This window comes from Muscardinus avellanarius (genome assembly GCF_963383645.1).
Source record: "Muscardinus avellanarius genome assembly, chromosome: 1".
Classification (NCBI taxonomy): Eukaryota; Metazoa; Chordata; class Mammalia; order Rodentia; family Gliridae; genus Muscardinus; species Muscardinus avellanarius.
Window position 1 is genome coordinate 99,794,866 of NC_137786.1, and position 143,794 is coordinate 99,938,659.

The 143,794-nt window shown below is 43.7% G+C and overlaps 3 protein-coding genes across 7 annotated transcripts in view; all 3 read left to right on the forward strand.

Annotated features, from left to right (window-relative positions):
- FAM53C (family with sequence similarity 53 member C) overlaps positions 1-3,447 on the forward strand; it is a gene marked incomplete at both ends in the record, with an annotated part of 6,767 nt that extends 3,320 nt beyond the window's left edge. For 3 of the 4 annotated variants that reach the window (XM_080703825.1, XM_080703824.1, XM_080703826.1), the window contains 2 exons: positions 1-639; positions 3,190-3,447. The exon at positions 1-639 is cut by the window's left edge and continues 146 nt beyond it. In XM_080703825.1, the coding sequence (XP_080559951.1) occupies positions 1-639; positions 3,190-3,447 (897 nt within the window). The remainder of the gene's footprint in view (positions 640-3,189) is intronic. The other variant, XM_080703827.1, reaches the window with a different exon arrangement.
- Positions 3,448-9,488: 6,041 nt separating this feature from the next.
- Positions 9,489-120,715, forward strand: KDM3B (lysine demethylase 3B; the record flags this gene model as incomplete). The annotated part of the gene is made up of 24 exons (XM_080702731.1): positions 9,489-9,686; positions 39,311-39,478; positions 44,194-44,307; positions 45,683-45,788; positions 51,558-51,682; positions 55,904-55,978; positions 62,971-63,570; positions 70,187-71,435; positions 72,463-72,664; positions 77,251-77,465; positions 79,769-79,921; positions 84,337-84,444; positions 89,426-89,553; positions 91,743-92,022; positions 96,211-96,467; positions 102,606-102,872; positions 104,823-104,994; positions 105,618-105,708; positions 105,847-105,977; positions 108,795-108,914; positions 110,927-111,066; positions 115,436-115,612; positions 118,518-118,652; positions 120,635-120,715. 24 exons carry the CDS (start codon positions 9,489-9,491, stop codon positions 120,713-120,715), a joined length of 5,292 nt encoding a protein of 1,763 aa, XP_080558857.1.
- Positions 120,716-127,248: 6,533 nt separating this feature from the next.
- Positions 127,249-135,039, forward strand: REEP2 (receptor accessory protein 2; the record flags this gene model as incomplete). 2 transcript variants are annotated; one of them, XM_080710156.1, is made up of 8 exons in its annotated part: positions 127,249-127,280; positions 128,946-129,018; positions 129,316-129,392; positions 133,800-133,920; positions 134,135-134,248; positions 134,515-134,662; positions 134,757-134,887; positions 134,971-135,039. In XM_080710156.1, 8 exons carry the CDS (start codon positions 127,249-127,251, stop codon positions 135,037-135,039), a joined length of 765 nt encoding a protein of 254 aa, XP_080566282.1. The 2 variants fall into 2 exon arrangements, with proteins under 2 accessions (XP_080566282.1, XP_080566283.1); XM_080710157.1 differs by having other exon boundaries at positions 134,521-134,662.
- Between the last annotated feature and the right edge of the window lie 8,755 nt (positions 135,040-143,794).

Sequence of the window (143,794 nt, forward strand, 5' to 3'; positions counted from 1 at the left end):
GTCCTAAGCCCTGAACCCCCAGACCCAGAGAAACTTCCTGTGCCCCCTGCTCCTCCATCCAAGAGGCACTGCCGCTCACTCTCAGTGCCCGTGGACCTGTCTCGCTGGCAGCCAGTGTGGCGGCCCGCCCCCTCCAAGCTGTGGACTCCCATCAAGCACCGGGGCAGTGGTGGAGGGGGTGGGCCGCAGGTGCCTCACCAGAGCCCTCCGAAGCGGGTCTCCAGCCTCAGGTTCCTCCAAGCTCCCAGTGCCTCTTCTCAATGTGCCCCAGCCCACAGACCCTATAGCCCTCCTTTCTTCAGCCTGGCCCTGGCCCAAGATTCTTCTCGCCCTTGTGCCACCTCCCCTCAAAGTGGCTCCTGGGAGAGTGATGCTGAATCCTTGTCACCTTGCCCACCCCAGCGCCGCTTCTCCTTGTCACCCAGCCTGGGCCCCCAGGCAAGCCGCTTCTTGCCCTCCGCCCGGAGCTCCCCTGCATCCTCCCCAGAACTGCCCTGGCGACCTCGAGGTCTCCGCAACCTTCCCCGAAGCCGCTCACAGCCTTGTGATCTGGATGCTCGCAAAACTGGGGTCAAGCGGCGCCACGAGGAAGACCCCCGGCGTCTGCGGCCTTCCTTGGATTTTGACAAGATGAATCAGGTGGGACCAGTGACACTAGGGGAACTTGGAAATGAAAGGACCTTGTTTTCTTGCTCCTTTTGAGCTGTTCCCTAGTTCTCCACCCTCCTGGCAGGGTCTCCCTGGGAGCTCTTTTTTGTTGGCTTTTGCTAGAGTGACCTGCCATTCTAGTTTGTATAGGATTATTCTGTTTGGGGCACTGAAAGTCTTTTATCCTATGAGATTTCTCATTCCTGGGGAGAAACTAGAATGAGACCCATGTTAAACCTTCCAATAAGGATCCCAGATTGTCCTGCCAGAGGCACTTTCCCTTCTGTGAGAGTGCTTAGACCACAAAAGTCCCATAACCAGTGCCCAACTCTACCTTGTGCTATGGGCTGTGCTGATGTTTATATGTTCAGCAAATGTTTTCTGGCTTCCTAGTTGTATGCACTTGCTCATTTTTTCCATGTACTTCTTTTTATTTTTTATTTTATTTTATGTTTTTGTGTGTGTGGTACTGGAGGTGGAACCCAGAGGCTTTCTACCTCTAGGCTATCCTCCCAGACCTATTTTTTATATTTTATTTGGAAACAGGGTCTCACTAAGTTTCTGAGAGCCTCACTAAGTAGCTGAGGCTGCCTTCGAACCTGTGCGATCCTCCTGTCTCAGCCTCCCAAGTGCGGGTATTACAAGCGGGCACCACCACGCCCGGCTTCACGTACTTCTTTTTAAACCACTGGGTTATAAGCCTTTTTGAAGATTGGCTCACTTATTCACGCAGTCATCAAGCCATGCAGTGAGTGCTTACTAAAAGCCTGCTATGTACTTGATTCTGACTAGGCACTGGCAGAACAGAGTAGCAGAATAAGCAGCTGATGCTGATGTTCCAATCTGTGTGGAGCTTAAAAATGAGTGGGTTTTTAATTTTATTTTATTTTATTTTTGCGGTACTGGGAATGGAACCCAGGGGCATTGTACCTCCAAGCTACACCCTCAGCCCTATTTTTTTAGTCTTTTTACTTATTTATTTTACAGTACTGAGGATGAAACCCAGGGAAATCCTACCTCTGAGCTACATCCCCAGCCCTATTTTTTATTCTTTATTTTGAAACAGGGTCTCACTGAGTTGTGAAGGGCCTCGCTAGGTAGCTTAGGCTGTCTGCAAACCATGATCATCCATTCTCAGCCTCACAAATGCTGGGATTACAAGCGTGTACCACCACACCTGGCCAAAAATGAGTGTTATTCTTTAAGTTGATAGAAACCATGGGTTCTTAGCTGGTTGTAGTTGCCTATGCCTATAATCCTAGTACTTAGAAGACTGAGAGAGGAGAGTCACAGGTTCCAAGCCAGCCTCAGCAACATAGCAAAACCCTCAGTGACTTAATGAGACCCTGTTTCAAAACAAAAAGATTAAGTTTGGCATGGTGGTACATGCTTGTAATCCTAGTACTTGGGAGGTTGAGACAGGAGGATCCGGGTTTGCGGCCTGCTTCAGGTATTTAGTGAGGGTCTCTATAATTTAGTGAGACCCTATTCCAAAATAAAGAATAAAAAATAAGACTGAGAGCCAGGCATGGTGGTGCACGCCTGTAATCCCAGCATTTGTAGGCTGAGACAGGAGGATCATGGTTCGTGGCCAGCCTCAGCTACTTAGTGAGGCCCTTGCAACTCAGTGAGACCCTGTTTCAAAAATAAAGAATAAAAAATAGGGTTGGAGGTGTAGATTGGAGGTAGAATGTCCCTGGGTTCCAACCCAGTACCACAAATAAATAAATAAGTAAATAAATAAATAAATAAATAAATAAATAAGGTGGAAGATGTAGCTCTGAGGTACAATGCCCTGGGTTCAATCCCCAGTACTGCAAAACAAAGAAAAAAAGATTAACCAGGCATTGTGGCACATACCTGTAATCCCAGTACTTGGGAAGATGAGACAGGAGGATTGTAGGTTTCTGGCCAGCCTCAGCAACTTAGTGAGATCCTGTTTCAAAGTAATAAATAAGAGCTGGGTGTGGTGGTACATGCTTGTAATCCCAGCATTTGGGAGGCTGAAACAGGAGGATTACGCAGGTTCGAAGCCAGCCTCAGCTACTTAGTGAGGCCTTTTGAAACTCAGTAAGACCTTTTTTCAAAATAATGAATAAAAAATAGGGCTAGGGGCGTCACAGTACCGCAACAAAACAAAACAAAAAAAAACAAAACAAAAAATACCCAAAAAACAAAGTAATAAAAATAAAAACAATTGAGCTGGTAGAAACCCCCAGTTCAACCCCCAACCACACACATACATACACATACACGATTAAAAAAGGGCTGGGGGTTCTAGTTCAGAGGTAAAATGCCCTTGGCTTTAATCCCCAGTACCACATAAAAAATAAAATAAAAAAGAAAATTATAGGTTCTTTCCTCAGAGAAATGTGCTGCTTGTACACTAAATTTTCCAAATTTTATCAAGGAGTTTACAGACCTCACCCTAAAGCCTAGGATTCCTGCCTTTAAGTGTAATTGAGAGGGGGTACTTTGAAATACATCTTAGGATGTTTTGGGAAGTTAGTATCTTTCTTAACTTTGTTGTTTGTTTGACAGAAACCATACTCAGGAGGTCTCTGTCTCCAAGAAACAGCCCGGGAAGGCAGCAGCATCTCTCCACCGTGGTTCATGGCCTGTAGCCCTCCACCTCTCTCTGCTTCCTGCAGCCCCATTGGGGGTTCCTCCCAGGTGCTGAGTGAAAGCGAAGAGGAGGAAGAGGGGGCTGTACGGTGGGGGCGGCAGGCACTGAGCAAGCGGACACTGTGCCAGCAGGACTTTGGGGACCTGGACTTGAATCTGATTGAGGAGAACTAAAACTGAGAGGCTACTTCCTGGGGCCACACAGACTGACTCTTATGGCTACTAACGTGTCGAGGCCCCAAGGCTGAGGGCCCAGCCTGGGAATGGGGGTGAGTGGAGGGCTCCGACTCAGGGCAGCCGGAAATCTTCTCGCTCCAGCAAGCTCGACCATGCCAAGAGACTGGCCGGGACAAGATAAACGGAGCTGGTGGCGGGAGGGACAGCCCCAGAGCAGACCCTTCCCATGGCGGCCCTGAGTGTGAGTATCCCTGCCACCGAGAGAGCAACGGGCAGGGAAGGAAGGGGTCTGCTGACCCCAGCTCGGGGAATTTCACTAGCCCCTTTGCTTCAAAGGGCACTTGTGTCTTAGAATTTGGCCAGGGTGGGGGTTCAGTCAGCCTCCTCAGAGAAATTGTGTGAGTGTGTGTGTGTGCATGGGAGCGTACCTGAGGAAAAGTGTGTTTGCATAGCCTTAGGGAAGGAAGGCAGTTGCTCCTTCACAGCAGAGCATCATGATACTCCCTGGATCTTGAGTTTTTACAGGACAGCAGGCTTGTTCAAGGAGTCAGGAGGAGGGCTCCAAGTTTCCCTTTTTCTAATTAGCTCTGGAACAAGGCTTATAATCCATAGCATCACTGGGCTCTGCAAAGGATTCTGTTTTGGGCTACAGCAGGGTCTTTTAAGTGCTATAACCTCAGCTAATGGTCTTTTCTTCAGTCCTTCCCCCACCCCACTAGATAGATCTAGTATTGAGGGCTGCAAGGTGGGGAGGAGGGGTCACTACATTTATTCTGAGCTGGCCTTTTTTCTCATCAAATTGTCTATGCTGTATCCACCCTGCCTCTCTGGCTCTTCAAATAGTTGCAACATGTGGGCAACTAAAGTAGGGCCAAAGGGCTTCATCTCATTTCTTCACTGAGAGGACCTTTTCCTCTTATCTTCTGACCCTCCAGGTTAGAGACAGGTAGCAAGAGCCTGTCTTAATCCTCAGCAACTGTTGAGGCAGAAACAGGAGCAGTGGCATTCAGTCCCCAGCAGACGGGTGAGCTCACCCCAGCACTGCCCTTTGGAAACAGACTGTAAGGAAACCTGTTCTCACAAGATCCAGGCCCAGCCTCTTTTCTGACCTGCTTGAGAAAGAAGAAGGGGGTGTTCAGCATTTAATAGTTTGCTTGTCTTCCACTTCTGCCAGGAAATGTTTATTTGCCTCTAATTGGCCCTGAGAGACCACAGGGAGGTTGGGGCTCACTGAGGGATTGGCTGAGGATGTGTAAAGCAAAGGCTGTGAGAAGCAGCTGGGAGTTTGTTGTTGTTGGATTGAATTTCCTTTTTTGTTTCTCACCCACAGCTTGAGCCAGGGTAGCAGGTCCCAGTGGCCACACTGATGGGTTTAAGCACTGCAACTAACTTGGTAGGGCTGGCACCAGTGGATATGCATACTGAAGCTGCCATCACAGTAGCCTGTGAGGCTTTGTCCAGCTTTCGTTAGACCCTGCTTGACAAAATCGGACTTGCTCTTTCTATTTATTGCAAGAAGAACTTTTTCTGTTCAATTTCCAGGGTGTCTAAGGACCCAGTTCCTCATGTTAAGGAAGATCAAGGTCTATGTTTTTTCTTCCATGTGGAATTGAGCCTAGCATTTTCTGCATCTCCCATGTGTCAGATAGGAGCATCTCAGGAGCATCAGTAAGGCTTCGGTCTCCTTGCCTCCACATCAGAGAAGTGGCCTTGAGTTCTTCAGCCTGTGGCTCTCAGAGCTCTACTCTTCCAGGACTTCTCCCCATCTCCTGGCTGGTTACCACTTATTACCACTGGGCTACGAGGTCTCTAAGGGCCTGAGAGAGGCTCTCTGGAGAATCCAGGGAAACTGAGCCCAAGAGTTTCCCATCCTTGGTTTCATCCCTCCCCTGGTTCTTCTCCCTCTTCAGGCCATAATTTCCCTGGTGCCAGCTTCTTTTCCTCTTAGAGCATCCTCATGGCTGGGCTTTCTGCTGCAAATTGGCTGTGCCAGCTTTCAATAGGCCACTTGCAGTGCCAACGGGGTCTCTGCAGGCCCTGAGCTGAAGAAGTGAGAACAGTGATTCAGCTTCCGTCCTGGCTTCCCTAAAGCCTAGGGCACCATCCTTAGGGGAGAAGGCCTACAGTGGTTATATTTTAATTCCATTACTTTAAGTCTGAAAAGATAAACTAGTCAGAACTATCATCTTGCTTTCCAATCTGAGAACCTGTGGCCCTGGAACAAGCCTTTTCAAGAAGTGGTTCATTTTGCTTTACACAATATATCTGTTCCAACAGTTCTGTATAAGCCAAATGCTATTTTTTGATGCATTTGGACTGCTAACCATTTAAAATCAGCCTATGATTGCTTCTTTTGTAAAGCAAGCAACATCCCTCTACTTTAGCTGTTTTGACTATTTGGGTTTTCACATATTGGGCTTACCCAGAGTGGAGCACAACTCTAGGGCTTGTGGCTGACGCTGGGTAAACGTCTGCATCTGTGCTGTGTGTGTGGTGTGGCTGGCCAGTAGGTGAGTATTCCTGCGTGTGTGAGTGAAGCCACTCCCAGGCTGGTGCTCTCCTCCTGTGCCCGGTGACTACCCAGTGGCAGCCCCAGCTGCCCTTCACTCCCACCTGCTGCCAAAGTCCCTGTGCTAATGGGATTACAAAAACAAAAAGTGGAAAAACATTTTTCGTAAACTTTGTTTTATATTAAAAAAAAAATCCATAAGTCTGTGTGTGTTAAACATGAGGTTCTGCCTCTGTGGCTGTGTTTGAAAAAATAAAGTTTTATTAGAATAATTCATTTTCCCAAGCAACCTTGTGTTCTACAGTGTTTTTTTCCCTTCCCACAAAGAAATGCAAGGAAGAAGCAGGGAAAAGGCCATCTAGCTTTCAGTCCTTTTCTCTAAGACATGGCTGGGCCTTTCACCACAGCAGGTCAGATTCTGTGGCCCAGGCTTCTGTCAAGGCCTTGATTGTTTCTGGCAGTCTGGTTTGGTCTCTTTCCCTGGCACTTATACCTGTCCCCTCTTCCCTGTTGTCACTTTCACTTCCAGCTGGTTGAAGTCAACTATTAATACATTCCAGATCCCTGAGAAATACTTGATGGTACAGTTAGAAACTTGTCTGGATTAGTTTACAAGCTTAGGGGTGGGAGGCAGGGTGGGAGACAGCCAGGAACTGCTTCCTTTCTGAAGAGTTTTCACATGTTATGTCCTGGAGAGTTGGAAATTTAGTCATCAGAATTCATTCAGATTCCAAAAACCTAGGGAACTTCTCCATCCTAAAAATACTGCTTTTAGGAAGTTATCCTAGCAGCAAAGCTCTTTAGTCCTAGGGGAGGGTATTTTTCCCTAATGCTTGAATTTGGAGTGTGTGTTTGCTGAAAGAAGCTGTGTGGCTCAAGTATTTGGACTTTTCTATTCTACCCTTTCTTCTCCCTTTGTTAACATTCTTCCAGTGTGTGTGGGTGAAATGTAGTTGCTTAGAAATCCAGGCAAGAGCCTCTGTCCCTAAGGCTTAGCCTTTCTTTATCAGTTGTGTTGATTTGCCAGGCAGCAAGTCAAGTTGCTTAGCCTGCTCCTAGTTACCTGCTTCAAATTGGTGGCACTTGCACTGAGTGCCAATAAAGTGTGCAGGAGGATATGACTGGCTTGACTACTTGCAGCAGAAGTTTTGTGAAGGTGAAATATAACCTAGAAAGAGTGGGAATTGTACCCGCCCTGAAAACAAAGGAAAGGCTTTGGAGATGGGATAGGACAGTGGTATGTGGTTAAAGAAGTTTAGAATTCAGTTTTTCTTTCTTTAAAACTGTTCCCATTTCACAGGGGTAAAGTTTGAACATCTTCAATGATTTTGTCCACTTTTTTCCTCTTCGTTTTAATTTTTATAATTGTTTTTTGGTTTGTTTTTGTGGTGCTGGGGACCAAACCCTAGGGCCTTGCACATGCTAGGCAAGAGCTCTCATACTAAGCTCTATCCCTTGCCCTATATTTGGGTTTTCCTACTGTTTACTTTCTGTGAAGCCAAGTGTGATACCATTTTTCATTTCTGAAGTTCCACTAGTATAGGAATCAATGTAAACTCCATGAGAGCAGGGGTTTTATTTATTGTGTCTCTAACACTTTGGAAAGTTCCTGCCATATTTGTTAAATGAATTTCCCCTTGCCCTTCCCATCCCTAGCTAATTGTCTCCAGTACTATGAGAAACCAGTCTTAGACACTGGAGTAGTAATTAAAGTTTCATATGGGAGAAAAATCCAAGCAGTTAATTTTGGTAGAAAATCTGCAAGGCAGATAGGTCCTGTAAGGATTTGCCCTTGTTTGCTTTCTTCCAACTAAAATTTATGGCCATGTCGTTTATTATTATTTTTTTTCCTTGGCACTGAGGATTGATTGGCTTGGCTACTCGGATATTCTACCTCCAAGCTATACCCCAGCCCTATTTTTATTTTTATTCTATTTATTTATTATATATTTTTGTGGATCTGGGGATGGGACCCAAGGGTATTCGACCTCAGTGGTATACCCCCCTGCCCTATTTTGTATTTTTATTTTGAAACAGGGTCTCGCTAAGTTGCACAGGGCCTCACTAAGTAGCTGAGGCTGTTTCTGAAAACCGCGATCCTCCTGTCTCAGCCACCCAAATTCTGGGATTATAAGTGTGTGCCACCATGCCTGGTGATGTTTCGTATTTTAAATTCAATAGTTGGTGTTCCCCAACCTTTGCTACAAGAAAAGTAAGTCAAGGATGTAGACAAGGTTATGGAGAGATTATGATTGGGTAGACCCAGAAGCCGTGGAGAATCCTCTACTCTTACCTATCTTTAGAAAAGATCAATGAAACAAGTAGCCACTTTTAAACCAACAGTTATGTGTTACTACTAGGCTCTTTATCTTTCTGGTTTGTATATACTTTCAGTCTCTGCATCCATGGGACCGTGGAACATGCTAATCTGACATTACCAGCATTAAATGACTGAGGTATTTCCCCCTGCCTTTTGTGAATAACAATCTAGCCAAGAAAATCTCAGCATCTTCCATTCTCTCCAGCTTCCTTTTCTAATCAGGATTAATCACCTGAATTAGGTGAATTCAGTCAGGAGTTATAGGACTGTTTGCCCTCTGCCCCACTTCTTCCATAAGATGAAGTACTACCGAATCAGGGAAAGAATCCCTTTGTTGATAGTCTCTTTCAAATTCCCCTAAAAGTTGTAAAACACCTAGACTTAGTAACATTAGCAAACTAGGAAGGGTAAGGTCCGTGGCGGGCAAAACGCTCAAGATGTTGATGGTACATTGGTTTTCGGCAAATGGAAAAAATTGCATTATCAAATCCTGGGGATATAAAGCATTGGGCCAATAGTTAAGGAACCTATGAAGTACTGGCAGTGTAGAATAAAACGGTATAATGTTATGGACCAATGAGAAGGAAGATATTATCTCTTATGAACCAATAGGGAGAACGTTTCCTAAAAGTTGACAGGGTAGCTAATATGTTTCAGGATATTAACTTAGCTCAAGTTAATATCCTGTTATCTGGGTTAATATCAAGTTAGCTGGGACATTAACTTAGCTCAGAACTTACCCCCTCTAGGTACTTTGTCCCTCACCCTCCACCCCGTCAAATATCTTTGGTGTTTGAGGAGGGAAATCACAAGTCTTCTCAGATATGGGGCCCAGTGGAGGAAGGCCTGGGCCGGGGAGGGTGCCTCGGGGGACTAAAGACCCGCCCACGGGCGCCCCCGCCGAACCTGCAATTCCCCTCCCGGCCGCAGGGGGCACTGCAGGCCCCGGGAGGCTGGGCGGGTGCTGCGGGGCCCGAGCTGCCGCCCCGCTCCGGAGCGCGGGGGGCGCTGTGCCGGGCCGGCCTGCGGCTCCGCTCCCGGCCACGGGGGGCGCTGCGCGGCGCCGGTGGTTGGTGGTGGCTGTTGGGGGGGTGGGGGGAGCGGCGGCCGCGGGTGGTGCGGAGGGAGGCCTTGCGGGCGGATCGGGCGCTCGGCGGCGGAGGCAGAGGGAGGCGGCGGGCGGGAGTGCGGGTCGGGCCGGCCCTGGCGATGGCGGACGCGGCGGCCTCCCCGGTGGGCAAGCGGCTGCTGCTTCTGTTCGCGGACAGCGCGGCCTCCGCTTCGGCCTCGGTCCCGGCGGCGGCGGCGGCGGCGGCCGGCGGAGATCCGGGGCCTGCGCTGCGCACTCGGGCCTGGCGGGCCGGCACGGTGCGGGCCATGAGTGGGGCGGTGCCCCAGGACCTGGCGGTGAGTGGCGGCCGAGGCGGGCACTCGAGGCCGGGGCTGCAGGGCCTGTGGGCGGCCTCCCCGGGGGCCTTTGTGAGGGGGCGGTGGGTTGGGGGTGACCCAGTTCCGCGCCCCCGGATCTCCTCAGCGCCCCCCTCCGGCTCCTCGGCACCCCGCGCCCCGGCCGGCATGGCTTCCGCGTCGGGGTGCGCGCCCCAGCTCACCCCCGAGGGCGGCCGGGGCGCCCGGACGGCCGCCGCCGCCGGCCAGGCCCCGCCTCCCGACGACCCTCGCCCGGGCCCGCACGCCGTCCGAGCGGGCGCTCGAACCCGGGGCGCGGGCCGCGGGCTGGGCGGGCGCCGGCGCGGCCCCGGGAGACGCGGAGCCCGAGCGGGCGGGAATGCGGGCAGTCGTGGAGGCGCGGAGGCTGCAGTTGGGGCTGCTCGGGGCTTTTTATCTGGCTGTTACTTCCTTCTCGTCTGAGCCGGGCTCGGCCTGGCGGTCTTCGAAAAGACCAGCTCTCAGGACTGTTCGGAGCTCTCTTCTCTTCCAGCCTCTGGGTGACAGGAGCTGCAGTTGTTTCTTTTTGCTAAGTTTGCGGTGTCTTAGTATCCGAATGGGGCTGGAGGCTGGTGCTTTTTTGCTCCCAGCTCGGCTGCTCCTCCAACCTTGGGAGAGGTTTTGTTTTGAAACTTTGTTGGGATTGGCCGCTTTTGCATGCTTGCCTTGATGTATTTTGTGATTCAAGTTGTTCAGTAATAAGACTTAACTAGCATTTGGGACCATGATGTGTTATTTTTGTTAATGTAGCGGCAAAATATTGTCTTTGAGTTTTGGCAGGCCTCTTTAGTTCCTCCTCATTCTCATAGCCGCCCTGGCTTCTCTGGATGAGATAAGGGAATGAAAAATGGGGGTGGGGGTCTTTTGGAATGCACTGGATCAGCAAGCGGAAGGTAAATCTTGAGGAACTTGCTTCTGGAGACGTTTTCTTCGCTCTAAATGGGAACGCATTTTGTGAAATTCGGAAGTAATGTAGGTTTCTGATGTTGGTTTTTCTGCCTATTGATCAACAGTGTTAGACTGTTTTTCCCGATATGCAAGCTTTATTGGTGGTTTGGTTTGTGCCTGGCTTAGACTTTTCTTCTGCTGTTTGAATTCACTTCCTTTGATCTTTCTTTGTGCCCCGTAAGAAAGGCTGCTAGGACATTTATGAGGCGTTAGTGTGGCGAATTTGTAAAAAGATACCAGGAATGTAAGAGGATGGTGATGATAGTTAAGATGGGGAATTGGATCTAAATTCCTCTGTGCTTTCTTTAGAAGATGGCTGGGATGGGGGAGAGGTGTTCTTTTCAGTGCCAGTAATTCACCCCTGGAAGCAAAACATACTTGAGATCCACTCTTATGTGCATACTTTGACCTAAGGCATAGTCCATCCCAGCTTTTCAGTTGGGGTTTTATTTTCTAGTTCTTTCAGTGGCTGTTTCCTCCATCAGATGAATTGCTAATGAGCTCTGCACCTGAAATGGCTACCCATTCACTTTGTTGTTTGCGAGGCTCCCTAAGGGCGAAAGCTTACTGAGATGCTGGACACCTACTAAGCTAAATACTGAATAATTTTACCACCTGGCACAGAAACTGGGTTCTCAGACCAAATAAAAAGTTGCAACGATTCTTAGAAATCAAAGCAAGGTGTTCTTAACAACTGTGTTAAGGTCTTGCATGAGGCTGTGTAAAAACAGAAGCAAAGGCACATTTGGTTTTTGAGAATGCTTGTCTTGTATGTATGTCCAGGGACATGGATGAAAAAACAGCCACAACAAAACTTTAGATTTTTTTTTTTTTACCAGCTTGCAAAATTGTCCAAGAATTGCTGTTATGTTGAGGTGCTATTAATGTGAATGACTATTATAAAATGAGAACTGGCAGTTTTGTTTTCCTTTTTCATTGAAGAGATTTCCTTTGGACCCTGGTCATGTGGACCTTTCCAATTTGCACCACACACTGTAGTAAACACAACTATCTTCCAATCAAAAGTGTTCTTCCTGTACTCAAGGGTGGAGTTTGCACGAAGCTGGCCTGTGATTGGGCAGATTTTCTTTCAGTTATGTTTAAGATGTTTTCAGGCATGCTTGGTTTTGAGTAATGCATAGCAGGGCGCCCCCTGTTAAGGATGAGTAATTGAGGGTTGGGTAAATGAGTTTCTGAAGTGATTGAAAACATGCTTCTCAGTTTTAGGCACCATTAATATTCTTTTTCTAAATCGTTTTTGATCCAGAAGTCCTTCAAAATATAGGACAGATACATTTAAATGAAACCTTTTTTGGAAACAATACTAAAACCTTGTGCTCCCTTAAGACAGGATATGTGTGTGTGGGGGGGGGAGTCAGGATGCTCTTGATTGGGAATTTTGTTGATCAGGGTCTTACAGGTGGGCTTCTTCACCAGCAAATCTTTCCTTACAAATAACTACTGATAAATAAAGCCAAAATAGGAAAACAACTCTTTTCTCCCTTTGTCTTTCATGGAATAGTCTTTCAAATATATTTTCTTAAGGCCCTGATGCAAACTTAATTTTACAGGTTTTTTGCATTTTTCCCTAGTTCTTTTCTAACCCAGTTGTCCTTTTTGTGTTTCTAAATTATTATTGGTCCATATAGTTGCATAGACTTTGGGACTTTCACATGTACAGGTACAATAGATAGAGACCCCAAAAATTGGATTTTATTTTTGTTATTATAAAGTCAAAACTTACTATTTGCAAAATGTCAAACAGTGATTCACGCGAAAATCCAGCAGTCATCCTCTATATGTCCTCATTTCCAAAGAAGGGTAAATTATCTTTGCTCATCTTTCTTTCTTCCTTTCTCTCTTTCTTTCTTTCTTTTTTTTTTTTTTTTTTTTTTTTTTTTTGGCAGTACTGGGAATGGAACCCAGGGGCATTCTGCCTACAACCCTAGCTCTATTTTTTATTCTTTATTTTTTGAAATAGGTTCTCAGTAAATTGCGGAGGGCCTCACAAAGTAGCTGAGGCTGGCTGCGAACCTTTGATCTTCCTGTCTCAGCCTCCCAAGTACTGAGATTACAAGTGTGTGCCACCATGTCTGGCTCTCTTAGCTCATGTTTCTTAAGGGTTGTACAAAGAGTATGAAAACATCTGTTTAAAAGGGGTTGCTTTTTTTTTTTTTTTTTTTTTTAGCAAATAATCCCCCCCCACACACACACACACACCATACTGGAGTTTTCTAATGAGCTCAATGCCATCCTTTTTTGTTTTTTATTCTGAGACAGGATCTGTCTAAATAGGCCTTGAGCTTTGGATCCTCCTACCTCAGCCTCTAGTTGCTAGGATTACAGACATGCACCACTGCACCTGGCAGCAAATGATATCTTACTTTACAATATCTGCAGCTTGTTTTTTTTTTTCTTAATTTAGTAATATGTCATGGATATTAACAGCTCTATATAATCCCCATCCCCCCCAACCCCCCCCAAAAAAAAAAAAACAAGGCTTCACACATTAGGTAAGTTCTACATATGAGCAACACACCCCACACCCCCCTTTTTTTCTTTTCTTTTTTTTTTTTTTGTGTGTGTGTGTGGCACTGGGGATGGAACCTAGGGGCATTTTACTTTCAAGTGACACCCTCAGCCCTATTTTTTATTATTTATTTTGTGTCCACCACCATGCCCAGCTTTTTTTTTTTTTTCTTTATTAATTTTGTGGTACTGGGGGTTGAACCCACAAGCATTCTGAGCTATACCCACAACCTCTGAGCTATACCCACAGCCCCATTTTTTTTTTTTTTTTTTTTTTTTGAAAACAGGGTCTCACTAAGTTGCCGAGAGCCTTGTTAAATTGCTGAGGCTGGTTTCAAACCTGCAATCCTCCTGTTTTAGCCTCTATAGTACTGGGATTACAGGTGTGTGCCACCACACCAGGATCTTTTTTTTTTTTTTTTTTGGTACAGGGGGTTGAACCCAGGAGCATTCAACCTCAAAGGATATACCCCCAACCCTTTTCTTCGAAAAATTTTATTTTGAAACAGGGTCTCACTAGGTTGATGAGAGTCTTGCTACATTGTAAAGGCTGTCCTGGAACCTGGGATCCTCCTGTCTCAGCATCCCAAGTACTGAGGTTACAGGTGTGCACGACCACACCTGCTTCCAGATTTTTTTTAACTATCTTATATGCAGTAGAAAGGATAAGCCATAATTTTTTTTAGCTCTTTTCTATTTTGGTGGACATTTAAATTATTTAAAGTTTTTGTTGTTGTTGTTTTTGTTTAAGCTGAGCACTTCAGTCTCAGTATTGGGAGGCTGAGACAGGAGGATTGTAGGCTTGAGGCCAGCCTCAGCAACTTAGTGAGACCCAGTTTCAAAATAGGGTTTGGGTTATAGTTCAGAGATAGAATGGCCAGTAACACCACAAAAAAATAATTTTTTTGTGGGGGGGAACCAAAAACTCTACCATTAATATTCTTGTACATGTATCTTTTATGTTAATTAGATTTCTTTCCTTCCTTCCTTTTCAAGTGTGTGTATGTATGTATGTTTGTATGGTATGTATGTGTGTGTGGTGCTGGGGATTGAACCCAGGGGCATACTACCTCCAAATGACATCCTAGCCCTATTTATATTTATTTATTTATATTTTTCGCTACTGGGGGGTGGAACCCAGGGGCATTCTACCTTCGAGGTACACCTCCAGCCCTTTTTTTTTTTTTTTTTTGGTGGTGGTACTGGTGTTCCTGGAAGCCCTTCTACCTCTGGGCTACACTCCCAGACCTATTTTTACATTTTTATTTGGAAACAGGGTCTCCTAAGCCAGCATGAGCTGCTGGCTTCGAACTTGCACGATCCTCCTGTCTCTGCCTCGGAAGTGCGGGGATTACAAGCGTGCGCCACCACGCCCGGCTCCAGCCCTATTTTTTATTCTTTATTTTTGAAACAGGGTCTCACTGAGTTGTAGAGGGCCTCACTAAGTAGCAGAGGCTGTCCTCAAACCGTGGTCCTCCTGTCTCACACTCCCAAATGCTGGGATTACAAGCATGCACCACCATGCCCAGCTTATTTTATTTATTTTGAAACAGGATCTCACAACATTGATTCGAGCCTCACTGAATTGCTGAGACTGGTTTTGAACATGCGATCCTCCTGTCTCATCCTCCCAAATACTGGGATTACAAGTGTACACCACCATGCCTGGTTTATTTTATTTTATTTTATTTTATTTTATTTTTTGGTGATACTAGGAGTGGAACCCAGGGGCTTTTATACCTCCGGGCAATACTCCCAGACCTATTTTATACTTTATTGGAAACAGGGTCTCACTAAGTTGCTGAGAGCTTCACCAAGTAACTGAGGCTGGCTTTGAACCTGCGCAATCCTCCTGTTTTAGCCTCCCAAGCACTGGGATTAAAAGGAAGCACCACCACACCCAGCATTATTATTATTAGTGTGTGTGTGGTACTTCGGATGGAACCCTGGGGCATTCTACCTCCGAGCTGTACCCCAGCCCTTTTTTGGGGGGAGGGGGATGGGGATGGGAGCCCGGGGCATTTGAACTCTGAGCTACACCCTCTGCCCTATTTTTTATTCTTTATTTTGAAACAGTCTCACTAAGTTGCCGAGGGCCTCACTAAGTATAGCTGAGCCACCCACTAACCTCGATCCTTCAGTCTCAGCCTCCTGAATGCGAATGCTGGGATTACAAGCATGCACCACCACGCCCGGCTCTATTCTTTACTTTGGAACTGGTTCCTACTGAGTTGCAAAGGGCCTCATAAAGTAGCTGAGGCTGTCCTTGAACTGTGATGCTCTGTCCTTGAACTGTGATGCTCTGGTCTCAGCCTCCCAAATGCTGGGATTACAAGCGAGTGCCACCACGCCTGGCTCTTATTATTTTGAAACAGGGTCTGGCTATCTAATGTTGGGATTGTTAGAGTTTGTGTATGTATTTTGCTTAATTTTTTTTTTTAACTGAGGATTGAACTCAGGGCATTGTGCATCCTAGGCACTGAACTATATCGTCAGCTTGAGTATATTTATTTTTCTATTTCATTAGGTAATGCTAGGTTATTTTTCAGTAAGATTATAATGTTTCACACTGTCACTAACAGTGCATGTGGAGTGCGTGTTTTCCTTTGCCTATGCCATCAGTAGTGTCCTCAGTCTTTTCATTCTTGCCAAACTGATAGATGAAAAATAGGATCTAGAATATTTGTTTCTACTGGTCTTTTTCTCTGCATATTGACCTTTTACATTCTTTTAAGCTATTTATGCATATCTTTTGCCATTTGAGAAAAATAGGTGTTGTCTTAGCACTTTATGTAAGTTTTGTGCATGGATTAACTCCATTACCTGTCTACTGTGTTGAGATCATTTTCTCATTTGTCTTTTGATTTGGTTTATTAATTATTTATTTTGGTACCGTGGTTGGAACTCTGGGGCATTCTACCTCTGAGCTACACCCCCAGCCCTATTTTTTATTCTTTATTTTGAAACAGGGTCTCACTGAGTTGCAAAGGGCCTCACTAATCTTCAAACCACTAACCTCCTGAATTGTTAATGGCTTGCTTTGCATACAGAAAGAAGAATTTTTATGTCATCAGAATTGGGCTGAGGGTGTAGCTCAGAGGTAAATGTTCCTGGGTTCAATCCCCCGTACTGCAAAAAAAAAAAAAAAAAAGACACTCAGACTCCCCCCTCCAGCCCCTCTCCCCCATGTATTAAGGATTGAACCCAGGGACCTTCTACCTCTGGGCTACACTCCTAGGAACGTGCCCCCCTTCCAGTTTTTCTGTTGGGACTGAGAATTGGACCCCAGGGGCATTCTACCTCTAAGCTACACTCCCAGCCCTATTTTGAAACAGGGTCTGACTAGGTTAATGAGAGTCTTACTACTTGCCAAGGCTGTTCGCTTAACTTGCTATCCTCCTAAGTAATAGAATTACAGGCATGAACCACCATACCTGGCTTTATTTTTTTGTTTTGAAACAGGGTCTCACTAGGTTGCTGAGGCTGTGATCCTTCTGTCTCACTCGAAGAACTGGGATTATAGGCATGTATGGCCACACTGACTCACTCAGACTTTTCTTTTTCCCTTCCTTTTTTTTTTTTTTTTTTTTTTTTTTTTTTGCGGTACTGGGGATTGAACACAGGGGCAGTCTAACTCTGAGCTACACCCCCAGCCCTGTTTTTTATTCTTTATTTTGAAACAGGGTCTCACTGAGTTGCAAAGGGCCTCTCTGAGTCTCTGAGTAGGTGAGGCTGCCTGCAAACAGTGATCCTCCTGTCTCTGCCTCCCCAAATCTGGGATTACAAACATGGGCCACCACGTCCAGGTTTTGTTTTTTTGTTTTGTTTTGTTTTTTGTTTTTTTTGTTTTTTTTTTTTTGTTTTTTTTTAAACAGTACTGGGGATTGAACCCAGGGGTATTCTATCTCCAAATTATATCCCCATCCCTATTTTTTCTTCTTTAATTTGAAACAGGGTCTCATTAAGTTGCAGAGGGCCTCATTAAGTTGCAGAGGGTTTAAGTAGCTGAGGCTAGTTGTGAACCTGTGATCCTCCCAGTGAACCTGTAATCCTCTCACCTTAGCCTCCCGTGTACTGGGATTACAAACATGCCCACCAAGCCTGGCTGGGAGATCTTTTTTTTCTACTAAGTAAACAATTGTGGCAGCACCAATTTTATTAAATAAACTATTCTTTTCTTGCAGTGTGGTGAAATGAAATGGGGCTATAAGTATACTACCTAATTTTTTTAATTTTTTTTATGATACTGGGTATTGAACCTAGAGGCATTCTACTTCTGAGCTTCATCCCCTGTGTGTGTGTGTGTGTGTGTGTGTGTGTGTGTGTGTGTGTGTGTGTGTTACTGGGGATGGAACCCAGGGGCATTCTACCTCTAATGCCCTAGTTTTTTTATTTTTTATTTTCTGTACTGGGGATGGAATCCAGAGGCATTCTGCCTCTGGGCTATACCCACAGCCCTATTTTATAATTTATTTGGAAACAGGGTCTCACTAAGTTGCTGAGAGCCTCACTAAGTAGCTGAGGCTAGATTCGAACCTGTGTGATCCTCCTGTCCCAGCCTCCCTAGTGCTGGGATTACAAGGATGTGCCACCACGCCCGACTAGGGCATTCTAACTCTGAGCCATACTTCTAGTCCTGTTTTGAAACAGGGTGTCACTAAATTTGTTCAAGGCCTCACTAAATTACTGAGGCTGATGATGGGAAACCTGTGACACTCCTGTCTCCGTCTCCCAAATCCTGAGATTACAGATTTGCACAATTCTTATCACTTAACCTTTCATCTCTATCTCAGGGAAGGATGGGCTGGAAAATACTTCTTTACTTTGATTCAAGATAATATAATAACTGTAGCAATGGCCTGGCTAGTACCATGTTATTTCTGAGTAGAACTCTCTTCCAAGAAGAATGAAAGTGTATCTGCCTTATTTTTTTACATCAACCTTTTCTCTTTGTCTCATGGTGCAGGGTAGGTGTGCTCAAATATTTCTCTGATGTTTCTAAGTAATGCGATCATAGTCAGGTTCAGGATAGTATCATATACTGTACAGTCCTCTACCTATAGTCAAACCTAGAATTTCAGCTTTAATTTAAATACAATTGTGGCTTTTAAATTTTTTTAATTAATTAATTATTTATTTATTTATTTAGTGGTACTGGGGGACTTTATACATATGGACTATACTCCTATCCCTATTCTATATTTTATTTGGAAACAGAGTGTCTAAATTGCTGAGAGCCTCCCTAATTTGCTGAGGCTTACTTTGAACCTATGATCTTCCTGTTTTAGCCTCCCAAGTACTGGGATTACAAACATGGACCGCCACACCCAGCTGTATTTTTTTATTTTGAAACCGGTCTTCCCAGGTTGCTGAGGCTGTCCTTGAATTTGTAATTCTCTGTCAGGCTCCAATTACTGGGATTATAGGCATGCACCCCAAACAAATGTTTAAACTGGGCATGGGGACCCATGCTTGTGATCCCAGGATTTGGGAGGCTGAGACTGGAGTATTCGAGGTTCACTACAGCCTCAGCCCTTTGCAACTCAGTGAGACTCTGTTTCAAAATAAAGAATGAAAACAGGGTTGGGGTGTAGCTCAGAGGTAGAATGCCCCTGGGTTCCATACCCAGTACTGCAATACTGTAATAATAATAATAATAATAATAATAATAATAATAATAAATTAAATAAAGTGACCTTAAATTTTCAAAAGTTAAACTGGGCATATTGGGGCCAGGATGTAGCTCAGTGGCAAAGTGCCTGCTTTGTAGGTGTGGTGCTTTGGGTTCCATCCTCCCTTCCAAAAAAGACCAAAAAAAAAAAAAAAAGCCCCTTTAAACTGGGCATATTGGCACATGCTTGTAATCTGTACTTGGGAGGCTGAGACAGGAGGATCCCAGGTTCTCAGCCAGCTCAGCAATTTAGTGAGGCTGGCAACTTAGTGAGACACTCTTTCAAAATAAAAGAATAGGGTTGAGAGTATAGCTCAGAGGTCAAATGCCCTTGGATTCCATCCCCAGTACCATACATATACACAAAAAAGATAAAAATATGAGTGATCTCATGATGGCTTATGCTATCATGTGATCATGTGTTACTGGGGATTGAACTCAGGGGCATTCTACCTTTTAGCTACACCCCCATTCTTACTTTTATTCTTTATTTTGAAACAGGGTCTTATTAAATTGCAGAGGGTCTCACTAATTAGCTGAGGCTGGCCGTGAACCTTAGATCCTCCTGCCTCAGCCTCCTAAGTACTGATGAACCTGCAATCCTCCCTCAGCCTCCCAAGTACTGGAATTATACAAGTGTGGGCCACTATGTTTGGCCTTTTTTTTTTTTTTTTTTTTTGTGCTAGGGATCAAACTGGACATTCATTCTACTTGGAGCCACACCTCCACTTCTATTTTATTTTTTGTTTTGAAACGGTCTTGCTGAGTTGCTGAGGCTGGCCTCAAATACTCTGATCCTCCTGTCTTAACCTCCCAGGTACTGGGATTGAAGCTGTGTATCACCATGCCTGGCTGCTATGCTCTTTCCATTAAAGTAAATAGAATATGTTTTTGTGAATCAGTGTGTGGTTTGGAAAACTTTAAATAAAAACGCAATTGTACTTATTTGAGTTAAAGAATGTATACTAATTGTGAGCCCTTCTAAGCACAGTTTTTCAGGCACTCAAGTGATTTGTGTAGTAAATATATACTTATTTATTTTTGTGGTACTTGGGGTGGAACCAGGGGCATTCTACCTTCAAGCTACACCCTCGGCCCTATTCTTTACTCTTTACTTTAAAACAGGGTCTCACTGAGTTACAAAGGACCTCACTAAGTAGCTGAGGCTGTGAACCACGATCCTCCTCCCAAATGCTGGAATTAAAAGCGTGTGCCACCATGCTCAGCTGTTAATTTTTATTTCATTTTGAGATGGGTTTCACTGTTTTGGCCAGCCTGGCCCTTAGCTTTGGGGCTCAAACTGTCCTCCTGCTTAAGCTTCTAGAATAGTTGGGACTATCAGCATGTGCTACTTGAATGGCTTAGTTTTTTTTTTTTTTTTTTTTTTAATTTGTGGTTTGTGTGTATGTGATTTTTTTTTTTTTAAGGTACTGGGGATACGTCTGGGCTATACTCCCAGACCTATTTTTATACTTTTTTATTTGGAAACAGGGTTTCTTAAGCCAGCACAGCTGGCTTTGAACCTGGGCGATCCTCCTGTCTCCGCCTCCCAAGCACAGGGATTACTAGCGTGTGCCACCACGCCTGGCCTTGATTTTTTTTATTTTTTAATATTTTTGGGTGGGTCTGGGGATGGAACCCAGGAGCATTCGACCTCCAAGCTACACCCTGCCCTATTTTTTTATTCTTTATTTTGAAACCGGGTCTCACTGAGTTGCAGAGGGCCTCACTAAGTAGCTGAGGCTGTCCTCGAACCATGACCCTCCAGTCTCAGCCTCCCAAAAATTGGGATTACAAGCGTGCACCACCAAGCCTGACTGATTTTTTTTTTTTTTTTTTAATAGCTCTCTTTCTGGTTTTGGTGCTGGAGGTTGAACCCAGGGCCTTGTACATCTTGACCACATAGTTTACCACTGAGCTACATCTCTAGCCCCTAAGAGGTCTATCTTAATTTATCTTGGCATTCTATTAAGGCCCTATAGTATGTCCACCAGTGACTACATTATACCTCAGTCAAATTACTGCACACTGCCCTATTTTTTATTCTTTATTTTGAAACAGGGTTTCACTAAGTTGCAGAGGGCCTCACTAAGTAGCTGAGGCTGTCTGCAAACTGCGATCCTCCGGTCTAAGGCTCCTGAATACTGGGATTATAAGCGTGCTCCACCACGCCCTTTGCAGACCTTTTCTGTCTGTCTCTGTCTCTCTCTGTCTCTCTCTGTCTCTCTCTCTCTCTCTCTCTCTCTCTCTCTCTCTCTCTCTCTCTTTTTCTGGTACTGGGGATGGAACTCAGGGACATTCCACCTCCAAGCTACACCCCCAGCCCTATTTTTTATTCTTTATTTTGAAACAGGGTCTCACTGAGTTGCAAAGGGCCTAAGTAGCTGAGGCTGTCCATGAACCGTGATCTTTTGGTCTCAGCCTCCCAAATGCTGGGATTACAAGCTGCCTTGGCAAGACCTTTCCTCTTAATTACCCACATGTTTATACGGAACTTGCTTCACTAACTTCCACGTGCTCCTTTCCTGCTTTAGCACTCATTTGCATGGGTCTAATCCCAATTTGTTCTGGTTGATTTTGTTTTCCCTCCATAGACTCAGAATGGTGGGTAAGAAACATGGTATTATCTTTTGGTGGTACTGGGGTTCCAGGAAACCCTTCTACCTCCGGGCTACACTCCCAGACATATATATATACACACACACACACACACACACACATACATACATATACATACATATATATATATATATATATTTTTTTTTTTTTAAACAAGGTCTCTTAAGCCAGCACAGCTGGCTTCAAACCTGCTAGAAACATCTCTTGTTGGTGATTTTTTTTTTTTAACAGCTGGGGTGGGTTTCTGTAGGCTTTGCCTCCTCAAGGCCTGGGGGGACACACCACCTGTTGTTGCTTCTTAGTTTCCCTCTGCCTTTGGCAGTTTGTTGGTTTTTAAGCCCTCCCCACCTCACTGTCTCCACTGCTAAAATGTCTTGTTCTATACAATCTGCCTGGTTGATCAGTAGTGACTCTACTACTGGTTGTTTAGGTGTGGTCTCTGAGTTTTGCAAGTGCAGAAACAGCATCGAGTAAGTATGGAAGTAATTAGGCTCTAGGGGACTGACTCTTACTAACCATATTCTCTAGAGACTAATTTGAAAATCCATATGCAAGGTTATTAATTTACAGTGGGAGATATACCTATACAGAGAGCATGAGAGCTGGCTTCTGATCTACTCAAGAGACCAAATTACAGATAAGGATCTTTAGTGTGCATAGACTTAGTCAAGGACCAAAAGGATATTTACAGCAAGTAGCCAGCTTAGTGGTCCTCTACTTTCCTAGTATGTTCTACCTTCCTTTGCTTTCTTCCCCCCTTACTCTTTACTTTTAATGTTGTCACTCATTGAAACCCATAAAGAAAAAAGAAGCCTGTCCGTTCTTCACGCCTATCCATTTTAGAAGCTATAACCTCTATAAAAGCCTTTCTGAATCCCCAGCATGTTTTTGTTCTTTGGTTCTTTAGCACTTTTGGCATTTGATTATAGTCTGTCTGCTTTTCTTTCTTGCTGTACTGGGGATTGAATCCAGGGGCATTCTACTCCACACTATATCCCCAGCCCTATCTTTAATTCTTTATTTTGAAATGGAGTCTCACTGAATTGCAGAGGGCTTCAAAAAGTAGCTGAGGCTAGCCACAAACCTATAAATCCTCCTGTCTCAGCCTCCCATGCACTAGGATTACAAGCGTGTGCTCCCATGCCTAGGTTTATAGTTCTTCTATAATATACATAGCTTGCTTATCTCCCCTACTAGGTTAAAGATTTCCAGAAAATAGAGAACACATGTATTTTTCCATTACCGTTTTATAAGGCTTTCCCTAATCACGCTATCTTAAAAAAAAAAAAAGCTTTTTTTTTTTTTTTTTTTTTTCTGGTACTGAGGATTGAACCTAGAGGCATTCTACCTTCTAACTGTACTCTCAGCCCAATTTTATTTTTTTACTTGGAAACAGGGTCTCCTTAGGTTGATGAAAGTCTCACTAATTAGCCGAGGCTGGCCATGAACCTGAGATCCTCCTGTCTCAGCCTCCCAAGTACTGGGATTACAGGCATGCGCCACCACATCTGGCAAAAAAGCTAAATATTTAGAAACCCATATTAGGTTTACATTTACTTTAGATTTACTATGGAATTTTTACTCTGTTGCCCCTCTGGTATAAAGTATTTATAATTGATTATTACGTTTTTTCTAATAGGAACTTAGTAACTAACTAAAAAAAGCTAAATATTTAGAAACCCATATTAGGTTTACATTTACTTTAGATTTACTATGGAATTTTTACTCTGTTGCCCCTCTGGTATAAAGTATTTATAATTGATTATTACGTTTTTTTCTAATAGGAACTTAGTAACTAACTTTGTGTTGGAATGGAATCATATGTAGTACCCCAATCCAAGATACATTGTGTGTCTTTTGTGTGTGTGTGTGTGGGGGGTACTGGAGATGGAACCCAGGGGCATTCTACCTCTGAGTTACACCCCGTATTCCTTATTCTGAAACACTGTCTCACTGAGTTGCAAAGGTCCTCACTAAGTAGCTGAGGCTGGCTTGGAACCTGTATGATCCTCCTGTCTCAGCCTCCCAAATGCTGGGATTACAAGTGTACGCCACCACATCCAGCTGTCTCTTGGTTTTTTAAATTACCTCTAGGTGATTTACTTAGATTAGAAGCATTTGATGTTTTGTTTTTCTTATTCTAAAGTAATATGTGCCTAAGCTGGGCATGGTGGTGCACACTTGTAATCCCTGCACTTGGGGGGCTGAGACAGGAGATCAAAGCCAGCCTCAGCTACGTACTGAGACCCTGTTTCCAAATAAAATATAAAAATAGGTCTGGGAGTATAGCCCGGAGGTAGAAAGCCTCTGGGTTCCACCCCCAGTACCACCAAAAAAAAAAAAAAAAAGTAATATGTGCCTATTATACAGCACTAAGAAAGAATAAAAACTAGATGTTGTGATCTTACAACCTATTTGGAACAACTTTTTTTTGGCACTGGGGATTGAACCCAGGGCATTCTACCTCCAAGATACTTCCCCCCGCCCTATTTTATTTATTTTTAAATTTTGAAACAGTCTCAAGTTGCTAAAGCTGGCTGTTAACCTGCGATCTTTCTGTCTCGGCCTCCCAAGTATTGGGATTACAGGTGTGTGCCTCCATGCCTGGCTCTCTATTTTTAAAATTTTAATTTTTTTATTGGTGCATTGTAATCAAACATGATTAAATTCACAGTGACAGACATACATGCACATAGCAGTTGGAGAAATGTTCTCATTAAGTTGCCAAGGGCTTCGTTAAGTTACTGAGGTTGGCCGAGAATCTTCCATTCTCTTACCTCAGTTTCTCAAGTACTAAGATTACAGGTGTGCGCCATCAAGCCCAGCAGCAACTACACATTATATTTTTATGTATGACTTAGTCTTGTTACCACAGTTCTTGGACAAAGACCTCATCCCAGCTGGTCCCAACAGAGTACAGTGTGCCACCCAGCCCAACCTGCCTATCAAAGAGTTGAGCTTTGGTGAAGGGAATCCACAAAAGACAAACAGTGGTAAAAGGCAGGCAAGAAAAGAGCCCTGTGGCCTTGCTAGGAAGACCAGATATAGGGGTACAATGACCAGAGATTGACAGAAACCTCGAGGTTTCAAAGAAAAGGGAAATAAGGCAAGAGTTGGGGTTTGTATTGCCGGGGTGGGAGGTTGCAGCTGGTAGAGTAGGTTATTCTCTTCAGACCATAGTCTGGTGAGTCATTATCTCAGACTAGTTTTGTCAAGCTCTGGGAAGGTCATCACTCACTTGAGGGGGTTATCCTGAGATAATTATTACTCCTGAGGGGCTTAGGGAGCAATGTCATCATGGGGTGATCTGTTCTGAAAAGTTTGGAGTTGCTTGGGGGTAGTTTTGGTCCCTTGTCATAAAGATGTTTATCAAACAGCCTTAGTGCTTGGAGTCCACGTTAACTGTAGAAGAACTTAGCTCAGAGCTAGGTATGGTGGCACATACCTGTGATCCCACTACTTGGGAGGCTGAAACAAGAGGATGCAGTTCCCAAGCCAATCTCAGCAATTTAGCAAGGCTTAGAAACCTAGCGAGACCCTAGAATGCCCTGAGTTCCACCCCCAGGATTGAAAAAAAATGTTAAAAGGGCAGATGAAGTCAGACAGGGACAAAATGATTAGGTCAGTAACTTGTCTCTACATTATTCTTTGGGATTTTGGAGGGTTTTTTGTTTTGTTTTGTTTTGTCTTTTGTTTATTTTGGCCCCCTGGGATAGAACCCAGGGGCATTCTACCTCAGAGCTCCCCTCTCATCCCACTTTTTATTCTTTCTTTGTATTTTTTGGTGGTACTGGGGATGGAATCCTTCTACCTCGGGGCTATACTCCCAAACCTATTTTATATTTTTTATTTGGAAACAGGGTCTCTTAAGCCAGCAAGGGTGGCTTCGAACCTGCGCGATCCTCCTGTCTCCACCTCCCAAGCCCGGGGATTACAAGTGTGTGCCATCACACCTGGCATTCTATTCTTTATTTTGAAACAGGGTCTTCACGAAGTAATGGAAGGCCTCATAGGTTGCTGCGACTCCTTTTTCAGCCTTACAAGTAGCAGAATTACAAGTGTGCACCACCATACCTGACTTATTCTTTGAGTTGAAAGAAGTAAAATTGAATTTATACTGTTTACATTTATGAGTTTTATTTTTTCACTCAATGTGGCAGTTTTTTCTGTTTGTTACCAAAAAACTTTGTTTTATGGGTGACTTTAATTTTTTTGGTGCGTTTCCATATGTTTCACAGGTTATATGTTACTTTGATAACTGGAAGTAAATCAATAAATTTTCTATAGTCTCAGCAATTTGGGAGACTGAAGCAAGAGGATCACAAATTTGAGGCCAGCCTCAGCAATTTAGTGAGACCCTCAGAAAATAAAATATAAACCAGGCATGGTGGCTCATGCTTATAATCCCAATACTTGAGAGGCTGAGACATTTGGGTGGGAAGTTCGAGGCTAGCTACTTAATGAGGCCCTCTGCAACTTACTGAGACTCTGTTTCAAAATAAAGATTGAAAAATAGGTCTAGAGGTGTAGCTCAGAGGTAGTGCCCCTGGGTTCAGTCCCCAGTACTGGGGGAAAAAAGTGTGTGTGTGTGTGTGTGTGTGTATGAGGTTGGGATGTTCCTCAGTGGTAAGCAGGCCCCTGTGTTCAATTCCCAGTGTGTGTGTATGTGGAATGATTACAATTCGGCGTGGTGGCACATGCCCATAATGCCAGCTATTAAGGAGACTGAAGTCGTCAACACTTAATCTGAGAAAAAAATTAAAAAAGAAAAGGAATATCTTATAAATATATGTTTTTTTGGGGCTGGGTTATTCTTCTTTCATTGAATTTTGAAGTTGCTTGAGATTTTAGGCTTTATTTATAATGTGGTGATGAGTTCCTCTTCCCTAGGACCCCCCCCCAGCCCCACCCCATGGTACTGGGGATTGAACCCACTGGTGCTTTACCACTTAGCTTATATACCCAGCCACCACTCCTCCTCCTTCTCCTCCTCTTCCTCCTCTTCCTCCTCCTCCTCCTCCTCCTCCTTCTTCTTTCTCTCTCTCTCTCTCTCTCTCTCTCTTTCGATCTCTCTCTCCCTCCCCCCCCTCGTACTAAGAATTGAACCCAGAGGCATTCTACTTCCAATCTATACCTCCAGACCAAATTTATTTCTTATTTGGTAACAGGATCTCACTAGGTTTCTGAGAGCCTCACTAAGTTGCTGAGGTTGTCCTCGAACTTGCCATCCTCCTGTCTTATCCTCCCAAGTACTAGGATTGCAAGTGTGTACCACCACAGCCGGCTCACTTTTTCTTTTTGAGACAGTTTGCTAAGTTGCCAATGATGGCCTTGAACTTCTGATTCTCCCATTGGAAAGCACTGGGATTATAGGCGTGAGCCACCATGCCTGGTGTGATGTGTAGTTTGGGTTTTTTTTTTTGTGTGTGTGTGTGGGGGGGGGTCTGGGGATGGAACCCAGGGGCATTTGACCTCCAAGCTATAACCTCTGACCTACTTTTTTTTATTCTTTATTTTGAAATAGGGTCTAAGTTGCAGAGGGCCTCACTAAGTAGCTGAGGCTGTCCGTGAACCACAATCTTCCGGTCACAACCTCCCAAATACTGGGATTACAAGCATGCACCACCATGCCTGGCTGTGATGTGTGTTCTTATGAGTGAGATATTTTCTGTGTTTAGGGTTATTTCATAGGATTATTTCCAGGAGTGGTAATATAGAGTATGCATATAGTCAAGGTTCTTGATAGACTTAGGAAGTTTCACTTTTTTTAAGTCATAGCAGTTTATACCCTGACCAATAGAATCGGTTTGCTGAAGGAATGAGTGTTTATCAGGAGCTCATGTTCTGCTAGGGGCATTAGCAGCTTTATTTCATGTAATCCCTAGACAATCCTTTGAGGTCCTTATTCTCCCTATTTATAGGCAAAGGAAGTAGGCTCAAAGAACCTAAAGTAGCCTACTCAAGTTTATATAGCTAAGCAATGGGGGTGTTGGGATGGAAATTAAGTTGTGATTCCACAGTCCCTAAAAGCAATATATAGGTTTGAGTTTATATTCACCTTGTTACTTTTACATCCAACTACTTGACAGTTTATTTAGGATGTTACAAAATAGAGAGGCAAAGGAGGTAGTTGGTAGAAAGTTCTCTTGACAAATCAAAGGAACTATAAAAATAAATTATTATTAGTTGGGCCTGGTGCTACGTGCCTGTATCCAATATTTGAGAGGTTGAGATAGGAGAATGGCAGGTTTGAGGACAGCATTAACAATTTAGCAGTGCCCTCAGCAACTTAGGAAGACTCAGTTTCAAAATAAAAAATAAGGCTAGGTGTATAGCTCTGAGGTAGAATGCCCTCGGATACCACACACACAAAAAAAGTTAAAAGTAAAATAAAAAAAATTGAGCCAGTTGTGTTGGCACACACCTGTAATCCCAGTACTTGAGAGGTTGAGACAGTAGGATTGCAGATTAATGGCCAGCATCAGCAACCTCATGAAGCCCTCCACAACTCAGTGAGACCATGTTTCAAAATAAAAAATAAAATAGGGCTGGAGGTATAGCTTACATTTTGTTTAGCAAATAGGCAGGAAAATTGGAAAGAAAGGTTAGAAACCCTTGAAATTAACTTTCCATTTCCTTTCCTTTTCTTTCTTTTCTTTTTTTTTTTTTTTTTTTGGCGGGTCTGGGGATGGAACCCAGAGGCATTCTACCTCCAAGCTACACCCCCTGCCCTAATTTTTTATTTTATTCTTAATTTTGAAACAGGGTCTCACTAAATTGCGGAGAGCCTCATTAAGTAACTGAGGCTGTCTGCAAACTGCGATCCTCCCGTCTCAGCCTCCCAAATCATGGGATTACAAGCATGCGCCACCATGGCCAGCGTTCTATTTTCTTTTGAAACAGGGTCTCACTAAGTTGCTGAGGCTTGCTGTGAACCTGTGATCTCCCATCTCAGCCTCTCGAGTCCTGTGATTACAAATGTACACCATCATGTCTGGTTTCTATTTCTTGTTTTGAAACAGGGTCTTGCTAAGTTTCTGAGGCTATCTTCGAACCTACAATCCACCTGTCTTAGCCTCTCAAGTACTGGGATTATAGGCATCTTTTCTTTTTTCTGTTCCTGGTGCCAAGATTGAACCCAGGGTCATTCTGCCTCTGAGCTATACCTCCTACCCAATTTTTAATTTTGAATTTTGAAACAGAGTCTGACTAATTTGCAGACCTTCCTAAATTGCTGAGGCTGGCTGAGAGCCCCAAGTACTAGGATTATACTCCACCATACCCCACCAATCTGGGCTAATTCTTATGGAGAGAGAGAGAAAAAAAAATTGGGTGTGGTGGTGCATACCTGAAATCCCAGTACTTGGGAGGCTGAGATAGTAGGATCACAGGTTCCAGGCCAACCTCTGAAATTTAGGAAGCTGCTCTTTGAAAATAAAAAACAAAAGAGGGCTGAGGGTGAGGGTTGGGAAATTTCAATTCCCAGTACCACAAAAATCAAATCCCAGAAACTGGAAGCTGAGGCAGGAAGATCACACATTTGAAGTCAGCAATGCTATCTCAAAATAAAAATAAAAAGGGCTACTAGTGTATTTCAGTAGTAGAATGGCCCTAGATTCAATCCCCAGTACTGCAAAAACAAAAATGAAAGAAATCCATCTAGTGATATTTCATATACAAATTGTTTATTTAGTCTTTTACCTAATTATATAATGCTTTGAAGCTGGGAGTGGTGGTACTCACCTATAATCTCAGGAGACTGAGACTGGTGGAACACAGGTTCAAGGATAGCTTCAGCAATTTGGCAAGACCCTTAGCAATTTGAGACCCTCTTGCAAAATAAAAAGGGCTGGGAGTGTAGGTTGGAGGTAAAAATGCCCCTGGATTCAATCTCCAGTACCAAAAAATAAGCTTTGTAAGTTTATTTTTTATTTCCTAGTTATCTTTTTAGTTTTTTGTTTTTTGTTTTGTTTTTTTTTTAAATTTTGCAGTGGTATTTGGGGGGGGGCGCTTTGGTAAGAGGGATTGAACCCAGGGGCCTTCTACCTCGGAGCTACCAGAGCCAGTTTTTTTCCTTTTTTTTTTTTTTTTTTGGTGGCACTGGGGGTGGAACCCAGAGGCTTTCTACCTCCGGGCTATGATCCCAGACCTATTTTATATTTTATTAGAAACAGGGTCTCACTAAGTTGCTGAGAGCCTCACTAAGTAGCTGAGGCTGGCTTGGAACCTGTGCGATCCTCCTGTCTCAGCCTCCCAAGCGCAGGGATTACAGGGATTACAAGCGTGCTTCACCACGCCCAGCTTCCTATTTTTAATTTATTTTTATTGTGAGACAATGTCTCCCTAACTTGCCTGAGGCACTTCATTCCAGGTGATTTTCTATTTAAAGTAAATGTTGAAAAGTTTATTCCCTCAGGTGATATTATTGTTCAACATTATACTTTGTCCTATCTCCCCATATTTACTTAGGTGCTAAGGATTGAACCCAGAGGCATTGAACCTCTGAGCTACACTCCTAGGCCTTTTTATATTTATTTATTTATTTATTTATTTACTTATTTATTGTGGTGCTAGGGATTGAATTCAGGGGCATTCTACCTCCAAGCTACACCCCCGACCCTATTTTTCATTCTTTACTTTGAAACTGGGTTTCACTAAGTTTCAGAAGACCTCACTAAGTAGCTAGCCATGAACCTGTGATTCTCCTGTCTCCTTTTTATTTTTATTTTTATTTTTGTGGTACTGGGGATGGAACCCAGGGACATTCTACCTCTAAGATATACTCCCAGCCCTATTTTTTATTCTTTATGTTGAAACAGGGTCTCACTGAGTTGCAAAGAGCCTCACTAAGTAGCTGAGCTTGTCTATGAACCAAAATCCTCTGGTGTCAGCCTCCCAAATGCTGGGATTACAAGTGTGCACCACCACGCTCAGCTCTCTACTCTGTGTGTGTGTGTGTGTGTGTGTGTGTGTGTGTGTGTGTGTGTGTGTGTGTGTTTTACTGGGGGTAGAATCCAGGGGCATTCTACCTCTAGGCTATAACTCCCCAACCCTATTTTATTTTTTATTTGGAAACAGGGTCTCCCTAAGTTGCTGAGAGCCTCACCTACAATCCTCCTGTCTCAGCCTCACAATTACTGGGATTACAGGTGTGCACGCCACCATGCCTGGCTCCCTCCTAACTTTAAAATAATCAGTGTCTATTCTAACCCCTGTAACAGCAGCATATACTCAGATGCCTCTAGAGACCAGATTTGTGAGAAGTAACAGGATGACAGACCAAAGGGTGTAGGGATTGGCAGCTGCTGGTGGGTTCAGATACTACCTAAAGATATTTAAATGTACTTTAAAATAGTCAGAAGAACACTATACTGGCCAAACAAGACATCCATTAACGTGTGATGCAGAACTTTTTGTGGTGTACTTACTGGCTGCTTCCCCTAAGTTTCAGAACTCAAGGATCTTTTTTTGTTTCTTTGCCTTTGTAGGTACTGGTAAGTCTTTTCTCCATTGCCAGGAGAATGTAGCTTGTCCTTTATGGCCTGTTTTTATAGTACTGTCTCTTCTGTGAAACCCTTTGCCAAGATAGATGCTTTGTCTAGCCTACCATAGCATGTTCAGGCTTTATTATTGCTCTTATTACATAGCTCTGAGAATTTTTATACCCCTTTGCTCATCTGGGGTGTGAGTCCCCCTTGGTGTGTGCAACCTTATTTACCTTGATATTCTTGGGCCTGGTCAGTGCTACGCATGTGAGAGGCATTCTGTTTTTGTTGTGTGAGTGAGTGAATGATTAGCCTTATTACTTGTAGTAAGAATGGCTACAAGTCAGAGAGTCAGAGTCATTTCTGATCTGATGATTACATGACAAATTCTGTATTGCTTATATTACTACCAACAGATTTTATTAAAAAATTAGGTAATTTTATAATAATCCTTAAAGGGAGATAGAAGCCATGTGTGGTCATACATGCCTGTAATCCCAGTACTTGGGAGGCTGAGACTGTAGGATCACAGGTTTGAGGCCAGTCTCAGCAATTTAGTGATGTCCCTTAACAACTTAGTGAGACCCTATTTCAAAATAAAAAAAATAAAATAGAACTGGAAGGCTGGGCATGGTAGCTCAAGCTTGTAATCCCCTAGTTTGGGAGGCAGAGACAGAAGGATTGCGCAGGTTCGAAGCCAGCGGCGCTGGCTTAAGAGACCCTGTTCCAAATAAAAAGTATAAAATAGGTCTGGGAGTGCAGCCTGGAGGTAGAAGGGCTTCCAGGAACCCCAGTACCACAAAAAAGAAAAAAGAAAAATAGAACTGGGAGTATAGCTTGCAAGTAGAATGTTTCTAAATTCAACATCCAGTACAAAAAAGGGGGGGATTCAAAAGCAAAGTGAGAGCTTGAAAACTAACTCATCTTAACTAATACTTTACATCTCAAACTGTTTTCATCCTGTTCTATTACCCAAATCCCTTGGTCATCCTTAACTCAGTCTACCTCCTATCATTAACTTTTCTTTATGTCCTTTCTTGCTGCCCTCTGGCCTGGCCAACTACCATGTTGAGAGTTTGTGTTCTATATATACCATAATTTTTATTTTATTTATTTATTTATTTGTTTACTTATTTATTTATTTATTTTGGTGGTACTGAGGGTGGAACCCAGGGGCTTTTCTACCTCCGGGCTATACTCCCAGACCTATTTTTTATACTTTATTTGGAAATAGGGTCTCACTAAGTAGCTGAGGGGCTTTGAACCTGTGTGATCCTCCTGTCTCAGGCTCCCAAGCGCTGGGATTACAAGCATGCACCACCATGCCTGGCTTATATATACCATAATTTGAAATGGTACTTGACCTTGTGCATTTCAGGTCCTACTATTTCTCTAACTGGGAAGTGAAGGATGGTGCTACAGCCAGAAGTAAGCCCTATTGTGGGGAGAATATATTACATAGGTCTATATTCCATATTGTTCTCAGAACAAATTTTTGTCATTATCCTAGAGCTAATGTATACTACAGGATTATTGTCAAGTTAAACACAGTCCACATCCTTTGCCCCCAAGGAGATAATTGCCCTCAAATTAGGTGAAAACTTACTTCCAAAATTTTATTCTTTTTCTGGTGTTTTCAGGATTTGTATTTATATGTGTGTGGTGCGGGGCGGGGGAATTGAACTCAGGGGCATTCTACCTCCAAGCTACACCCTCAGCCATATTTTTATTTTTGAAACAGGGTTTCGCTTAGGTTGATGAGAGTCTTACTATTTTCTGAGGTTGTCCTCCAACCTATGATCCTACTATCTCAGCCTCCCAAGAACTTGGATTAAAGGCCACTACACCTGGCTTTGTGTTAGGGTGTGTGTGTGTGTGTGTGTGTGTGTGTGTGTGTGTGTGTGTTGCTGGGGATTGAACCCAGGGGCATTCTACCTCTGAGCTATACCCCCAGCCCAATTTATTTTGTTTGTTTTTGCGAGTCTGGAGATGGAACCTAGAGGCATTTGACCTCCGAGCTACACCCCTTCCCTATTTTTTATTCTTTGTTTGAAGCAGAGTCTCACTGAGTTGCAGAGGGCCTCACTAAGTAGCTGAGGATGTCCTCGAACTGCCATCCTCCAGTCTCAGCCTCCCAAATGCTGAGATTACAAGTATGCACCAACATGCTCAGCTCCCAGCCCAATCTTTTACATATATATATTTTTTTTTTCTTTTTCCGTACTGGGAATGGAACGCCAGGATCATCCTACCTCTGAGCTACACCCCCAGCCCTATTTTTTATTCTTTATTTTAAAACAGAGTCTCACTGAGTTTCAGAGTGCCTCACTAAAGTGGCTGAGGCTGTCTACAAACTGAGATCCTCCTGTCTCAGCCTCCAAAAGCTGAGATTACAAACAGGTGCCACGCCCAGCTATTCTTTATTTTATTTTATTTTATTTTTTTGCGGGTCTGGGGATGGAACCCAGGGGCATTCGAACTCTGAGCTACACCCCTTGCCCTATTTTTTATTCTTTATTTTGAAACCAGGTCTCACTGAGTTGTAGAGGGCCTCACTAAGTACCTGAGACTGTCTGCGAACCGCGATCCTCAGGTCTCAGCCTCCCGAATGCTGGGATTACAAGCATGTGCCACCACGCCCGGCGATTCTTTATTTTTGAAAGAGGGCCTCGCTAAATAGCTGAGGCTGGCTGCAAACCCGGATCCTCCTGTCTCAGCCTCCCAAGTGCTGGAATAACAAGCATGCGTCACCACGCCCCACATAGCTTTTCTAATACTTAATTTTTGTGTGTGTGTGGGTCTAGGGATGGAACCCAGGGGAATTTGACCTCCGAGCTACACCCCCTGCCCTATTTTTTTTTTTTTTTTTTTTTTTTTGATGGTACTGGGGTTCCTGGAAGCCCTTCTACCTCCAGGCTACACTCCCAGACCTATTTTTACATTTTTATTTGGAAACAGAGTCTCCTAAGCCAGCGCGCGCAGCTGGCTTCGAACCTGCGCGATCCTCCTGTCTCTGCCTCCCAAGCGTGGGGATTACAAGCGTGCGCCACCACGCCCGGCCTTTATTCTTTATTTTTAAACAGAGTCTCACTAAGTTGCGGAGTGCCTCACTAAGTAACTGAGGCTATCTGAGAACCACGATCCTCCCCAAATGCTGGGATTACAGGCATGCACCACCATGACCAGCTTTAATATTTAAGTTCTTAACATACACAGAATAAAAATCATTACAGCATTAGCACCTTAACATTTTAGCATTCTTGCATTTGTATGTTGGTATGATAGAATTTTATGACTCCATTTGGGTGCATGCCTGTAATCCCAGTACTTGGGAGACTGAGGAGGATCACAGATTTGCAGCCAGCCTCAGCTACTTAGTGAAGCTCTCTGCAATTGAGTGAGACCCTGTTTCAAAATAAAGAATAAAAAAATAGAGCTGGGGATGTAGCTCAGAGGTAGAATGTCCCTGAGTCCAAACCACAGTACTGTAAAAAATATATGTTATAAAGCAAAATGGGAGCTGGGCGTGGTGGCACATGCTTGTAATCCCAGTGCTTGGGAGGCTGAGACAGGAGGATTGCACAAGTTTGAAGCCAGCCTCAGCTCTTTAGTGAGGCTCTCAGCAATTTACTGGACCCTGTTTCCAAATAAAGTATAAAAAAATAGGTCTGGGATTATAGCCTGGAGGTAGAAAAGCCCCTGGGTTGTATCCCCAGTAACACACACACACACACACACACAAAAAAAAAAAAAAAAAAAAAAAAAAAAAAGCAAAATGGGTGGGTAGCTCTGAGGAAAACTGCCCCTGGGCTCAATATCCAGTACTAAAAAGAGAAATTAAGACTCCCTATTTTGATATTATTATTATTATTATTATTATTAGTAGTAGTAGTATTTTGTCTTGCTAAGTTGCTGAAGTTAGCCTCAAACCTGAAATTTTTCTCCTGTCTAAGCTTCTCAAGTACTGGAATTACAGGCATGCTCCATGACTACTGTTTTAACCCTTTTTATTTTTTATTTTGAAACCGGCTGGGTAAGTTGTCCAGGCTAGCCTTGAATTTGAGATCTTCCTAATTCAGCCTCCTGAATAGCTAGGATTGCAGGCGTACACCAACATGCCAGCCTCAGTTTTTATCACAGTGTTCAAGCTTTCATATCAACTCTGTGTAGCTTCATTTCCTATTGCTTCCCCACAATGTGCCATCCTATAAACTTTCTGGCCATCCTGTAACTTGACTAGGGCTTTGCGGCCCCAGCCCATACTAGTCTCTGCGCACCTAAAGTGAGACCCTTTGCCTCTAAATAGCCCCATACTTTTGTGTGTGTGTGTGTGGGGGGGTGTACTGGGATGGAACCCAGGGGCTTTCTACCCCTGGATTACACTCCCAGACCTATTTTATATTTTATTTAGAAACAGGGTCTCACTAAGTTGCTGAGAGCCTCACTAAGTAGCTGAGGCTGGCTTGGAACCTGTGCGATCCTCCTGTCTCAGCCTCCCAAGCGCTGGAATTACAAGCATGCACCACCATGTCGGGCTAAATAGCCCCATACTTTAACTCTGTTTATCATAAGGCATATTATGCTTAAGTAGTGCTTTATACTTGGCCATAGTACATTTGAATCTGTTGCTTTATTATTCATTACCAGTCTGAGGTAAGAAAGACAAATGTAGCCTGGCGCTGTGTGTGTGGTAACAGGTACTGAACCCAGGAGTATTCCATCCCTGAACTACATATAACCCCAGCCATATTTATTTTTAATTTGGAAACAGGGTCTCACTAAGTTGCACAGGGCCTCACTAAGTAGTTGAGGTCCTGTCTCAGCCTCCCAAGTACTGGGATTTTAAGTGTGCACGACCATGCCTAGCTCCGACCATGGAGTTTTTAAGTGTCACTGCCAGCAGTAATCTCATATCTGCTAGCCAAGGCATGCTGCAGCCACAACAATAGTACTTCTTGAGAGACATTTAAATAGATACTCTAAGAAATTCTTTAAAGTGATCGGTAGTAAATGAAATTATATTTTTCTAGTAAATATTATGCTTAGATTTTAGCTCTATATTAATTCTGACTTCTGAACACAATTCAACACAGTATAAGAGCAAGATATACAAATATAGAAATCACTGTTTAAAATATGCATGGGCTAAGCCAGGTGTGGTGACACACTCTTGTAATCCTAGCATTCAGGAGGCTGAGAACAGAGGATCACAGTTGGTGGACAGCCTCAGCTACTTAGGCCCTCCGCAATTTAGTGAGACCCTGATTTAAAAAAAAAAAAAGAAGAAAAATAGTGCAGGGGGTGTAGCTAGGAGGTCGAATGCCACTGGGTTCCATCCCCAGACCTCCCCCGCCACCAAAAAAAAAAAAAAGGTATGGGCCTGGAGTGGTGGCACAGGTTTATAATTCCAGCATTCGGGAAGCAGAGACTGGAGGATTGCGGTTCACGGCCAGCCTCAGCTACTTAGTGAGGCCCTTTGCAACTTAGTGAGACCCTGTTTCAAAATAAAGAATAAAAAAGTAGGACTAGGGGTGTAGCTTGGAGGAAGAAGGCCCCGTGATTTCATCCCCAGGACCATTAAATAAATAAATAAAATAGGAAAATAGGTATGTCAAAGTAGGTGCATGACTGTAATTCAAGTACGTGGAAGGCTAAGATAGGAAAACTGCAGCTTTGAGGCTGGGACGGGAGGAACTTTGGATCTTGGCCAATTTCAGTTACTTAGTGAGGCCCTCAGCAACTTAGTGAGATCCTGTTTCAAAAATAAAGAATAACCAGGCATGATGACACATACTTGTAATTTCAGTACTTGGGAGGCTGAGACAGGAGGTTCACAGGTTGGAAGCCAGCTTTGACAATTTAGCGAAGCCTTCTGCAACTTAGTGAGACCCTATTTCCAATTAAGAAATAAAATCAGGCTGGGGTTTACCTCAGAGGTTGAATGCCTCTGGGTTCAGTCCCCAGGGCCTAAATAAATAAATAGAATAAAATAGGGACTAGAGCCGCGCATGGTGGCACATGCTTGTAATCCCAGCATTTGGGAGGCTGAGACAGGAGGATCGCATTTCACAGACAGCTTCAGCTACTTAGTGAGGCCCTTTGCAACTCAGTGAGACCCTGTTTCAAAATAAAGAATAAAAAATAGGGCTTGGAGTATAGCTTGAAGTTAGAATGTTTCTGGGTTCAATCTCCAGTACCTAAAAAAAAAAAAAAGTAAATAAATGAATGAAGTTGAATATTTCTCTCCCCAGTTGCCTGTAAGTTACTTGAAGAAAAGATCTCTGCCTATTTCCCGAGAACATGGGTGTATATATGAAAGAGCCAATTCACATATAAAATATCCAGTTCATGTTCTCTTTCTCTGCAAAAACTGGAGTTTATCTCAGAGTCTTGTTCCCCCATCATGTTTTTTGTTGTTGTTTTTGTTTTGGCACTGGGAATTGAACTCAGGTATTCTATCTCTAGGCTACCCCCCCCCCCGCCGCCCTATATATTATATATAGTACTGGAAATTCTTTATTGTGAAACAGGGTCTCAGTAAGTTGCGAAGTGCCTCACTAAGTAGCTGAGGCTGGCTGCAAACCTGTGATCCTCCTTTCTCAGCCTCTCAAGTACTGGGATTACAAGCTTGCACCACCATGACCGGCTCCTATTTTATTTTATTTTTTATTATTATTTTTTCTTTGCGGGTCTGTGGATGGAACACAAGGGCACACCCTCAGTCATTTTTTTTATTTTTTGTTTCTGAAACAGGGACTCACCAAGTTGTGGAGGGCCTCACTAAATAGCTGAGGCTGGCCACAAACCTGTGATCCTTCTGTCTCTGCCTCCCAAGTACTAGAATTATAAGTGTGCACCACCACAGCCAGCTTCAACTTACTTTAATTGTAGACTCAGGCGCCCAGAAAGGGAATAGCAGCATAATGTACAAAGCTTGGGACTTATGGCCCAGGAGATTTGGATTGTGTCTTAGTTCCATTCTCTATCAATTAACTGCAAGACTTGGGCAATTCTTGGTTCCTTCCTTCCTTTCTTTCTTTCTTTTTTTTTTTTTTTTTTTTTTTTGCGGGTCTGGGGATGGAACCCAGAGGCATTTGACCTCCGAGGTACACCCCTGCCCTATTTTTTATTCTTTATTTTGAAACAGGGTCTCACTAAGTTGCGGAAGGCCTCACTAAGTAGCTGGGGTTGTCTGCGAACCGTGATCCCCCGGTCTCAGTCTCCTGAATGCTGGGATTATATGTCTCCTACATGCTTGTGATCTCAGTACTTGGGTGGCTTGGATAGGAGGATTGTGGTTTGAGGGCAGCCTCAGCTATGTAGTGAGGCTCTTTGCAGTGAGACCCTGTTTCAAAAATGAAAAGACTAAAAAATAGGGCTGGGGGTATAGCTCAGAAGTAGAATGCCCCTGGGTTCCATACCCAGTAACATAATAAATAAATAAATAAATAAATAAATAAATAAATAAATAAGTAAGTAAGTAAAATAGGGCTGGCAGTGTAGGTTAGAGGTAGAATACTGCTGGGTCTAATCCCTAGTGCCACCCCCCCCAAAAAAAAAAAATTCACATGGGAGTGGCAGGGCAACTCTTTTTTTCTCTTTCAGAGTTTATTTTTTGAATTTTGTACCATGTGCATACATTACCTATTCATAAAAACTAATAAAAGAAGTTGATAGTTGGTTTTAATAAAGTATTAAAAAAAACTGTCTATTAGATTATGAGTTCTTGGAGACTAGGAAGTATGCCAAATCCCTCTTTGCATTTCTAAACCTAACACAGTGCCTTACACATAGTAAACCCTCAACTAGTGTGTATATTTATAAATTGGAAAATAAGAGTTGTAAATTTAATAGGGACATGACTAAAGATTACTGAATAACTGGATACCTCATGCCTTTATACTTCCCTTAATTCTCTTCCCCTTTTTCAGAGTGAGGCTGAGACCAGCTTCCTGGCTCTGAAGTAAGATCAGTTTTTATTGGCATCTTTAAAAGAACTTAAAAACAAGTTTCCTAGCCCGTTGTTCAAAATGTGGGGAGGACTAGCTGGGAGTGGTGGCGCACATATTTAATCCTAGCATTTGGGAGGCTGAGACAGGAAGAATTGTGGTTCATGGACAGTCTCAGATACTTAGTGAGGCCATTTGCAACTTAGTGAGACCCTATTTCCAAATAAAAAATAAATAGGGCTGGAGGTGTTGCTCAGAGGTAGAATGTCCCTCCAGTACCGCAAAAAAAAAAAAAAAAAAAATGGGGAGGAATATATTTATCTATATGTTATAGCATGAGCTTTCAAATGTGACTTCCAAACTGCTTTTTATCTCTTTTTGCAGATCTTTGTAGAATTTGATGGTTGTAACTGGAAGCAACACTCCTGGGTTAAAGTTCACGCTGAAGAAGTTATTGTGCTTCTGCTGGAAGGGTCACTTGTATGGGCACCCCGGAAGGACCCAGTCCTTCTCCAGGGCACCCGAGTCTCAATTGCACAGTGGCCAGCCCTGGTGAGAGTCTTTTATTTTATTTTATTTTATTAATAATTAATTGGGGGTATATGTGCGTGTGTGTGTGTGTGTGTGTGTGTGTGTGTGTGTGTGTGGATGGTGTTGGGGATCAAACCTAGGGCCTCATGCTAGGGAAGTACTTTACCACTGAGTCATACACCCCACTCCCCTCTAGCCCCTAATGGGGTGTGTGTGTGTGTGTGTGTGTGTGTGTGTGTGTGTGTGTGTTTACTGGGAATTAAACATTAAACCTAGGGTTTTCCAAAACCTCATGCATTCTTAGGCTAATAATGTTCCACCTTAGGTATACCTACAGCCCCTGCATGCCTTTTATTGGGTAGGAATGAACTTGAGCTTTCTTCCTATATTATCATTATCATATTTACCCAGTAGTGGAACTCTTTAGAATTTGTAAAAGTGACATGCTTTGCTGGATGTGGTGGCACACGCTTGTAATCTCAGTACTTAGGAGACTGAGACAGGAGGATTCGGGTTTGTGGTCAACTTCAGCTACTTAGTGAGGCCATGCACAACTTAGTAAGGTTCTGTTTCAACATAAAGAATAAAAAATTAGGCTAGGGGTGTAGCTCAGAGGTAGAATGCCCCTGGGTTAAAAAAATATATATATGCTTGGTCCTTAACAACTTTTTTTTGGGGGGGGGGTACTAGGGATATAACCCATGGGCAATCTACCCAAACTATATCCCTAGACATTTTAATTTTTTTTATTTTGAAATACGGTCTCACTAAATTACTGAGGCTATCCTTGGACCTATGATCCTCCTGTCTAAGCCTCCCAAGTGTTGGAATTACAGGCATACACCACCACTCGTGGCTCATAATACTTTTATTTGAAGTTACCAAAGCAAAAATAGAGAGGTCTTTTTCTCCTGTGTCCTCCAAAACTACCTTTTTTTTTTTTTTTTTTTTTGCAGTACTGGGGATGGAAGCCAGGGGCATTGTACCCCTGAGCTACACCCCCAACCCTATTTTTTGGTCTTTTTATTTTGAATCAGAGTTTTACTGAGTTGCAAAGGGCCTTGCTAAGTACCTGAGGCTGTCTGGGAACCATGATCCTCCAGTCTCTGCCCCCCAAATACTAGGAAACTTCTTATTTAGGTAGTATTTGGCACTTTTTATCTTGAAAGAGTTTTTTCACTTTTAACCTATTTTTGTTTTGACTTGGTTTTTGGTGTTGGGGATTAAACTGAGGGGCATGCTACCTTCAAGCTATATCCCCAATCTGTTTGTTTGTTTTGAAATAGGGTCTCCTCTAGGTCACTTGAGAGTTTAGCTAAATTGATGAGGCTGGTTTTGAACCTGTAATCCTCCTAAGTCCTGGGATTACAGGTGTGTGCCACCACACCTGGTTTTAGTTTTTTATCATACCAAGATTTTAAAATTATGTAAGCACAGCTGAGCGTGGTGGTACATGCTGTACTCAAGAGGCTGAGACAGGAGGATCACAGGTTCGCGGACAGCCTCAGCTTCTTAGTGAGGACTCCATAGCTTAGACCCCATTTCAAAATAAAGAATAAAAAATAAGGCTAGCTGGGACAAGAGGATCACACAGGTTCAAAGCCAGCCTCAGCTACTGAGTGAGGCTCTCAGCAACTTAGTGTGAGACCGTTTCCAAATAAAGTATAAAATAGGTCTGGGAATATAGCCCAGAGGTAGAAAAGCCCCTGGGTTCTACCTCTGGTACCACCAAAAAAAGGGGGGGAGGGTCTGGGTGTGTAACTAGGAGGTAGAATGCTCCTGGGTTCAATCCCTTGTACTGCAAAAAACAAAAATAAAAACTATGTAATCCTTAAAGTTACTATAATTATCAAGTTTTGCTTTATTAAGTCAGATCTATAGGGTTTTAAATTTTAATTGATAGCCAGGTCTGATGGTGCATACCTGTAATCCAAGTATTTGGGAAGCTGAGACAGGAAGATCACAGATTTGAGTCCAGACTCAGTAGCAAGACCCTGCCTCAAAATAAAAAAGGGACTGAGCATGTAGTGCATGCTTGTAATCTCAGTACTTTGGATGCTGAGACAGGAGGATTGCAGGTTCACAGCCAGCCTCAGCTACTTAGTGAGGCCCTTTGTAACTTAGTGAGACTGGTTTCAAAAGAAAGAATAAAGAATGGGGCTGGGAGTGTAGCTTGGAGGTAGAATGCCCCTGGGTTCAATACCCATTACAATAAATAAATAAATAAATAAATAAATAAATAAATAAATAAATGGCTAGGGTGTATCTTGGTGGTAGAATGTCCCTGGATTAATTCCTAGTACATCCCCTTAAAATAATTAATTCTGAGAATATTTTTTATATCCTATTAGCAAAGTATAGGCATAAATGGTAACTTTAATATCTCAATTCTTAGTGAAGTATGGTGGGACACACTTGTAATTCCAGTACTTGGGAAGGAGGATTGTGGGTTCAAAGCCAGCTTCAGCAATTTATTGAAGCTTTCAGAAACCTAGTGAGACCTTGTTTCCAAAGAAGAAATAAAATTGGATAGAGGTGTAGAGGTATACATCTTGGAGGTAAATGCCTCTGTGTAAATGCCTCTGTGTTCAATCTCCAGTACCAAAAAAAAAAAAAAAAAAAAAAAAAACTCAGTTCTTTTTTGGCAACCAAATAAGTTTGGTTTTTTTTTTTTTTTTTTTTTTTTGTGGTACTAGAGATTCAAACAGGGTATTTGCCTCTGAGCTATGCACTAGTCCTCCCCCCCCCCCCCCCGGTACTGGGAATGATGGAACCAGGGGGGCATTCTACCTTCGAGATACACTCCCAGTCCTATATTTTATTCATTATTTTGGAACAGGGTCTTACTGAGTTGCAAAGGAGCTCACTAAGTATTAGCCGAGGCTGTCCGCAAACCACAATCCTCTGGTCTCAGCCTCCCAATGCTAGGATTACAAGAGTGTGCCACCACACCAGGCTCCCTAGTTTTTATTCTATATTTTGAAACAGGGTCTCACTGAGTTGCAAAGAGCCTCCCTAAGTAGCTGAGGCTGTCCACAAACCGTGATCCTCCTGTCTCAGCCTCCCAAACGGTGAGATTACAAGCGTGGGCCACCACGCCCGGCTCCTAGTCTTTTATTATTTTTTTATTTTGGAAGTTGCTAAGGCTGTCCTTAAATGTGAAGATCCTCCAATCTCAGTCTCTCAAGTACTAGGTTTACAGGATGTCCCACCACACCTGGCTAAATAAGTAATATATATATATATTTTTTTTTTTTTGGTGATACTGGGGGTGGAACCCAGAGGCTTTCTAACTCCGGGCTATACTCCCAGACCTATTTTATACTTTATTTGGCAACAGGGTCTCACTAAGTTGCTGAGAGCCTCACTAAGTAGCTGAGGCTGGCTTTGAACCTGTACGATCCTTCTGTCTCAGCCTCCCAAGTGAGGGGATTTACAAGCGTGCACCACCATGCCCGGCTAATAAGTAATATTTTAAAACAAACATTTTTTATCTTTGGTTGTACATATTGTCACTCACTAAACTTTTTTCTTTTCTTTTTTGTGGTGCTGTGGATTGAACCCAGGGATTAACACAAGCTAAGCAAGGGTTCTACTGCTGAGCTATATCCCTATCACTTTTATGTATACTGAAGGCTACTTTCCCATTAAGCTTTTAGGAGAAGCTCTTTAATGAATGGATATGAGGTTGTGGCATGACTTTTATAGACTGTTTATGAAACAGTAATAAGAATTTACTTATACATATCTTCATCAGTGATGATTTTCATATTTTAATCTCCCAAAGATTTCAGGAGTCCTAGAATAATGGTTTAACTCTTCATTCTGATAATTTACTGTAACTTAGTACTCTTGAAGCCTGACAAGATTTGTCAGATTCCCTAAGAGAAAATGAGGAATTTCGCATTTCTACAATTGATCTTAGCCAAAAGGCCAAGAAACAATGAAATTCCTCATTTCTACTTGTCCCTTTTAGCCACAAATAAAAGTATTAGTGGTACATACTTGTAAAGTACTTGGGAGGCTGAGATAGGAGGATCTGGGTACATGACCAGGCACTCTGCAACTTAGTGAGACCCTATTCAAAAAAATCGGGCTGGGCCGGGCGTGGTGGTGCATGCTTGTAATCCCCGCGCTTGGGAGGCTGAGACAGGAGGATTGCACAGGTTCGAAGCCAGCCTCAGCTACTTAGTGAGGCTCTCAGCAACTTAGTGAGACCCTGTTTCTAAATAAAATATAAAATGGGTCTGGGAGTATAGCCCAGAGGTAGAAAGCCTCTGGGTTCCAGTACTGCAAAAAAAAAAAAAAAAAAAAAAAAAAAAATCGGGCTGGGAGTATAAGTTCGGAGTCTGTTTCCAGATAAAATATAAAATAGGTTTGGGAGTCTAGTCCCAAGGTAGAAAGCCTTCGAGGTCCATCCCTAGTGCCACTAAAATAAAATAAAATAAAATACAGCTGGGGATGTAGATCAGATAGAATGCTCCTGAATTCAATCCCCGGTATCACACACACAAATAATAATACAAGTATTGAGCAGATTTTCTAGTTTGTTTCCTATGATGATTTGAGGTACAGGAGCTGGTTTGGGAATGCTTCCAAGAACTTATACTTAAGCTGATCTATATTTACTGTGATGAAATATATAACAATGATGCTTTCTCTGAAATTAGAGATTTGATTGAATTGTTATTTTTATTTCCAAGTTCTAATCAATTTCTTGTCATTGTGCTTCACAGACTTTCACTCCATTAGTAGATAAACTGGGCTTGGGTTCTGTGGTGCCAGTTGAATACCTTCTGGATCGAGAGCTACGTTTCCTATCAGATGCTAATGGGTTGCATCTGTTCCAGGTACTTGACACTTGCCCTGGTATTTAACTTATTTTTTCTCTCCTTGCTAATTTCTTCGTTGATACAAATACCAGTGTTTCCTTTTTCCTTTTCTTTGATTCCTCTATTAAATTCCCCTGCCTTTTAACGTTTCTTTGCTTCCTTGAAAAGTACATTTGGTGACTGAGGTTTCTATCCTCTTCTACATACTCTGTCTCACCCTAAAGCTTCACGTGACAAGACCACAATTTTGAGAGTTCTTTCAGAAGAGGTGGCTTCTCTGAGGCAACTGCTTCTGTAATTTTAGTCTGAGGGTGCCTATGCTTACTTTAGTGGCAGGTAAGCTGGGAGAGATGGGGGCTAGTTCCAAAGAGCGTGAAGAATTGAAGAATTTAGGTATATCTTTAGTTAGAAAGAAAAGGCATCATAAGTCAGTAGTTTAAACAAAATAGCATCTGAGTTATGGAGCCGGGCGTGGTGGCGCATGCTTGTAATCTGAGCATTTGGGAGGCTGAGACAGGAGGATCACAGTTAATGGACAGCCTCACTTAGTGAGGCCCTTTGCAACTCAGACCCTGTTTCAAAATAAAGAATAAAAAGTATGGCTGGGGGTATAGCTTGGAGGCAGAATGCCCCTGGATTCCATCCCCAGTGTCACAAAAAGAAGAAAGAAAGAAAGAAAGAAAGAAAGAAAGAAAGAAAGAAAGAAAGCAAGCAAGCAAGCTAGCTAGCTCTATAGCTCTATTTATCTTTTACCTGTAAGAGTTTTGTCTGAAGGTTAAAAATTGAGAGACTTATAAGTTGTACTCTCTTATTTAGAGAGCCAGGAACAGTATCTTCTAAATTGTGTTCTATTCTTTGAGATGTTAATGGTGATCTCCTTTTGTTACATCTTCCTCAGTAGGCCTCATTCCTTCTCAGCAACCTTGCTTTATTCATCTCTATAGTCCTAGAGTTATATGAGATGTACTCAGGAAATGTTGGGTAAATACTAAAATAAGCAAAAAGATTTACATGGAATAAAATGTAGTTGAAAAGTATAGGAAACAATGACCTAAATGGGTTTCTTTCCTATATGACTTCTCAGAACTTTGCTGTTGTATGCAGAAAGATACAGTATATACAGTTAGGCTTAGAAAATATTATATACTGTATGAAAAAGATACAGTATATAATATTTTCTAAGTCTAGTTATATATGCAGAAAGATACAGTGTGTAATATTTCTTAGTCTAATTGTTACTAACATCCTTAATTTTTGCAGCCTCATGAGACTAGAGTTCTATAAGCATTTTTGGCAAGTATTGATATAGAGCTCCTTGTTGCGTGATTTTTCTCATCTAGCTAGATGCTATCGCCATTTATGTTAATATTTAGTTGTTTTCTTCTTTTACCAGATGGGAACAGATAGCCAAAACAAGATTCTTTTAGAGCATGCTGCTCTAAGAGAAACAGTTAATGCTTTGATCAGTGACCAAAAGCTACAAGAGATATTCAGCCGAGGTAAGAACAGGTAGTCTTTTGTCCCTGAATTCTAAACCAGGTGAATTTTCACTGGCGAATTAAAGAATGGAACGGTATGAGCTAGGCACAAGGGCACATATCTGTAATCCCAACACTTGGAGGCTACGATGGAAGGATCACAGGTTCAGGCCAGTGCATAGCAATTTAACAAGACCCTGTTTCAAAATAAAAAATAAAATAGGGCTAGGGTTATACTTCAGAGATAAAAACCCCTTAGGTTCAGTCCCAGATTCATTCTCATTCTCCTCTCCTCTCCTCTCCTCTCCTCTCCTCTCCTCTCCTCTCCTCTCCTCTCCTCTCCTCTCCTCTTCTCTTCTCTTCTCTTCTCTTCTCTCTCTCTCTCTCTCTCTCTCTCTCTCTCTCTCTCTTCAAAATAAATAAAAAGAAAGGGACACCATGTAGCTTTAAACATTCATCCTAGCTGGGTGTGATGACTGATGCACAAGTGTAATCCCAATACTTGAGAAGCTGAAGGAGATCACAGGTTTATAGCCAACCTCAGCTACTTAGCGAGGACCTCCTCATCTTACTGAGATCCTGTGTCAAAATAAAGAATAAAAAATAGGCTGGGGGTGTAGTTCAAAGGTAGGATGCCCTTGGGTTCAATCCCCAGTACCACAAAAAAAAAAAAAAATTGTCTTTATCCTCTTTGTGGGTCGAGTCAAGAGTATCTTCAGTTGGCTAAATCTCTGAATAAACTGGAAAAGTAGAATCTCACTTAGACCACTTTTTAACCAGTGTTCTCTCTTAATTCTACATTTTGTAATACACAGTTTTGTTGTGAGTTTAGTTTTCTTGTTGTTTTAATTTCTTAAATATTTATTAAGAATTTATAGTGTGTGCTGGCACAGTGACACAAGCTTGTAATCACAGTCAGTACTTGGGAAGCTAAAATAGGATCACAGGTTTGAGGACAGCCTCAGCAAGTAGTGAGACTCTGATCCAACCTAGTGAAACCCTGTTTCAAAATAAAAATGAAATAGGGCTGGGTGTAGCTCAGAGGTAGAATGCCCCAGGTTCAAAACCCCAGTGCCAATTAAAAACAACAACAGCAACAATATACTAGATACATGTTAAAGTACTGAGAATACAACCATTAGCTAGGAAATATTTACTTTTTATCTGCAAGTTTTTCAAGAACTAAAGACTTGCCAGGCGTCATGGCACACCTTGTAATCCCATTATTTATAAGCCTGAGAAGGGGGATCACAGGTTTGCCGCCAGCCTCAGGAACTTAGTGAGGCCCTCCACAATTTAGTGAGACTCTTGCATTTGTTTGTGTGTGTGTGTGTGTGTGTGTGTGTGTGTGTGTGTGTTTGTTTGTTTTGTGGTATGGGGTGGAACCCAGGGGCTTTTTCTACCTCCGGGCTATACTCCCAGACCTATTTTATACTTTATTTGAAAACAGGGTCTAAGTTGCTGAGAGCCTCACTTAAGTAGCTGAGGCAGGCTTTGAGCCTGTGTGATCCTCCTGTCTCAGCCTCCCAAGTGCTGGGATTACAAGTGTGCAACCACCATGCCCAGCTGAGACCCTGTTTCAAAGTAAAAATTAAAGTAGGGGTGGGGATGTAGGTTAGAGGTAGAATGTCCCTGGGTTTGGTCCCCAGTACCACCACACACAAACAAAAAGGACTAAAGACGGTTAGCAACAACAAATAACAACTTAAGAGTAAAAATTATATTCATAAAACAATATATCTACAGATTCATTCATATAAACATTATGTTTTGTGTGCCTGTGTGTGGTACTGGAGATATTCTACCTCTGAGCTATATTCCCCATCTCTTTTTGTGTGTGTGTGTGTGTGTGTGTGTGTGTGTGTGTGTGTGTGTGTGTGTGGTTCTGGGATTGAACCCAGGGGCATTCTACCTCTGAGCTATACTCCCAGCCCTATTTTATATTTTGAAACAGGGAACAGAGTCTTACTAAATTGATGGAGTCCCACTGCTTGCTCAAGCTGTCCTCAAAACTGCAATCCTTTTGTCTCAGCCTCCCAAGTACTGTGATTTGTAGGCATGTACCACCACACCCAGCTTATGTTTCTGTTTTTTGAAACAGAGTCTCGATAGGTTGCTAGGAGTCTCCCTACTTTGTTGAGGCTCTCCTTGAACCTGTAATCCTCCTCTCTCAGCTTCTAAGAAGTAGGATTATAGGCTTGAATATCATGTTATTTTTAAGAATGAATAAGATGGGCTTGGGAAGTAGCTCAGTGGCAGAATATTTGTGCCTAGCATGTTCAAAGCCTTAAGTTTGATCCTCAGTACTGCAGATTTTACCAAGAATTCTACACAAAGGATAGTCTACTTCATTTATCTTTCCTTCATGTCATATATCTACTCCCTTCCCTTCTGGGCCTCATGATGATCATTATTTTCAGTGAATTAAGATCCTTGGTTCTCTTTTGTCAAAATAAATGTAAGCAGGCAAAGGTAGGCAGATTGACCCGTTTGGGAAAGAAGGTATCCAAGTAAAATGACATGGATTTTTGGCTTTTTGTGTGTGTGTGTGTGGTACTGGGGTTCCTGGAAGCCCTTCTACCTCCAGGCTACACTCCCAGACCTATTTTTACATTTTTATTTGGAAACAGGGTCTCCTAAGCCAGCACGCGTGGCTGGCTTCGAACCTGCGTGATCCTCCTGTCTCTGCCTCCCAAGCGCGGGGATTACAAGCGTGCACCACCACGCCCGGCTAAAATGACATGGATTTTTGGATTTTGGTTTTGGTATTAAACTAGAGCCACTCTACCACTAAACAACATCCCCACCCCTTTTTATTTTGAAACAGAGTTTCACAAAATTGCCAAGGCTAGCATTGAATTTGCAATTCTCCTGCCTCAGCCTCCAAAGAAACTAGGATTATAGGCATGAACCACTCTGCCAGGCTTAAAATGATGTTTAATATTCAAAGAGTGTTATAAAGGAAGAAAATAAAAGGAAAAATTGGTAGCAGAAAAGAAAATCAAGTGGACAGAATGAGAGGTGGGGATATATGTGAGTGTATATACAAAAAAATTAAGGAAGCTTAATTATACCTCTGAGTGAGAACAATCTAAAATTAGTAATACTTTAGCTATATAGTCTCAAATGTACAATGATATGTGGGAGAGAGAAACTATCCTTGGGAGGGCCAGCTGAAATTGCAGGATAATGTTACCTGCTGATAAAGTAATATCTTTGAAACTCTGTGTTCCTAGGAAGACAGGTGCTATATTTGTTCAGACTATTATTAGTACAGAGGCTGGAAATCTCATAGATTGAACTCTCCACCCACTGTTATTGAAAGTCAGATAGCAGAATGTTAGTGGTCATATATCATTCCTATGGTCATTTAACATAATAGCACATTCAGTAGGGCTTGGGTATTAGCTCTACGTTTAGTGCTTCCCTTGAATGTTCAAAAGCTCTGGGTTCAATACTCAGCCATACACACACACACACACACACACACACACATACACACACACACACACACGAAATATCCAAGTATATGTAAATATATCTATATCGCTTCCCCTTTTTTCATGTATATGTCAGGTATCTGAGGACATTTCCATACTACCTATAGTTTTCTTAGTGGTTTTTTTTTTTTTTTTTTTTTTTTGGTTTTGGGTTTGGTTTTTGGGTTTTTTTTGGTACTAAGGATTGAGCCCAGGGGCCTTCTACCTCAGAGCTACATCCCAAGCCCTTTTTATTTTTCCTTTTGAAATAGGTCTCCTAAGTTGCTGAGGCTGGCCTATACTCCTCCTGCCTCAGCCTCCCAAGTACTGAGATTACAGGTGTATACCACCATGCCTAGCTTTCATAGCACCTATAGTTTTTTGTTTTCTTAGTACTGAGGATTTGATTCAGAGGGGTATTCTACCTCTGAGCTACACTTTCAGTTCGTTGTTGTTTTTTTGTTTGTTTGTTTTTTTTTTTTTTGTGATACTAGAGATTCAACCCAGGGGCATACACCTTGAGCTACCTCCCCTCCAGTTCTATTTTTTTATTTTGAAACAGAGTCTCACTAAGTTGTTGAGGGCCTTGATAAGTTGCTGAGGCTGGTCTCAGCTTCCCAAGTACTGGAATTGCAAGTATGTATCACCATACCTGGCTACTATCTATAATTCTTAATTTATACATTTTCTTTCTCTTCATATATAGCTTTCAGAATTCTGAATTGGGGGACCTGGGAGACTAAAGAATCTCCAAATAAAGTATACATAAATATTACAGAGAAAATCTATTATTTATGTTTTCTTTTTAAATTACTGAGTATTAGGCAGGCCTGGTGGCAAATACTTATAATCCTAGTACTTGGGACACTGAGTCAGGAGAATCCCAGGTTCATAGCCAGCCTCAGCAACTGAGCAAGGCTCTCTACAACTTAGACTCTTTTTAAACAAACAAACAAACAAACAAACAATATAGCTGGGGTTGTAGCTCAGAGGCAGAATGCCCCTAGGTTTAATCCCCAGTGACACACACACACACACACACACACACACACACACACATTGCTGAGTATCGAGCTGGGTGTGATAGCTCATATTTGTAATCCAGGTACTTGGGAAGCTGAAACCAGGAGGATTGCAGGTTTGAGGCCAACTTCAACCACTTAGCAAGACTCTCAGCAACCTAGTGAGACCTTGTTTCAAAACAAAAAGTAGACTGAGCATGGTGGCACACACTAGTAATCCCAGTACTTGGGAGACTGAGACAGGAGGCTCGCAGGTTCACAGCCAGCTTCAGCTACTTGTGAGGCCTTCTGCAACTTAATGAAACCCTGTTTCAAATAAAAGAATAAAAAATGGGGCTAAGGGTGTAGCTCAGAGGAGGAATGCAACTGAGTTCAATCCTCAGTACTGCAAAAACAAAAAAAAAGAAAAAAGAACTAGGTTTGGGGTTGTAGTCAGAGGTAGAATACCCCTGGGTTCAACCGCTGCACCAATAAAATTCTGAAAAAAATTTAAAAATAAGAAGAAGGGCTGGGTATGTAACTCAGAGGTAGAATGCCCCTGGGTTCAGTCCCCAGTTCTACACACAAAATTTTTTTTTCAAATTAATGAATATATGAGTTGTGGTGTTGAATGCCTGTAATCCCAGTACTTTGAAGGCTGCAGGTTTGAGGACAGCCTTCCCAATTTGGCGAGATTGGTAGGTTTTTGAGGGGGGTGTGTGTGTGTGTGTGTGTGTGTGTGTGTGTGTGTGTGTATGTGTTTGTGTTAGTTATTGGGGATGGGACCCAAGGTCATTCTACCTCCCAGCTACATCTGCAGCCCTATTTTAATTCTTTTATTTTGAAACAGGATCTCACTAAGCTTCTGAGGCAGGTTACAAACCTGCAATCCTCCTGTATCAGCTTCCCAAGTACTGGGATTATAAGTGTGCACCACCACACCTGGCTCACCTGTTTCCAGATGAAAAGGGCTGGGTGTATAGCTCAGAGGTCCCTGGTTTAATCCCAAGTACCTCCAAAAAATAAAATAAAATAAAAGAGTAATAAAGGATAAAAATAAGTTGCTAAGTATGTAGCTTAATAGTAGAGTACTTGTCTAGCATGTATGAGGCTTTGGGTTCCATTCCCAACATCAAAAAAAGACCAAGATAAAATTTCTGAATATGGTAAATCTGGAATTGGTGCTTCATTCAGCTTTACAAGGGTACTGAAAGTTCCCTTATATCATATAGTCTTCCTTCTGCTTTTAGAAATAATTATGATACATAGCTTAGTCAGAAATATTCAATTTTGACTCATCTCCCTTTTAGGTCCCTACAGTGTTCAAGGTCACAGGGTCAAAGTGTACCAGCCAGAGGGGGAAGAAGGGTGGCTCTATGGTGTTGTAAGCCATCAAGACTCCATCACCCGTCTTATGGAGGTGTCTATAACTGAGGTGAGGCTCTTAACTCTAAGTTCCATCCATCCCCTTACAGAGAATGATAGCGAAAAACAAATACTTTAGTGCCTGTAAGAGACTTGGATTTCTTTCCTGGCTCTTTCACTTACTGATCATCTGTCCCTGAGAAAAGCTATGCAACTCTTTTACCTTCCTGTTCTTATCCATAAATTAGAGATAATTGTGTAAATCCCCACTGACCTCACAGCACTGTTTTGAGGACTGAAATAATGTGTTTGAAAGTACTTTGAAATCAGTCAGCCAGTCTACAATTGTAAGGTGAAATATTCTTAATGCTTAGTAGTTAAAAGACTCTAGTCAGTTAGCATTTGCTTCTGTGATAACTTCTACCATCATAGCCTAGATGCTGAAAAAAGTTTGTTTCTAATGAACTAAACAGAAGGAACATGGCATCTAGAGATATCTGGGCAATTATTCAGGAGAAATAGTAGATGAGTGTTCTGAGGCAGACAAATTTATGACATGTTTCAATCAGTTTCAGACTTATCCTTAACAGTCACATATAAAATATAATAATAAGCTCCTTTGTTTATTAAAAAATAAAATTATAGTTAGGCGTGGTGACATATTGCCTATAATTCCAGTATTTGGGAGACTGAGACAGTAGGATCACAGGTTGGAGAACAGCTTCAGCAAAGTAGTCAGATGCTCATCAACCTAGTAAGACTCTTGTTTCATTACAAAACTAAAATAGGATGGTGGTGCGCGCCTGTAATCCCAGCGCTTGGGAGGCTGAGACAGGAGGATCGCACGGGTTGGAAGCCAGCCTCAGCTACTTAGTGAGGCTCTCAGCAACTTAGTGAGACGCTGTTTCCAAATAAAAGTATTAAATAGGTCTGGGAGTATTGCAGAGGTAGAAATCCCCTGGGTTCCACCCCCAGTACTACACGTAGACCAAAAAAAAAAAAAATGTAGAATACCTCTAGATTCAATCCTCAGTACTACACACACACAAGATTAAAATCATTAAAGCTTTATACATTTAAGATTTTCAGACAATATGCATATATTGCTTATTATATGCTTATTATTATATAATATACATAATATATATTATATAATATAATAATATATAATATATTTATTATTATATTGCTTATTATATTGCTTATTAATATATGCTTATTGCTTATAATGCCAGTACTTGGGAGAATCAGTGAATAGTAAGTTCAGGGACAGCCTCAGCAAGTAGTAAGACTCTTAGCAACCTAGTGAGACCCTGTTTTAAAAGAAAAAATAGCTAAGTGTAGTGGCGCACGCTTGTAATCCCCGCCCTTGGGAGGCAAAGACAGGAGGATCCCACAGGTTTGAAGCCAGCCTTGCTGGCTTAAGAGACCCTGTTTCCAAATAAAAATATTTTAAAAATGGGTCTGGAAGTGTAGCCTGGAGGTAGAAGTGTTTTCAGGAACCCCAGTACCACCAAAAAATAAAAAAAAGAAAGAAAAAAGAAAGCTGGGCATGGTGGTGCACACTTGTAATCCCAGCACTTGGGAGGCTGAGACAGGAGGATCGCACAGATTCAAAGCCAGCCTCAGCTACTTAGGCTCTCAGCAACTTAGTAAGATCCTGTTTCCAAATAAATTATAAAATAGGGCTGGAGGTGTAGCCCAAAGGTTAGAAAGCCCCTGGTTTCCAAACCCCAGTACCACACACAAAAAAAATTAAATAAAATAAAAAGGGATGGGGATGTAGCTCAGAGGTAGAATGCGTGTCGTTTCAATTTCCCAATAACACAAAAAATAGTAAAGTAGGTAATGAAAGCAACATCTTCCTCTAAGTAAATATTACTCCCCCCATTGGCAATCACAGTTTCATATATGTTCCATATTCTTCAAAATGTTTTATGTGTTTATTTGTGTATGCATATATATAAAACATATGTATTTATATAACATGTTATACTTTATTAACAGATGGGATACATATAGTTTCATAATTTATCTTATTAATTGTATATAACAAACATCTTTATATGTGAGTATAGAGATCTGATTCATCCTTTTGTTTTGATTTTTGGTACTGGGGTTTCTACCTCTGATTTCTGAGCTACACCCCCAGCATGTTTTATTTATTTTTAAATATTGAAACAGGTCTCACTAAGTTGTTGAAGGTCTCATTAACTTGCTAAGGCTGACCTCAAATCTGTAATCTTTCTGTCTCAGCCTCCCAAATCCTCTGGTTACTGGTGTATACCACCATGCCTGGCTCTGAATCATCTCTTTTTTTTTTTTTTTCTCTTTTCTTTTCTTTTTTTCTTTTTCTGCAGTACTGAAGATGGAACCCAGGGGCATTCTACCTTCAAGCTATACTCCCAGCCCTATTTTTTATTCTTTATTTTGAAACAGGATCTCACTAAGTTGCGGAGGGCCTCACTAAGTAGCTGAGGCTGGTCGCGAACCGTGATTCTCCTGTCTCAGCCTCCCAAATGCTAGGATTACAAGCGTGCGCTACCATGCCCAGCTGTCCTTTTAAATAGAAGTATAAACCAGATGTGGTGGCACACGATTATAATCCCTGCATTTGGGAAGCTGACACTGGAGGATCACAGGTTCAAAGACAGCATTAGCAACTTAGTGAGAAACATTTTAAAATAAAAATAAAATAAGGCTGGAGGTGTAAATTGGTAGAATATCTTTGTGTTCAATCCCCCATACAACCAAAAAAAACCCTCCCCCCCCCAAAAAAAAAACAATAGAAGTATAAACAGTATAGTGGTGCATGCCTTGTCTTGGGAGCCTGAGACAGGAGGATTATAGGTTCAAGGTCAGTGCAGAGTAATTTAACAAGACCCTGTTTCAAAATAAAAAAAAAAAACAAAATAGGGCTAGGTGTAGAGTGCTCTCCTGTGTTAAGTCCCCAGTACCAAAAAAAAAAAGTTCCAAAATGGTTTTATCAGCCAGGCCTGGTGGCACACGCTTGTAATCCCAGCATTTGGGAGGCTGAGACAAGATAATCACGGTTTGCAGACAGCCTCAGCTACTTGGTGAGGTCCTTTGCAACTCAGTGAGACCCTGTTTCAATATAAAGAATAAAAAAAAATAGGGCTGGGGTATTGCTTGGAGGTAGAATAATATGTGTGTGTATATGTATGTGTGTATGGAGAGAGAGAGAGAGAGAGCGAGCAAGCACGTGCATGCACTTGCGTCTCAGAGGTAGAATGCCCCTGGATTCCATCCCCAGTACTAAAAAAAAAAAAAATGGATGTATCATAACTAATTTAAAATTGAAGGACATTTAAATCATTGCCAGTATTTTCACTAATATACTTAATGGCAAACATTCTTGAACATTCTTGAACATTTATTATTTATTGGAATAAATTCCTTGGTATGTGTAATTGCAAGGTCAAAAGATTTACAGAAGCAGGGAATAGTGTTGCATTCCTGTAATCTCAGTACTTAGAAGGCTGAGACAGGAGGAAAACAGATTTGAGACCAGCCTCAGCAATTTAGTGAGATCCTGCTTCAAAATAAAGATAATATAGTGCTGAGGATATAACTCAGAGGTAAAGCACCCATAGGTTCAATCCCCAGTACCACCAAGAAAAAGAAAAAGGATATCACAGTAAATTTGATGCTTTCTAACAAATTGGTCCCTCTCTCAAAGTTTTTATTCTTTAGTGGTAGATTGAAGCGAGGTGTGGTGTCCCATGCCTGTAATAGTAGGCTGAGTCAAGAGGAACACAGGTTTAAGGCCAGCCTCAGCAACTTAGTGAAACCCTATTTCACTAAGGTTGGAGGTTATAGCTCAGAGGTAAAATGCCTCTGGGCTCAACCTTCAATACCAATAAATAAGTAATAGTAGAATAATTCTTTTAATGATTGTTGATTTTGAAGGGTTTTTGTTTCATACTACACTGAATAAGAATGTTTTAGAGATGCAGAATTTGGAATTAACATTTCTAAAAAACACACTTGGGCATTGAACTCAATTCTTTCATTCATGCACTTAACAAGTATACGAATGTTTACCATACTCCGCAACTTATTCATATATTGTTAACTGTAGCCATGAATGAGACCATAGAGATCCATTTTCTCATGGCGCTTTCATCTAGTAGTAGAGTAGAAACAATTAAGAGGTAATTATATACACTAAGATAATGCATAATTCTGTCCTGTCCTAGTTGGCAAAGCATTAAATATCTTTTTCTTTCCTTTTTCATTATGTTCTGCTATCCTGCTCCTAAAACCGTAGAGTGGTGAGATCAAGTCAGTAGATCCAAGACTAATCCACGTGATGCTGATGGATAACACGACTCCTCAAAGCGAGGTAAAGTAAAGCACTGAGTCTCTCAGCAAACTCGCGAGCTCGCTTTATCTTGTTGTATAGATTTCTTATTTGAGTTTTCCATGAATGCCCTTTGGGTTGTTCAGGGACTATTTAAGGGAGGATAGTAGTCTAAAGAAAGAGACTGAGTTTGAGCAAACCTTTTAATTATGGCTTTGTTCCCTTGTTGTTGTGAAGTCCAAGTACTATTCCTTCTTATATTCTCAGGACAGATATATTTGAAAGAGATAGTGAAGCCGGGCATGGTGGCACATGCTTGTAATCCCACGTTTGGGAGGCTGAGACAGGAGGATCGCACAGGTTTGAATCCAGCCTCAGCTACTTAGTGAGGCTCTGAGCAACTTAGTGAGATGCTGTTTCTAAATAAAACATAAAATAGGTTTGGGAGTATAGCCCGGAGGTAGAAAACCCCTGGGTTCCACCCCAAGTACCACCAAAAAGAAAGAAAGAAAGAAAGAAAGAAAGAAAGAAAGAAAGAAAGAAAGAAAGAAAGAAAGAAAGGAAGGAAGGAAGGAAGGAAGGAAGGAAAGAGAAAGAAAGAGTGAGTTAATGGACAGTTAAAACTGAAATAAACACAGCAGTAATAATCATGACCTTACTTCATATCAAGAAATGAAAGAACAGCTACAGCTACATCCTCATTCACTCACACACACACACACACACACACACACACACACACACACACACACAAAGTGGCAGTGAGCTCCAAGAGAGTCTGAAATTTTATATTCTCAAGTAGAATCAAACCAAACAGATAGCTAATTCAGCGCTCAGCACACAGTGGATTATTCAGTAAATATAAACCAGGCCAACTCATGTTTCCTTCAGAATTATTATGGCCAAAAGAAGAAAAAGTGTACATTACAAATCTTTGCCTGAGCCAATCAAGGAATCCCATGTAAATTTCTTTCATTAGGTCAACTGTCCGCACAGTCTTTACAGTATCTATCTCTATAAATACTGCTTTCTTGGCCATTCCTGTGAAGAATACAGTCCTTCCTCATCTTTTTTTATTCAGTCTTTCTTGACCTGATAAATCAAGATCAGAGTAGGAAAGGAAGAATCAGGTTAAACTTAATAGGTATTGCCGGGCGTGGTGGTGCACGCTTGTAATCCCCGCGCTTGGGAGGCGGAGACAGGAGGATCGCGCTGGTTCAGAGCCAGTCTCTGGTTCAGAGCCAGTCTCGCTGGCTTTAGAGACCCTATTTCCACATAAAAAAGTTAAAAAGTAGGTCTGGGAGTGTAGCCCGTGGGAGTGTATCCCGGAGGTAGAAGGGCTTCCAGGAACCCCAGTACCACCAAAAAAAAAAACCAAAAACCTTAATAGGTATTATATTACTCTGACTAGGATAAGTCTCTTGACCATATTTCCATGGTTAAGAACACTTGTTTCTTTGGTGGTGGATTGGGCCCATTTTTATTCCTTTCCTTCCTTATTTCATTCATTTGTTAAGCACCTAATATATGCCATATGAGGAGGGCATGGTGGCGCACACTTGTAATCCCAGCATTTGGGAGGCTGAGACAGGAGGATCATACAGGTTCAAAGCCAGCCTCCACTTAGTGAGGCCCTTTGCAACTCAGTGAAACCTGTTTCAAAATAAAGAATAAAATACAAATAGGGCTGGGGATGTAGCTCGGACGTAGAATGCCCCTGGGTTTCATCCCCAGTACCACAGGAAACACACACACACACACACACACACACACACACACACACACAACACCCTAATTTATACCATATATTGTTTAGCTGGAGAATCCTAGTCTTGGCGTCCCAGTGTCCTAGACTACCTACTCCCATGTGAGTATCCAACCATAAGTAGGACACACATGTAAGTTGTTTAGAGAATGGTAGGGAGTTGCTGTGGGCCAGTCTCTGCAAATTGGCTAGATGAAGTAGAAATAGGAAATAGAGAGCCAGGTGTGGAGGCTCAGGTTTATAATTCCAGTACTTGGGAGGCTGAGACAGGAAGATCACAGGTTTGCAGCCAGCATCAGCAACTTCTGAGCTCTCTGCAACTTTTTAAGACCCTGTTTCAAAATAAAGGATAGAAAATAGGGCTGGAAGCCAGGTGTGGTGACACACACTTGTAATTCCAGCATTTGGGAGGCTGAGACAGGAGGATTGTGGTTCGAGGATAGCCTCAGCTACTTAGTGAGGCCCTGCAATTCAGTGTGACCCTGTTTCAAAATAAAGAATAAAAAAAATAGGACTAGGGGTGTAGCTCGGGGATAGAATGCCCTGGGTTCCATACCCAGTACCATAAAGAAAAACAGTAGAGCCCAGAGGTAGAATGCCCCTGGATTCAATCCCTAGTGACACGCACGCACGCACACACACAGAATTGTGTTTTTTAGCACTAAATGTTCTTCCATTTTTGGCTTTGCCATAGTGGGACTATTTTCTTGGCTAGTGAAGTACAGTTATTATTGATAGTTTTATAAGTTTTATGGTAACCCTTCTTGAGATCCATATTGTCTCTCTTTTTAAGTATATGAGTGAATGAGCAAGAGAAAAGATAGATTTCACTGAATGCAGTTTTTTTGTTTTTGTTTTTGTTTTTGCGCAGTACTGGGGATGGAACCCAGGGGCATTCTACCTCCGAGTAACACCCCCCAGCCCTATTTTTTTTATTCTGTTTTTTTGAAACAGGGTCTCACTGAGTTGCAAAGGGCCTCACTAAGTAACTGAGGCTGTCCGCGAACTGTGATCCTCTTGTCTCAGCCTCCCAAAAACTGGGATTACAAGTGTGCACCACCATACCATGCCAGGCCAAAACTGATAAATTTTTAAAAGAGGATTAAATAAAACTGGGCATGGTGGCACATGGCTGTAGTTTCTGTTACTCTGAAGGCTGAGGCAGAAGGATTGGGAGTTTGAGGCCAGCCTAGGCAACATAGCAAGACTTTGCCCCACACACAAAAAAAGAAGTAAACCAGGCATGGTGGCACATGCTTGATGATCTCAGGTTCATGGCCAGCCTCAGCTACTTAGTAAGTAATGAGGCCCTCCCCTACTTAGCAAGACCCTATTTCAAAAATAAAAAATAAAGCCGGGCATTTTGGCACACATATGTAATCCCAGTACTTAGGAAGCTGAGATAGAAGGGAGGATTGTACAGGTTGATGCCAGCCTCAACTACTTAGTGAGGCTCTCAGCAACCTAGTGAGACCCGGTTTCCAAATAAAATATAAAATAGGTCTGGAGTGTAGCCTGAAGGTAGAAGGCCCCTGGGTTTTAACCTTAGTACCACAAAAAAAGAAAAAAAGAATAAAATAGGGCTGGTGTGTAGCTCAGAGGTAGAATGCCCCTGGGTTTAATCCTTAGTGCCACACACACACATTAAAAACAAAGTAAAGTTAAAAAAAAAAAAAAGCCGGGCATGGTGACGCACACTTGTAATCCCTGCGCTTGAGAGGCTGAGACAGGAGGATTGCGCAGGTTCGAAGCCAGCCTCAGGCTACTTAGTGAGGCTTTCAGCAATTTAGTGAGACCCTGTTTCCAAATAAAATGTAAAAATAGGTCTGGGAGCATAGCCTGGAGGTAGAAAGCCTCTGGGTTCCACCCCTATTACCACAAAAACAAAAAAAATAAAAATAAATTTAAAAAAGTAAAGTCAGAGCCGGGCGTGGTGGTGCACACTTGTAATCCCTGTGCTTGGGAGGCTGAGACAGGAGGATCGCGCAGGTTCGAAGCCAGCCTCTGCTGCTTAAGAGACCCTGTTTCCAAATAAAAAATATAAAATAGGTCTGGGAATGTAGTCCGGAGGTAGAAGGCCCCTGGGTTCCATCCCCAATACTACCAAAAAACCAAAAACAAAAAAGTCAGGCATGATGGTGCACATCTGTAATCCCAGTATTTCGGAAGAGATCACAGGTTTAGGTACAGATTCAGCAACACAGCAGAATTCTCAACAACCTGTCAAGACTCCTTTTCAAAACAAAAAAATAAAAGCCATAACCAGGCGTGGTGGCTCATGCTTATAATCTCAGTATTTAGAAGGCTGAAAAAGGAGGATTGGAGGTTTGTGGCCAGCCTCAGCAACTTAGTAAGTAAGGCTCTGCACAACTTTTTTTTTTTTTTTTTTCCTGCGGTAGTGGGAATGGAACCCAGGAGCGTTCTACCTCAGAGCTACACCCCCATCGCTATTTTTATTTTTTATTTTGAAACAGTCTTTCAGTGAGTTGCAAAGCGCCTCACTAAGTAGCTGAGGCTTTCCACATATCTTGATTCTCCTGTCTCTGCCTTCCGAATGCTGGGATTACAAGCATATGCCACCACACCCATGCCTGGTAAGAGACCCTATTTCAAAAAAAAAGGGCTGGGGGTATAGTGCATAGGTACAATGCCTCTGGATTCAATCTCTAGTACACCCACACACCCAGCATTGTTGCACATATCTGTAAATCCTAGTACTTGGGAGGCTCAGACAGAAGGATTACAGGTTGGAGGCCAGCCTTAGCAACTTGGGAAGGCCTCTTTCAAAATAAATAAAAAGTTCTAGGAGTATAGCTCATAGGTAGAATGCCTGTAGGTTCAATCCTAGGTGCCTCCACACGCATACATATAAAAACTATGTGTCACTAGTTCATTACCATGGCAACACACACACACACACACACACACACACACACACACACACACATATATATATATTTATTTATTTTTGGTGGTGCTGGGGATGGAAACCTTCTACCTTCAGGCTACACTCCCAGACCTATTTTATATTCTTTATTTGGAAACAGGATCTCTTAAGCCAGCAAGGCTGGCTTCGAACCTGCAGGATCCTCCTGTCTCTGCCTCCCAAACCCAGGGATTACAAGCGTGCACCACCACGCCCGGCTCGACACATATTTCTGAATAGTTAAAACAAGTAATCTGCTTTAGAGTGGGATGTCAATCTAAAACTCTTCCAGATATAAGTCCTTGCTGCACAAAGATTATTGTAGAGAATACTAGTGTATCTCATGCCCCACCTCATTCTTCTTAGTGAAGGAGCTTATTCAAAAAGAGATATTTTCCAAGCCGGGCATGGTGGTGCATGCTGGTAATCCCAGCATTTGGTAGACTGAGACAGGAGGATCATGAGTCAAAGACAGCCTCAGCTACCACTTAGTGAGGCCCTTTACAACTCAGTGAGACCTTGTTTCAAAAATAAGGAATAGGCAGGGCGTGGTGGCGTATGCTTGTAATCCCAGCATTCTGGAGGCACAGACCTGAGGATCAAAGTTCACAGACAGCCTCAGCTACTTAGTGAGGCCCTTCGCAACTCAGAAAGACTCTGTTTCAGAAAATAAAGAATAAAAAATATAGCTGGGTGTGTAGCTCGGAGGTAGAATGCCCCTGGGTTCCATCCCCAGTACCTAAAAAAGGAAGGCCGGGCGTGGTGGTGCACATTTGTAAACCCTGTGCTTGGGAGGCAGAGACAGGAGGATTGCGCAGGTTCAAAGCCAGCCGCGCTGGCTTAAGAGACCCTGTTTCCAAAAATAAAATAGGTCTGGGAGTGTAGCCCAAAAGTAGAAGGGCTTCCAGGAGCCCCAGTACCACAAAAAAGAAGGAAGGAAGGAAGGAAGGAAGGAAGGAAGGAAGGAAGGAAGGAAAAAATAGGGCTGGGAGTGTAGCTCAGAGTTAGAATGTCCCTAAGTTCCATCCCCAGTGCTGCAAAAAAAAAAAAAAGGAGGAGTATTTTTTTTTTCTAAAGCATGCATTGGTAGTGCATGCCTGTAATCCCAGGACTTGGGAGGCTGAGACAGGAGGGTCGCAGGTTCTCGGCCAGCCTCAGCTACTTAGTGAGGCCCTCCACAAGTTAGTGAGACCTTGTTTCAAAATAAAAAATAGAGCCGGGCGTGGTGGCGCACGCTTGTAATCCCTGCACTTGGGAGACGGAGACAGGAGGATCGTGCAGGTTCGAAGCCAGCTGCACTGGCCTAAGAGACCCTGTTTCCAAATAAAAATATAAAATAGGTCTGAGAGTGTAGCCCGGAGGTAGAAGGGTTTCCAGGAACCCCAGTACCACCACCAAAATAAAAAATAGAGCTGCGGGTATAGCTCAGAGGTAGAAAGAAATTTTCCCTTTTAATCCTTATCTTCTTAGTTGTCTGATCTCAAATTTCATGAGAGTCTGAAAACACCAGAAGAGAGAAGAGATTTGACTTTTTGACCAGTGGTGACCTGCTTTTTTTCCTTTCTCTTCTTAGTGCTTTGAAATAAGGTCTAGAGATGAGGCAAGTTTTTATAATGTCGGTTTGAGTAATCCAAACCTGTCTCTGTTGGATTCACTTTTCCTTTGGTCACAAATTCATAAATATTGCTTTTAGTGACTTCTAGATAGAGGAGATTTATACTTAAATGCTTGAAATGAAAGTTTCTATTGAAAGGAGATATATAGTAAAGCAAGTTATTTTATCCCTGGCAGTTTGTTTTATAAAAGAAATTACACAAGTTGTTAACATGTTCAAACATCCATTTGAAGAAGTAGTGTATTTTATGTAAGAGGTTTAGCAAGGAAGTTAACTTCTAGTAACTTTTTTCTTATTTTCTTCTTTTTTTTAATTTTGGCAGAACTGGGGATTGAACCCAGGAACATTCTACCTCCAAGCTGCTATACCTGTAGCCCTGTTTCTTATTCTTTATTTTGAAACATAGTCTCACTACGTTGCAGAGGGACTAAGTAGTTGAAGCTGGTCATGAACCTGTGATGTTTCTGTCTCAGCCTCCTAAGTACTGGTATTACAAGTGTGCACCACTCTGCCCGGCTCTAGTAACTATTATTTTGAATGTATGTATAAATTGAATCACAGAAAGATTGGAGCTTTTTGACAAAGGAAATGTTTTAGAGCTGGCATCAAAACTTGGCAATTTATGCCTGCTTTTTCTGCTTTTGGAGATGGGAAAGAGCTAATGGATTATGATTTTCACAGAATATTAAGTCCCGTATAATAAATCTTTTTTGAATTTTGTTTTGTAGGGGGGTACATTAAAAGCAGTAAAATCTTCCAAAGGAAAGAAGAAGAGAGAAAGCATAGAGGGGAAAGATGGCCGAAGGAGGAAAAGTGCTTCGGACTCTGGGTGTGATCCTGCATCAAAGAAATTAAAAGGAGACAGGGGTGAAGTAGACAGTAATGGGAGCGATGGAGGTGAGGCAAACCGAGGGCCCTGGAAAGGATCTAATGCCAGTGGAGAGCCAGGTCTGGATCAGAGACCCAAGCAGCTACCGTCTACATTTGTCCCCCAGATTAACCGCAACATTCGCTTTGCCACTTACACCAAAGAAAACGGCAGGACTCTGGTGGTGCAGGATGAGCCTGTAGGTGGGGACACGCCTGTACCTTTCACTCCATATTCTGCAGCCACAGGTCAGACACCTTTGGCCCCAGAGGTGGGAGAAACCGAAAACAAAGAGGCAGGAAAAACACTGGAACAAGCTGGCCAGGGCATGGTGGCTTCAGCAGCTGTGGTCACTACCACCAGTTCCGCCCCAACCACAGTGAGGATCTCAGACACTGGCCTTGCAGCAGGGACTGGGCCGGAAAAGCAGAAAGGCAGCTGGTCGCAGGCCTCAGGAGAGGTGAGTTGATTCAGGGGAAGATTTCCCAGATTTGGGGTCTACTCTTTCACTCTTCTTTATTGTTAATACCTTTAAAAACATCTCAAATGCCCTTAGGAAAGAGTAGTTCTGAGATGTGCTTAAATTGTATTCTGTGGCTGTGCCTTTACTGCTCATTGAGCAAATGTGTATATTTTAATAACTTTATCAGCTCTTAATAACTTTACAAGTCACCTAAACAATTGGGCTCATCAAAAACTGATTATACAACCCGTTTTAATGAGATGTTAAAATAGATCTGGTGGAGAATCTTATTAATTTAATTATCTATTTAGTTCACATAGTGGTTGAGCCTCCACAAGACCTATGAAATGGAAGGCTAATGAATTACAGTGTTGGTAATAGTGAGCACTATAATTAAGGCTATGTGTGCATGCTACCATTACTCTGTCTTCAGTTCATCATTTTCTGTGATATTTTTTTCCCTTGAGGCTAGGCTGCTTTCCATCATTTTAAATAGCCATAAAAGTTTTTGTTTTTCCTTTTTTTGGTGATACTGGAGTTCCTGGATACCCTTCTACCTCCGGGCTACACTCCCAGACCCATTTTTATAACTTTTTTATTTGGAAACAGGGTCTCTTAGGCCAGCGTGGCTGACTTCGAATCTATGTAGCACGGAGATTACAAGCATGCGCCACCACGCCTGGCTACCATAAAAGATTTTTTTGTGCATGTGTGATGCTAGGGATTGAACCCAGGGGCATTCTACCTCTGAGCTACATCCCCAACCCAATTTTGTATTCTTTATTTTTGAAACAGGATCTCACTAAGTTGCAAAAGGCCACACTAAGGCCACGAACTCAGATCCTCCTGTCTCAGCCTTCCAAGTACTGGGATTACAAGCATGTGCCACCACATCTGGCGCCATAAGAATTTTTTATTCTCATTAATTTCATCCTTTTAAACCTTACTTAGTAAATTTGATGAATTTAATTATAGTAGTATCCAGTTTACCAAGTTCTTTATCTGATTTTTGTTGTTGTTGTTGTTGTTGTTGTTGCTAAAATGAAACTCTCATTGAATACAAGTTTTTTGTTTTGTTGTTTTTGGTGGTACTGGGGGTGGAGCTTAGGGGCTTTCTACTTCCAGGCTATACTCCCAGACTTATGTTATATTTTATTTGGAAACAGGGTCTCACTAAGTTGCTGAGAGCCTCACTAAGTAGCTGAGGCGTCCTTCGAACTTATGCGATCCTCCTGTCTCAGTCTCCCAAGCACAGGGATTATAGGCACGTGCCACCATTCCCGGTGAATATAAGTTGTTTTATAAAATGTCAGGTTGTATTGGGCATGGTGGCACACACATTCGGGAGGCGGAGACTAGAGGATCGCAGTTTGCAGATAGCCTCAGTTACTTAGTGAGGCCCTTCACAATTCAGTGAGGCCCTGTATCAAAAATAAAAAGACAAAAAAATAGGGCTGGGGATGTAGCTCAGAGGTAGAATGCCCCTGGGTTCCATCCCCATTATCATACACACAAAAAAAGTTGGCCCTCCAAACCAAGTTTGAAACATGATCAAAATATTTTACTAGGCCGGGTGTGGTGGTGCACACTTGTAATCCCCGTGCTTGGGAGGCAGAGACAGGAGGATCACGCAGGTTCAAAACCAGACTTGCTGGCTTAAGAGACCCTGTTTCCAAATAAAAACATAAAAAATAGGTGTCTGGGAGTGTAGCCTGGAGGTAGAAGGGTTTCCAGGAACTCCAGTACCACCACAAAAAAATATATATTTTTACTAATTTTAGGCCAGCTTGTGGTGGCGCACACTTGTAATCCCTGCGCTAAGGAGGCGGAGACCGGAGGATCGTGCAGGTTCAAAGCCAGGCTTGCTGGCATAAGAGTCCCTGTTTCCAAATAAAAATATAAAATAGGTCTGGGAGTGTAGCCCAGAGAAGGGTTCCATCCCCAGTACCACCAAAAAAAAATTTTTTTTTTTTACTAATTTTGGCTACCAAACTACGATTCAAACAGACTAACTCAAGCTAGAAAAGAAAATACAAAGATGAAGTGCTTGATGATTTTTAAAAATTATATAAACCAGGTTTGGTGGCACATACCTATAATCCCTGTAGATGCTTGGGAGGCTGAGGCAGGGGGATCACATGAGCCCAGGAGTTTGAGGCCATACTAGACAGCATAGTAAGACATCCATCTCGAAAAAAATAAAGAAGAAAACAAAAATTATAGGAAACTACTGTGTGCTAAATACTGTGTGTTATGAATACTTGAAACCCCTATTTGAAGGAACTCACTAAAATGTAATAATTTCAGTTATAACAATGCCAGATAAAATATGGCGTAGGTCTAGAGTTCAGTAGTAGAACACTTGCCTAGCATACTTGAGGCCCTGGGTGTGATCCCAAGGCACCACAAAGAACAAAATTAAAACCCCACAGCATATACATTTTACCTGATTTCTTCCCCTTTCCAGCAAATACAATATGTTAATTCCTAATATACAGGGATAGGAAGGAGATAAAATGTCCAGGTAAAAGAGAACACCTATGAAAGCAAATTTCATACTGTTTTTGATAGATCTCTGTTAGCCAGCATTTCCAAAAGAACCATGTGAAGATCTTATGTGGATTTCCAGTGTGTAAGTCATAATGACTGAGGTTTTTTGTTTTGTTTGGTTTTGGGTTTTTTTTTTTTGCGGGTCTGGGGATGGAACCCAGGGGTATTCAACTTCCAAGATACACCCCCTGCCCTATTTTTTATTCTTTATTGTGAAACCGGTCTCACTGATTTGCAGAGGGCCTCACTAAGTAGCTGAGGCTGTCTGCAAACCACGATCTTCTGGTCTCAGCCTCCCAAATGCTGGGATTACAAGCGTGCGCCACCACGCCTGGCTGACTGAGTTATTTTAAAATAACTCCATGTCAAAGGCAGAGTGAATGTAAATGGCATATAAAATAAGCGTGCTACAAGAAGAAACCCAGTGAATGCTACTTTTCTTGGCATAGCAAGACTAATAGATGAAATGTAGATTCAATATGTATTTCTTTCACATTGGTTGGAGAATTTCTGTGACTTTCCGTCATCAGTCATTTTGCTAATGGTTCAGCCTGTCTTCTGGGGTATGATTTAAAAATACAGACATGAATGTTTTCATTACAGTGCTTAACCTAAAATAGAGTAGCTATGTATGGTGGCACACACCTATAATCTTGGTACTTGGGAGGCTGAGACAGGAGGGACACAGATTTGAAGCCAGCCACAGCAACATAGTAAGACTTTCAGCAGCCTAGTGAGATCCTGTTTTAAAACTAACTAACTAAATAGATAGATAGATAAATAGATAAATAAATAAATAAATAGGGCTGGGGGGTGTTGTTTAAAGGTAGAATGTTACCTGAGTTCAATCTCCAGCACCACAAAAAATAAAACAGAGAAATAGACATCAAGAACCTTCTTGCCCTAAAAATTGAATTGGAATCAGTTTGTCATCACTTTTTTATAAGGAAAGGATTTGGAATTTAATCATTTGGAAGAAAATGAAAGACCATTCAAATTATTTTTCATTTCTGTGTGTATTTATTTTTAAAGGGTAACTTTAGTAGTGAAACATGAGCTACTCATGCAGGTTCCTTGCAGTCATGCAGGTGTGTCAAGGCTCCTAGCCATACCTTGCTAATAAGATTACAGCAAAACCTCAGGGCTCTGTGACTCTGCTCTCTTCTCTTTTGTGGGGTTAGAGGTTTAAGTCAATGTTTGGTTAGTGGGAATAGAATAAACTTTAATTTTTTAACTTTAAAATGCCCTAAAGTAATTTCTGTAGCAACTGTCAACTGCTATTAACAGTCTTGGTAACTCCCCTAGTTCTTATGCCTTTATATCACTTGTTTTGTAACTATTTTTTTGTTTGTTTGTTTGTTTGTTTGTTTTTCCAGTACTGGGGATTGAACTCAGGGGCATTCTACTTCCAAGCTACTAAACTGCAAAGGACCTCACTAAGTAGCTGAGGCTGCTCTCAAACCTGCAATCCTCTTGTCTCAGCCTCCCAAGTACTGGGATTACAAGCATGCCCCACCATGCCCAGCATGGATTTGTTTTGTTTTGTTTTGTTTTGTTCTTGTTGTTGTTTTAGGTACTGGGGATGGAACCCAGGGGCATTCTACTTCCAAGCTTTACCCCATCCCTATTTCTTATTCTTTATTTTAAAACATAATCTCACTAAATTACAGAGGATCTCACTAAAGTAGCTAAGCCTGGCCTCGAACCTTCAATTCTTCTCTCTCAGCCTCCCAAGTACTGGGATTATAAGTTTGTACCACCATGTCCAGCTAACCATTTTAAAATATACAATTCTGTGGCATTTCATACATTTACAGTGTTATAAAAACCATCATCACTATCTAATTCCAGAAATGTTTCTTCACCCCAAAAGAAAAGCCCATAACCATTAAGCAATCAACTTTCAAGCAATAGTATTTAGGTGTTTTATCCTCTACTGCTTGAAAGTTGCTTTTTTTTTTTTTTTTTTTTTTTTTTTTGGTCTGTGGTTAGCAATTCAAATGCTAGGATCTGAGTTTTATTAAAATAACAAGTACTAAGTAAGGGTTCATAGTTACTGTGAGTGTCTTTAGAAAGACTGTGTGTGTGTGTATTTTTTATTTTATTTTATTTTTTGGGGGGGGTCTGAGGATGGAACCCAGGGGCATTAGACCTCTGAGCTACACCCCCTGCCCTGTTTTTTAATTCTTTATTTTGAAACAGGGTCTCACTAAATTTCAAAGGGCCTCACTCAACTGAGGCTGTCCGTGAACTGTGATCTTCCTGTCTCAGCCTTCCAAATACTGGGATTACAAGTGTACACCACCACACCCAGCTAAGACTGTGTATATTATGAGTACATAATGTATTTGAAAGTACCCCAACCCTTCCTTGTACATCATTCTTATGCAGAAGTTAACATTTTTAGGCTAAGCCAGGCATGGTGGCATTGGTTTATAATCCCAGTACTTGGGAGGCTGAGACAGGTGGATTGGAGGTTCGCTGCCAGTCTCAGCTACTTAATGAGGCCCTCTGCAATTTAGTGAGACCCTGTTTCACGATAAAGAATAAAAAATAGGCTGGGCGTGGTGGCGCACACTTGTAATCTCCGCGCTTGGGAGGTAGAGACAGTAGTATCGCACTGGTTTGGAGCCAGCCTCGCTGGCTTAAGAGACCCTGTTTCTAAATTTAAAAAATGTAAAAATAGGTCTGGGAGTGTAGCCCGGAGGTAGAAGGGCTTCCAGGAACCCCAGTACCACCAAAAATAAATAAAAAAGAATAAAAAATAGGGCTGTTAAGCTGGGCGTGGTGGCGCACACTTGTAATCCCAGCATTCCGGAGGCAGAGACCTGAGGATCGCGGTTCGCGGACAACCTCAGCTACTTAGTGAGGCCCTCTGCAACTCAGTGAGACCCGGTTTCAAAACAAAGAATAAAAAACAGGGCAGGGGCTGTAGCTCGGAGGCCAAATGCCCCTGGGTTCCATCCCCAGATCCACCAAAAAATAAATAAATAAATAGGGATGTTGGTATAGCTTGGAGGTAGAATACCTCTGGGTTCAATCATCAGGACCCCCTCAAAAACAATTTTTTTAAAGTAAAAGAAGAAAAAGGAAAGTGTTTTCTCATTTCATTTCTAGTTTTGTTATACTAAATGTTGTGGGGTTTTTGGTAGTTTTTTCTTTTTCTTTCTTTTTTTTTTTTTTTTTTTTGTACTGGGGTTCCTGGAAGCCCTTCTACCTCTGGGCTGCACTCCCAGACCTATTTTTACATTTTTATTTGGAAACGGGTCTCCTAAGCCAGCGCACGCAGCTGGCTTCGAACCTGTGCAATCCTCTTGTCTCTGACTCCCAAGCACAGGGATTACAAGCGTGCGCCACCATGCCCGGCTATACTAAATGTTTTTAATTGATGAATATTTTAGTGTACATATCTTTTCTTTTTGGATCTTTGTTAGATCTTAACTTTATCTCAGTAAATGGCATTCTTTAATTTAGTTTCTTTAAGTTTGACATTAATTGAAGCTTTTAGGTTGACTTGAATGCTAACAATATGACTAATTTCCAAAAGGGTCCATGTTATGGAATTTCCACTTGATAAAGAGAATGCTTTTTTTTTTTTAATGTGCAATGAGTTTATCATGGGTAAAGTCACTTTTTGTAAGATGGGCTGTTTGTAATAGCTTAAATAAATCATATTTGTAACTATAGTTTCTAAAATCATTCAGGTAGATTTATATGACAGAGACCTCTAAGTATATTTCAAAATAAACATCATTATCTGTTCAGGAACTTTTCAATTCCTAGTAGAGTATATTGAAACACTAGATACCAAAAAGCTTACAGAGCTTCCTAGTGCTGGTGACTGATTACCTAACAACCAAGAGAAAGGAAGGTTGAATGACATCCTGCTATCTGGCCTACCTTGCTAAAATAAAAATGCCCTTTGTGGTCTGTCCAGTTGTAAGAACAGATCCATAGAGCTATAGGGGAGAAAAGTTTATTGACACATGAGAAATGTAGTGAAAGAGACCATTAGGTTAACATGAGAAGCCAGTGTCACTAACTCAGGCTATCTTCCTTTCAGAATTCAAGAAGTTCTATTCTGGCCTCTTCTGGATTTGGAGCACCTCTCCCAAGTGTATCGCAACCTTTGACTTTTGGAAGTGGAAGGAGCCAGTCCAATGGTGTTCTAGCCACAGAGAATAAACCTTTGGGCTTCTCTTTTGGCTGTAGTTCTGCACCCGAATCGCAGAAAGACTCTGATCTCTCAAAAAACTTGTTTTTTCAATGCATGTCCCAAACTTTACCCACCAGTAACTACTTCACTACGGTTTCAGAGAGTTTGGCTGATGATTCCTCTAGTCGGGACTCATTCAAACAAAGCCTTGAGAGCCTGAGCTCAGGCCTGTGTAAAGGCAGATCCACTCTTGGAGTAGACACTAAGCCAGGCTCTAAGGCTGGTAGCTCTGTAGACCGAAAAGTGCCTGCAGAGTCCATGCCCACTCTCACTCCAGCCTTCCCACGGAGCCTCCTAAATACCCGCACCCCAGAGTGTCATGAAAATCTATTTTTACAGCCCCCAAAACTGTCCCGAGAAGAGCCTTCTAACCCTTTCTTGGCATTTGTGGAGAAAGTTGAACATAGCCCTTTTAGCAGCTTTGCATCTCAGGCATCAGGTAGCTCTTCCTCAGCTACCACTGTCACCTCCAAGGCAGCACCTGGCTGGCCCGAGTCTCACTCCTCTGCAGATTCGGCATCTTTAGCAAAGAAGAAAACCCTCTTCATTACAACTGACTCCTCCAAGCTGGTGTCTGGTGTTCTGGGCTCAGCTCTTACTACTGGGGGCCCGAGCCTCTCTGCCATGGGGAATGGCCGCTCCAACTCACCCACCAGCAGCCTCACCCAACCCATTGAGATGCCTACTCTCTCCTCCAGCCCCACAGAGGAGAGGCCAACTGTGGGGCCTGGGCAGCAGGACAATCCCCTCCTCAAAACCTTTAGTAACGTCTTTGGCAGGCACTCAGGCAGCTTTCTGTCCTCCCCAGCTGATTTTTCACAGGAGAACAAAGCTCCTTTTGAAGCTGTGAAAAGGTTCTCACTGGATGAGCGAAGCTTGGCTTGTAGACAGGACTCAGACTCCAGCACCAACAGTGACCTATCGGATTTGAGTGACTCGGAGGAGCAGCTGCAGGCCAAAACTGGCATGAAGGGGATTCCAGAACACCTGATGGGGAAGCTGGGCCCCAATGGGGAACGCAGCACGGAGCTGTTGCTGGGCAAGGGCAAAGGCAAGCAGGCCCCAAAGGGCCGGCCTCGGACCGCCCCCCTGAAAGGTGATCCTGCTGGGGCTATATACATGGGCTACATTCTGGCATTAGCCTTGAATGCTTGTGCTCTTGTGCAGCAGGTGATCTCACTTTGATGGGAAGTTCTAGAATGTCATAGAATTAACAGAGCCTAAAGGGCCTGGCCGAGGCTCCTCTTCATACCTGGTTACATCTATAACAGCACTGTAAGAGTTATCTGTCCACAGAAGATTATTGATTTTCCTTATCATTTTATTTATTTATTTTTGCAGTGCTGGGGAATTGAACTCTGAAGCATTTTACCTCTGAGCTACACCTCCAGCCCTATTTTTTTTTATTGTGAAACAGGGTCTCACTAAGTTGCGGAGGGCCTCACTAAGTAGCTGAGACTAGCTGTGAACTTGCAGTCCTCCTGTCTCAGCCTCCCAAGTACTCGAATTACAAGCATGCGCCATCATGCCTGACTTAACTCATCTTTGAATTTACTTCAGCAGAGTTACTGAGAACTCGTTTCCATTCTCACATAGCAGCCCTTTGTATACTCGATAAAACAAAAAGATTAATTTCTTCAGTTTGCTTCTCTCAGAAACATTGTAAGGATTTTAACACCTTTACCAAATTTCGTTAACTTAGGTTATGAGGTTATGATCTAGAAGAGTGTAAGAAAAACTCTGGTGGTAAAAGTAGTTGCTTTCATTAGGAATTGGTATCCTGTGGGAGTCCAGAAGGTCATGATTAAGAGTAGCCATATCTGGAGGGACTAGAGGCCAGTGATGACTACCTTCTCCTGCCTTGGGTTTTTCATATGCATGCCCAGAGTTGTTGGACTTTACAGGGTGCTTCACACAAGTCCTCTGCTCCATGGTCCTTAGCTCCCAATTGAAGTCTCTTTTTTCCCTCCTCTCCCTTTCTGGGTATATAATGGGTATGTGCCCAAGTAGTATAAAGGGTAGTAGCCCACATCAGGACAGATGTCTGTCTCCAAGAGGATCTTGTTATTGGGACCTACTTACACCCCTCACGACAGCCTTTTCTCCTTTCTCCCTCATTACAGTTGGCCAGTCAGTTCTGAAAGATGTGAGCAAAGTAAAGAAGCTCAAGCAGTCTGGAGAGCCCTTCCTGCAGGATGGGTCCTGCATCAATGTGGCACCTCACCTGCACAAGTGTCGGGAGTGCCGCCTGGAGCGGTACCGGAAGTTTAAAGAACAGGAGCAAGATGATTCTACTGTAGCCTGCCGCTTCTTTCACTTCCGGAGGTACCCAAACATTTCTCTCTGCCTTCATTTCCATTTTCCATTGGTGACACATAACCCCACTCTTTTTTCTGAATCTTTCCTAAACATTCTTTCCTAAACCCCTTTGCTCTCAGGCTGTGTAATTACAGTACTTGGGAAGCTGAGTCAAGAAGATCACAGGTTCAAGGCTAGCCTCGATGACTTAAGTGAGACCTTCACCAACTTAGCAAGAAAGACTGTTTCAAAATAAAAAATATAAAGGGCTGGGGGTGTAGTTCAGAAGTAGAATATTCTGGGTTCAGTCTTCAGCACAAAAAAAAAAGGTTGTTGGAAATTTGGAGCTGATGAGTGACATTGATTAATGTTATGTTTTAATTTTTTGTGGTAATAAAAATAGAATCCAGGGGCATTCTGCCTCTGAGCTACACCCCCTGACCTATTATATTTTTTATTTTGAAACTAAGTCTAAACCGCCCGCCACACCTGGCTCGGATTAGTGTGTGTGTGTGTGTGTGTGTGTGTGTGTGTGTGTGTTTATTAATATATATTTGTACTAGGAATTTAATTCAGGGGTATTCTATATCCGAGCTACACCCCAGTCCTATCTTATTTTTATTTTTCAACAAGGTTTCTCTAGGTTGATGAGAGACTCACTACTTACTAAGGCTGTCCTTGAACCTGTGATCCTCCTGTCTCAGTCTCCCAAGTACTGGAATTACAGGCCTGTACCACCACGTCCCTCAGGTTATTATTATTTTGTTTGTTTGTTTGTTTTGGTGGTACTGGGGGTGGAATCCAGAGGCTTCCTACCTCAGGGCTATACTCCCAGATGTGTGCCACCACGCCTGGCCAGATTAATGTTTTAAAAGCTCATTTGAAAGCCCAGCCTGGTGGTGTAGGCTTGTAATCCTAGTGCTTGGGAGGCTGAGACAGTAGGATCACAGGTTTACAGCCAGTCTTGGCAACTTAGTGAAGCCGTCTACAACTTGGCAAGACCCAGTTTCCAAAAAAATAAAACAAAATAAGGTTAGAGGTGTATCTTGAAGGTAGAAAATCCCTGAATTCCATTTCTAGTACCACTAAATAAGTAAGTGAGTAAATAAATAAATAAATGCTCATTTGAAACTGAGCATTGCCTGGATTCCCAATACTTAGGAGGCTGAGACAGGAGGATCACTGTTTAGGCAGCCTTAGTAGCTTAGTGAGACTCTCAGCAAACTAAAATAGACTTGGAGGTAGAATGCCCCTGGCTGGGTTCAAGCCCTAGTTCCACAAAAATGAATAAATAATGAATAAATGGAAGCTCATTTGACTGTTTTTGTGAGAATAGATTATATGGAGGCAGGAGAGAAGTTCAGAAAAGTTAGGAGGCTGCTAAAATTATTCAGGTAGGAAATGACAGTGGCTAAGACCAGTGAGATGGCAGTGGAGATGAGGAGAAGTGATTGAATTCTGGATAGGTAGGTGTGTGTGTGTGTGTGTGTGTGTGTGTGTGTGTGTGTGTGTACCCGTCTCCCTGGAGATCAAACCCAGGGGTGTTCTACCTCCAAGCTATATGCCCAGTCCTATTTTATTTATTAATGTTTGTTTGTTTATTTATTTATTTATTTATTTTTGTGGGTCTGGGGATGGAACTCAGGCATTCTACCTCCGAGCTATACCCCCTGCCCTGTTTTTTATTCTTTATTTGAAACAGGATCTCACTACGTTGTGGAGGGCCTCACAAAATAGCCGAGGCTGTGTGCAAACCACAATCCTCCGGTCTCAGCCTCCCAAATGCTAGGATTACAAGCATGTGTCACCACACCCAGCTTATTTATTTTTATTTTGAAATAGGATTTTGCTAGGTTGCTGTCTCTGTATTGCTGAGGCTGTCCTCAAACCTGTTATCCTCATGGCTTAGCCTCCCAAGATTACAGGTTACAGGGTTACAGATGTCTGCCACTATGCCTTGCAGATTCTGGATATATTTTTCAAAGCAGAGTACACATATTATCTGAGGATTTAGGTGGAGAGTATGAAAGAAAAATTAGTTAAGGATGATTCTGTAGCTTTTGGCCTGAAAATTTGAAGAATAGGATTGCCATTTACTGCTAAGGAGATTTCTCAGAACAAAAAAATCAAGTTTGTAAAGGAAAATTGGGAGTTTTAATTTCAGCATATTAAGTTTGAAGTACCTCTTAGATTTCCAGATGAAGATGTGAAGATATCACAGGATCAATAGCTCCAGAGATAAGGGAAGAGGCCTAACCTGGAGATGCAAATGTGAATGTCACCCTGTTTGTTTGTTTGTTTGTTTGTTTGTTTGTTTGTTTTTGCAGTACTGGGGATTGAATCCAGGGGCATTCTACCTCTAAGCTACATCCACATTCCTTTTTTTTTTTTTTTTTTGGTGGTGGTACTGGGGTTCCTGGAAGCCCTTCTACCTCCGGCCTACACCCCCAGACCTATTTTATACTTTTTAAATTTTGGAAACAGGGTTTCTTAAGCCAGCACGCCTGGCTTCGAACCTGCGCGATCCTCCTGTCTCTGCCTCCTAAGCGCGGGGATTACAAGCGTGCGCCACCACGCCCGGCAACACATTCCATTTTTTATGTATTAGTATTGGTAGGTTGGTGGGCAGAATGCCTGGTTATATTGAATGAAGAGAAAAATAAGAGAAAGAAGCTAATGACAATATAGACTACCCTTTGGAGGGACTTTGTTGAGTGGATTTTTCTGATAGAAATTGTAACAAGTTTAAATACTGATTTATGTCGTTTTTGTTGGTGTGGGGGGGGCAAGGTCATACTGGGATTGGACCCAGGGACATTCTACGTCTGAGCTACACCCCTAGTCCCCTTTCTTTCCTTCCTTCTGTCTCTGTCTCTCTCTCTCTTCTTTCTTTCTTTCTTTCTTTCTTTCTTTCTTTCTTTCTTTCTTTCTTTCTTTCTTTCTTTCTTTCTTTCTTTGTTTCTTTCTTTTTGAAGTAGAGTCTTGCCAAGTTACTAAGGCTGGTTTCAAACCTACCAGTCCTTCTGTCTCAGCCTCCAAAGTACTGGGATTACAAGCATGCGCCACCACACCCCAGTCTTATTTTTATTTTGAAACAAGATCTTGCCATGTTGCTGAAGGCCTTACTGAGTTGCTGAGGCTGACCTTGAGCCTGTGGTGGTCCTATCTAAGCCTCCCTTGTTTTGTTTTGTTTTTCTCTCTCGTTTTGGGAATGCAACCCAGAAGCATTCTGCCCTCTGAGCTACACCCCCAGCCCTATTTTTTAGTCTTAATTTTGAAATAGGGTCTCACTGAGTTGCAAAGCGCCTCACTGAGTAGCTGAGGGTGTTCGTGAACCGAGATCTCCTGTCTCAGCCTCCGGAATGCTGGGATTACAAGCATGTGCCACCACGCTGGGCTCTTGTAGAGCATTTTTGAACAGTGATTTAGTAGAGAAGAAACTAGATGACATAGAAAAGAGTGGACAATTAGTAGAGAAATGCCTTTGGGTTGACGAAAAGGGAGATGATGTAAGCGGAGATGCTAGGCTTCGAATGTACCTCATTTGGAGTATAAAGAGAATAGATTAAGAAGATAGGCCCACTGACAGGAAGGTGTGGTGGTAGGAATTTGTGGATATTTTCTTTTGGCTCCTACATACTCAGTGAAATAAGAAACAAGGTCCTCATTGGGAAGGTCATATTGAAGATAGAAAAAGGAAGGTATGAAACAGGCATCTAGGAGAGGGCGTGTAACAGGAAACTTTATTGAAAGTGCCTGGCAATATTGCGTTTAAAGTGTGAAGCTGAGGATGTTTTTCTTTTTCTCTAGTAAAATTTGGTGACGTGAATATAGGTGTAGAACAGATAGATGGGAAAACTGATAAAACTGGTGACAGCTTTTTAAAAAATCAAGACCTACTAAGTTTTAAGCCTTCCTGTTAGCAGAGGCCACACACAGCCCTCCTTATCTGCTAGTTCCATATCCAGATTTATCTAGTCATGGATTGAAAATGTATTTAGGTTTATGACATGTTCAAAATATGTAGGAACTTAATTTTTCTTGTCATTACTCCATAAAGAATATGGTGTAACTATTTTATATAGCATTTACATTGTTTTAGGTATTGTGAATAATCTAGAGATGACTCAGAATATATGGGAGGATTGTATAGATTATATGCAAATGCTGCAGCTATTTATTTTTTTTATGGTACTGGGGGTTGAACCCAGGGTTATTCTACCTCTTAGTTCCCCCCCAGCCCTATTTTTTATTTATTTATTTATTTATTTTTTTAGAGCTTGGGGATGGAACCCAGGGCCATTTTACCTCCAAGCTACACGCCCAGCCCTATTTTTTTTATTATTTATTTTGAAACAGGGTCTCACTAAGTTGCTAACAGCCTTAATAAATTGCTGAGGCTGGCCTTGAACCTGTGATCTTCCTGTCTCACTCAGCCTTCCAAGTACCCAGGGATTACAGGCATGCACCACTACACCCAGTTTAGATACTGCAGCATTTTACATGAGAAACTTGAGCAGTGCAGATTTTGATGGGTGGGGTGTGATGGGAAACCAATCACCCTTTAATCCCAAAAGACAACTATATTTTGACTCTCTACTTTTCTATCTCAGGTTGATCTTCACTCGAAAGGGGGTACTTCGTGTGGAAGGGTTTCTAAGCCCTCAGCAAAGTGACCCTGATGCCATGAATCTGTGGATTCCCTCTTCCTCCTTAGCAGAAGGGATAGACCTAGAGACCTCAAAATACATCCTGGCCAACGTTGGCGACCAGTTCTGTCAACTTGTAATGTCTGAAAAGGAGGCCATGATGATGGTGGAACCACACCGTAAGACACCCTCTTGCTTCCAGACTCTTCTGTTTGGAAACTTTTATTTTCTTTCACTTAAAGGGAGAATTGGAGGAGGAAAAGATGGTAAATTCTGTGAATGAATTAATACTAATAAGACTTCTCTCTGTAATAACCTGTAGCTGAGGCCTTAACTATATCCAGCAGAATTTATTCTTTTAATCTTAGTCGGTTAACAAACCAAAACAACTACTGAAGTACTTTCATCATTTTACATGTCAACCAGCAATGTATGGGGGCTTTCTTCCCTGCTGCCTTTCATTGTCCTCACACAGCTACTATAAAATAAATAGTTTCCTCATTTGAAGTTGGTTTACTTTGTATATTTTCAGTTTGCTTTGAACATACTTCTTAGCAAGCAATATTCTGGCTTATGACTAGACGAGATTCTATTGGCTTCAATGTTTCACTCCTAGAAAACACGTTATTCCAAAATTTTTATTTCCACATCTGTGAGCTACTGTATGCTTTTTCCAGACCAAGGAAATTGTACTATAAAATTATACCCTAAATTTTAATAGAAGAATCCTCTTATTTCAGGCTCTCTCAAACTGGAAAATATATAGATATATAGTATTTTCAGTGACAACATGTAGCATTAATTCCTTTTTTTTTTTTTTTTTTTTTTTTTTTTTGCTGTACTAGAGATGAAACCCAGTGGCTTTCTACCTTCAAGCTACACCCCCAGCCCTATCAGCCCTATTTTTATTCTTTATTTGGAAACAGGGTCTCACTGAGTTGCAAAGGGCCTCACTAAGTACTTGAGGCTGGCCACGAACCATGATCCTCCTGTCTCAGCCTCCCAAATACTAGGATTACAAGCATGCTCCACTACGCCCGGCTGCATTAGTTACCTATTAATAATAATAGATTAGCCAGGCGTGGTGGAGTATGCCTGTAATCCCAGTACTTGAGAGGCCTTCCACAGTTTAATAAGACATTTTTTTTGTGTGTGTGGGTCTGGGATAGAACCCAGCGGCATTCAATCTCTGAGCTACACCCCCTGCCCTATTTTTATTCTTTATTTTGAAACTGGGTCTCACTGAGTTGTGAGGACCTCATTAAGTAGCTGAGGCTGTCTGCGAACTGCAATCCTCTGGTCTCAGCCTCCCGAATGCTGGGATTACAAGTGTGCGCCACCACGCCCGGCTATGAGACCCTATTTTAAAATAAAAAATAAGCTGGGCATGGGGGCACATGCTTGTAATCCCAGTACTTGATAGGCTGAGACAGGAGGATCTGGGTTCGAAGCCAGCTTCAGCTACTTAATGAGACCCTCCACAACCTAGTGAGGCCCTATTTCAAAATAAAGAATAAAAAACAGAGCTGGGGGTGTAGCTCAGAGGTAGAATACCACTGGGTTCAATCTCTAGCACTGCAAAAAAATAATAATAATAGGTTATCATATCCTAGTTTTATTATAAGTCTTTGAGATGCTAGAAATTAGTGTTTTGTTTCTGTTATAATTATAGAAACAAAACTTCAACCAGGCATGGTGTTGTACACTTGTAATCCCAGTACTTGGGAGGCTGAGACAGGTGGATTGCAGGTTTATGGCCAGCCTCAGCTACTTAGGCCCTCCACAACTTAGTGAGACCCAGTTTCAAAATAAAGAATAAAAAAAATTGAAGCCGAGTGTGGTAGCGCACGCTTGTAATCCCTGTGCTTGTGAGGCGGAGACAGGAGGATTGCGCAGGTTCAATGTCAGCCTCACTGGCTTAAGAGACCCTGTTTCCAAATAAAAATATAAAAAATAGGTTTCTGGGAGTGTAGGCCGGAGATAGAAGAGTTTCTAGGAACCCCAGTACCACCAAAAAAAATTAAGATTAAAATTTTAAAAAATAGCCGGGCGTGGTGGTGCACGCTTGTAATCCCCGCGCTTGGGAGGATGAGACAGGAGGATCGCACAGGTTCGAAGCCAGCCTCAGTTACTTAGTGAGGCTTTCAGCAACTTAGTGAGACCCTGTTTCCAAATAAAATATAAAAAAAAGGTCTGGGAGTATAGCCCTGAGGTAGAAAGCCTCTGGGTTCCACCCCCAGTACCACCAAAAAACAAAAAACAAACAAAAAAATTTTTTTTAATGGGCTGGGGGTGTAGCTTGGAGGTAGAATGCCCCTGGGTTCAATCCCTAACTTTACACACACACACAAAAAGAAACAAAAACTTATGAATCTGAGTTTTATTGCCGGACAAAATGGCATGAATGGTAATCAGTGGATGTGAGATATTTTACTATTATTTAAGACAGTCAATGCCAAAATATTATTTCTCTTTCCATCAGAGAAAGTGGCATGGAAACGAGCTGTGCGTGGCGTGCGGGAGATGTGTGATGTGTGTGAAACAACTCTTTTCAACATCCACTGGGTTTGTCGCAAATGTGGATTTGGCGTCTGCCTTGACTGTTACCGGCTCAGGAAAAGCCGTCCACGCAGCGGTAAGCAAGTATTATTCTCCCCCCACCCCCTCTCTTTTTTTTTTTTCCTGTTTCTGGGGATGGAGCCCAGGGGCATTCTACCTTCAAGCTTTACCCTAGCCCTATTTTTTATTCTTTATTTTGAAACAGGGCCTCACTGAGTTGCAAAGGGCCTCACTAAGTAGCTGAGGCTGTCCGCGAAATGCAATCCTGCTGTCTCAGCCTCCCAAATGCTGGGATTACAAGCATGCGCCACCACGCCCAGCAGCAAGTATTATTTTGTGCAATTCTAAAGATAACCTGTAGCTAGACACATAGCACATACCAGTAATGCCAGTTCTTTGGAAGCCGAGACAGAAGGATCACAGGCTTCAAGCCAACCTCAGCAACTTAGCAGACCCTGTTTCAAAATAAAATAATAAAAAGAACTACAGGTGTATCTCTGAGGTAGAATGCTTTTGGGTTTGATCTCTAGCACATGATGATGATGACGACGACGACAACAACAACCTGTAGGGGTATGTCAGTGGAGGTATTAAACTTAGAAATTGAAACAGGTTGGGTGTGACCACACACACACAAAAAGTTAAAACAGGAAACCTGTCATGATAGCGCATGCCTATAATCCCAGTACCTGAGACAGGAGGATCACAGATTTGAGGACAACCTCAGCAAGTAGTGAGATTCTCAGCAACCTGGTAAGACCCTGTTTCGAAATAAAAATATAATAGGGTTGGGGGTGTTGCTTAAAGGCAGAATGCCCCTGGGTTCAACCCCCAGTACCACACACACACAAAAATAGAAACAGGAATAGGCTTGTGCTCCATCATTAAGGTGATTAACTCTGGTGTCTTTGTTTTTGAGACCTTAAGTTGCCAATAATTAGCCTAACTGGAAAGGCTAAAACAAGTCAAGATTTATTCCATATCTTGTTTTGTTTTATTTTGAAATAGCTTTATTAAGATATATATATTTTTTATTTACTTATTTTTGTGGTACTGAGGGTGAAACCAAGGGGCTTTTCTACCTCCAGGCTATACTCCCAGACCTATGTTATACTTTATTTGGAAACAGGGTCTCACTAAGTTACTGAGAGTGTCGATAAGTAGCTGAGACTGGCTTTGACCTATACAATCCTCCTTTTGTAGCTTCCCAAGGGCTGGGATTACAAGCATGTGCCACCATCCCGGCAAGATATGTTTTACAAACCATAAATTTGTGTTTGTGTGTGTGTGTGTGTGTGTGCTCGCACGCACGCGCGCGCGTGAGAGAAAGAGAGAGAGAGAGAGAGAGAGAGAGAGAGAGAGAGAGAGAGAGATACATACACACACACACACACACACACACACACATATACTGGGGATAGAACATAGAACCCAGGGACACTCTACCACTGAGCTATATCCCTTGCTTGCTTCCTTGCTTGCTTGCTTGCTTGCTTGCTTGCTTGCTTGCTTGCTTGCTTGCTTTATTTATTTATTTATTTATTTATTTATTTATTTATTTATTGGGTCTGGGAATGGAACTCAGAGGCATTTGACCTCACCTCTGAGCTATTTTGATTTAGAGTCTGGCTGAGTTGCCTAGGCTGTCCTCAAACTTGTGATCCTTTTGCTTTAGCCTCCCAAGTAGTTAGGACTGCAGGCGTGTGCCACTGTACCCAGCTGAATTGAATTGTACACTTAATTTAAAAGGGTAAATTTTATACCCAGCATAATTTACCTTTTTAAAAATGTACAATTCAGCCAGGTATAGTGGCATATGCCTATAATTCCAGGAGGCTGAGACAGGAGGATGACAGGTTCAAGGCCAGTCTATATTAATTTAGAGAGACTCTGTTTCAAAACAAAAAATAAAAAGGCCTGGGAATATGGCTCAGAAGTAGATCCTCCCCTGGGTTCAATCTCTAATACTATCAAAAAAAGAAAAAAGAAAGAAAAAGTGCGGCTGGGCATGGTGGTGCACGCTTGGGAGGCTGAGACAGGAGGATCGCACAGGTTCCAAGCCAGCCTCAGCTACTTAGTGAGAGTCTCAGCAACTTAGTGAGACCCTGTTTCCAAATAAAGTATGAAGTAGGTCTGGGAGTATAGCCTGGAGGTAGAAAGCCTCTGGGTTCCACCCTCAGTACCACCAAAAAAAAGAGAGTGTACAATTCAGTAATGTAATTCATAGGTTGTGCAACTATCCCCACTACTTTCGTTTTCATCACCCCCAAAACACCTTGTACTCATAGCAGTCACTTAGCTATTCCTCCCTCTCTCAGCCCTGGCTACTAATCTAATTTCTGTCTCTGTCTATTCTCTGCCTATTCTGATTATGGCATATAAGTGGAGTCATACAAGCTGGACATGGTGGCACACACTTGTAATCCCAAGTGTGAGGATTGATACTTGGAAGGCTGAGACAGGAGGATCTCAGGTTTGAGGATAGTCTCAGCAAGTAATGAGACTCTCATCAACCTATCAAGACCCTGTTTCAAAAATAAAAATAAAATAGGGCTAGGGGTAGAATAAAATAAAATAGCTTGGATGTAGAAGGCGCCTGAGTCCAATCCCCAGTACAAAAAAAAAAGGAAAGGAATCATACATCCGGGTGTGGTAACACATGCCTTTAATTCCAGTACATCAACAATACAGATAAGTCTTAAAAGCAGTATACTGAAGAGAAGAAACTCAACACAAATTACTAATGTTTCCATTATGAAATTCTAATAAAGCAAAAATTTGCTGGGCATGGTGGCGTACACTTGTAATCACAGTACTTGAGAGGCTGAGATAGGAAGATTGCAGGTACAAAGCCAGCCTCAGCAACTTGATGAGGCTATCAGCAACTTACCAAGACCTGTTTCCAAATAAGAAATAAAATAGGTCTAGGGCTGTTTCTTGGTTTAGAAGGCCCCTGGGTTCCATCCTCTGTACCGCAAAAAGAAGAAAGAGAGAGAGAGAAAATAGGGCAGGGGGGTATAGCTTGTAAGTAAAATGTCCCTGGTCTCAATCCCCAGTACTGCTAAATACATACATACATACATACATATAACAAAAATCCTAGTAAGGCAGTCCCTTTAGTACTAGAAAGTTGATTAGTGGTGTCCAAGAATCCAAGAGTATGAACTACAGAGAGCTCAAGAAAACTTTTGGAGATGAGACAGAAATGTTCCATATCAAGCCGGGCATGGTGGCGCACACTTGTAGTCCTAGCATTAGGGAGGCTGACACCAGAAGATCGCGATTCGCAGACAGCCTCAGCTACTTAGTGAGACCCTCCACAACTCAGTGAGACCCGGTTTCAAAATAAAGCATAAAAAATAGGGCAGGGGTGTAGCTCAGAGGTAGAATGCCCCTGGGTTCCATCCCCAAACCCACCAAAAAGAGAGAAAGAAAAAAAAAGTTCCATATCATGATTGTGGCAATATATTTTTGAAACTTATTGAGATATATATTTTAAATTAATCCAGAGTAAAGCTATTGATTAGTTGGTTGGTGGTACTGGGGCTTGAACCCAGGGCATTCTACCTCGAGCTACACCCTCAGCCTATTTATTTTGAAACAATGTCTTACTAAGTTGCTAAGGACTGAGGCTATCTCCAAACCTGTGATCCTCTTATCTCAGCCTCCCAAGCTCCCAAGCACTAAGATTACAAGTGTGTGCCACCATGCCCAGTTAGATTTTGTGTGGGCAGGGGAGGGGGAAGCATTAGGCGTGGAACCCAAGAGCCTTCTACCTCTGGGCTACAACCCCCAAACCTGTTTTAAGTTGCTGATAGCTTCACTAAATTGCTAAAAGCGGCTTTGAACCTGCAATACTCCTGTCTCAGCCTCCCAAAGTACTGGAATTACAAACCTGTGCTACCACACCTGCCTAGATTTTTTTCTTTTTTATTGTGTATATGCTAATAGGAATGGAACTCAGGGGCCTTCTTCCTCTAAACTACACCCTCAATCCTATTTTATGTTGAAACAAGGGGTCTCTAAATTGTTGAGAACTTCACTAAGTTGCTGAGGTTAGCTTCAAATATAATTCTCCTGTCTCAGCCTCCGAAGAACTGGGATTACAGGCATGTGCACTACCATACCTGGCTAGTTTTTTTTTTTTTTTTTTTTTTTTTTTTAAGTTAGATGTTACCTTCTTTGGCTGTAATAAAATTGGCCTTTTAAGTTTCTGACACTTATAGTCAGGTATAGTGGCATATAACTATAATTCCAGTACTTGAAGGCTAAGACAGGATTATCACAGGTTGGAGGCCAGCCTCAACAATTTAGCAAGACCCTATTTCAAGTTTTTTTAAAAGGGGGATGAGAATGTACCTCAGAGATAATATTCCTGGGTTTAGTTCCCAGTAATCCCCCCAAAAATGTTATTTTTAATCTTCCACTGACTGAGAGGGATTCATCTTGTGACCCTAATAAAAGAAGCTAAATCATTTATTTATGTTTCAGAGACAGAGGAAATGGGTGATGAAGAGGTTTTCTCCTGGTTAAAATGTGCAAAGGGGCAATCTCATGAACCAGAGAATCTCATGCCCACTCAAATCATCCCTGGCACAGGTAAGGAAATTCATTTTGAAATTTAGCTCTTTTATTTTTTTTTATTTTGAGAAAGGTTCTTACTAAACTGAACAGAGTGGACTCAAACCTGTGATTCTCCTGCCTCAAATATATGTCACCATGCCCAGCTGAAAAAAGGTTTTGTTTCACTTTGTATTGTTTTTTGGCACTGGGGATTGAGCCCAGGGGCATTCAACCTCCACGCTGTACTCTCAGCCTTATTTTATTTTTATTTTGAAACAGGGTCTCTCTAGATTAATGAAAGTCTCACTACTTGCTATCCTTGAACCTGCAATCCTCCTGTCTCAGCCTCTCAAGTACTGGCATTGCAAACATGTGCCACCACACCTGGCTTGAAAAAAGTATATTTATCTAGCCGGGCATGGTGGCACACACTTGTAATCCCAGTACTTGAGAGACTGAGACAGGAGGATCGCAGTTCACGGCCAGTCTCAGCTACTTAGGCCCTCCGCAACTCAATGAGACCCTTTTTCAAAATAAAGAATAAAAAATGGGGCTGGGGGTGTAGCTCAGAGGTGAATGCCCCTGGCATCCATTCCCAGTACTGCAATAAAAAAGTAAATTTAACTGAAACATTTACATACCATAAAATGTGAAAAGGTTTATCTTAGCTTGATTTTTTTTTTTAATTAAGCCTCACTGTGTCAGATATGGTAGTGCATGTTTTAATTTGGGAGGCTGAGACAAGGAGGATCGCAGTTCACAGACAGCCTCAGCTAGTTAGTGAGGCCCTTTGCAACTCAGTGAGACCCTGTTTCAAAATAAACAATAAAAAAATAGGGCTGAGGGTGTCACTCAGAGGTAAAATGCCTCTGGGTTTCATCCCCAGTACCGCAAAAAAGGAATAAATAAAAATAGATTAATTAATTAGGCCTCACTTGCTTTTCCAGACTTTGGATCTTTATTTATTTATTTATTTATTTTTATTTTTATTTATTTATTTTTTTTTTTTGGTGGTACTGGGGTTCCTGGAAGCCCTTCTACCTCCGGGCTACACTCCCAGACCTATTTTATATTTTTGAAACAGGGTCTCTTACGCCAGCGCGGCTGGCTTCGAACCTGTGCGATCCTCCTGTCTCCGCCTCCCAAGCGCGGGGATTACAAGCATGCGCCACCACGCCCGGCGTCAGACTTTGGATCTTTAGATGAATGTTACTGTGCATGCACAACTGCGCATTCTGCTCCCCCTCAGGTCATAGGAGCTGATCACGTTCAGATACCATTTCACATTCCTATAGTTGGTTGGATCAAAATGAAAAGTCCACTCTGTAGGGTTCCAGATAGAGCTCTAGATTTAGGCTTATAAAAATTTCAGCTAAGAGAGCCAGGGACATTAAGCAATACCTGTAATTTCAGTACTTGGGAGTTTGAGACAGGAGGATCACAGATTTGAAGCCAGTGTATGGTAATTTAGCAACACTTCTTTAAAAATAAAAGATAAAAAGGGCTGGGAATGTAGTTGGTGATGTATTTAGAATGCCCTTGGTTTCAATTCTTAGTACCATGCACACAGAGAAATAGAGTTGAAGGTAATCAATCCCTTGAATCCTTGAGAAAAGCATCTAGTTTAATAGAGCCAATGGTCATGGTTGTGTCACAAATCCAGCTTACCACAGTGATTCCTCCAGAAGTTCTTTTTTTTTTTTTTTTTTCTGTACTGGGGATGGAACCCAGGGGCATTCTATACTCCTGGCCCTAGTTTTTGTTCTTTATTTTATTTTATTTTATTTTATTTTATTTTTGTGTGTGTGTGTGTGTGTGGTACTTAAAGTGGAACCCAGGGGCTTTTCTACCTCCAGGCTATACCTCCAGACCTTTTTTATTTTTTTGTTTTGTTTTGGTTTTTTGGTGGTACTGGGGGTGGAACCCAGAATTTTTCTACCTCCGGGCTATACTCCCAAACCTTTTTTATATTTTATTTGTAAACAGGGTCTCACTAAGTTGCTGAAAGCCTCACTAAGTAGCTGAGGCTGGCTTCGAACCCATGCAATCCTCCTGTCTCAGCTTCCCGAGTGCAGGGATTACAAGTGTGCGCCACCACGCCCAGCTTATTTTTTTTTTTAAACTTTTTTTTTTTTTTTTTTTTTTGGTGGTACTGGGGGTGGAACCCAGAGGCTTTCTACCTCCGGGCTATACTCTCATACCTTTTTTATACTTTATTTGGAAACAGGGTCTCACTAAGTTGCTGAGAGCCTCACTAAATAGCTGAGGCTGGCTTCGAACCTGTGCAATCCTCCTGTCTCAGCCTCCCAAGAGCTGGGATTACAAGCATGTGCCACCAGGCCAGGCCTTTGTTCTTTATTTTGAAACAAGGTCTCACTGAGTTGCAAAGAGCCTCATTAAGTAACTGAGGCTGTCCACAAACTGCAATCTTCCTGTCTCAGCCTCCCGAATGCTGGGCTTACAAGCGTGCACAACCATGCCTGGCATTTCATTCTTTATTTTATTTTATTTTATTTTTGTGTTACTGTGAGTAGAACCCAGAGGCTTTCCTACCTCCAGGCTATACTCCAGACCTATTTTATACTTTATTTGAAAAGAGGATCTCACTAAGTTCCTGAGAGCCTCACTAAGTAGATAAGGCTGGCTTTGAACCTGTGCGATCTCCTGTCTCAGCCTCCCAAGCGCAGGGATTTCAAGCGTGTACCACCACACCCACCTCCTCCAGAAGTTCTGTATGCCTGACTTCTACACCTCCACTAACATACATGGATTGAAGGTGATGTGTCTGAAAAGTACTGCCTGTTTTCTCCTTCACTTAAGGAAGGCATGGGGGACATCCCTTAGATATTTTATATTTCATTAATGCTTCCTGAGTACGGGGGTAGGATGCCTGCTCCCTGTTGGTTTAAGCATGGTTAAATGTAATGTAAATTTGCTGGGCGTGGTGGCGCAGACTTGTAATCTCCGCCCTTGAGAGGCAGAGACAGGAGGATCGCGCAGGTTTGAAGCCAGCCATGTGCGCTGGCTTAGGAGACCCTGTTTCCAAATTTTTTTTTTAAATGTAAAAATAGGTCTGGGAGTATAGCCTGGAGGCAGAAGGGCTTCCAGGAGCCCCAGTACCACCAAAAAAAAAAAGTTATGTAAATTTTACATTTTACATTTCTTTTTTTTTTTCCTTTTTTTTTGAATTGGGGGTTGGACCTGGGTTGGGGTAGGAGTGCCAATCTAGACCTTGAGCCCTATTATTTTGAAACAAGGTCTCACTAAGTTGCTGAGGGCCTCTCTAAATTGCTAAGGGTGGTCTCAACCTGTGATCCTCCTGTCAGCCTCCTAGGTGCTGGGATTACAGAAATACACCACCATACCTGGCTTTTCTTAAGGTTTTAAGAAAGTATAACTTACAGTGAAGTATACAATTCAGAATGTGTGTATACTCTGTACCATTAAAGAATCTACCCCTAGAATTCTCCTAGAGGACAATATATAGATAGTGTGTGTCTATGTGTTAGTTACTGGAGATTGAATTGAGGGCATTCTACCCATGAGCTACAACCCCACCCTATTTTTGGGGTTTTTTGTTGTTGCTTTTGAGGTACTGAGGATTAAATACAGGGGCATTCTACCTCCAAGCTATACCCCAAGCCTATTTTGTATTCTTTATTTTGAAACAAGAGTCTCACTGAGTTGTAGAGGGCCTTACTAAGTAGCTGAGGCTGGCCAGGAAATCCCTGATCCTTCTGTCTCAGCCTCCCAAATACTGGGATTGCAGGGGTGCACCACCACGCCTGGCTCCCTATTTTTATTTTGAAATAGAGTCTCAGTAGTTTATTAAGAATCTTGCTACTTACTGAAGCTGTCCTTAAACCTCTGATTCTCCTGTTTCAGTATTGGGATTTTGAGTGTGTTTTGTTTTGTTTTTGTAGACCCTGGGATTGAACCCAGGGGCATTCTACTTTCAAGCTACACCCCAGTCCTTTTTTTTTTTTTTTTTTTAAATATTGGGGATGGAATCCAGGGGCATTCTACCTCCGAGAACACCCCCAGCCCTATTTTTTTATTTGTTATTTTGAAACAGGGTCTCACTGAGTTGCAGAGGGCCTCACTAAGTAGCTGAGGCTGACCACGAACTGTGATCCTCCTGTCTCAACCTCCCGAATGCTGCCAAATGTTGGGATTACACGTGTGGGTTACTATGCCCAGCTCTGTTTTTTATTCTTTATTTGGAAACAAAGTCTCACTAAGTTGCAGAGGGCCTCACTAAGTAGCTGAGACTAGCCATGAATCCTAATCCTCCTGTCTCAGCCTCCCAAGTACTGGGATTACAAGCATGCGTCACTACGCCCAGCCCCTAGTTCTTTTTTATTTTTTTTATTTTTTAGAATATCACTAAGCCAGAAGTGCTGGTGCATGCTTGTAATCGTAGTACTTGGGAACCACAGGATCAAGGACAGCCTCAGCAAATAGACTCTCATCAACCTAGCAAGTCCCTGCTTCCAAATAAGAAAATCAGTCTGAGGGTATAACTTGGAGGTAGAATGCCTCTAGGTTCAATTCTCAGTACCACAAAAATAAATAAATTAACAATAAATGAGTAGAGTATCACTAAGTTGCTAAGGGTCTTACTAAATTGCTAAGGCTGGTCCTGAACCTTCTTCAATCCTCCTGTCTCAGTTTCCCAAGTACTAGGATTACAATCATGTACCACCACATCTGGCACCTTGTTAATATTTATTAAAGGAGGGAGAGAGTATGGCTTAATGGTTTTGAGTGCACAAAACTTTACAGTTAGATATACCTGGGTTAAAGTTTTAATATTTCCATTTACCAACTTTATGTACTTGTGCAGATGACCTAACATGTAATTTTGAGTTTGATCATCAAAAATTAAAGGTAAAAGCAGTTAACACCTTGATATGTGGTAAGGATCGAGGGAAACAAAGAAGACTCTTACCAAATACATGACACTTAGAAGCGTTCTGATATATATATATATATATTTTTTTTTTTTTTTCTTTAGCTCTTTACAATATTGGAGACATGGTACATGCTGCACGGGGCAAATGGGGAATTAAAGCAAATTGCCCTTGTATTAGTCGGCAAAACAAATCTGTGTTGAGACCTGCTGTCACCAATGGGATGTCACAGGTAAAGTAGTATATGTGGATATAACTGAATAAAGCTTAAACTTAAATTCTTGTGTGTGTGTGTGTGAGAGAGAGAGAGAGAGAGAGAGAGAGAGAGAGAGAGAGAGAGAGATACATACACACACTTGGGTTGGAACCCAGGGGCATTCTGAGTTACAAAGAGCCTCACTAAGTAGCTGAGACTGGCCATAAACCCAGATCCTCCTGTCTCAGCCTCCCAAATGCTGGGATTGCAAACATGAGCCACCCTCCTGGCTAAACTTAAATTTTTAGTGCCAAGAAATTCCCCAATGTTGTCCCAAGTTTCTTTAGGATTCTTAGGTAATATTACCTACCTCCGATCTACACCCCCGGAGATATATATATATATATATATATATTTTTTTTTTTTTTTTTTTTTGTACTGGAGATGGAACCCAGGGGCATTCTACCTCTGAGCTACACCAGCCCTATTTTTTATTCTTTATTTTGAAACTGGGTCTCACTGAGTTGTAAAGGGCCTCATTAAGTAGCTGAGGCCAGCCAAGAACTGAAATCCTCCTATCTCAGCTTCCCAAATGCTGGGATTATAAGCATGCACCAACACGTTTGTTTCAGAAATAAAAATAAAGTAGGGCTGGGGGTACAGCTCAGAGGTAGAACGTCCCTGGATTCAATCCCTTGTACCACAAAAAAATAACCGGATGTGGTGGCACACGCTTGTAATCCCAGCATTCGGGAGGCTGAGACTGGAGGATCGCGGTTCGCAGACAGCCTCAGCTACTTAGTGAGGCCCTCTACAACTCAGTGAGACCCAGTTTCAAAATAAAGAATAAAATATAGGGCAGGAGGTATAGCTTGGAGGTTGAATGCCCCTGGGTTCCATCCCCAGTAACACAAAAAAAGTAATAAAAAAGATAAAACAGGGTCTTACTGGGTTGCTGAGAGTCTCACTAACGTTGCTAAGGCTGACTTCTACCTCTGAGCTATACCCCAGCCCTATTTTATTTTTTTATTTTAAAACAAGGTCTCACGCCGGGCGTGGTGGCGCACGCTTGTAATCCCTGTGCTTGGGAGACTGAGACAGGAGGATCACACAGGTTCGAAGCCAGCATCAGCTACTTAGTGAAGCTTTCTGCAACTTAGTGAGACCCTATTTCCAAATTAAATATGAAAAAGGTCTGGGAGTATAGCCTGGAGGTAGAAAGCTTCTGGGTTCCACCCCCAGTACCACAAAAAAAAAAAATAGTGAAACAAGGTCATACTAAAGAGACCACACTCAGTTCCTGAGGCTGACCTCAAATTTGTGATCTTCCTATCTCAGCCTCCCAAGTACTAGGATTATAAGTGTGTACCACCGCACTCAACTGGGAATGAGTTTTAATCAACAGTTTGCCATTGCAGAAATTGTCTCAAGCATGCTAAATATGTATTTTAAATTATAAACTTCAGGTCTTGTTAAACTTCATTCCCCACAGAACTCTCAATAACTATATATGGAACTGAAGAATGGTTGTGGGTGTACACTTGTATCACTCTGAACCTCACTATGACATACAATACATCAGTAAAAGTATATAAAAAGCTGGGCATAGTGGCGCAGGCTTGTAATCCCAGCATTTGGGAGGCTGAAACCGGAAGATCGTGGTTCATGGCCAGCCTCAGCTACTTAGTGAGGCCCCGTTTCAAAATAAAGAAAAAAGCCAGGTGTGGTGGCACACACTTTTAATCCCTGCTCTTGGAAGGCTGGGACAGGAGAATTGGACAGGTTCAAAACCAGCCTCAGCTACTTAGTGAGGCTCTGAGCAACTTAGTGAGACCCTGTTTTCAAATGAAGTATAAAACAAGTGTGGAGTATAGTCCAGAGGTAGAAAGCCCCTGGATTCCACCCCTGGGGAAGGAAGGAAGGAAGGAAGGAAGGAAGGAAGGAAGGAAGGAAGGAAGGAAGGAAGGAAAAGAGAAGAGGGAGGTGGGTGGGTGGGTAGGTATAGCTCAGAGATCAAATGCCCCTGGGTTCAATCCCCAGACCTCTCCCCAAAAAATGTATATAAAAAAAGAACGGGTAGACTGCGTTTATGGGACACTTTCAGATTATTTTTCACAGACCTACTTAGTGCCAGTAGCCATTACTGTTTGTGTTTAATTTTCTCTGCTCAAGCTCATTACTCTACCATTCTTTTAACCAGCACTCTTTAACTTCCCATGCTCCAGCTTCCTAGCATAAACCCTAGTGCCTCTTCTGGAAACGAAACTACCTTCTCAGGTGGAGGAGGAACTGCAGCAGTAACATCGCCAGAGCCTGACCATGTTCCCAAAGCCGAGGGTCCTGACATCAGATCTGACGAGCCCCTGAAGGCTGACGGTTCTGCATCAAATAGCAATAGTGAGCTAAAAGCCATCAGGCCCCAGTGCCCTGACACTGCCCCTCCCTCCTCGGCCCTGCATTGGTTGGCAGATTTAGCAACTCAGAAGGCTAAAGAAGAAACAAAAGGTGAGATGAACACGGTCTTCTGCCCTGCCCTGGAAGGTTCCCAGGGGATTCTTCAGACTCGGACATCAATGTCCACATTTATGAAACATGCCATTTGCTTTCTATTTCACTTTCTCTGGAAGTGTTGATTTTATTTTTGTACCAGGGATGTTCTACCTCTGAGCTACACCTCTAGCTCTTTTTTATTTTGAAAAAAAAAAAATTTTTTTTTTTTTTGCAGTACTGAGGATGGTACAGGGGTATTTACCTCTAGCCATATTTTTTAGTCTTTATTTTGAAACAGTGTCTCCCTGAATTGCAAAGGACCTCACTAAGTAGCAGAGGTTGGCCTCAAACCTGTGATCCATCTGTCTCAGCCTCCCAAATGCTGGGATTACAAGTATGTGCCACCATGCACAGCTTGAAACAGATTCTTACTAAATTACTGTGCATTGACTTCCAGCTAACACACACTGGCTTCAAATATTAGTTGAAGTGTAGCTTTTGTATTTTTTTACTTTTGATACTAGAGATTGTACCTTCAAGCTACACCCCCAGCCCTTTTTACATATTTATTATATTTATTTTTTAAATAAGGACTCACTAAATTGCTGAGGCTGGCCTCCAACCTGTGATTCTCCTGTCTCAGCCTCCCAAGTACTGGGATTATAGGTGTGTACCACCATGCCAGACTTGAAGTATAGCTTTCTAAAAAGAAACATCTGTGCCCTTCCCAATACCTCCTTAGTCAGAATTGATGCATGTATTTTAATGAGCTTCCTAGGGCTTCTATTGTACACCCAGGGCTGAAAATAGGTATAGAATACTAGTTTTCTGCCGGGTATGGTTGTGTACATCTGTAATCCCAATACTTGGGAGCCTGCATTCCTTCTAAGGACAGCCTCAGCAAGTAGCAAGAATCTTATCAAACTAGTGAGACCCTGTTTCAAAATAAAAGCAAAAAATAGAGTTAGAGGTAGAATACCCCTGGGTTCAATCCCCAGTAACACACACACACACACACACACACACACACACACGCACGCACGCACACTAATTTTTCTTTTTTTTCTTTTTTTTTTTTTTTTTTTTTTTTTTTGGTGGTACTGGGGGTGGAACCCAGAGGCTTTCTACCTCTGGGCTATACTCCCAGACCTATTTTATATTTTATTTGGAAACAGGGTCTCACTAAGTTGCTAGAGCCTCACTAAGTAGCTGAGGCTGGCTTCGAACCTGTGCGATACTCCTGTCTCAGCCTCCCAAGCGCGGGGATTACAAGTGTGCGCCACCACACACAGCCCGAACACTCATTTTCAATGGGCAAAGAACCCCATCTGGAATTGTTAAAAATGCAGATTTTTTTTTCATGCCACTCAGAACCATTAAATCAGAATCTCTTGAGGTAAGAGCCATAATCTTATTTTTTCTTTTGAAACTGGGTCTAAGTTGTTGAGGGCCTTGTTAAATTTCTTTCTTTTTTTTTTTTTTTTTTTTTTTTTTTTGCGGGTCTGGGGGTGGGACCCAGGGGCATTCGACCTCCGAGCTTACACCTCCTGCTTTATTTTTTATTCTTAAGTTGAAACCGGGTCTCACTGAGTTGCAGAGGGCCTCACTAAGTAGCTGAGGCTGTCCATGAACCTCGATCCTCCAGGTCTCAGCCTCCCGAATGCTGGGATTACAAGTGTGCCACCACGCCCAGGGGTGTGTGTGTGTGTGTGTGTGTGTGTGTGTGTGTGTGTGTGTGTGTGTGTGTGTGTGTTACTGGGGTTCCTGGAAACCCTCCTACCTCCAGGCTATACTCCCAGACCTATTTTATACTTTTTTTTTTTTTTTTTTTTTTTGGAAACAGAGTCTCTTAAGCCAGCACAGCTGGCTTCAAACCTGCGTGATCCTCCTGTCTCCACCTCCCAAGCGTGGGGATTACAAGCATGCACCACCATGCCTGGCTTGCTGTGTGTGTGTGTGTGTGTGTGTGTGTGTGTGTGTGTGTGTGTATTGTGTGTCTCACTGGAGATTGAATTCAGGGGCAGTCTTACCTCTGAGCTACAACCCCAGCCCTATTTCATTTTATCTTTGGGGTACTGAGGATGGAACCCAGAGGAAGTCTACCTCTGAGCTATAACCCCAGTCCTACTATATTTTTATTTATTTTATTTATTTATTTTTATTTTATTTTATTTTTTTGGTGGTACTGGGGGTGGAACCCAGAGGCTTTCTACCTCCGGGTTATACTCCCAGACCCATTTTATATTTTATTTGGAAGCAAGGTCTCACTAAGTTGCTGAGAGCCTCACTAAGTAGCTGAGACTGGCTTCGAACCTGTGCCATCCTCTTGTCTCAGCCTCCCAAGCGTGGGGCTTACAAGCATGCGCCACCATGCCCAGCTGCTAAATTTCTGAGACAGGCTTTTAACCTTCCATCCTCCTGTCTTATCCTCCAAAGTACTGGGATTATCAGTTGTGCAATGATACCCAGCTAATAATCTCTATTTATTTGCAGTTTTTTGGGGGGTGCTGGGGGCGGAAACCAGGGGCTTTTCTACCTCTGGGCTGTAATCACAGAGCTATTTTTTTATTTTATTTTATTTGGAAACAGGGTCTCACTAAATTGCTGAGAACCTTACTAAGTAGCTGAGTCTGGCTTCGAACCTATGTGATCCTTCTGTCTCAGCCTCCCAAGCGGGATTACAAGGGTGTGCCACCAAGCCCAGCTTGTTTATTTTTTGTGTATGTGATACTGGAGATTGAACCCAGGGGCATTCCACCTCTGACCTATACCCCAGCTCTTTTTAATTTTTGTTTTGAGATAAGGTCTCACTAAGTTGCAGAGGGCCTTACCAAGGTTACTGAGGCTGTCCATAAACTCATGATCCTCCTGTTCTCCTGTCTCAGCCTCCCAAGTACTGGGATTACAGGCATGGACCACAGTGCCTTTTGTGTATGTTTTACCAGGGATTAAATACAGGGGCATTTTTCCTCCTACCTACATCCCCAGTTCCTTCTTTTTTTTTTTTTTTTTTTTTTTTTTTTTTTTATCATGGGGATGGAACTCGGGCATTCTACCTGAACTATACCTTCATCCCTATTTTATCCTTTTATTTTGAAACAGGGTCTCACTAAGTTGTAAAAGGCCTCATTAAGTTGCTGAGGCTAAGCCAGGCGTGGTGGCTCATGCTTGTAATCTCAGCATTCGGTAGGCTGAGACTGGAGGATTGCAGTTCGTGGACAGCCTCAGCTACTTAGTGAGGCCCTCCACAATTTAATGAGACCCTGTCTCAAAATAAAGAATAATTAATAGGGCAGGGGGTGTAGCTCGGAGGTTGAATGCCCCTCGGTTCCATCCCTAGACCCACAAAAAAAAAAAAGTTGCTGAGGCTGGCTGTAAAACTATGATTCTCCTGTGTCAGCCTCCCAAGTACTAGAATACAAGGGTGCACCACCATGCCCGGCTCACAATCTTTTTTTTTTTTTTTTTTTTTTTTTTTTTTTTTGTGGTACTTGGGATGGAACCCAGGGGCATTCTACCTCCAAGCTACACTCCCAGCCCTGTATTTTATTCTTTATTTTGAAGCAGAGTGTCACTGAATTGCAAAGGGCCTCACTAAGTAGCTGAGGCAGTCCACGAACCTAGATGCTCCTATCTCAGCCTCCCAGATGCTAGGATTACAAGCATGCGCCATACCATTTCCATTTTTGTGTTTGGGGGGGGGGGGTACTGGGGATGGAACCCAGGGGCCTTCTACCTCCGGGCTATACTCCCAGACCTATTTTATATTTTTTATTTGGAAACAGGGTTTCTTAAGCCAGTGGAGGCTGGCTTTGAACCTGCGCAATCCTCCTGTCTCAGCCTCCCAAGCACGGGATTACAAATGTGCGCCACCACGCCTGGCTCACAATCTCCATTTTTAACAGACACTCCAGATGGTTCCAGTATTTAAATGTTCTGGGGACCCACTTAAAGATCATTCTTAGGAAGTGAAGGAGATGAAAGGTAAATGGGAACAAAAGAAAGTTTGTAATACACATCAGGAAAAGTAAAACTTCTCCTTGGTCTGGATATTCATAGCTTGTCAAGATTGGTCTCAGTAAACCTTGCAATTTGGGGAAGGTAGGGGAAGGAGAGAGTCTTACCTCCTTTCCATTTGGCAGTCAGTTGTTTGCCGTCTATTCCTTACTGTGCCTAATGCTATTCCTGGTTATATTCTTACAGAAGCAGGGTCCTTGAGGTCGGTGCTCAATAAAGAGTCTCATTCACCCTTTGGGCTGGACTCATTCAACTCCACTGCAAAGGTCTCTCCATTGACTCCAAAGCTTTTTAACAGTCTCTTACTGGGTCCCACTGCCTCCAACAACAAAACTGAAGGTTCTAGCCTTCGAGAACTCCTTCACTCCGGGCCCGGAAAACTTCCTCAGACCCCGCTGGACACAGGCATACCCTTCCCCCCAGTCTTCTCTACATCCTCAGCAGTAAGTGTCCTTTCTACAACTCAAGCCTTTGCTGCTTTTCCATGAAAGAACCATCAGAGCTGATAATTGAGCTAGAGGGTATGTGGGATTTCTGTTCTCTATGTTTCCAAGCTCAAGCTGACAAGACATCTGTCTACCTTAAGTTTAGGGAATGTTTGAGTTTTGTTTTGTTTTTAGTGGTAGTGCTAGGGATTGAAGCCAGGGGCAGTCTACCTCCAAGACAAAACCCTAGCCCTTATTTTTTTGTTTTGTTCTGAAACGGTCTTCTTCAGTGTGCCACCACACCCATCTGTTTGTTGGGGAGTTTTTTGTTTGTTTATTTGTTGGGTTTTTCTGTTTTATTTTTTAAGAAATAGGGTCTTGCAGGTTGCTGAGAGCTGTGAGTTTCTGAGACTGGCTCCTAACCTGTGATCCTCCTGTCTCAGCCAACCAAATACTGGGATTATAGGTACGTACCACCAGAGCTGGCCTTACAGGAATTTTATAAAGAATTATTTCTGCCTTTTACACTCTGTTTTCAAGCAGCTAAAGAGGTCCTTTTTCAATTTAATTCAATTGTGTCACTTCTGCCTAAGATCTTCCAAAGGCTTCCTATTTCTCTCTGTCAGTGGACTGGGAGGCTTTGACTCTGTTTCTCCTCTCACCTTTCTGACTCTATCCCTCTCCTTCTTATTTAATCTGCTGCAGCTATACCCATCTTGCTATTCCTGGAACACAACCAGGCATGTTTCATCTGCAAGATCTTTGCATACACTAATCTCTTTCACCCAGGATTATCTTTTTTTTTTTTTTCTAATACTGGGGATGGAACCTGGGGGCATTCTACCTCCGAGCTACACCCCTAGTCCTATTTTTTTATACTGCATTTTGAAACAGAGTCTCACTGAGTTGCAAAGGGCCTCACTAAGAAGCTGAAGCTGTCCTTGAACTGCGATCCTCCTGTCTCAGCCTCCCAAATGCTGGACTTAGAAGCATGCGCCACCATGCCCGGCTCAGGATTCTCCTCTTGTGTAACTATATGGCTTACTTCTTCATCAGCTTCCTCTCTTCCCTCCCTAAGTGTTACCCTCAGTAAGCCATCCTACTGTCTTCACTTATAACTGTTTTCCTGCTTTCTTTCATTTATTTATTTATTTATTTATTTATTTATTTATTTATTTATTTATTTATTTATTTTGCATTACTGGGGATTGATCCTAGAAGCATGCTACCACCAAGCTACACCCCCTTTTTAAGTTTGAAACACAGGGTCTCACAAAGTTACAGAGGGCCTCACGAAGTATCTGAGGCTGGCCGGAAACCTTCAATCCTCCTGTCTCAACCTTCTGAGTACTGGGATTACAAGCATGCACCACCATGCCTGGCTTGCTGTGTGTGTGTGTGTGTGTGTGTGTGTGTGTGTGTGTGTGTGTGTGTGTGTGTCTGTCTGTCTGTCTGTCTGTCTCCCTCTCTCTCTCTTTTTGTGGTACTGGGGTTCCTGGAAGCCCTTCTATCTCCGGGCTACACTCCCAGACTTATTTTTACATTTTTATTTGGAAACAGGGTCTCCTAAGCCAGCGCGTGCGGCTGGCTTGGAACCTGCGCGATCCTCCTGTCTCTGCCTCCCAAGCGCGGGGATTACAAATATGCCCTACCACGCCCGGCTCTCTCTTTTTTTTTAATAGCACTTATTACTCTCTGACCTGAGATGCTTTATTTATTGTCATCTTTTGCCTCTCCTAAAGATATTTTGACTATTTTATTTACCACAGTATTCCTACTACTACAGTGTTTGATCCATACTCTCATAGTAACGTGTAATAAACATTTGTGAATAAATTCACAAGGTATAAAAGTTAAAATATACAAAAAGGTTATATTGGGGTTTTTTGTGGTATTGGAAATTAAACCCAGGGGCATTGTACCCCAAATCCCTAGCCCTTTTTATTTTTTATTTTTTAATTATTTTTTAATTAATTAATTTTTTGCAGGTCTGGGGATGGAACCCAGGGACATTCAACCTCTGAGCTATACCTCCTGCCCTATTTTTATTCTTTATTTTGAAACAGGATGTCACTAAGTTGCAGAGGGCCTCGCTAAGTAGCTGAGGCTGTCCGCGAACTGTGATCCTCCAGTCTCAGCCTCCCCAATGCTGGGATTACAAATGTGCACCACCAGGCCCAGCTTTTTTCTTTCTTGTTTTTGGAAGCCTTTCTACCTCCGGGCTACAGTCCCAGGCACTTATTTTATACTTTTTTATTTAGAAACAGAGTCTCTTAAGCCAGCATGGCTGACTTAGAACCTCCTGTCTCTGCCTCCCAAGCGTGGGGATTACAAGCGTGTGCCACCATGCCCCGCCCAGCTTTATTTTTTTTGAGACAGCATCTCACTAAGTTGTCTGGGTTGCTATCCAGCTTGAGATCCTCCTGCCTCAGCCTCCAGAGGCACTGGGATCACAGGCAGGCACCAGAATACCCGCCTCAAAAATGTTATAGTGTAAGCTGGCAGTAGTGGCACACACTTGTAATCCCAGCATTTGGAGACTGAGACAGGAGGATTGTGGTTCACGGACAGCCTCAGCTACTTAGTGAGGAACTTTGCAACTGAGTGAGACCCTGTTTCAAAATAAGGAATAAAAAATAGGGCTGGGGGTGTAGCTCAGAGTTAGAATGCCCCTGGGTTCTTCCCCCAGTACCGCCAAAAAAAAATTATAGTGTAAAGGCTCTTTGCTAGACTTGTCTCCCAGCCATTCATTTCTTTCTGGAGGTCACCATTGTTTCTCCACTGTCATTTCAGAAATATTGTCCTATGAGCCGGGCGTGGTGGTGCACACTCCAGTACTTAGGAGGCCAAGACAGGAGATCACGAGTTTGCAGCCAGCTTCAGCTACTTAGTGAGCCCCTCCACAACTTAGTGAGACCCTGTTTCAAAATACAGAATAAAATATCAAGCTGGGTGTGTAGCTCAGAGGTAGACTGCCCCCGTGCATGCCCCAGCACCACCAAAAAAAAAAAAAAAAGAAATATTGTCCTGAGGGTTTTTTTCCCTTTTTACACAAATGTTCTGCAGCTCAGCTCTCTTTTCTCTGTGTGTATGTTACTGGGAATTAAACCCAGGGGCATCTGCCTGTAAGCTACACCCCCAGGCCTGTTGTTTATATTCTTATTTTGCAACAAGGTCTTGCTAGATTAATGAGAGTCTCAGTAAATTTCTGGCCTCAAATTTGCAATCCTCCTGTCTTAGCCTCCCAAGCACTAGGATTATATACAAAAACTACTATGCCTGGCTTATTTTTACAGGATCTCAGTAAGTTGCTAAGGACCTTGCTAAGTTGCTACGGCTGACTTTAAACTTGCAGTCTTCCCTTTCTCACCCTCCCAAGTACTGGGATTACAGGCACATGCCACCATGCCCAGTTTGCAGATTGCTTTGCTGTTTTTCAGTTTATATATCTTACAAGGCATTTCAAACAAGTATATAAATGTTTCTCATTTAGTTTTATAGTTAATAGCTGAAATTTGATGAATCATAGGTGCTAGAACCTATAAAATTTGGGTTGTTTTTCTTTGGCATAAGTAACTTAAAAATAATTACTCTAAATCGGATATAGTGGTGCATGCCTGTAATCTCAGTATTTGGAGGCTGAGACAAGAGAATCACAGATTGAAGGACAGCCTCAGTAAGAAGTGAGACTCTCATCAACCTAGTGAGACCCTCTTTCAAAATAAAAATAAGATACAGGGCTGGGGGTGTAGCTCAGAGGTAGAATGTCCTTGGGTTCAGTCCTCAGTACCACAAAAAATAATATTCACTCTATTTTATTTGTACTTGCTTATAATTTCAGTTCTTTTTTAAAAAATTTTCCAGAATCATCTTTTTTTTCTCTCTAGATTGCTAAAGTTCTCCCTAAGTTGCTGAGGATGGCCTTGAACCTATGATCCTTTCTCAGCCTCCCAAGTACTGAGATTATAGGTGTGCCCCACAATGCCCAGCACTAATCATTGTCTTTATAAAAACCATGTAATCGTATAACATCTTGACTGGATATGCTGTAATCCCAGTACTTGGGAGGCCAAGATAGGAGAATTGCAGGTTCAAGACCAGTCTCAGCAATTTAGCAAAGACCTCAGCAGCCTGGAGAGATTCTTTAATAAAAGATTAAACAAAGTCAGGCATGGTGGCATATGTTTGTAATCCCAGCATTCCTGAGGCTAAGACAGGAGGATCACAGTTCTTAGACAGCCTCAGCTACTTAGTGAGGCCCTCAGCAACTTAGTGAGACCCTGTTTCAAATTAAAGGATAAAACTCAGGCAGGGGGTATATGTCGGAGGTCAAGTGCCTCCAGGTTCCGTCCACAGACCTGCAAAAAAAAAAAAAAAAAAAATTAAAAGATTAAACATACCTGAGTGTGGTGGTGCACACTTGTAATCCCAGCATTCAGGAGGCTGAGACAGGAAGGATCACAGTTTGTGGACAGCCTCAGCTACTACTTTGTGAAGCCCTTTGCAACTCAGTGAGACCCTGTTTCAAAATAAAGAATAAAAATAGGACTGGGGGTGTCGCTCAGAGGTAGAATGCGCAATACCACAAAAAAAAAAAATTAAACATGGTGGTGCACACCTGTAATCTCAGTACTTTGGGAGGCTGAGAGGAAGATCACAGGTTTGTGGCCAGCCTCAGCAACTTACACCCTCTGCAGTAAAAATAAGGCTAAGGGTGTGGCCCAGAGGTAAAATGCCTCTGGGTTCAATCCCCAGTACCACAAATAATTATAACAACAACAAAAATAAATAAACATGATTTAAAGGGGCTGAGAATATAGCTAAGAGACAGAACACCCCTGAGTTCAATTTGTAATACCACAAAAGAAAAAAAGATGATAATAACATCAGGCAAAGGATTATCAAGATTACAGAAACCCCACCCCGTTCCATTCTGTGATTCCAAGAGTGTTGCTTTCATCTATGGACCTGTTTTTCCATCAGCTAAAACAGAGAGAGGTGCTGAGTACAGTGTAGGTGGGGATAGAGTTGGAGAGTAAGAGAGTGCTTTTACATATACAGTTCCTCTTGGACACCCTGGTCCACCCCCTGGCTGGGGTAGGTGCTCCCTGTTGGAGAACCACTGCCTTAATAAGTCTCTTCAGTTATTTAATTGAAATACTATATTTCTTGAGTGTATGGGTTAGATTTTTTTTTTTTTTTTCCCAGTACTGGGGATGGAACCCAGGGGCATTCTACTTCTGAGCTACAGTCCCTACAGTCCCAGCCCTATTTTTTATTCTTTTTTTTTTTTTTTTTTTTGAAACAGGATCTCACTGACTTGCAAAGGGCCTCACTAAGTAACTGAGACTGGCCACGAACCACGATCTTCCTTTCTCAGCCTCCTGAATGCTGGGATTACAAGCATGTAACACCACGCCCAGCACTAGGAAAAATTTAAAACCCCAAACTAAGTTATCTTTTTCATTCAATTACAGCATTTTGTGAACTCTGTAATCTTTGTACCTATGCTTAACACAGAGCTGAATGCCAAGGATATTTGATTTTAGTTCTCTTGAAGCAAAGGGCTCTTTCTCTGTTTTTTTCTTTCCTAAATATAAGGCAGAATATCAAAATCAAAGAAATTTAAGGTACTGCAAAATCTGAACTTTTGTTCAACAACATCCAGTTGCAAAAAAAAAAAATTTTTTTTTTTCTGATAGTACCAGTGGCCGAACCCAGGGGCATTCTACCTCTGATCTATTTTGAAACAGGGTCTCACTAAGTTGCAGAGGGCCTCACTAAATTGCTGAGGCCACGAACCTGCAATCCGCCTGTCTTAGCCTCCCAGGTACACTGGAATTACAAGTGGGGGCTACCATGCCCAGCCTTCAAAAGACATTTTAATAATTTTTGGCCAGACTCAGCTACTTAGTGAGGCCCTCCACAACTTAGTGAGACCCTATTATAAAATAAAGAATAAAAAATGGGGTTGGTAGTGTAGCTCAGAGGTAGAATGCCCCTGGGTTCAATTTCCTGTACCACAATAAAATAAAATAAAAATTTGTGGAATTTAAACAGATAATTCAGAACTTGGGAATGCAACTGTGATAGAATTTGTTGGCTGCTCTTCTCATGTGCCTCAGTAACACTTACCTGATGTTTTGTGTCTAACAGGGAGTAAAGAACAAGGCCAGCCTGCCCAACTTTCTTGACCACATTATTGCCTCAGTGGTAGAAAATAAGAAAACCTCAGATGCTTCAAAGCGGGCCTGCAACTTGACTGATACCCAAAAGGAAGTGAAGGAGATGGTGATGGGGTTAAATGTGCTAGACCCCCACACTTCTCATTCCTGGCTCTGTGATGGGAGGCTTTTGTGTCTCCATGACCCCAGCAACAAAAACAATTGGAAGATCTTCCGAGAATGTTGGAAGCAAGGCCAGGTAAGTAAGAATAAAGCTATCTGCCTGCCTGCCATAGCTACCAGGATAATTCCAGGCCTCTCTGGGAGATATTTTGCCTGAGAAATTTAGACATAATGTGTTGTGTATATCCTGGATATTTCATGATGTCTTATTTTCATGTATCCTTATGTATCCTTTTATTTCTAAGTTGTATAGTTACACCCTCAGCCCTATTTTTTATTTTTATTTTGAAACAGGGTCTAGCTGAATTGCAAAGGGCCTCACTAAGTAGCTGAGGCTATCCACAAACCGCAATTCTCCTGTCTCAGCCTCCCAAATGCTGAGATTACAAGCATGTACCACCACACTTGACTTTTATTCTTTATTTTTGAAATAGGGTCTCACTGACTTGCAAAGGGCTTCACTTAAGTAGCTGAGGCTGTCTGCGAACCCAGATCCTCCTGTCTCAGCCTACCAAATGCTGGGATTAGCCATCATAACTGGTTAACTCTGTGGGGTTTTGTTTTTTGTTTTGTTTTTTGTTTTTGTTTGTTTGTTTGTTGCGGGTCTGGGGGTGGAACCCAGGGGCATTCGACCTCTGAACTACAGCCGCTGCCCTATTTTTTATTCTTTATTTTGAAACCGGGCCTCATTGTAACTCTGTGTTCTTAAAGGGGCAGTTGAAATTCCTGTTAGGAGCCAAGTGTGGTGTCACATGCTTTTAAATGCAGTACTTGGAGGCTGAGAAAGGAGGATTGCAGGTTTGAGGACAGCCTCAACAGCATAGTATGACTCTCAGCAACTCAGCAACTTAGCAAGACCCTGTTTTAAAGGTCTGGGGGTATAGCTCAGAGGCAGAATGCCCTTTGGATTCATTCACTGGCAGTATGTGCATACATACACACATAGATACACAAATTCCTTTTTTTTTTTTTTTTGGTGGGTCTGGGGATGGAACCCAGAGGCATTTGACCTCTGTGCTACACCCCCTGCCTAATTTTTTATTCTTTATTTTGTTTTTTTGTTGTTGTTGTTTTGTTTTTTGTTTTTTGGTGGTACTGGGGGTGGAACCCAGAGGCTTTCTACCTCTGGGCTATACTCCCAGACCTATTTTATATTTTATTTGGAAATAGGGTCTCAGCCTCCCAAGTGTGGGGATTACAAAGTGTGCCACCACGCCCGGCTTTTATTCTTTATTTTGAAACAGGGTCTCACTGAGTTGCGGAAGGCCTCACTAAGTAGCTGAGGCTGTCCTTGAACCATGATCTTCCAGTCTCAGCCTCCCAAATGCTGGGATTACAAGCATGTGCCACCACGCCCGGCTTCACAAATTTTTATTAGGTATTGAGCTGGCTTTGAAAGAGAATCCTTAAATGTGATACTGGGTAGGATGAAGATATGGGTGGAAAAGGGAATTACTTTTCTAGGTTAGTGTTTAAAGGCCACAGAAGTTGATATGATAGTATGATGACAGCTCTGACTTTTATACCTTAGCAGATGCTTTAAAAAGGAAGAATTTATGGAATTATCTAGTTAGTTTTTTATTTACAATATGAGGAAGTGTTATAAAACTTGCATTTGTTTGCTCACATCAAAATAGTCACAGATACCAGAGCAACAGAAGTTATTTTTATGGCATGCCCTCCAGAAAGAGGATCCAGTATAAAAATGGTGTAGAAGGCCATGTTTAGCGGCACACACTTATAATCCCAATACTTGGGTGGCTGAGACATGAGGATTCGCGTTCACGGAGGTAGAATGCCCCTGGGCTCAATCCCCAGCACCATTAAAAAAAAAAAGGAGTAGAAGCAGTCCATTCACTTTAGATGATGTGTGGAAATCCATAGATTGTAAAATAGGAGGGAAGGGACAATAGGTTTTCATAGGGAAGAAACCACTACCTCCCCCATTCCCCAACCCCATCCTCCTGTCCCTGGAGATAATGGTATTTCCTAGGTGGCTCTGATTGGGATATTCTTGTTTCCACAGCCAGTGCTAGTTTCAGGGGTACATAAAAAGCTCAAGTCTGAACTCTGGAAGCCAGAAGCCTTTAGCCAAGAATTTGGAGACCAAGATGTAGACTTGGTGAACTGCAGAAACTGTGCTATAATTTCTGATGTGAAAGTTCGGGATTTCTGGGATGGCTTTGAGATCATATGCAGTAAGTAGCTTTGATATCTAGTTGAGTAATGGCCAACTGGGAAGGGAGCATCTATATGCCCAGCCCTGTGATAACAGGTTGTATCCTCTTGGTGGGAGAAACCTTCTGTCTGCTGCTGACTGTTTAGCTGTGTGGCAGTCCTGTAGTTTCCAGAATAGGCTCAGGCTTTAGCATGTAAGACCATGGGGTATAAGGAGCACTTTCACTCTGAGGAAGAGGGTAGAGAACCCTACAAAATAGAGAAATAAACGGTCGCGCGTGGTGACGCACACTTGTAATCCCAGCGCTTGGGAGGGTGAGACAGGAGGATCGCATGGGTTCAAAGCCAGCCTCAGCTATTTAGTGAGGCTCTTAGCAATTTCATGAGACTCTGTTTCCAAATAAAGTATAAAAACTAGGTCTGGGAGTATAGCCCAGAGGTAGAAAAGCCTCTGGGTTCCACCCCCAGTACCACAAAAAAAAAAAAAAAAATAGAGAAATAAAGCATGTACTACAGCAGCGGGTAAAGAAATAAAGCCCACCTAACTGGGTTCATTATGGGAATTTACAAGTCTGAAATAAGAGGTTTCCTCTAAAACTGAAAAACTCAGCAGATGTTCGCAGTTGTGCTATCTGTCTTCCAGAACGACTAAGGTCAGAAGATGGGCAGCCAATGGTGCTCAAACTCAAGGACTGGCCTCCTGGGGAAGATTTTCGGGACATGATGCCAACAAGGTTAGTGACCTCCAGTGGTACCATCTTCAGAGACTTGTGCCTTCCTGAAGCCATTGCAAAATAACTACAGAGAAGTCAACTTTTTCTTTTTATTTTCTTTCCTTATAACAAACTTTCATCTTTTCTGCTCATTTGTAGGTTTGAAGATCTGATGGAGAATCTTCCTCTACCAGAATATACCAAGAGGGATGGCAGGCTCAATCTGGCCTCTAGGCTTCCCAGCTACTTTGTAAGGCCTGATCTGGGCCCCAAGATGTACAACGCCTATGGTATGAGGAAAAAGCCAGAATTGCCCCTTTAGGGGGAATTCTTATTTCACTTACAAAAGATCTGTGGTCATAGTCATGGGGAGAGAGGATTGGGGGCAGGTGACAAGTACTGGGGAAGTTAATAGTATCCAGGATGATTGTGAATATGTCTTTAAGAGTTTGTTTCATCTCGCCGGGCGTGGTGGCGCACGCTTGTAATCCCCGCGCTTGGGAGGCAGAGACAGGAGGATCGCGCAGGTTCGAAGCCAGCCGCGCGCGCTGGTTTAGGAGACCCTGTTTCCAAAATGAAAATGTAAAAAATAGGTCTGGGAGTGTAGCCCGGAGGTAGAAGGGCTTCCAGGAACCCCAGTACCACCAAAAAAAAAAAAAAAGAGTTTGTTTCATCTCAAAAATTTTACTCAATAAAACATATTCTTTGTTTTAAAAGACTTAATAAGCCAGGCATGGTGGTACATGTCTGTAACCCCAGTACTTGGGAGGCGGAGACAGGAGCATCACAGGTTCATGACCAACATCAGCAACTTAGTGAGACCCTTGGGGGTGTAACTTGGAGGTAAAACGCCCCTGGATTCATCCCCAATACCACAACCACCAAAAAAATAAATAAAAGAGGCTGATGGTATAACTCAGAGGTAGAAAATACCTCTGGATTCAAACCCCAGTACCAAAAAATAAAAGAAACAAATAAAATTTTTAAGTAAATAACAGTGAAGAAAGTTGGATATAATGCAACCTAGCCAAGACTTTGTGAAGAAGAGAAGGGACTTAAATCATTGCAAAAGTCGAGCTTTAACTGAATATTCCTTCTTTCTTTCTTTCTTTCTTTCTTTTTTTTTTTTTTTTCAGTACAGGGGCTAGAACCCAGGGGCATTCTACCTTGAGCTACCCCCCAGCCCTGTATTTTATTCTTTATTTTGAGACAGTTTCACTGAGTTGCAAAGGATCTCCCTAAGTAGCTGGGGCTGTCCACGAACCGTGATCCTCCTGACTCAGCCTCACAAATGCTGGAATTACAACTGTGCCCCTTCATGCTTGGCTACAAATCAGTCTTAAACAGTATAAGCAAGATGAAGAGAATATTAGAATCTAGGGCCTCATGCATGTGAGGCAAGCACTCTACCACTGAGCTACAACCCCAACCTCGTGATTTCTTGATAAACAGACATACTTCATTCTCCAGTGGTACTTGTTTTAGAATATCTTTGAGCCAGACATGATGAAATCCCAGTGCTTGGGAAGCTGAGACAGGAGGATCACACAGGTTCCAAGCCAACCTCATCTACTGAGTGAGGCTCTCAGCAACTTAGTGATATCTTGTTTCCAAATAAAGTATAATATAGGTGTGGGAGTATAGCCCCTGGGTTCCACGCCCAGTACCACAAAAAAAAAAAAAAAAAAAGAATGTCTTTGAGTACTTGGGAGGTTAAGATAGGAGGATCACAGGTTCTTGACCAGCCTCAGCAACTCAGTGAGGCCTTCCAAAACTTAGCAAGACCCTGTTTCAAAAAATAAATGAAAAATAGGGTTGGGAGTGCATAGCTCAGAGGTAGAATGCCCCTAAGTTCAATCTTCAGTACCGCCCAAACAAACAAAACAAAACAAAAACCAGAATGTCCTTAAACAAGTTGGGTGTGGTAGCACATACCTGTAATCCCAGTACTTGGGAAGCTGAGACAAGGAGATCATAGGTCTGAAGCCAGCCCCAGCCACTTAGTGAGACTGTCAGCAACCTAGTGAGACCCTGTTTCAATAATAAAAAATAAAATAGAAAGATGGGCTTGGTGGCACACACCTATAATCCTACTACTTCAGAGGCGAGACAGAGACAGGAGAATCACAGGTTCAAGGCCAGCCTCAGCAAGTTAGTAAGACCCTGTTTCAAAATAAAAAATAAAATAAAGCCAGGTATGGTGGCACTCGTAATCCTAGTACTTGGGAGGCTGAGACTAGAGGATCTTCAAGGACAGCTCAGCAATTTAGTGAGGCTCTCAGCAACCTAGCAAGACCCTGTTTCCAAATAAAAAATAAAATCGTCTGGTAGAGTGCCTCTGGGTTCAATTCTTAGTACTACCAAAAATATTTTTTTTAAACAAATAGGACTGGGAGCCGGGTGTGGTGGCATACACTTGTAATCGCAGCATTCAGGAGGCTGACACAGAAGGATCACAGTTCACAGACAGTCTTAGCTACTAAGCAAAGTTATTCATAACTGAGTGAGACCCTATTTTGAAATTAGAAAAAAAAAAATTTAAATAGGGATGGGAGTGTCGCTTGGAGGTAGAATGCCCCTGGGTTCCATCCCCAGTACCACACACACAAAAAAAAAATGAATGAATGAATGAATGAATGAATGAATGAATGAATGAATAGGGCTGGGGATATAGCTCAAATGTAGAATGCCCCTAAGTTCTATCCCCAGTGCTGCAAAAAATAAGCTAAATAAATAAATAAAGCTGGGTGTGGTGGCACACACTTGTAATCCCAGCATTTGGGAGGCTGAGACTGGAGGATTGCAGTTCACGGACAACCTCAGCTACTTAGTGAGGCCCTCTGCAACTTAGACCCTGTTTCAAAATAAAGAATAAAAAATAGGGCAGGGGGTGTAGCTTGGATGCCCCTGGGTTCTATCCCCAGACCTGCAAAAAATAAATAAGATTGGGGATGTCAGTCAGAGGTAGAACATGCCTGGGTTCAATCTCCAGTATAAAAAAAAAAAAAAAAAAAAGAATGTCCCTGAGCATATCTTCATTTGTAGGCTTTCTGTGTTTTCTTTAGAATATTGCCCTTTCACCTTGTATATTTTCCTTTTGCCTTTAGGCTTGATAACTGCAGAAGATAGAAGAGTTGGCACAACAAATCTTCATTTAGATGTATCTGATGCTGTTAATGTAATGGTGTATGTTGGGATCCCCATTGGGGAAGGCGCTCATGATGAAGGTATGACATCTAGAAAAACTGCTTCAAAGCGGGTGTGGTGTGGTGCACACCTGTAATCCTAGTACTCGGGGAGGGGGGGGGGCTGAGACAGGAAGGTCACAGGTCCACAACCAGCCTCAGCAACTTAGGCCCTGTTTCAAAGTAAAAAATAAAATAGGCCGGGCGTGGTGGCTCACGCTTGTAATCCCCGCGCTTGGGAGGCAGAGACAGGAGGATCGCGCAGGTTCAAAGCCAGCCGCATGCACTGGCTTAGAAGACCCTGTTTCCAAACAAAAAAATGTAAAAGTAGGTCTGGGAGTGTAGCCCGGAGGTAGAAGGGCTTCCAGGAACCCCAGTACCACCAAAAAAATAAAAAATAAAATAAAATAGGGTTCGGGGTGTTAGTCAAAAGCAGAGTGCACCTGGATTCAATCCCATATACCAAGCCAGGCATGGTGGTGCACACTGGTAATCCCAACATTTGGGAGGCTGAGCCAGGAGGATTGCAGCTTGTGGACAGCCTCAGCTACTTAGTGAGGTCCTTTGCCACTGGGCTGGGGTGTAGCTTGGGGGTAGAATGCCCCTGGGTTCCATCCCCAGTACCGCAAAGAAAGGAAGGAAGGAAGGATGGATGGATGGATGGATGGATGGATGGATGGATGGATGGATGGATGGATGGATGGATTCTCAGCCAGACGTGGTGGCCCACACTTGTAATCCCAGCATTTGGGAGGCTGAGACCTGGAGGATCACAGTTCGCGGACAGCCTCAGCTACTTAGGCCCTCTCTGCAACTTATGTGAGACCTGGTTTCAAAATAAAAGAATAAAAAATAGGGCAGGGGGTGTAGCTCAGAGGTCAAATGCCCCTGGGTTCCATATCCAGGCCCACAAAAAAACAAAACAAACAAACAAAAAAAAAACCTTTTCTTTCTCTCTCTTTTTTTTTTTTTTTTTTTTTTTTGTGGTGGTACTGGGGTTCCTGGAAACCCTTTTACCTCCAGGCTACACTCCTAGACACCTATTTTTTATTTGGAAACAGGGTCTCTTAAGCCAGCAAGGCTGGCTTCGAACCTGCATGATTCTTCTATCTCCGTGGGGATTACCCAAAAAAAAAAAAAAACCTGCCTCAGGAGCAGAACTGAGTGCTTTCCTCCTCATTCAGAGACTGGCTTTTTCTTAACTTTCTACCAGGCCTAATGTATAGTAGATGCCCAGTGGACGTTGGTAGACAAAGAGAAGTTCGAGCAGATAAGAGCACTACTTAGGTATCATTGACCAGAGCCTTTCTCTTTCTGGGAATAGTGTTCTTTTCCATTGAGTATGTAGCCTCAAAAGAAGAATGAAGAAGAGAGTTGGGTGTGGTGACACACACTTGTAATCCCAGCATTTGGGAGGCTGAGACCAGGGGATCACAGTTTGCAGACAGCCTCAACTACTTAATAAGGCCCTTCGCAATTCAGTGAGATCCTGTTTAAAAATAAAAAGACTAAAAAATAGGACTGGGGGTGTAGCTTGGAGGTACAATGACCCTGGGTTCTATCCCTGGTACCGCAAAAATAAGTAAAATGAAATGAATAAAAAATAGGGCTGGGGGTATCACTCAGAGATAGAATGTCTCTGGGTTCCATCCCCAGTACTATTAAAAAAAAAGGAAGAAGAAAGGATGAGCCTGTCTGCTAGCCTAGTTATCAGCCAGATCAGCTCTGGAGTGATAGATATTAAGTCCAAGTCACCTGCACAAGAGTGAAACCTGAAAGTGATATTTGCATCTGTGTACAATAGCTCCCACTACCAGCTGAGACTGAAGGATTGTAGGTTTGAGGCCAGCCTCAGCAACTTAGTGAGACCCTATTTCAAAATAAAAAGAGCGAGGCATAGCTCAAAAGTAGAAGGAGGTAGAATGCCCCTGGGTTCAATCCCCAGTACCACAAACACAAAAAAAGATCAAACTTGTTTGAAATGGACATTGTGCTTCATTCAGAAATACCAAAGTGACTAGTTACATTGAAATTACCGTTTTTGCTCTTTTCAGAGGTACTCAAGACAATTGATGAAGGAGATGCTGATGAGGTGACAAAGCAGAGGATTCATGATGGAAAAGAGAAGCCAGGTGCTTTATGGCACATCTATGCAGCCAAGGATGCAGAGAAGATCCGAGAGCTGCTCAGAAAGGTATGTCTCTGGGTTAGTTCTGCACTCAGCTCACAGATTAAGGTCTGGAGCTGAGACTAGGATTTCTAATATGGAGTCCCTAAGTATTAAAGACCTGATGGACATGGTACTTTTTGTCAGAATGCCCATAAGGCCCAAAACAACACCTAGAGGATATTGAATAGAATAAAGGAGAAGCTTTGGCCCATCAGTAATATTGCTGTAGCAAGTTGGATTTATGCTGTTAATTTATTTTGGCAGAGAGAATTAATGAAGATTGAACAAAGGAGTATTCTATCTCCAAGCTACACCCTCAGTCCTTTTTAATTTTTATTTATTTATTTATTGTTTTATTGGTACATTGTAGTCATACTATCTTTTATTTTATTTATTTATTTATTTTTTTTTATTTTTTTTTTTTTTTGGTGGTACTGGGGTTTCTGGAAGCCCTTCTACCTCTGGGCTACACTCCCAGACCTATTTTTACATTTTTATTTGGAAACAGGGTCTCCTAAGCCAGCGCACGGCTGGCTTCGAACCTGTGCGATCCTCCTGTCTCTGCCTCCCAAGCACGGGGATTACAAGCGCGCGTCACCATGCCCGGCTATTTTAATTTTAAAAATTTATTTATTTATTTATTTATTTTGTGATAAGGGTGGAACCCAGGGGCTTTTCTACCTCAGGGTTATACACCCAGACCTATTTTGTACTTTTTTTGGAAACAGGGTCTCACTAAGTTGCTGAGCCTCACTAAGTAACTGAGAGGCTGGCTTCGAACCTGTGTGATCTCTTGTCTCAGCCTCCCAAGTGCTGGGATTACAAGTGTGCACCACCATACCCAGCTGTTAATAATTTTTGTGTACACCAGGTACAGTAGCACACGTGTAATCCCTGATACTGTAGGGTGTGTGTGTGTGTGTGTGTGTGTGTGTGTGTGTTTCTGGGAACTGGGGATTGAACCCAGGGGCATTCTTCCTCCAAGCTACACCCCCAGCCCTATTTTTTATTCTTTTTTTTTTTTTTTTAATTCTTTTTTATTTGGAAACAGGGTCTCTTAAGCCAGCGAGGCTGACTACAAAACTGCGTGATCCTCCTGTCTCCGCCTCCCAAGCGCAGGGATTACAAGCGTGCGCCACCACTCCCAGCCTTATTCTTTATTTTGAAACAGGATCTCACTGGGTTGCAAAGGGCTTCACTAAGCAGCTGAGGCTGTCCATGAACCTAGATCCTCCTGTTTCAACCTCCCGAGCCCAGCTCCCAGCCCTAAATTGTGGAGAGCCCTCACTAAGTAGCTGAAGCTAGCCCTGAACCTGCAATCCTTCTGTTTCAGACCCCCAAGCACTGAGATTACAAGTGTGCATCACCACACTCAGCTTCCCAGCTACTGTGTGTGTGTGTGTGTGTGTGTGTGTGTGTGTGTGTGTGTGTGTTGTGTGATACTGGGGATGGAACCCAGGGGCATTGACCTCCAATCTACACCTCTGCCCTATATTTTATTCTATATTTTGAAATAGGGTCTCACTAAGTTGTGGAGAGCCTTACTAAATAGCTGAGGCTGTCTGCAAACTGCGATCTTCCTGTCTCAGCCTTCCAAATGCTGGGATTATAAGCATGCGCCACCATGCCTGGCTTACCAAGCTACTTTAGAAACAGAAGGACCATATACCATGACACCATGACCACATGGCCAGCCAAGACAATTTATTGAGACTGGTTTTGGTTTTTTGTTGTTGTTATTGTTGTTGAATACCCTTTCCTTGTTTTTTTGTTTTGTTTTTGTTTTTTGTTTTTTGTGATACTGGGGATGGAACCCAGAAGCTTTCTACTTCCAGGCTACATCCTAGCTCTATCTTATTTTTTGTTTGGAAACAGGATCACACTAGGTTGATGAGAGCCACACAACTTGCTAAGACTGTCTTTATACTTGCAGTTCTCCCGTCGCAGCCTCCAAGGTACTGGGATTATAAGCCTGTGTCACTACGCCCAGCTATATTTTATTTCTAAATAGTCTCACTAACTTGCAGAAGACCTCAGTAAATTGCTGAAGCTGACCTCGTACTGTGATCCTCCTGTCAGCCTCCCAAGTACTAGGATTATAGATGTGCACTACTGTGCCCATCTCCCATGATAAGGTTTAATTACAAATGACCCTCTGAGTGAGACCCTGTTTCAAAATAAAGAATAAGCTGAGCGTGGTGGCACACACTTGTAATCCCAGCATTTGAGAGGCTGAGACAGGAGGATCGCAGTTCACAGACAACCTCAACTACTTAGTGAGGCCTTTTCCAACTCAGGCCATTTCAAAATAAAAAATAAAAAAATAGGGCTGGGGAAGTAGCTCGAAAGTAGAATGCCCCCTGGGTTTCATCCCTGGTACCGCAAAAATAAATAAATAAATAAAAATAAATAGGGTTGGGAGCCGGGCTTGGTGGCACACCCTTGTAATCCCAGTACTTGGGAGGCAGAGACAGAAAAATCATGCAGATTTGAGGCCAGCCTCAGCAGCTTAGTGAGACCCTGTTTCCAAATAAAATATAAAATAGATCTGGGAGTATAGCCTGGAGGTAAACCTCCCTGGGTTCCATCCCCAGTACCAATAAATAAATAAATAAATAATAGGGCTGGGGTTGTAGCTCAGAGATCGAATGCCCTGAGGTTCAATTCTTAGTACTGCAAAAAATAAAGAAAAAAAGGCCAGGTATGGTGGTACACGCTTGTAATCCCTGCTCTTGGGAGGTAGAAACAGGAGTATCACACAGGTTCAAAGTCAGCCTCACTGGCTTAAGAGATCCAGTTTCCAAATAAAAATATAAAATAGGTTTGGGAGTATAGCCCAGAGGTAGAAGGGTTCCATCCCCAGTACCACACACACACACACACAAAAAGCCTGGCATCGTGGCATATTCTTATAATCCAGTGCTTGGGAAGCTAAGACAGGAGGATCAAAGATTCATGGTCACCTTAGCTAATTAGTGAGGCCCTGTTTAAAAATAAAGAATAAAAAATAGGGCTGGGGGGAGTAGCTTGGAGGTAAAATGCCTCAAGGTTCAATCCCGAGTACGCAAATAAATAAATAAATATTTTTCTTAAAAAACAAATAAAATAGGGCTTGGGTATATAGCTCAGAGGTTAAATGCCCAATCCCTACTGTCACAAAAACAAAACATAAAAATACTTATAAATGAGATACAGCAAGAGATTAATAATAATCATAAAATAGAGCTATTATAACAAGATACTTTAATAAAAGTTATATGCATCTCTCTCTTCCTCCCTTTCTCACAATATCTTATATCCTTCTTCTGCCTCATACTGGGAGTTGAACCCAGAGGTGTGTTAGCACTGAGCTACGTCCCCGCCTCACCACACCACATAGTAGTACTGGGATTGCAGGCTGTGCCAGTATACCTAGCTTCCCACCCCTTTTTTTATTTTTTATTTTGAAACAGGATCTCCCTAAGTTGCCCAAGCTTTCCTCTGATTTTTCTGCCTTAGCCCCCTGAGTAAATGAGATTACAGACTTGTACCCCAGCACCTGGCATTTTATTGTACTTTCAACTTTTCACTTATAGTTGGCTTCTCTTTGGTATATCTGAATTGTTAGCATCACTACTTTTGCACTTTGCTGAGATTATTAGGTAAAACAAGGGTTTTTTGGACACAAGCACTGTGATCCTATGACAGCTGATTTGAGAACTGGATGGCTACTAGGTGACTAATAGGCAGTAACATATAGCCCTTCACATCTAGGGTAGGATGGAAATGGACAATGAGATTTCATCAAACTACTCATAACAGCACACAGTTTAAAACTTATTATTTCTGGAACTTTCCATTTAATTTTTTTTTTTTTTTTTTTTACTGCAAATGACTAAAGGTAACTGAAACCACAGAAAAGTAAAATTGGCCGGGTGTGCCACTTTATAATCCCCACGCTTGGGAGGTGGAGGCAGGAGGATCGCGCAGGTTCGAAGCCAGCTTTGCTGGCTTAAGAGACCCTGTTTCCAAATTAAAAAATACATAAAATAGGTCTGGGAGTGTAGCCCAGAAGTAGAAGGGTTCCATCCCCAGTACCACCAAAAAAAAAAAAAGTAAAATTGTTCCAGGTGTGGTGGTGCATGCCTGTAGTCCCAGTACTTGGGAGTCTGAGACAAGAGGATTACAGGTTCGAAGCCAGCCTCAGCAACTTAGCAAGGTTCTTAGCAACTTAATGAAACCCTGTTTCTAAATAAAATAGGGCTGGGGTATATAGCTCAGGGGTAGAATGCCCCTATATTCAAAAAAAAAAAAAAAAGGAAAGAAAGAAAAAAAAGAAAAGTAAAGTAAACCATGGATAAGGAGGGACTACTGTATTAATTTTTCTATTTTGGGATTTTGATCATGGCTTTAGGTTGGAGAAGAGCAAGGCCAAGAGAATCCCCCTGATCATGACCCAATTCATGACCAAAGTTGGTATCTGGACCAGACTCTCCGTAAGCGACTCTACGAGGAGTATGGCGTGCAAGGCTGGGCCATTGTGCAGTTCTTGGGTGATGCAGTTTTTATACCTGCAGGAGCCCCACACCAGGTAGGTTCCAAATTGGAGGTTGGGCTCTACAGCTCCATGAACTTCCTTTCTGCTCTTCTTTCTAACCTGGCAAGAAATGTAAATGGTAGGATTAGGGTGAGTGCTCTTGGATCACAACTTATTATTTTACTTTTTATTTACTTATTTATTTAGTACTGGGGATTGATCCCAGAGATACTCTAATCCAAGCTACACCCCCGGCCTCATTTTATTTCTTATTTGGAAATAGGATCTCGCTAAGTTGCCGAGGCTGGCTTCAATCTGCAATCCTCCAGTCTAGTCTCCCAAAAACTGAGATTACAAGTGTGTACCACCACACCTGGCTTTTCATTTTCTTCTTTACAATTTATTTTTTTATATAGCAATCCCTCCCCTAGGTGTTTATTTTTTAAAGTATATGCCCACAAAAGGTTTTTTTTGGTGTTTTTGTTTTGTTTTGTTTTGTTTTGTTTTGTTTTGGTGGTGCTGGGGATAGAACCCAGGGGCTTTTCTACCTTTGGGCTACACTCCCAACCTATTTTCTATTTTATTTGGAAACAGGGTCTCACTAAGTTGCTGATAACCTCACTAAGTAGCTGAGGCTGGCTTTGAGCCTGTGCGATCCTCCTGTCTCAGCCTCCCAAGCGCTGAGATTACAAGCGTGCTCCACCACCCACCAGGCCAGCTCTTTTTTTTTTTTTTTTTTTTTTTTTTTTTGGTGGTAATGGGGATGGAACCCTTTTACCTCCGGGCTCCACTCCTAGACATATTTTTTTATATTTTATTTGGAAACAGGGTATCTTAAGCCAGCAAGGCTGGCTTCGAACCTGTGCAATTCTCCCGTCTCCTCCTCCCTAGCGTGGGGATTACAAGCGTGCGCTACCATGCCTGGCTACTTTTTTTTTTTTTTAAACAGGGTGTCACTAAGTTACTGAGAACCTTGCTAAATTGCTGAGGCTGGCCTTGAACCTGTGATCATTCTTTCTGTTTCAGCCTCCCAAGTACTAGGATTACAGGCATACCCTACTGTATTTACCTTGCTATAGGTTTTGTGTGTGTCTGTGTGTGTGTCTGTTTGTATGTTTTTCGGTTCCAGGGATGGAATCCAGGAACATTCTATCTCTGAGCTACACCCCAGCCCATTTTTTATTCTTTATTTTGAAACAGGGTCTCACTGAGTTGCAAAGGGCCTCACTAAGTAGCTGAGGCTGGCCATGAATCGCAATCTTCCTGTCTCAGCCTCCCAAATGCTGGGATTACAAGCGTGCGCCACCACACCCAGCATTAGATATTTTTTTAACAGGCAAATATCTGGTGGTTATCTAGTGATGAATGCAATGTAGGGTGTCTAGAGTGGGGGAGATAAATGGGCCTTGAAAAAAAGGTTATGGTTAGATTATGATGAGAAATTTAACTTGTTTGCAGCAGAAATAAAACTGGCATTGCCAGTCAGGATGATGCACACCTGTCATCCCAGCTGTTCAGGAGGCTGAGGCAGGAAGATTGCAAATTTAAGGTCAGCCTTGACAACTTAGTGAGTCCATGTAAAATAAAGTAAAAAGGCTGGGGATTTATCTCAGTAGTACAGCACCCCTGAGTTCAATCCTCAGAACTTGGAGGGATATGGCAAAAATAAATTGTAATCATCTGCAGCAATGAGATTTCAGATAATGGTTGAATAAAACTCTTTCAGCCAGGCATGGTGGCTGAAATCCCAGTATGTAGGAGGCTGAAACGGGAGACTCACAGGTTCAAGGACAGCCTCAGTAAGTAATGAGACTATCATCAATCCAAACAGACCTTGTTTTGAAATAAAATAGGGTAGGGGTATAGCTTAGTGTTGGAGTGCCCCTGGGTTCAGTTCCCTTTACCACCAAAAAACTCAAAAGAACTGGGTTTGAGCCCAGCACAGTGTTGCACACCTGTAATCACAGGTTTTTGAGGCCAGTTTCAGCAACTTAGTAAAACCCTATTAAAAAAAAAAAGAAGTGCTGGGAGTCAAGCATGGTGGTCACACTTGTAATCCCAGCATTTGGAAGGCTGAGACAGGAGAATCATGATTCGTGGCCAGCCTCAGCAACTTAGGCCCTTTGCAACTCAGTGAGACTCTGTTTAAAAAAAAATAAAGAATAAAAAATAGGGCTGGGGGTGGAGCTCAGAGGTAGAATGCCCCTGGGTTCCATCCCCAGTACCACAAAAATATAAAATAAAATAAAGAAGGAAAGAATTAAAAAATAGAGCTGAGCTGGGGTGTAGCTCAGAGGTAGAAAGCCTCTGGTTTCAATCCCCAGCACCACACAAAAAAAGAAAAAAAAAAAAACAGTTTCACTAGGTTGATGAGAGAATCTCGTTACCTGCTGCAAACCTGCAGTCCTTCTGTCTCAGCCTTCCAAGCACTGGGATAACAAGCATGTGCCACGACACCTGACTTCCAAAAGAAAATTTTTTTAAGCCAGGTGTGGTGGCATACGCTTGTAATCACAGCATTTGGGAGGCTGAGACGAGGGGCTCATGGATCATGGACAGCCTCAGCTCCTTAGTGAGACCCTTTGCAACTCAGTGAGACCCTGTTTCAAAATAAAGAATTTTTAAAAATAGGGCTGTGGGTTTACCTCAGAGGTAAAATGCCCTTGGGTTCCATCCCCAGCGCTGGAAAAAAAAATTTTTTAAATAAAGAAATAAAAATGAAGACCCAGATATAGTGTCATACACCTATAGACCCAGCTACTCGAGAGGATGAGGGAGAAGGATTGGTTAAACCAGGAGTTTGAGGTCAGCCTAGGCAATATAAGTGAGTCTCAAAAAAAAAAGTATTATATACTGTTATGGGTTCTTTTTTCTTCACTATTCATGGCCATATTCTGAGTTATTGAATCTCGTAAGGCATTGATGTTTTGCTTCTGTGCTTCTTTTCCCCACCCCATAGGTTCACAATCTGTATAGTTGCATAAAGGTAGCAGAAGACTTTGTATCTCCAGAACATGTGAAGCACTGTTTCCGCCTGACTCAGGAATTCAGGCATCTCTCCAACACTCATACAAATCATGAGGATAAACTACAGGTAAATAACTGCTCCTCCAGCCTACACTGTCGTCTCATCCTGTGCTCACATTCACACAGGCATATTCTCCTCTCTAGGGTATTCACTGGAGGTCTAACCAAAGGGAAGTGACTCAGGAATACCCTGTCTAGGCATTGAGGGTTTTCCTTTCAGGAAAATCTAACCAATCCTCCTTATCATTTGTGTTTAGAGAATACGTGTGTGTGTGTGTGTGTGTGTGTGTGTGTGTGTGTGTGTGTGTGTTTTATACTGGGGTTGAACCTGGGGCAGTCTTACCTCTGAGCTACATCTCCAGCCTGTTATTTTTATTTTTTGTTTTTAAAGTAGTTTCACTAGGTTGCTAAGAGTCTTGCTAAGTTACTGAGCTGCCTTTGAACCTGCAGTCCTCCTGCAGACATGTACACCTGTCCAGCTGAATACTCATCTATCAACCTAATAATTTCTAGGATGACAGTTGCCTATTTCTCTGCCCTTGGGAAGTATAGTATTTTGGGGGGTGTGTATATGTGTGTGTGTGTGTGTGTGTGTGTGTGTGTGTGTGTGTGTGTGTTGTGTTGTGTGGTTTTGTTTTGTTTGTTTGTGTGGGTCTGGTGATGGAACCCAGGGGGGGCATTCGACCTCCAAGGTATACCCCCTGTCCTATTTTTTATTCTTCTTCTTCTTTTTTGCAGTACTGGGAATGGAACCCAAGGCATTCTATCTTTGAACTACACCCCCAGCCCTATTTTTTTAGTCTTTTTATGTTTGAAACAGTATCTCACTGAGTTGCTAAGGGCCTCATTAAATAGCTGAGGCTGTCTGCAAACCATGATCCTCTGGTCTCCGCCTCCCGAATGCTGGGTTTACAAGCATGTGCCACCATGCCCAACTTATTTATTTTGAAACAGGTTCTTACTGAGTTGCAGAGGGCCTCACTAAGTAACTGAGGCTGTCTGCAAACAGCGATCCTCCTGTCTCAGCCTCCTGAATGCTGGGATTACAAGCATGTGTCACCATGCCCAGCGGCTTATTCTTTATTTTGAAATAGCATTTCACTAAGTTGCTGGGGTTGGCTAAGAACCTACAGTCCTCCTGTCTCAGCCTCCCAAATACTAGGATTATAAACATGTGCCATCACACCTGGCTAAAGATAGAATTTCATGCTTGAGCACTTTAATAACATAAAAAGAATAAAGAATAAGGAAACAAGATTTTTCACACAGAATTTAGCAAGCTGGGCGAGGTAGAATGCCTCTGGGCTCAGACCTCGGTACTGCAAAAAAAAATTTTTTTTTTCTTTTGTGTGTGTGTAGTACTAGGGATGGAACCCCAGGGGCATTCTACCTCTGAGCTACACCCCCAGCCCTATTTTTATTCTTTAGTTTGAAACAGGGTCTCACTGAGTTGCAAAGGGCCTCACTAAGCAGCTGAGGCTGTCAGCAAACCAAGATCCTCCTGTCTCAGCCTCCCAAATGCTGGGATTACAAAAATGCATCACCACACCTGGCTTTATTCTTTATTTTGAAACAAGGTCTCACTAAGTTGCAGAAGGCCTCACTAAGTGACTGTGGCTCTCAAAAATTAAATGAAAGTCCATGTAAAGAGCTTAGTCACAGGCCAGGTGCAGTGGCACACATATAATCCATGTACATGGGAGGCTGAGACTGGAGGATCACAGGTTTGAGGACAGCCTTAGTAAGTAGTGTCTGAGACTCTCATCAACCTAATGAGACCCTGTTTCAGAATAAAAATAAAATAGGCATAGGGGTGTAGCTCAGAGGTAGAATGCCCCTGGGTTCAATCCCTAGTACTTAAAAAAAAAAAAAAAAGCTATAGACTATATCCTACATGAACTGTGAGTCATGGTAGGGAGTGATTTGGGAAGCACACAGTCATGGATGGGTTTCCTCACTTAACCGGTAGGGTCAATGCAGAACATACATTTGCATGTGTGGGACAGAGCATGGAGCTGCCATAAACTGACAGTACTGATTACTCTCCAGGTGAAGAACATCATTTACCATGCCGTGAAAGATGCTGTTGGCACCCTCAAGGCTCATGAGTCCAAGCTGGCAAGGTCTTAGGCACAGGGAAATTTCGAGCTCCCCTGTGAAGCAGGTCTTTTCACTCACAACACTTACAGGGAACGTCAGGGTTCTCTGCAGGAGCGGAGACCCTTCACCTGGAGCCAGTGTGGTCAGTATTACAAACTCTCCAGCCACTCTTTCTATGCTGCCTCAATACTGAAGGTTGACACAAGAAAGTCGCACTGTTCACACACACAGTTTCAGACTCCATGCGGAGGGGGCCACATCTCCATCCCGTGGCCTTTGGAATCCAGATTGCCTGAACATCGCTGGGCTGTCCTGCACATTCTCCTGACTTGTGATGGTGGAAATCAGGAATGTGGGCACACCTCTTTTTTTCCTTCCTCTTGTGCCTAGTTAAGTGGGAATGTGTTTGGAGGTAGAGGGAATCACATAACTGGTACAGGTAGGGTGATTGCTTCAGCCTGCCTGGTGGAAGGCAGTGTCTGCACATGACCTCTGGCACACCCACCCCAGGAGATGGGGCGCAGCCATTCCCCATACTCTCCCAACAACACTGGAGTCCTGAAGGACCCAGGGAGAACCCACTACTTTTCCAGGAGGCTCCAGGATTAGGAAACGTGTGTATTTAGTGAAAAATAGGTTTGTAGTGAAATAGTTACTATTTCATGAAAGTAGATATTTTTAGAATTTTTGAAATACCACAGTTGTTTTCCTGGATTATGAGGAAAGGCACATTACATTTAGTCTTCCTTTCAATAAAACTCTTTGAAGAAATATGATTTTTAGAAATCAAGCTGCCCATTATAGCACAAAATCAGCCAAAGCAGAATTTGAAAGAATTGGCTTTTTAGAATTCCTTTAGTTTCAACCCCTCTGTCCTATCTTGAGGGAACAGTCGTCTGAGAAAAAAACTTCGTCATGTCTGAGCTGTGGTGTATTCCCCGTGCATGCGTGCACACACGTGCACGCACATACACACACACACACACACACACACACACACACACACACACACACACACTGGTAACTCCAGGAACCCTTTCACCTATTACCAGCGTTCCCTTGGGACTCCTCATTACGTTTCCAAATGCAAAGGAAAGTTTGATTTCCAACATGAAGTTTTTTGTTTTTGGCCTTTTGTCCAGAAATATTTTCAGCAAAACTTTCCAATTCAGTGGAGTTTTTATTAAGGATTTATTTGAAAGTGATGGAATTTGTTGGCCCGTAGGTACATTGGGAAATGTATCTCCAGCTGTACTGTAGTGCCCTGCAGGCTTGTTTATATGTTCACAATTACTTTTTTTTTTTTTTTAATAAAAGTCATTTACTGTAGAATACTTTTAATTTCACTTTCTGTATTTTAATTTTGTTGAAGGGCTGATTGGGATTTCCATGTTCTTATTAAAAATCTAACAAAGCTGTTTGGAGTGGACTAAGTTCTTCCTGTACCAACCCTGGTAAGGTCCAGGCCACTTTCAGGGCTGGGTTAGAGGCGGGTCTCTTTCCAGGGTTCATTACTGCACTTGCCTGGTTGCTGAGTTTGTTCCTGGCTGGGAAAAGGAAGAGTGCTGGAGTGAGGTGAGTGTGGTTTGGGCGTGAAGGCAAGGAGCCACATGAGTTAGAGAATACATGGAAAGATAGGTTTTTCTGTTTTTTGCTGTATAGCCGGAATGAGAGGTGGGGTCCTCCTTTCCTAGGGTGCAGTCTGTGAGGAGGATCATGGTGCACAATCTGAGTGTAATTATGGGAGTGGCAGAATTCCTCAAGGCAAGAGGGCTAGCTGAGCCAGGCGTGGTGGCGCACACTTGTAATCCCAGCATTTGGGAGGCTGAGATAGGAGGATCATGGTTCGCGGACAGCCTCAGCTACTTAGTGAGGCCCTTCATAACTCAGTAAGACCCTGTTTCAAAACAAAGAATTAAAAAAAAAAAAATTGGGCAGGGGATGTAACTCGGAGGTCAAATGCCCCTGGGTTCCATCCCCAGACCTGCCAAAAAAAAAGAGGGCTAGCTGCACATAGATGAAACATGTGGCCCTAGATCTGCCTCAGAGGTGGTAGGAGAAAGCCCAACTGGGATTTATTTTGTTTATTAAACAATTATAGTGCCTTGAGGAGCTAGGACAAACTACGTTGCAACTAAGAGACTTTTGGAGAAGAAGGTGTAAAGAATAACAAGAGGAGCCGGGTGTGGTGGCGCACACTTATAATCCCAGCATTCGGGAGGCTGAGACCGGATCATCGCGGTTCGCGGACAGCCTCAGCTACTTACTTAGTGAGGCCCTCTGCAACTCAGTGAGACCCGGTTTCAAAATAAAGAATAAAAAATAGGGCAGGGGGTGTAGCTCAGAGGTCAAATGCCCCTGGGTTCCATCTCCAGACAAAAAAAAATAAAGAATAACAAGAGCATCATCAAAACTGCCTCTCTGGAACCTGGAAGTTAGAAGGATGTAGTTCAAAAACCAGTATGTAGTTCAAAAACAATGAATTTGAGGGGCCTGGTGGCACAGGCTTGTACAAAATCCTAGTACTTGGGAGGCTGAAACAGGAGGATTAGCCATCCTTAGTAACTTCAGCCCTTTGCAATTTAGCAAGACCCTATTTCAAAATAAAAAATTAAGTAGGGCTGGGGGTGTATCTCAAAGGTGGAATACCTGCAGGTACCATTCCCAGTCAGTACCACACACAAAATGAGTTTGAATCAGATCATAACTTTTTTAAGTGGTGTGCTGGGAATTGACCTCAGGGCCTGGAACGTGCTAGACAAAGGTTCTATCAGTGAGTGATATCCCCCACCTCAGACCAGAACTCTGAAATACAGAACTCAGCCTGTCCTTTCAACTTGGATGGGCACAGGTTGATGCTGTGGTCAATATAAGGGGTAGAGGAATGAGAAACTTTAAAATAGGACAAGAGCCAGAGAAGATACACATTCCCAGAATCCCAGTACTTGGGAGATTGAAAGGAGGATTGTGGTTCAAGGCATTTCAGCAACCTAATAAGATCCTGTTTACAAACAAGCAAAAAAGGGCTAAGGGTATAGCTCAGAGGTATAATACACACAAACACAATAATATGGAATGGAATAGGAAACCAGCATACACCTGTAATCCCAGTACTTGAAAGGCTGAGAGGATCGCAGGTTTAAAACCAGCCTCAGCAATTTAGCAAGACTCAGCAAACTAGCAAGACCCTGTTTCAAAGATAAAAATGGGCAGGTGTGTAGCTTAGAATGACCCTAAGTTTGATCCCCATTACCAAAACAAGCTGTGTGTGGTGGCATATCTGTAATTCTAGTACTTGGGAGGCTGAGACAGGAGGATGGCAGGTTTGTGACATCCTCAGCTAGTAGTGAGACTCATCAACCTAGCGAAACTATTTGTTTGCAAAAGAAAATCAGGTTGAGCCGGGCGTGGCGGCACACGCTTGTTTGTAATCCCAGCATTTGGGAGGCTGAGACCTGAGGATCACGGTTCACGGACAGCTTCAGCTACTTAGGCCCTCTGCAACTCAGTGAGACCCAGTTTCAAAATAAAGAATAAAAAATAGGGCAGGTATAGCTCAGAGGTCAAATGTCCCTGGGTTCCATCCTCAGACCTGCAAAGAGAAAAAATAAGGTTGGTCATATAGCTAGAACATAGAATGCCTCTGGGTTCAATCCCCAGTGCCAAAAAAATAAAACTGTTTAAGATAGGTGTGATGATACACGCTTGTAATCCCAGTACTTGGGAGGCTGAGACAGGAGGATCTAAGGTTTGTGGCTAACCTCAGGTAGTTAAGCCTTCTGCAACTTAGTGAGATCTTGTTTCAAAATAAAGAATTAACAAACAGGGCTGGAGATGTAGCTCAGAAGTAGAATAACCCTGGGTTTGATCTCTAATACAACAAAAATAAAGTTGGACATGGTGGCAAACACTTGTAATTCCAGTACTCCGGGGGCTGAGACAGGAGGATCACAGTTCGAATACAGCCTCAGCTACTTAGGCTCTCCACAATTTAGACCCTGTTTCAAAATAAAGGATAAAAAATAGAGCTGGGGAGCCTGGTGTGGTGGCACACGCTTGTAATCCCAGCATTCGGGAGGCTGAAACAGGAGGACTGCCGTTCGTGGACAGCCTCAGCTATTTAGGCCCTTTGCAACTCAGTGAGACCCTGTTTCAAAATAAATTTAAAAAAATAGGGCTGGGGGTGTAGCTCGGAGATAGAATATCCCTGGGTTCCATCCCCAGTACCACAAAATAAAAAATAAATATAGGGCTGGGGGTGTAGCTCTGAGGTAGAATGCCCCTGGATTTTATCTCCAATATTGAAAAAAAATAATAAATAAATAATAAAAGTAAAATAGGACGGGAAAGGAGAGCGATTAGGCTGGGGGTGCATCGGAGCTTGGTGCTGTGGTGAAAATCAGAAGACAGGCTAACCTACATTCTAGATATAAATGTTTTCAGAATTGGGACACGGCTGCCACCAGTGCTTACTAATGGGGGTGGAACTGAAGCCCTGGACTGGTCACTGACCAGGGTCCCAGGTTCCTTTCCCAGCTCCTGTTTGAGATGACAGTGTCACACCTCCTCAAGCCTGGCTCTGTTCCCCTGCAAAGCTGCTTGACAGCCTTGAAGAGTAGATCAGCCTACGTAGTCAGGTCCTCTTCTGACAGATTGATGCTGTGGAGAAGGGGTGGGTTGGGTGCAGCTGTTCGTTTGATTTTGAAAGCTCAGGTGATGTCTTTACAGGACCTGTAATGGGAAAGGAGTGTTTGCTAGTCCAAAGTTGGGGGATATAACTTGTTTAAGTAAACATGGAGCTAGGTGTGGTGGTGCACACTTATAATACCAGCATTTGAGAGGTTTAGCAGGATCGCGGTTCGAGGACAGCCTCAGCTACTACTTAAGCCCTTTGCAACTCTGTAAGACCCTGTTTCAAAATAAAGAATAAAAAAAAAAATAGGGCTGGAGGAGGTAGAATGCCCCCCGGGTTCCATCCCCAGTCCGTAAAAAGAAGAGAGAAAGACAGGCTCATATCTTTGAGGAGACTAGGGATTGGACCCAGGGGCAGGCTACCACTAAACTGCAGCTTCACCTCCCCCTTTTTTTGCATTTTATCTTGAGGCTGGCTAAATTGTTGCAGCTGGCCTTGAACTTGGGGTCCTCCTGCCTCAGCCTTCCAAGTCACTGGAAGGCATGTGCCACCACACAGGGCCTGGGTTTATATCTTAGCAGCATGACTTAGTGGTTTTGTGACACTTTGCAAATTACTGAACCTCCCTAAGCTTCCCATGTCCTTATCTTCAAAATGAGGATAATTATAACTTTTGCCTTATAGGGAGTTCAGAGGATCCAGTGAACTAATCCTAATGAAGCCCTTAGCATGTGGCTGAAAATGTGGGTAGAGGAGAGTAGGAAAGCCAGGGAGGGCGGCAGGGCCTGGTCATCCCAAAGCGCAGAGCCATGGCCTCCCAGGGGCCGCACCCTCCTCCCCGTCAAAAAATATTAAGCTTGGTGTGGTAGAGCACATCTGTAGTCCTAGTACTTGGGAGGCTGAGACAAGATGGAAGGTTTGAAGCTAACTTCAGCAATTTAGCAAGACTCGGCAATCTAGCGAGACCCTGTCAGTGTATTGTGTGTGTGGGGGGGGGGGTGTGTGCTGGGGGTTGTACCCAAGGGGTGTTCTACCTCCAAGCTACACCCCCAATACTTTTTTTATTTGGAAATGGTTTCCTTACCTTGATGAGAGTCTTGTTGCTTGCTGAAGCTGTCCTTGAACCTGAGATCCTTCTGTTTTAGCCTCCCAAGTACTGGGATTACAAGCATGCGCCACCACGCCCGGCACAAGGCTCTTTTTTTTTAATAAATAAAAAGCTCGAAGGTAAAATGCCCCTGAGTTCAATCCCCAGACCCGTAAAAAAAGAAAAAATAAATAGGACTAGGGGTATAGCTCAGAGGTAGACCACTCCTGGGTTCAATCCCCAGTATCAAACACAGAGAGAGAGAGAGAGAGAGAGAGAGAGGGAGAGAGAGAGAGAGAGAGAGAGAGAGAGAGAGAGAGGGAGGGAGGGAGGAAGAAGAAGAAGAAGAAGAAGAAGAAGAAGAAGAAGAAGAAGAAGAAGAAGAAGAAGAAGAAGAAGAAGAAGAAGAAGAAGGAGAGAGAGGGGAAAGAAAGGAGGAGGAGGAGGAGGAGGAGGAGGAGGAGGAGGAGGAGGAGGAGGAGGAGGAGGAGGAGGAGAGAGAAAGAGAAAGCATAGTTATCATTCCTCGTGGGATATTTAAGCCGTCAGCCTGATGTGAAGTGAGCATTAGGTGGGCTGGAGCTGACACCAGGATGGGACTCACAAGGATCCCCGGACTCGGCTCGGGCTGAAGGCGCATGCTCAGCCCTAGCAGGTGCTGGAGGGGCGCGCCGGGCCGCTGCGGCCTCCCCTTTAAGAGCCGCCACCACCTACGGCCCGAGGCTGCGGCTGCGGCAGGGACCTCCCCTTTAACGGCGGCAGCAACGCGTCCGCTGCCTCCGCGGCGGCTGCTGCTCGCGGCCCCGGCCCCGGCTGCCGCATCCCCGGCCGGCCGCGCCCACCATGGTGTCCTGGATCATCTCTCGCCTGGTCGTGTGAGTGTGGGGGCGCGGGCCGCCCAGAGGGGGCGTGTGGGGCCGGGATGGAGGCGGGGTGCTAAATCGGGTGGACGGCCGCCCACAGCCGCCCGGTCCCCGCGCGGGGTCCCCGGGGGCGGGAGGTCGCCTGGATGGGAGGGAGACTTGGAGCGTGAGCATGGCAGCTGGCTTCCCAGGGACCTTTTTTTTTTTTTTTTTTTTTTAGTTCCCTGCTTCTGCGCCCTCCCCCACCCTGAGGCTGAGCAGCGCTGGTTTAGAGGGAGGTGGGCACCCGCCCCTACCTAGCAGAGCTGGGTGGAGGGCTCCGCCGCCAGCCTCCCTCGCTGGGGTAGAGGAGAGTGGGAAAGCCGGGGAGGGCGGCAGGGCCTGGTCATCCCAAAGCGCAGAGCCATGGCCTCCCGGGGGCCGCACCCTCCTCTCCGTCCACTGTCCACTGTCAGCAGCCTGGGCCAGGACACCTGCCCAAGCAAGGCCTCGGAAGGCAGGGGCGGCGGAGGTGCCGGGAGATGCCGGGAGGGCAGAGTGCGGGAGGACACCGCGAGAGGCGTGTTCAGCCGGGGCGGTGGAAGCCTCGGAGGGGAGGATGCTAGGTGGTCCTCATTCCCGGAGGCCAGCCACAGTGCGGACCCACGTCGCCAGCACCTCCTGCAAGCTCGGGGTGGGGGAGCCCCACATGCAACCGACTTTGTCCTTGAGGAGTCTGCACACCCATCTGTGTGGGCCAGTAGCGAGTATTCTGCCTCCATAGGAGGCACGCTCTTGTCAGGGGGCTGGGCCTGACCACAGCTCCGCTCAGAGCCACTCTGCTTACTCAGGACTGCCCTCCCTGCCACCGGCCCAGCAGCCCCGGCCCGCTGCTTTCTTCCCATTCAGCGCTGTCACATGTGTGTCCTGGTTTCCTCTAGGTACTGCGGTCCTCTTCACCATCACACCCCAGAGGGAAGCCAGGGCCTTCTACCTTCATGTGGCCCGGGGTGGCTGCTGCTTTCAGAACCCCTGGCAAGCTCCCTAGGGAGCATTCCTCCTCTTCCTCCCCCACCTGTGGCCTGTAAGGGAATCCCCGGCCAGGGCCTTGAGCCCGGCCCTCCCCCAGCCTGGTCTTGGAGGAGTTGCATAGGGGAATCAACCACTTTACCCCTCCGCGGGCCTCCTGCCCCGCGCCCTCTGGTCCCCAGGGCCACAGGAGTGCCTCCCACTGCCAGGCTGAGTGCACCATTAGATGGTATCAGGCTCCCTAGCAGAGGTGGCCCTGCCCAGCCTGGCCCTGAGACAGAAGGTGGAGGTAAGAGCAGATGGGTTGAATGGCCTGAGGCCAAGAAGGAAGCTGCCCCAGGGCAGTGACCAGACCCTCACTCCCAGGACACGCTAACCAAGGATCATGGCTGAAGGGGCCACATTGCACTCTAGCCTCTGGGTCCTTCCCTGGCCTCCGGGGCTAGAGAAGAATGCAAACAGTGGAGGGGGGCATGACCCTTGCTGGCTGAGGCCCCCACCTTATGTATCTCCTGAGTCTTAGCAGCTTTGACTTTACCCCCTGACTGGCACCGTCAGTCCTGCGGGTGTGGCTCTCTGGGATTCGGGCCCTTTCCGACTCACCTACCCAGGGACTGATGCACAGAGCCAGCAGGGAGAGGGGCTCAGTAACCATGCCTGCCTCCCTAGGCTCATCTTTGGGACCCTGTACCCAGCCTATTCTTCCTACAAGGCCGTGAAGACCAAAAACGTGAAGGAATATGTGAGTGGGTGCCCCTTGCCCCCCCCAGCCCACATGCAGAGATTGGGGAGGGCAGCAGGTCACATCACAGGGTGGGGGTGGGGGTGTGACATTGTGCCCACACTGTCAGTCACCATCAAGACCCCGAGCGAGAGCTTCCTGGGTATTCCCTTCCTCCAGCTTTGGCACAGCCTGCAGATTCAGGTCCTGGGTGTTCTGCCCTCAGTCCTGGTGTGAGGGGCAGACAGACTGGGGGTCCTCGGGGATCCTGACCCTACAGCCCCAGGCCCCAGCAAATGCTGCCCTCTGTCCCCTCAGGTGAAATGGATGATGTACTGGATTGTCTTTGCCTTCTTTACCACAGCTGAGACGCTCACAGACATCGTGCTCTCCTGGTGAGGCCCAGCTTCCCTCCCTGCATCTCAGACAGACAAGACAGGGGCCCACAGTGGAGTCCCCCACCTCCCGATAGTCCCTTGGGGTCCTTGATATTCCTCCCCTTGCCTGACTTGATCAGTAAAATAAGAACAAACAGGGAAATTCAGGCAGCCTGCTTCTTACTATAGTGTGTGTGTGTGTTACTGAGAATCGAACCCCCAGACATTCTACCTCCAAGCTATCCCCCAGCCCCATTTTATTTTTACTTTGAAACAAGGTCTCAAACCGGGTATGGCGATACATGCCTGTAATCATAGTCCTTGTGGGGCTGAGACAGAAGAATTTCAAGTTCAAAGCCAGCATTTACAACTTAGTAAGGCTCTCAGCGACTTTGTGAGACTCTGTTTCCAACTTAAAAAAAATACAATAAAAATAGGAGCCAGGCCGGGCATGGTGGCCCACGCTTGTAATCCCTGCACTTGGGAGGTGGAGACAGGAGGACCGTGCAGGTTCGAAGCCAGCCGCGCTGGCTTAAGAGACCCTGTTTCCAAATAAAAAAGTATAAAAATAGGTCTGGGAGTGTAGCCCTAAGGTAGAAGGGTTTCCAGGAATCCCAGTATCACCAAAAAAAAAAAAAAAAAAAAAAGGAGCCAGGCATGGTGGTGCCTGTTTGTAATCCCAGCATTTGAGAGGCTGAGACAGGAGGATTGCAGTTCTCAGACAGCCTCAGCTACGTAGTGAGGCCCTTTGCAACTTAATGAAATCCTGCTTCAAAAACAAAGAATAAAAGATAGGGCTGGGGGTATATCTCAGAGGTAGAATACCCTGGGTTCCATCCTCAGTACTGCACTTCCAAGGCATTTCCAAAAAAAAAAAAAAAAAGGAAGAAATAAAGAAAAGAAAGAAAGAAAGAAAAGAGGAAAGGTAGTAGAGAATGGAAAACAGTACTTAAAAGAGAGAGGTGCAAGCCAGGCATGGCCATGTATGCCTGTAATCCCAGAATTTTGGAGGCTGAAACAGGAGGATTACAGGTTCCAGGCCAGCCTCAGCAACTTAGCAAGAACTTGCTTCGAAACAAAAAATTAAAAAGAGCTGGGAGCCGAGCGTGGTGGCGCACACTTGTAATCCCTGTACTTGGGAGGCTGAGACAGGAGGATCATGGTTCGTGGCCAGCCTCAGCTACTTAGTGAGGCCCTCTGAAACTTAGATCTTGTTTCAAAATAAAGTATAACTAACCAGGGGTGGGGGTGTAGCTTGGAGGTAGAATGCCCCTGGATTCAACCCCTAGTACCGAAAGAAAAAAAAAAAAAAAAAGAACTAAGGTGTAACTCCTCAGAGGTAGAACACCCCTAGATTCAATCCTCAGTACCAAAAAATAAACTGTAGCTGGGAATTTTGGCACATGCTCGTAATCCCAGTACTCTGAAGGCTAAAACAAGAGGATCACAGGTTTAAAGCCATCCTCAGCAATTTAGTGAGGCTCTCAGCAACTTGGTGAGATCTTGTTTCAAAATATTAAATAAAATAGGGCTAGGGGTATAGCTGAGAGGCAGAATTCCCTGGTTCAATCCCTGGCACCACAAAAATAATAAAAATAAAAAGCCGGGTATGGTGAGTGGCGCACGCTTGTAATGCCAATACTTTGGAGGCTGAGACAGGAGGATCAAAGGTTTGCAGCCAGCCAGTCTCAGCAGTTTAGTAATTTAATAAGACCCTGTTTTGTTTTTGTTTTTGTTTTTGCAGTACTTGGAATTAAACCCAGGGGCATTTTACCTCCAAGCTATACCCCCAGCCCTATTTTTTATTCTTCATTTTGAAACAGGGTCTCACTAAGTTGTGGAGGGCCTCACTAAACATAGCTGAGGCTGGCCACGAACCTGAAATCCTCTCGTCTAAGCTTCTCGAGTACTGGGATTACAAGTGTGCACCACCATGCCTGGCAAAGACAGTTTCAAAATAAAAGAATAAAATCAGGCCAGGCGTGGTGGCGCACGCTTGTAATCCCCGCACTTGGGAGGCGGAGAAAGGAGGATCACACAGGTTTGAAGCCAGCTGCGCTGGCTTAAGAGACCCTGTTTCCAAATAAAAATATAAAATAGGTCTGAGAGTGTAGCCCGAAGGTAGAAGGGCTTCCAGGAACCCCAGTACCACCAAAAAAAAAAAAAAAAAAAAAAAGAATAAAATCAGGCAGGGGAGTGTAGCTTGGAGGTAGAATGCCCCTGGGTTCCATCCCCAATACCACAAAAATATAAAAATAAAAAAGGGTTGGGGATATAGCTCAGAAGTAGCATGTCCCTGAGTTCAATCACCAATACCACAAAATAGTAAAATTGTTGGGGGTATAGCTCAGAGGTGAAATGCCCCTGGGTTCAATTTCTAGTACAAGAAAAATCAACAAAAAAGGGGTGGTGGTGCTGAGTGTGGTGGCAGAGGCCTGTAGTCCCAGCTACTTGGGAGTCTAAGGCAGAAGGATGGCTAGAAGCCAGGTGTTGGTAATTCCAACTTGGAAAGCTAAGACAGGAAGATTGAGGTGCAAAGACAGCCTCAGCAAGTAGTGAGACTCTCATCAACCTAATGAGACCCCGTTTCTTTCTTTGTGCCTCTGTGCCTGTGTGTGTGTGTGTGTGTGTGTGTGTGTAGTGCTGGGGAATGAACCCAGGGGCATCTACCTATCTACCTCTAAGCTACACCCCAACCCTATTTTTATTAATTCTTTTTTTTTGTGTGTGTGGCACTGGGGATAGAACCCAGGGGCAGTCTACCTCTGAGCTACACCCCCAGCCCTATTTTTTATTCTTTATTTAAAACAGTGTCTCAGCCGGGCGTGGTGGCACACGCTTGTAATCCCCGCGCTTGGGAGGCTGAGACAGGAGGATCGCGCAGGTTCGAAGCCAGCCTCAGCTACTTATTGAGGCTCTCAGCAACTTAGTGAGACCCTGTTTCCAAATAAAATAGAAAATAGGTCTGGGAGTATAGCCCGGAGGTAGAAAGCCTCTGGGTTCCACCCCCAGTACCACAAATAAATAAATAAATAAATAAATAAATAAATAAATAAAAAAACAGTGTCTCACTGAGTTGCAAAGGGCCTCACTAGGTAGTAGTTGAGGCTGTCCTGGAACTGCGATCCTCCTGTCTCAGCCTCCCAAATGCTAACTGAGATTACAAGTGTGTGCCACCACATCAGGCTAATTCTTTATTTTGAAACAGGGTCTCACTAAGTTACAGAAAGCCTCACTAAATAGCTGAGGTTGGCTGCGAACCTGCGATCCTCTTATCTCAGCCTCCCAAGTACTGAGACTACAAGCCTGCGCCACCACACATATAGGAGGCTGAGACAGGAGGATCGCAGTTCACGGACAGCCTCAGCTACTTAGTGAGGCGCTTTGCAACTCAGGGAGACCCTGTTTCAGAATAAAGAATAAAAATAGGGCTGAGGGTGTAGCTCAGAGATAGATGCCCTTGGGTTCCATCCCTAGTACCACAAAAAATAAATAAATATAAAAATAAATCAATAAAAAATAAAAATTGTACTAGAGTGTAGCTTGGAGTTAGAATGGCCCTGGATTCCATCCCTTGTACTACCCCTACTACTGCTGCAGCTGCTGCTGCTGCTGCTGCTACTACTACTACTACTACTAATAATAATAATAATAATAATAATAATAATAATAACTGGCTAAGGGTGAGCTCTGAGATAGAATGCCCTGGGTTCAATACCCAGAACAAAATCAAGAAGGGGGCTGAGGTAGCTCAATGGTAGAATGTCCCTGGATTCAATATTTAGGATTAAAGAAAAACAAAACAAAACCTGAGGGGCATGTCACAGCAGTGAGGACTAGGATCAAGAGGGCCCTCCCCTCCTCTTCATGGAGGAAGAGCTAGGAAGGGAGTGAGGGGCGGGCACAACCTGGTAGGTCAGGCAGCTCGTCTTGGTCTTGAGCCCAGGGCAGAGGCATGGGTGTCTCCTTTATCTTCTATAGGGAGAATCTGGGACTTGGAGAGTGTGTGTGTGTGTGTGTGTGTGTGTGTGTGTGTGTGTGTGTGTGTATTTTGCTCGGGATGGAACCCAGGCACATTCTACCTCCTACCTATACTCCCAGCCCTATTTTGTATTTTCTTTTTTATTTGGAAACAGATTCTTGCTGTGTTGCTGACAGCCTCACCAAGTTGCTGGGATCTTCCCGTCTCAGCTTCCCAAGTACTGGGGTACAGGCGTGTGCCACCACGCCTGGTTCTGGGATCACTTCTTGCTATCTGATCTGAAGTCTCTGCTGAGCCTCAGTCCCCTGGGAGCCTGGTGGGGACCCCTGCGCATTGTGGGTGGGTGGGGCACTGTCTAGGGCCAGGCAGGGAGTGAGGGCTGCTGAGCCCACACACCCCCTCGCTCCTCGCCTTGGGCTGTACACTTGGCCTCTGTGCCCTAGGTTCCCCTTCTACTTTGAGCTCAAGATCGCCTTTGTGATATGGCTGCTGTCTCCGTACACCAAGGGCTCCAGTGTGCTCTACCGCAAGTTTGTTCACCCTACGCTGTCCAACAAGGAGAAGGTTTGCATCCACTCCCAGCTTGCTTCCCAGCCCGCCCCAGGCCCATCGGCCCGGTGTCTGCAGCCCCATACACCCCTGGCTCCCCAGAGCCTGTGCTGACCTGGCAAGGCCCCGGCCGCCGGAGGGGGCAGAGCGTTTGTGCTGGGCGAGCAGAGGTGCAGCAGGGCGGCAGCAGCGGCGCCCCTCACCTCTCCCTCTTCCCCTCCAACCCCAGGAAATCGATGAGTACATCACACAGGCCCGGGACAAGAGCTATCAGACCATGATGAGGGTGGGCAAGAGAGGCCTGAACCTGGCTGCCAATGCCGCGGTCACAGCTGCTGCCAAGGTGAGATGGAGTGTCCGCATGCCCAGGGGCCCTTCTTTATCTGGTGTCCCGGCCAGCCCCTTGGCGTCCGCCCTGTCTCAGGGTGGTTCAGGCTTCTAGACCTGGCTTTACAGGGACAGGCTGGCCCGGGTCTCTCCATGCTGTGTGGGTGTGGGTGAGGCTGGCGTGTGGGGGATCGAGGCCAGGGGCTGCTCCAGAGCTCTGGTGACCTCTCCCTCCACCCTGCCCCCTTGCCCCACTCTTTCGGTGCGCGGTGGTGACCCTAGGGCCAGGGGGTGCTGTCAGAGAAGCTCCGGAGCTTCAGTATGCAAGACCTGACACTGATCCGGGATGAGGATACGCTGCCTCTGCAGGGGCATGATGGCCGCCTCCGACCTGGCCCCGGAGGCCTCCTGGACACCATTGAGGACTTAGGTAGCGGCAGGGCCCAGGGCAGGGGGGGAGGCGCGGGGGCATGGGAGCCAGGAGGAGACGCCTGGACCTCCCTTTGCTTTCCTCCCCCACCCAGCTGATGACCCTGGCCTGAGTTTAAGGTCTAGCACAAACCAGGCAGATCCTCGGACAGAGGCTTCAGAGGACGACCTGGGAGACAAGGCCCCCAAGAGGATCAAATCCGTCAAAAAAGTGCCCAAGACTGAGGTGAGAGCCCTGCCAGAGCTGGGGACATGGGGAGAGCGGTGGCAGAGGCTGAGCCCTGGCCTCCTGCCTCTGTCCCTCCACAGCCACTGGCTTCCAAGACGCTGAAGACCCGGCCCAAAAAGAAGAGCTCTGGCGGGGGCGACTCAGCTTGAGGTCCTCGCCCCAGCCCCTGCTCCTGCCCCACGCCGCACATCAGCCCAGGTGCCCGGGCCCTGGTGCCCCTCAGATGGCCGTTGCTGGGGTCTGCCCAGTGGCCACTGGTCTGGAGGGGGCTTAGAAAAGATGAGAGCCCAACCGTGGGGTTTTAGGGTAGAGGCTGGCCCAGGACCGAGCTCCCAGGAGGCAGGGGCTCCCTGGTGGCCGCTCTTCTCCCCCCTCCAGCCCTGTCCCACCCACCCAGTGCCTTGCTGAAGACCACGGCCACCCCCTTCTCTGAGGCCCTGACCTGCCCCCTCTGCTCTTCCTGGATGGCGGTAGGGGGCTGAAGCAAGGAGAACAGGCCTGGGGGCCTGGGCAGGGCCTCAGGTGCAGCTGTGAGCCTAGGACATGGGGTTAGTGGAGGCTGAAGTGACCTGGATGGCCCCCAGAGCTGCAGCCAGAAGGGCTATGTGCTCCAGGACCCCACTGACAAAAGAGCTGGGGTCCCAGGGTACGCATGAGTGTGTGCACCTTACGGGCCCAGGGCCGGAGGCAGTGTGTGTGAAGGACTGCCCCCCCAGTCACCTCCTTCACCTTCAGCCTGCCCTTTCCCCTCTAGACCCTCTTGCTAGTCTCTGAGCCTCAGAGGACCCCAGCTCCTGACAGCCTGGGCTCTGAGGGGCCCCTCTCCTTCTTCCCTTGCCCCTCCTGCCCACCTTGGGGCCACTATAGAGGCCCTGCGCTGCCCCCCTCACCTGGGGACCCATTCTCCATTGCTCCCAAGTTCCCTTCTTGTGCCAAGCAGACCCCTGTCAGCCCAGGCTCCACCCGCCCTGCCCTGCTTCTGCCATGGCTTCAGCCAGGGCCAGGAGGAACCTGGGAAGAGGAAGAGAAATGCAGGAGCCGAGGGACTCCTGACTCCATGGAAGGACGGTGCCCCGTGGGCCTTTGACACTGGATGAGCCAATAAACCAAATTCTGGCACCTCATTTACTTTGGCCTCTGTGTTGTTCTTGCTCTGTTCAGTCCACTGGAGCTTAGGCCTCTGGCGAGAAGCAGAGTCCAGCTATGGGGAAAGGGGGGAAGGCCCGGGACAAGATGGCCTGGGGTTGGTACTGCTTGGGAAAATGGTTTCGGGTTCAAGATAAAGCCAGGTACCTAAGAGGGGCCCGTCTCCAAGGGTTGTGTCCACCCTCAGAATCCTATCCCAAAGCCAGGCGTGGTAGCACATGCCTGAAATCCCAGTAACGGGAGGATGAGACAGGTTTGAGGGCAACCTCATCAAATAGTGAGACTCTGAGTCTCTATTTCAATTTTTTTTTTTTTTTTTTTTTTGGTACGGGGGTTCCTGGAAGCCCTTCTACCTCCGGGTTACACTCCCAGACCTATTTTTACATTTTTTTTTTAATTTTGGAAACAGGGTCTCCTAAGCCAGCGTGCATGGCTGACTTCGAACCTGCAACAATCCTCCTGTCTCTGCCTCCCAAGCACGGGGATTACAAGCATGCGCCACCACGCCTGGCTCTATTTCAAAATTAAAAAAAAAAAAAAAAAAAAAAACAGGCATGGTGGCGCACACTTGTAATCCCAGCATTTGGGAAGCTGAGACCGGAGGATCTGGGTTCGCTGACAGCCTCAGCTACTTAATTAGGCCCTCTGCAACTTAGTGAGACCCTGTTTCAAAAATAAAGAATAAAAAATAGGGCAGGGGATGTAGCTTGGAGGTCGAATGCCCCTGGGTTCCATCTCCATACCTACAGAAAAAAGAAGAAGAAGAAAAAAGAAAAACATTGGTTGTGGTGGCACACGCTTGTAATCCCAGTACTTGGGAGGCTGAGACTGGAGGATCATAGGTTCATGGCCAGCCTCAGCTACTTAGTGAGGTTGTCTGCATCTTAGTTAGACAATTTTCAAAATAAAGAATAAAAAATAGGGCTAGGGGTGTAGCTTGGAGGTAGAAGGCCCCGAGGTTCAATCCCCAGTACCACAAAAACAAAATAAATTAAATAAATAAATAAATTATAGGGCTGGGTGTAGCTTGGAGGTAGAATGTCCCAGGTTCAATTCCCAGTACCACAGAACAAAATCAGTCCTACCTCAAAATTCCAGTACACCTTCTCATATCCCACAGAAAGTGCCACATGTAAGCTCTAGGGACAGATACCCAGAGTAAATAGGACATGAGTCTGCTGGGCAGGGCTGCAATGGGACAGTTGCTAGAATGGCCAGAAAATGGGATATCTGGGTATGGTGGCACAGACCTGTAATCCCAGCACTTGGGAGGCTGAGACAGGAGGATCAAAGGGTTGAGGCTAGCCTCAGCAGTTTACTGAGACTCTGTTTCAAAAAAAAAAAAAATAGCCAGGTGTAGTGGCACACATTTGTAACTCCAGCATTTGGGAGGCTGAGACAGGAGTATTGCAGGTTTCCAGCCAGCCTCAGCTACTTAGGCCCTTTGCAACTCAATGGGACCCTGTTTCAAAATAAAGAATAAAAAATAGGGCTGGGTGTGTTGCTTAAAGGTAGAATGCCCCTGGGTTCCATCCCCAGCACTGCAAAAATAAATAAATAAATAAATAAATAAATAAATAAATAAATAAATAAATAAAAATAAAAAATAAAAAACAGAGCTGGAGGGTGTAGCTCAGAGGTAGAATGCCCCTGTGTTCAACCCTCAGTACTGCATAAATAATATATAATATAATAATATAATATAATATAATATAATGGGGCTGGGGTGTGGATGAGAAATAGAATACCACTGGGTTCATTCCCCAGTGCCACAAAAGAAAAAAAATAGATGTTGAAGAAGTTGAGGGAAAAGGCAGATAAGAGGAAGCTAGGCCAGGGGCTATGGGAGAAGCAGCCTCACAGGTCTTGGGGATAGATGAGGGAACAGGGAGCCAGGCTCTGTGTGTCACCGGGAGAGGAAGGAGTGGAGCCAGGCTGTAGGAGAGGAGGAGAAGGAAGAGGAGGGGAAGGAGGAGGGGGAAGAGGAGGGGGTGGAGGAGGGGGAGGAGGAGGAAGAAGAGGAGGAGGAAGAGGAGGAGGGGAGGAGGGGGATGGAGAGGAGGAAGGAGGCTGCAGATCAGGGGAGGAGCTGCTGGCAGAGCTGAGACCCTGGAAGGCCTGCACCCTGGAGAAGGGGAAGAATGGCAGATTCACAAAAGAAAAGAGCTGCGTGGGAGGGAGGGAGCAGAGAAACAGCAGCTCAGCCTTGTGGTAGGAAAAAGGAGGAAGCAGAGCACGTGGAGTAGAGGGCCTGGGCGGCCACCTCGACCCAGGCTCTGGACCCCAGGTGTGGCAAAATGTCCCACAGGAGTCCTTCCTCTCCCTTCTCTGGCACTTGAGCTACCAAAGAGCCCCTCACTGAAGTCATGGTGCGCGCAGGGAGGGAGAGGCCCCTCTAGGTTCCTGGAATCCCCCAGGCAACTGGCTCTCTGAGACCATTCCTTTATCACCAACGGTCCTAATGGGCTCCCTTCTCGAACTACCAGAGAGAAAAGGCCAAGGCAGAACTAAGGAGAGGCTCATTCTAGAAAGATCCTTAGTGAGTAAGATGCTGCAGTCCCACACCAGCAGCTACCAGGCAGCTGGGAAACGCTTCTCCTAAATCATCTCACTTGCAGCAACACACACTCACACTCACACACACTCACACTCAGGTGCATGTCTGCACCCACAGTGACTGGTGGCTATGGAGGTCACTGCCAAATTCGGTACTTTCATGCTCTCCATGCACATCTGAGTTTCCTCGTGTCAAAAATAGGCGTGGCGGCGCACGCCTGTAATCCCCGCGCTTGGGAGGAGGAGACAGGAGGATCCCGCAGGTTCGAAGCCTGCCTCGCTGGCGTAAGAGGCCCTGTTTCCAAATAAAATATAAAGTAGGTCTGGGAGCCAGGCGTGGTGGCGCACGCTTGTAATCCCTGTGCTTGGGAGGCTGAGACAGGAGGATCGCGCAGGTTCGAAGCCAGCCTCAGCTACTTAGTGAGGCTCTCAGCAACTTAGGGAGACCCTGTTTCCAAATAAAATATTTAAAAAAGGTCTGGGAGTATAGCCCGGAGGTAGAAAGATTCCCCCCCCCCAGTACCACCAAAAAAAAAAAAAAAAGTAGGTCTGGGGGTGTAGCCCGGAGGTAGAAGGGTTCCATCCCCAGTACCACCAAAAAAAAAAAAAAAAAAAAAAAAAAAAAAAACACTCGCCGGGTGTGGTGGCGCACGCTTGTAATCCCAGCATTCGGGAGGCTGAGACAAGAGGATCATGGTTCGCAGGCAGCCTCAGCTACTTAGTGAGGCTCTTTGCAACTCAGTGAGACCCTGTTTCAAAATAAAGAATATAAAATAGGGCAGGGGGTGTAGCTCAGCGATCGAATGCCCCTGGGTTCCATCCCCAGAACCGCAAAAAAACAACAACAACAAAAAAAAAAACAACAAAAAAAAAACCACTCATGTGGGCTTGGTAGCTCACACTTGTAATCTCAATACTTGGATACTGCTAACAAGTAGTGAGACTCATCAACCTAGCAAACCTAGCACTGTTTCAAAATAAAAATAAAAAATAGGGCTGAGGGTGTGGCATGGATGTAGAATGCCTCTAAGTTCAATCCCCAGTACCAAAAAGAAAGAAAGAAAGAAAGAAAGAAAGAAAGAGAAAGAACACACTCTGATTCTGATTTAGAAGTCATTGGTCTGTTGCCATGGAAACATCCAGGCTTCCAGAACTCTGGGCATAGGGCCTGCCCCCTCCCCATGCAGGGGAGGAGAGACAAGATGGAGGGTGACAAAAAGAACCGCTGGAAAGCCTCCTGGGAGGAGGCCGCTGGCTGGCCATTCTGGGTCTGGGTGACCCTTAGCTGGCCCCTCATTCCCTGGAACCACCTTCCCTCCCTCCTCTGCCTCAGCAGATCTCTCCAGGCCAAAGGAGTGGAAAAGAGGTGGCAGAGAACAGAGGCATATGGCCAGAGCGAAGTGGAGGGTATTAGATCACTGCCCCAGGGGGCCTGAAGAGGTATTAGCTGCGGGTTGGGGGCTGGTGCGGGGTCTAGCATATGTCCAGCACCCAGGCCTCTTAAGACCTGAGGTCGCAGGCTATGATGGCTTTAGCTGGCTCTCCTCCCCACTGTCAGAAAATCTGCTTAAAATGGGATTTCCAGGTCGTGACGTCAGAGGGAAGCCAGAAGCTGCATCCAGCCGGTGCCCAGAGCAGAGCCCAGCCAAGCTCCGCCTGGAAGGGGAGGGCGGGGCCGCGCTCCCCTTATCTGTGGCATCCTGCCATAGGAACAAGCTGTTTCCAGGTCAAATTCCCTGCTGGCTTCCCCGGTACCTTAAATTTAAGACAGTGCATAATCGTCTCCCTCCCAAATTTCCCCAGAATTTTTTCCTCTCCGAGCTGGGTCACGCCTGGCTGGAGGAGAAGGAGAATACCTTAAGTCCTTTGAGCTGGACTGAAGCTTAGTTTGGGTCCTTACTGAGAATTACATCCTCCAAGAGGCTGGAGCTGCGATGTCAGAGGACTGCCTGCAAGGAAGAGATGTCCCACTAGGTGGCACTGCTCCCTCCCGATTCAGGATCCTCGACCGCAGCCAGTAGGCACCCCGGAGCTTGGTGAGCAAAGTGCTATTCGTTCCACTCCGTGGAGTGGGAGGCTAATGAAAAAAAGCATCCTTGCAGGGACAGGAAGCTGTGAGGTCTCAAGAAATCTTTGCTTAAATTCAGCTTTTGTGCACATCCTGGCCCACTCCTCACCGGAAGTGATCAGACCCAGAAGGTACCCGCTGGGGACCAGGGTCAGGCACCCTTCCAGGAGCTGGAAAATTGCCAGGCTGACCCCTGAGAGGCCTGCAGTCCAAGAGAACCTGGGTCACTGAAATGGCTTCTAGACTAGCCGGGCGTGGTGGTGCACACCAGTAATCCTAGTACTTGGGAAGCTGAGACAGGAAGATTGCAGGTTCAAGGCCAATGAGTGGTAACTTAGCAATATTATGTTTCAAAATTAAAAAATAAGCCGGGTGTGGTGGCGCAAGCTTGTGATCCCACCATTTGGGAAGCTGAGACGGGAGGATGGAGGTTCAAGGACCACCTCAGCTACTTAGTAAGGCCCTTTGCAGCTCAATGAGATCTTTCCACATAAAGAATAAACAAGAGGGCTAGGGGTGTAGCTCGAAGGTAGAATGCGCCTGGGTTCCATCTCCAATTCCGCAAAAAATAAATATATGAAAAAATAATTAAATAAAAAAATAAAAAATAAAAGCTGGCATGCTTGTAATCCCAGCATTTGGGAGGCTGAGACAGGAGGATCCCACAGGTTCAAAGCCAGCCTCAGCTACTTAGTGAGGCTCTCAACAACTTAGTGAGACCCTACCCTCTTTCCAAATAAAGTATAAAATAGGTCTGGGAGTATAGCCCAGAGGTAGAAAAGCCCCTGGGAAGCCGGGCGTGGTGGCGCACGCTTGTAATCCCCGGGCTTGGGAGGCAGAAACAGGAGGATCGCGCAGGTTCGAAGCCAGCCCCGCGCGCTGGCTTAGGAGACCCTGTTTCCAAATTAAAAAAAAATGTAAAAATAGGTCTGGGAGTGTAGCCCGGAGGTAGAAGGGCTTCCAGGAACCCCAGTACCACAAAAAAAAAAAAAGAAAAGCCCCTGGGTTCTACCCCTAGTTACACAAAAGGAAGGAAGGAAGGAAGGAAGGAAGGAAGGAAGGAAGAAGGAAAATAGAGCTGGGAGTATAGCTTGAAGGTAGAATGCCCCTGGGTCCATCCCCAGTACCGCAAAAATAAATAAATAAATAATAAAATAAAATAAGGCCAGGCATGGTGGTGCACACTTATAATCCCAATATTTTGGAAGCTGAAACAGGAGGATCACAGGTTTGAGACCAGCCTCATAATTTAGTAAAAGGCTGGAGGTGTAGCTTGGAAGTAAAACGCATATGAGTTCAATCTCCACCCCACAACACCCACCCCCTACCCACCCCAAAAACAATCTGGTGTGGTGGCATGTTTGTAATCCCAATACTTGGGAGGCTGAGACAAGAGGATCACAGGTGTAAGGACACTCTTAGCAACTAGTGAGACTTTTTTTTTTTTTTTTTTGGTGGTACTGGGGGTGGAACCCAGAGGCCTTCTACCTCTGGACTATACTCCCAGACCTATTTTATATTTTATTTGGAAACAGGGTCTCACTGAGTTGCTGAGAGCCTCACTAAGTAGTTGAGGCTGGCTTTGAACCTGAGCGATCCTCCTGTCTCAGCCTCCCAAGTACTGGGATTACAAGTATGTGACCACACCCGGCTTCTGAGACCCTATTGTACCTCTGAGGTTAAATGCCCTTGAATTCAATCCTCTATACCAAATAAACAAATATAAAAGAAAAAGGGAAATCTCCTAGTCCCCAAACCCTGAAATTCCCAAGTATTCGTGCAAGGCTGAGGGTGGGGCTCCTCACTGACCTACCTTTCCATGACCTTTTCCCCAAACTGACCCCACCGGCTCTGCATCCCTGATTAATTACCCTCTCTTTTTGTCCCAGCCAGATGAGTGATCAATAAATAATGCTACTTGAAATATTGATGGCGAGTTTTACACTAGCATCCCTTTGATCCCTTAGCCATGCCTGTCATTTGAGAACTTGAGTGCTGACAGGGAAACAGGTGGCCTACACACAGCTCTTTCCTGTCTCACACAGCACAGGGTCTTTATATATTTATATATTTGTTTATTTATTGTGTGTGTGTGTGTGTGTGTGTGTGTGTGTGTGTGTTACTAGAGATTGAACCCAGGGGTGTTCTACCTCTGAGCTACACCCCCAGCTTTATTTATTTATTTATTTATTTATTTATTTATTTATTTATTTGCGGGTCTGGGGATGGAGCCCAGGGGCATTCAGCCTCTGAGCTACACCTCCAGCCCTATTTTTTATTCTTTTTTGTGTGTGTGTGTGGGTCTGGAGATGGAACCCAGGGGCATTTGACCTCCAAGCTACACCCCCTGCCTTATTTTTTATTCTTTATTTTGAAACCGGGTCTCACTAAGTTGCAGAGGGCCTCACTAAATAGCTGAGGTTGTCAGCGAACCGTGATCCTCCGGTCTCAGCCTCTGGAATGCTGGGATTACAAGCGTGCACCACCACGCCCGGCCCCCAGCTTTATTTTTTATTCTGTATTTTGAAACAGGGTCTCATTAAGTAGTAGAAGTCCTTACTAAATATCTGAAGCTGGCCACAAACCTGCGATCTTCCTGTCTCAGCCTCCCAAGTACTGGGATTACAAGTGTGTACTACCACGCTAGGCTTAACACAGGATCTTTCTTTGCCAAGATTTGTACCTGATCTCATCTTAGCCCAAATCGTGACTCAATTCCATTAACTAAGAAAAAGAGACCCCAGAAGGATGGGATAGTCCAGCCCCATGGAAAGATGGGGTAAGCTAAACGACCCTTCCTGATGCCTGTTTCTCATGATGTCATCCAGATCCCGTCTCCTCTCTCTGTCCGTGTCCATCTGGGGCCTGCCAGGTCCAGCTCTCTAGGTGTGCAGCTCAGTAGACCGCAGCCTCCCTGTCCCAACCCAACTACAGCCTGAGCAGAGGAACTGATGTGCTCCTCCCACACCCCCCATCCAGGGCACTTTATGTTATATTTGTGTGTGTGTGTGTGTGTGTGTGTGTAGTACTGGGAATGAAACCCAGGGGCTTTCTACCTCTAAGCTACACTCCCAGACCTATTTTATGTTTTATTTAGAAATAGGGTCTCACTAAGTTGCTGAGAGCCTCACTAA